At 28.8% G+C, this 144179-nt stretch overlaps 1 protein-coding gene across 2 annotated transcripts; it reads right to left on the reverse strand.

Annotated features, from left to right (window-relative positions):
• Positions 1 to 25146: 25146 nt before the first annotated feature.
• LOC129984336 (homeobox protein OTX2-B-like) lies at positions 25147 to 90939 on the reverse strand. 2 transcript variants are annotated; one of them, XM_056094197.1, is made up of 5 exons: positions 90628 to 90939; positions 66861 to 67088; positions 53055 to 53159; positions 27378 to 27538; positions 25147 to 26767 (listed from the first exon to the last, which is right to left on the reverse strand). In XM_056094197.1, the coding sequence occupies exons 2-5, from the start codon at positions 67057 to 67059 to the stop codon at positions 26186 to 26188; spliced, it is 1047 nt and encodes a 348-aa protein (XP_055950172.1). In that variant the 5' UTR covers positions 67060 to 67088; positions 90628 to 90939; the 3' UTR covers positions 25147 to 26185. The 2 variants fall into 2 exon arrangements, with proteins under 2 accessions (XP_055950172.1, XP_055950174.1); XM_056094199.1 differs by lacking the exon at positions 53055 to 53159.
• Positions 90940 to 144179: the final 53240 nt, after the last annotated feature.

Here is a 144179-nt window from a genome sequence, read left to right on the forward strand (position 1 = left end):
TTGAGATTAGTTTCAATTAAGGCATAGTAATTCGCATTTATATAATAATTTATATACATTACAAGGCTTTAAAGTTGCTACGACTTAGGAAGAAATTTAGACATTAAAAATCGCAAAATACCTCCATATTACAATTTTTTTTTAAAAAATTTGCGCATTAAATATATGGACCCCAACATGTTACAATTGGTGAGTAGCAACTTGCAATACTTTACAAGAAAAATATTAATTATACTAACTTTTATTTACGTACTCAGTTTAAAATTTTTGCTTTTAGCCTACAAAAAACTCACTTTGGGAAAAACAGCCACCTCCTAAGAGGTTGGAAGAAACACTAGAAGACTGTCATGAGCTCTGCGAAAGTCATTGCGGACATGTTGCAGAAACTGAGGGCTGCTGCTGCAGATGTTGCACTTGTAGAGGCTGCCCGAGTTGCAGGACTGAAAATTGCCACCCTTGCAATTTCACTTATGGGAGAGAAAAACCTGCAACGCATTGCACGACAATCAATAAATTTCACTTGAGTAGCAATGACGAAGAACAGTCTTGCGAGAAACATCCCAGTGGGTGCTATTTCATACCAAATGTGAATAAGTGACAACGAAATTTATTGAAAGATAGTTATTTAAAAGGATTCATATGAAATATTTCTCTAGAAAAAGTTCATTGTTATTATAATTTGAAATTAAATGTTGCTTAAATCCTAAAACAAAGCAAAATTTACAAATCTTAAATCTAAATTTTTTTAAAAAAATTTGAAAATATTATTTTATTTTAAAATTAGCATAAGATAATAAAATAAATTATGTGAAACTGCTGATCTGTTCGGTTATAGTCATTAATCTAGTGTAAATTTATGTATAGTCATGACAGTTTGGGATATTTTGCCGCTGCAGATAGCATGTATTATATATCCTTCAATAATTTGCAATATAGTTTTACACTTCACCACATTTTTAGGCTCATCAACATATTATGGACACCTTTTAGTTAATTTTTACTTTCTATTATAGGATATTTATAAAGAGAAAGTATTGTAATCTCCTATAAATTCGAATTCGAGACTTTCACGTTTTAGACCTGCCTAAACAAAATTTAAAAAAATACCCACAAATTTTCGGAATTATATCTGTTTGTTCGATGAACATGATAATTTAATGACTTTTTGAATTATACAAATTTTGATCTTTTGATCATTGATTTATGATCTTTACGCCAAATCTATAGATCAAAGTTTGAACGAAATGCATTCAGAGGAAGTCTGTCTGTACAATTTTTCGAAAACATGATAATTGCAATACGAAAAGAGCGGAAAAATATACAATCTCAACAATAGATCCTTATCAAATGTATAATCAGGTCTGATAAGGGACTCTGCATCTGTCCGGCTGTACGAGTACAAATTTACTATTTAAAATTTAGATTCGCATCAAATGCTGAACCAAATTCGACAAGAGGTTCACCGAGCACAAGTGAAGACGATGAGACAAAACGCAAAGAGCTAAATAGATAAAATTTGGTAAACAGATTTAGATTGAAAATGTGTATCCGTACAAAATTTTACTAAATTCAGCTGAAAATTGACTGTATGTGCTTTCGCTCGCATGTAAGAAGGTTAGATCAAAAACTCAATGATAAATAAATAAATTTTGAATGTGTGATTGTGTGACTACAATCGTAATTCTATATAAAGGTCTGGAAACAGGCATCCAAAGTACATATTCGATTTTTGGGTAATTGTATATTAACAGCCAAAAAATATATCATCAAGAATCGCACTTTAATTGGTTCTTTCGTTGCCATTATTCGTCAACGGTTTACGATTAACAATACACAAGTACCAATTTTCTTTCCTAAAAAGTAGACCAGAATTCTGAAAATAAAAATCTGTTCACTCACGGCGTTTACGACGAGTCGAACTATCTCCAGAACATTTCTAATGATATTTTCAACTCAATGAAATAGCTACACGAAGTGTTGAATTCAGTTTAGCTGTAAAAACCTTCAAAAAAGCAGTCTGAAATTCGTATGATAGTTTGTTTAGATTCGATTGTTACCATTGGGCAATAAGTTATAAGAGCGATTTCTATACTAAGCAGTTAACGTTTTATATGTATAAATTTTAAGGGAATAATAATTTGCTACAGCTTTTTGCAAGATATTATTTTAAGGTGTTGCACCATCTCTATAATCTTTTTAAATTCGAGGGTCATCCAAAAAGCTAGTTGCACTTCTTAAAAAAATAAAATTAGAGCAACATTTTGCAAAAACTTTATTTGTATCCTAAAGTTTCATACAGAATTTACTTTTCGGTCTAATCATCTCCGTTATTTAAACATTTGTCGAAGGGTGGTTCAAGTTTTTTCAATTCTTCTGCAAAGAAATCCCTTTAGAAGTCATTCACTCGTGCAGCGATTTCAGAATCTGTCGCAGTTAGTTGTGTTCCAGCGTCGTCAATATTAGCACATCCAATCTCATATTGTTGCAACCATTATAAACCAAACCTGCTGCTCCTATTTTTTTTTTTATTTGGACACCATTTACATCTGCCGAGATATGTTTAATCACACAAAAATAAAAATTACTGCATGAAAGCCACTACATTACACGAGGGAACCTGGAGTATTACCACAAAGTTTCATCAAAGTAGCCTTTCACTGAAAATTTTCATAAAATAATACATCTAACTTCTTTAGTTATCTGTATTTTTCTAGCGCGGATTCCTGAAAATTACAAATTTGGTAAAATCTGCAATAATCACATGATTTTACTTCCTAAATATAAACAAATGATCACGATTCGTGCTCCTAAATATCTTCGTAATAATGATGACGTGAGGAAAGTTTTGAAAAGAGTGCAGGAAGAAGAGGAAATGATTTGCTTCAAGTTGCTTAGAGTATTTGCACATTTGTGTTTGAGAAAAGTTACTGTGCACATAAATATAAAGCATCAAAAAAGCATCAAATGATACAAATAAATTCGTTATCTTTAATGTTAATTATTTAAGAGAATTCTTATAGAGATCAATGTGTCGCTTTTTTACGTACAGCAACATTGTTGTTCTACCTTTCACTTTTAAGCATTTTTTTTATTTAATTAGTTTTATTCGTTTGTCATCATAGTGCCTTTATTAACATGCTTTTATTAATTTCCTTTCTGACCTATCTGTTTGTCTGTTCGGTGCAAATTTTGCAATAGATTTTAAACTAACTCCCCAATGAGCTAAAGACTTAAAACATAATTCAGATATGGATTACAATACAATTGAATTCACTTTCTTGTTTCTCTGTTTGTTTGATTATTCCATTCAAAGTATAAAAAAAAGTATAAAATAATATCTCCCATATAGATTGTCTTGAAAATTTGGGATTATGAATTTTTAAAAAATTAATTAAAAATGAGGTATGTTAACTTTTTTTTTTTTTTTTACTAAACTCCTTCAACGCCAAAATCATTTCATTCTACATTTATTAAGGTGAAAGCATCAAAATGATATCAAATTAGGACTTTTGCTAGTCCATAAAATTGCCTCTTTTTATGATGGTTGTGGTAAGATGTCATACCAAAAATTCTTTATTCATAAATTCAAACATCTTGTTTTTAGGATTTTCTTTATAACTATTAAAATTCCTAGTTAGTTTTATTTTTTATTTTTTACGTTTTATAATTTTTTTTGTTAGTTTAAATAGCTGGATCATGGCTGGATCATTTCAAGTCGGTATTTTTTACAAAAAAATGTACCTAAATTTTATTGAAATAATTTTTTTATCGAAAGAAACTACTGCTGCGAAGTAGTAGAAAAGCTATGTTAACTATATTGTAGTGATTGGATTTTGAAGCGTTAGGAAATAAACGTTCATAGATGGCGCTAGACCACTAGCGCTAGTGTAATTAAAAGAGTGATGTCATTCGAGTGTTTGCTCTTGGAGGAGAAGGAGTTACTGAGCAGGGTAACTCGAACGAATCTGCAATAAATTTGTTAAGTTTTCTATTTTCCTATTATTAAGCACTCACGAACCAGCCACGACATATATGGTGGAAATGTAGATTCTACTGAATATGATTACAGTAATCGGATTTGCTCAAATCAATTTCTTAATCATAAATTCAAAAATCTCTTATTTTTATGTATGAGAAAATAATTTATATTACTGCTTTAAATATCTATCAATTTCATAGAGTTGGCAGATATCAAATCTCCCATTTAATCGATTAATCGGCAAAGGAGGGCAATGCTAAAAGCAAGCAATAAATGAAAATTCGAAATCTTAATTAAGAAATAAATACGGATTTTAAAAAATCCAGCCTAATGAAATGTGGAATCTTTTTCAGTTAATCAATGAATTAACAGAAGAATGTCCCATACACCGTTAAGAGTTATTGATGTTTTAGACGCAAAAACTCCTTTAACGGAATCATTTTTGGAAGATACTTTAATGGGAAATGCTTATTTAATATTTTAGCTACCAGAGAACGAAGATAGCATCGACAATATCGTAAACTCTTTAAAATTGCGCAGATACTTTTCATTCCCTTTAATTATTCAGAAGATTCTATTTGTAAAAAGCAAAATCAAGATTTTTTTTTTTCTGACCTAACAAATTTCTTATTTGCTGGTGCAAATTTAAGTATCAAGGTCACACAATATTCTTTCTCAATAAGGGAAATTACCAGCTAATTCTCCAAAGAGGTTTGTAAGCAAGATGCACAGTATTTTATAAATACATTATGCGACGACAATTTTATTCCACAAAAATTATATTTCAAATTGTTGTTAACAGATGGCACTAGCAGACGAACAATTTTCATGATTTTGCGATAACGGTGCACCAGTCAGATACATTATTCAAGATTTCTTTTAAAAGAACATGAGTGATCGTAAACTCAACATCATTATCTAAAAAAAAATGTAAATTTTACTTATTTTTAGAACAAAAGTATGCCAGAAAAGAATTTATTGTTAATTGGTAGCAGCATTTTGTTATGTTTTAGGATAATTAAATAGATAATGTTCTTGGGTTAATAAATACTTACAGCCTAAATCGTTCTTCTATCTTATATTTAGAAATTGCTTGTTACTTCCAGAGAATGTTAAAATCTTGAATAGTAAAAGGAATAAGTAATTTATGAAATAAAGACTCTTAAAAATCGGTCTTTAATGGGGCATTCTCTTTCTTCTTCTTTTTTCTATAATGTATTAAACATTTTATTTTACGTTTTCCCATTCAATATTTATACCATGCTTATTGTACATATAGTGAAATATAAATGTAATGCAAAAATTAAGTTGAAACATTTGTAAATGCTGTAAATTTCGATAATTTTAATTTCTAAGACTTAATAAGTAACTCTAAGTCAAAATGTTTTTTATCAAATTTTATTTTATTCCACGTATAAAGCATGTAAAAATCATTTATCAATTACAGATTTTTGGTATAAAATTAAATGGAAAAGCCACATATAAAAAATTTAAAGAGAAGGGAGAAAAATAACAATATTACGAATGACGAAAATCGCTTTTTTCATAAAACGAATAAATTATGGATTAATTCAGTGATGAGAACAATTTTACAATTTTATTTTATTTTTTGGCCTGTTTATTTTGAAAGCGATGTAAATCGATTTTTTTAATGAGATGCCACTTAATTTGTGATTAATTTAGGGTAAACATCTTATTTATGCCTAATCGATATTTAATATCAAAAAATGGCTATGCTTTGTTCGTTTTAAAATTGCCCAATAAAAGATACCGTGTAGCAGTTGATTATGAAAGTGAATAAATCCATTTTTTTTATAGATATAAGTAACAGAATTAAGTGGTTTCATTTGTTTTATTTGATGTTTTGAACTATATGTATTATTTATTTTATTTTCTTCCAAAAATGGATAATTTAATATTAACACAGCGATATAGGTAAGAAGAAATAATAAATCAATTTTATTTTATAACATTCGAAACTGAAGATAATAGTAATATCTTATGTTAAATTTAACAATAAATAAATACAGTTAGCGTACAAAAAAATCCATTACTTCCGTTTTATTTCCTGTTATTATTTATAAAAAAAAATTGGACTAATATAAAATATATTTTAAATGATATTGAATTTTTCATATTTCAAAGTAAAGGATTTTTACAATTTCCTGATTATGAAAATGGTGCAAATCAATTTTCAACTGGCAAATATATTTTAATTAAACTCGCCAAAAAGAAATTTATATATAGAAATTACATGTCAAATTGATAAATTAATGTAATTGATAAATTGGTAGAAACATTACTGGATTTGAAATAATCTATATAATTTTGAATATTGACTGTTTTGATAACTTTTAATTTCCCCGAAAACAGGAAAAATGGACTTGCACCATTTTCAAAATAAATTATTATCTAATATGCAATTATCATTTAATTTCTTATAGTAATTCGTGAATTCCTTCAAATTATACTGATACTTAAATACATAGTTTATCCATTCCTTTTCTAACTATACAATAAATAATGTTTCAAAAAGCGAACTTGAACATGAATCGTATATTTGAAATTAAAAAGAAATTTTAAATGTTTTTTTTTTTATATTACTACAGATTTTTTTATGAACATCAACTGCAAGTAAAACGTAGTGCTTATTTTTTGGGGTATATATTATAAAACGTAATTTGTTATTGACAACATTTATAGAAAATCAATACTTTATTTTGAAAATTACTTTCCAGTATTTATCACTATATACTATATCTAAGCCAATTATAAAGATTCATAAGAATACATTGATATTTTATTCATAAATCTTTTCAACTTTGATTTATAATTAAAAAAAAATCTTTTCATAGAAATTTGAAACGAATTAAGAGAAGTTTATCGCAAATACCCGCTTTTTAATATGGATATGCATCAAAGAAAATAGCCTTCCAAAGATTTATGAAAGTGTGACGCAACAATCGATAGAGTGATAGTAAGGTATGTGTGTGCGAGAAATGGTATCTAGATGGAACTAGATTCACTCTAAGCAATCTTAGAGTGAAGCTCACAGAGAAAATATCAATTAATTAATTTGATTTTTTAAAGAAAATTCAGGATTCTCGGAGGGGAAAAAAAGATCCTGCTAGGTTCGAAAGTCACGTTTCTCTACACCATTGATATATACTTACAGAACAGTGACGACAGACTTTTTTATTGTTCTAATTTGTATGTTATCAGTACAAGGAGGCTGTAATTTGTATATTATCAGTATTTGTACGCTGTCAAATGTCTGAAATTTCGTTCGTAAATTTTAAAGTTAAGATATGCATAGAGAAATAAGACATTTTTTTGCAACTGAACATGGCATCGGAAACTCGGAACTGACAGAAGCGGTTGAATAACAGTTACATAAATAAACAACATAGTAAATCATTCATAATATGATATATATAATAATGGCAAGTGAGACGTAGTTTCATTGTGCTTCCATTAACTGTTCAAAGGCCTTTTCAATCTGAAGCGATACATGCTTCACATGTTCAGTATTCATGCGTTCATGCAACTGAACAATAGCATGAATGGGTTCTTATGATGTTGTAACTTTGCATTCCAATGAATTTATGCTGTACATTTTATCTGGTGTGTTCTTTTCTTTTATTTAATTCACTGATAAAGGACTCTTTACATTTCTCACTCCGTGTTCTGTAACAGAAATGATTGGTTTCTGTATGCTTAAACTTAAGTTCGTAAACGACCTTTTGGGTCATCTTTTGCAACAAAAAAAAAAAAAAAAGTGGGGTGGTGGTGGGGACAGGTTTAATTTTTTTTTTTTTAACTATTTAAACCCTCCTTTTCACTCAGTCTAGGATTTAATTTCAGTCTAATCACCTAAATTTTTGGAGTAATGGGTTTTATTGAGCTAGTTATATCTCTGATCTTACAGCGGTGAAAAAGTAGATTTCTGCATACAGGCCTGAACATTTTCATTTACTTTCTTTACTTTTTATAGGCTTTTTAAATATTAGGTAATGAATCACTGCATGCTTAAGAACCAGGCATTGATTGGACTGTTCCAAAAATACAGAGCAAATAGTACAATAAAAAATATTATTGAGTCGTAATTTGCACTTTAAAAGTCAATTTAAATTAAATTTTTATTTTTGATTAAATGAATTACAACGTGGAAAGATTTCAGTATTTCTAAATACTTTCTACACTATATACTTTTTTAGACTATGTTTATTTGAATTTTTTTATTCCCGTGATTAATTAGAAGACAACTTGCAATGTAATGCATTAGCATTAAGATGCATCCATTAAACATATTTAGAAAATTGAAAATTATGGAAAAATTATTTTTTTATGTTTCTATTAAAACTATAAAATTATTTGATGACACAAACTTACTTCTCTGTTTCTTTAATATTACTGTTTTATTAATAGAACTCATAAGGCAGGTTTTTTACATCACAGAAATAATTTTATAGACACTTAAAAAAGACAAATTGTTCAGATCAGTATAGTAATTTATTGATTTAAATTCTCAACTAAGACTCCTCTAGGAATTCAGTTACTACTAAGTTTTACTACAATGTCTCGATTTTTTAAAAAATTATTTTACTTTGCTAATGCATAACTGCATAGTGTATTTAAGTATAGCAATTTTACGTAAAAATAAATATATTGTTGATTTCTCACATACTTTCTTTTGGACTATAAAATAAATTGCATTGCGCATATTTTGTAAAATAATTTGTATTGCGTATATTTTATAAAATAATTTTATTGCATTTGTAATCACTGCATTACATACATAGAAATACTAACGCTTTCTGAATATTAAGTTATCGAAACTTTTCGCAAAAACAAAATAAATTACTAATAAATCAAATATACAGAGGCTCCCAAAAGTGTTCGTACACTAAAGAAATTTGCAGAAATTGTGTTCTATACTTCTTAATAAAGCATTTTATTAGTTGGTTTTTTTTAATTAGCATCTTTAAATAGTTCTTAATAAAACTGAACAAATATTTTTATAAAAAATCAAGTAGTATTGTTCTAAAAAATAAATAAATAAAAAATGTCACAAAATTAGAACACAAAAGTCTTTGTACATCCAAACATTATTTATTTAAATTCATCATAAAAATATCTTTCGCGGCTTATTTTTCTTCCAATTGAAAAATACACTAAAATCGTTTGATTTCAGTATTTAATATCACAATTATTTATTCTATTTACTTTATTCTTAGATATGACACGCATTCGTAAAGAAACGAGTTTAGACGTAAGAAAATTAATTATATTTCATTTTAAAGCTGGAAAATCAATTAGAGGCATTGCAACTATAACTAATCTACCTCATTCAACGGTGCAAAGCATAATAAAACGTTACAGAGAGGGAAAAAGGATTGCAAACAAGCCTCGTAATGGTCGCCCTCAAATTCTGTCAGCTAGAAGTCAAAGAAATATTGTGAGTAAATTTCTAAAAAATCCACGTCTGAGTGCAATAAAGTTTACTTTACAATATAATGAATCAAATGGAACTTCTATTTCCTGTCAAACTATTCGTATAATTCTTCGGAATGCTGGTATACATGGCCGCTCTGCACGAAGAAAATTCTTTGTAAGTCAGAAGAACAGAATTGCTAGGCTTAAATTTGCCAAATCTATGATAAACCAGCCAGAGAGCTATTGGAATCTTGTCTTATTTGCAGATGAAAGTAAGTTTAACATCTTTGGGTTGGATGGGAGAATCATTGTATGGAGAAAAAAAAAAAAAAAAAAAAAAAAACGAAGAACTTAATCCCAAGAATTTAGTTGGAACAGTAAAACATTGCGGTGGAGGTGTCATGGTTTGGGGGTGTATGTCAGCGGCTGGAGAAGGCAATTTAGTATTCATTAATGGTATAATGGATCATAGAGTTTATATAAATATTCTCAATAATAATTTAAAAGTGTCAGCACAAAAATTGGGCATTTTAAACAACTTTGTGTATTACCAAGACAACGATCCTAAGCACACGGCCATGAATGTTCGTCTTTTTTGCCTCTATCATTGCCCTCAAACTCTTAAAACACCAGCTCAATCACCGGATTTAAACCCTATAGAACATATTTGGAAAGAATTAGAGGTGCGAATAAGAAGTCACGACATTAAATCGAAAATTCAACTGAAAGCAGTAATGTTCGAAGAATGGAACAAGATCGGTGCAGAAGTAACCGACCGTTTAGTTAAATCTATGTCCAAACGTTTAAAAGCTGTTATAAAGAATAAAGGATATCCTATTAAATACTAAACATTTATAAAAATTTAGAAAATTCATATTTAGTGATGTTTTTTTAAAGTGTATGATCACTTTTGTGTCCTATTTTTGTGCAATTTTATTTATTGTCATTTTTAAAAAAATAATTTGCATCGTAATTAAAATTTATTCTTCACTGCTTTATTAAGAACTGTAAAAATATGCTATGAAAAAATTTTCATGTAAAAATAAGAATATATAATGGTAAATAATGAGGTTTTTAATTGATTCTTGTTGGTGTACGAACACTTTTGGGAGCCACTGTATATACGTGTGTGCATTCTTCGAATAATTTTCATCAAATAATCCAAAAACGCTGAGGTAAAATTATTAGAATGAATTTATTTTTATTTAAAAAATATTGTCTATAGATTAAAATTACATAAGTTGTTTTCGACTTCTGTCGAGAATACAAAATACATTTTTTAAAAAACATGGTGAGTATAAAAGAAAATAGATGGCAGCACGAAAATATAAAGTTTATGAATTGAATCGGTAGTGATCGTGTTTTTATTGAAATTATGAGGAAATATTTTACTTATGAATTGTCATGCGTCATGTAAGGTATCTTGTGTTTTATTAAATTCCATCGTATAAAGAAAAAAAAGTTCATTTCTGGATTAAAAATCGCATAAAAATTTGGATCAAGAAATATTAACTATTATAAAAAAAAAGAGATTTTGGAGACTTTTCATATTTTAAATATCCCTGATACTAAAATTATGTCTGTCTGTGAAAAAGATAATTACAAACAACTTGAGCTAGGCAAATGAAATTCGAAATTTTTCTCGGCGCCAAATTTATTGAATTCTATAAGTTTTGAACGAAATCCTGTCAGAGTCTATCTGTTGGCTATCCAAATACAAGTGAACACAATATCTACAAAATTTAAATTAATAACATTTTGAACATCTAAAGTCTACATCTGTATTCAAATTTGAGCATAAATGATCTTAGAGGATTATTTGTCCGTCTGGGCTTTCTCAAACATGTTAATGCGGTAACTGAAAAAGGCAATGAGATAAACGAAACTTAATACTCTGTTTTAGCATCTAAAGGATGACATGCATCTAAACTGTAATTACAAATTTTATATAAAATCCGTCAAAAAGTTAACCGTTTATTGGTCTGTATACTGCCAGGCTTGTAAATCAGTGAGGGGGATGCAAATGCATGAAATTTAGTATTTGATCGTTTCTGAAAGTGTATTTTTTGCATTAAATTTTGTTTTCAATTGGTTAAAAGTAAGGCACCCAAAATGTATACACATATATATTCGTAAAATAATCTGAACATTAGCGGAATTCTCAACTTCACTGAAGACCTAAAATTGTGTAATTTGAAGAAAGATAACATCTTTCTTTGGGAGTACGCGAGAAAATTTCGGTTTTCCCATTGTTTTACTATATAGCTTTTAATTTTTTTAAAATTTTAATTAATTTTTTTTATGTGTAAGATATTGAAATTGAGAGTCTTGTAAGTGAATCGCAATTAACTGCTTTAATATTTCAGCATGCCAAAATTTGTTATTTAAAAATTTCTTACATACTGATTAAATTAAAATCATTTAAAAATATATAGTTTCTAGAGGGAAATAAGGAAATAAACGAAATTTGTATTACTCAAGGGCTCGTAGAAAATTTATCCGATTTTGTGTGATTATTAAAACTTTTTAATTGTAGACGATATTTTTATTTATTTAATTAATGCTTGAATCAAAGTGGTACCTGAAATATGCCCGCAAACAAATGATGAGGATGACTAATCCCAAACATGAAATTTTCATTGACTAAGAACCCTTAGAGGGCTGAATATACAGATCTGTACAACTTAAGTTCGTTGGATTAAACGTCTTCTGATTGACGTGATGTAAAATTCTTCAGATAGAAGAGATATTGACTTAGGTGTCCTCCTCCACTTCAGACTATGGGTTAAAATGACAAAAAATCATCCCCTTCGGCTCTCATGAAGATTCAAAATGAAATATTAATCTAATTAAACTGGATTCTCAATACATATGTTTTGAAAATTATTACAAGGGCTTTTTAGTGAATATTATATCAAATCTACAAGTATGACTAAAAATTCCAGAGCAACTACAGGCATTGCATAGTTTATAATTCATCCCACCACATAGTTCTGCAGATGATGGAATTATGGGATGCGTCGGATAATACAGGGTGCGGCACAAAAACTCGGATAAAGTTATTACATCATAGAATAAAAGTTAATTCATTTCTTTTTGTCTACCACTTCAATTTTAACATATTTTATAATGCATTTGTTAGTTTATGTATAGATTTTTGGTCTTTTTACAATGTCAAGCCAAATATATGCTATTTTAAAGTTAGAAAACAAACAGTATGAAGTCGTTTGTTTGCTTAATGTGTCTCGGCAAATAGCGTCTGAAGTAATCTATCATTTCAAAGAGTTTGGCAATGATGGTCGAAGTCCAGGAAGTGAACGAAAATGTATGGTGAAGTCTTTCAGTAGCCGTAAGGTTATCAAAAGGCGAGTTCAATGAAATTCGAAGGTTTCCATGAGAAAGATCGCTGGTGAACTGGAAATAAGGAACCGATCAGTGCAACGAATGGCAAAATCAGAGTTCGATTAAACCTTACAAGATCCAGAAATTTCAGCTCCTCACTGAAGAAAACAAACTCGTACGGCTCGAAAGAGGCCAAAACATTTTTGAAACAGGCCGCAATTCAGCATTAAAAGAGATTTCTTTTCACTAATGAAAAACTCTTTACCGTCCAAAAGCTCGTAACTCCTATAACTACAGGTTCTGGTCTGTAAACACACTCAGTACTTCAGCAATTGTTGAAAATTGCAAAAATCCAAAGTCGATCAATGTCTGGAGCAGAATTTGCGAAAGCTACAAAATATCTCAAGGTTTTGTGGGTGAGGGAGCAAAAATAATTCAAAAAGTGTACCAGTTGGACATTTTAGAAGCTTTTATATTTCCGTAAACCAAAACGTACTTCGGCAATGTAAATTGGGAGTTTCAAAAGACTCTGCATTAGTTCACAAGGCTAAAAAGACAGAAGAGTAGTGGAAGGAAAATTTTCTGCACGTGATACCATCTGGAGAATAGACGCAATACTCGCCAAGTCTCAATCCCATGATTAAAGAGTATGGTCCATTTTGGAATCTAGGGCTTGCAGTAAACGACATAAAAGTTTGGATTCTCTAAAGCAATGACTTCTGCGGAAATGGGATAAATAAAAGGAAGAAGACTTGCGACCCATTGCTAAAAATTTTAATAAGCTTTTGCGCTTCTGCATCACTGCAAAAGCAGGCCACTTTGAAATCAATTAAATTTTTTTATCAGTAAATGTCTGATCTTATTATTATTTCTTATATTTTGTTAATTTATTTATTTTTAATCAAATTATATTAAAATTTGTTTGTCTGGGTTTTTCTGCTGCACCCTGTAAATTTGTGAAAATAATTGCTTAGAAATTATATTTATTTTGTTTAATGCAACACTATAATAGAGTTTCTGTCGGTTATATTTTCTTTATAAACATAAATAAATGTCATTAAAGAAATTCAAATGAATATTAGATATTTTATTGTAAACGGAATAATTTTTACTAACAGGAAATAACAAAACAATTATTCATAAATCCTAATATTATGCAATTGGGTAACAAAAAGAAATAAAAGTTTTTACAGTTTTTATCATTTCAAAGATTAAGTTTTCATAACATAAATTCTTTTTGATTGATTGTTATGTACTATATAACCCTTTAATTACAGGTTTTGTTGCATGGATTTTCTTTAACTAATCTTAATGATTAATAGACATTTTATTCCTATCCCAATAAATTTGACTAACAGGAAAAAAAATATTCAACTAATGGTAGTATTATGCATTTGGGTGACAAACCTAACTTAATACTTTGAGTTTAAAAGCGGTTTTCTGTTAACTGATTAAATATTTGGCCTTCTAATAGTTTCTTCCCAACTTACCAAGGTAGGAAGTGGGCGATTATATTTTTTGACCATTACAGTTCTAGTCAAGGCTAGTTGAGCATGACAAATTATGGATTAATCCCAAATTCCTGCAAACATTGTATAGAGGTAAGAACTGATTCTCATCTTATTGTTGTTATTACGTTTCTTTTTGGGAATGAGGTACATGTGACCGCTTAACGCTTTATGTCGTTTGTCTGTGAACGTTTGCCGATAACGTTTTTTATTTTCCTCTTATATAGTTTATTCCAAGTTTATTCCCAAACCAAAATCCTCGAAGTCAGGGTGAATTCTGAAACAAATGATCTTTTGGTGCCTCCGGCGTCCTTTAGTTAAGCCATTTGGAGGTCTGATAAGCATGAGTTTCGGAGTTCAGTGGTTTTGGTGAGACAAAATGATGCCTCTGTCTAATGATGCCGAACTACGATTCTAATCACATGGAAGAAGAACACACGATGAAGGTGAAGTTCTTATAAAAATCATCGTGAAGATATCGAGATTTGCTTGCCAAATTCCAGGGGGGATAAAAGGCTGTTAAAAGCTTCCATAAAAAAGATAATGTTTTTATGACTTTTATAAATGATGTTGAATTCCATTTCGCCAGCTGACAAAACTATAAACTGAATGAATAGTAAACTCTGAGGATTTTGTAAATAATGTCTTTATCACGGAGAAAATTCAATTGATGTCCACAGATGTGTGACCAGTTCCATAGCATTAGTAGATGCCATTCGATATACCAATAGTAGATGATATTTGTTTGTTTTTTATTAGTTAAAATTAAATGAGGTGACTTTTTATGGCTATAGATGTTTTAATCTATCACTACTTCCTTAAAACTTCTTCTTTATAAATTTGTCTATTAAGTCATTTTAATTTTTATTGAAGAAATTACCCATAGAAGTAATTCATTGTACATTAAATCTAAGCCAATTATGAGATTCCTATATTATTAATCTACCCGTTTCTCAAATATTTTATGCAATTCCTCTAGTTACACTATTTCAGGTTGATTCATTCAAAAGTGTGTCCACTCTAATCCTATTCCAGTAACTAATTTCTGGAAACTTTCTAATTGAATCTGCTTTTCCAATCAGAAAAAATGTTTTAAAAGATATAAAGAACGTTATAATCTATGTTGTTTGAATCAATAAATACAATTCTGAAAAAATTACGATATTTAAATTTTTATATTGTCACCAGTTTTATCAGTCATATTTAGCAAAATATTTTTTACGCAATAATATTTTAAAATAAAAGAAAGCTACACTTTTCATGACCAACATTGACCGAGCTATCAATTCTTGATTTTCTTATTTTAGATCATTGATGAAATGATCTAAAATCTTCAAAGGTAATGAGAATGAAACCTTCATAACTCGACTAATCTTAGTAGCTGAAGTACACAACTTTTTTTGTTGTTTCAAATGTGTCCATGGTGATAATATTTAACTGAAAATGACCAATTTGACTTGCATAAAAAAATCGGATTTCGTATTTTTTTAGAAATGTTTTTATTGATTCGAATAACATGAAATATTCTTTAAATCATTTATAGCACTCTTATTTTTCCAACTGGAAGTATGTGTTTCTCTCTTGCGATTTAACTTTTGAGCCACGATTAGAAGTATCCTTCACTATTTTAGTTGAATCTTATTATAATACGAAAGCGTTTTATACAAAAACTGTTCAATTAATTTTGCTGCTAAAGTGATTCGACCTATATTAATTGAAATCAAAAAATATTTCTCTATTAAAAGGTTAGATAGTTAAAAATCATTTCTCATAGAAGAATATCCCAAATTTAAAGGCTAAAGATGGATTTTATGATTCTGTTTTTATCTCAAATGGCATTAAATGTCATATAAATATTTTACTTTTCAAGGGAGATGCTTACACCAAAGATTTGTGGCTGATATCTTTAAAATTTAATAGATAATTTAACAAATTTCAATTCATAAGTATCTACAAAAAAAATACAGTTTTTATGAAATAACGAAGGAAATGTGAATCTAACCATCCTTTAAAATATGGGTTTCTTCAGTAATGCATATTTCCAGCATTACGCATTATTTATTCTAAACGATGCTCTATGTAACGCACATTATAAATAATTTCAATTCAACCGTGCTGTTTAGTCTCTTCCAACTGAACACCTTTTCAGCTTCTCCAGCTTCTTTTTCGCTCTAGAAAACTCCAATAGTTTTCTAGAGCGAGTTTTGTTAAATGTGAATCTGGAATCTAAATTGTTATACCAATACTCACTTGTAAGCATTCTTTAAATTGAAAATGATAGTTACAAATTATTCAAGCTTAGACTTTATAAAAGTAATTATACAAAGTGTCATAATATTAAAATCAAACAAGACAACTCTTGTATAATATTTTTTTTTTTAAATTTCCATTTGTAATATTCTTTTGTTATATTTTTTGTGTAAAAAGATGTAATTAATGTAACTTTTTTTAGGTTTTGTTAAAATTTTCCATGCTAATTAAAATGTATTCATGATATTGAATTAATTTTCAAATGTTGTTGAGAACGGTTCTGCATTTTTCATCTCAAACATTTGCCAACTTGTTCTGAGTACCTTATTTTGGTCGCACCTATCTTAGAAAGCTAAAGACATGCATAATTTTATCTCTTCCACATTTTCATCATTTTGAAGCAGAAACTAAGATACTTCAGTTCTTTTTCTCGCACAAAATGATGTGTCTCGATTTGTACTTAATTATTAATTAACCAAATGAATTAATTAATCAAATTAAATTTATCTAATAAGCTAAATGAATCCCTTTTCTTATTCTAATTTCAAGTTTCAAAATATTTTAACATAATATGACTAGAAAAAAATGGTCCTTTAAAGGGTTAAGATAAAATGATACATTTAAAAAATATATATATATTTTTTTCTTTGCTTATATGTTAAGCTTTAAAAAGCTACTTTAGTTTTTTTATTAATCACAATACTTTTTTATATAAATCAATAAAAATGTCTGAAACGATACAATGGGCCAAGTTGTAACAAAATCTTGGGGCAAGTTGTAACATGTTATAAATTGCGATATTTATCTTGATTTTACTTGATTTATGTTGTTAAACATTCTTATTTAAATATTAATATGTATAATGTATTAAATATTAAATGTATTCTGACAAACAGGCCACTATGGCCCACAGATCTGATGAAGAGAAATACATTCAATGTTTAATTGTGCAAAAATAAGAGTACTAAAAAGGTGCGACATGAAGTCTATCAATTGTTTGAGTTAACTATAATTCTGATGCAGACTGACTTTTATGTTGGTTGTCTAAAGAGATTTATCTTATTTTTCTACTTGATATCATTTATTACCATTATGCCAAATGATAAAAATTATCAAAAAATATCATTTCTTTTACTTGTTTACGACTTGCCCGATTGGAAAAGAACGGTGAAACTTGGAGTCAAAAGTTTAGAAAAATACTTCTGGTGCTAAAATCAATAATTTTTTAATTTATTTCTATGCATTTTTTGAATGATTAATTAAACTATAATAAAAATATTTATAATAAAGTAATTTATAACATAAATATATAAAAAAATATGATAATTTTTCTAAAAATTCTTGCATTTAGCTCCATTCTCTTCTACTCGAACTATTCTTATTAAGGATGAAATCTGGTGACAAGTTGTCCCTGCTGTTTGTATGCTTATGATGTTGCTTCTAGAATTTAATCATTTCTAGTTATTCCTTTCTCACATATGTATAGAAAACAAAAGTATTATAATTGTCAAAAAAATCTGATCTTATGATTTTGATCACGAATTAGACTTTATTGAAAACCTAATTCCCCCAAAAATGATTTTGACATATGTGAGTATGATTATCATGTATATATCGGAATCATATTCAGTATGATAATTCAAAAACGCAAACAGCTAGATAGATGAAATTTGATACTCGATCTAAAACCAATTTTGCATACCTCTATCACATTTCAGACGAAATTTATCCGAAGGAGATTCATAATTGACGATTCCCGACATGTGATAACTCAAAACTGCATTCAGTCACATGATTGAAGTTGGGCATATGGCATTATCACTAGAACTGTAAATGTAGATTAAACCGTAGTATAACTTTTGAACTAAATGGATTGATTATCTATTGATATGTATGTGTAAACAAGATATTTTAAAAATTCAGAAAGCTAGATAAAAGAAATTCAACTTGATCTCGGAAATGAAATTAAATATCAATATCAAATTTTGATTATAGTTGTGGAGAGTCAAAAATGGACGTTCGCTTCTCTTTATTATATTACAAAAGCATTAAACGAGCCATACTGCAATGCATAAGAGTTGAAGGGAAAACACCTCCCTAAGTTTTTGAAGTTGTATCGAAAAATTATTTCTCATGACATTCATTCACAAATAAATATTAAAATAATAAAATTAATGAAAATCTAGGTCATGGCTATTTATTAGATTCAGTTTCATTTTTGTGGTTTCTTGCAATTACTTTGAAACAAAAGAATAGAAAAGAAATTGAAACCCAGAATAATACTTCATTGCAACCCCTTATAGGTCTAAAAAGATACCAATACTTCAAGAACTGTTTTCCGATTTTCATACAATCCTATTAATAATAAAGATGTGTTTACGTGTTTGTGCTCTAGAGGCCAGAAAATTTCAGCAAGTTACTAAACTTGATTACACACGCACGCGCGCGCGCGCGCACACACACACACACACACACACACACACACACACACACACACACACACACTGTGATGAGTGGAGACGTATTGCTCGGATCGTTTTTAGGGGGGGCGGAATTTGATTAAAATTTTAATTAATTAAAAATAAGTGAAATTTTGGCGTTTTCTCGTAATAGTTTCTGAAAACATCAAAGGGCAAAAAGGATTTTGGCATCAGTTTAATATTCAAAAAAATTCCTTTTCAATAACTTTAATGTTTTTGCCATATAATTTTAAAAAAAATATTTAATCAATTTTTAAAAATACTTTATGTATTGTCTAACAATATATTTCATTGTTGAAATGAAATTCAAGTTGTTTCTATTGTCGCTACAAATATTTCAGTCTGGCTTTTTCTCCATTGCTGAGGATTAAGATGTAACGATTGTACTTTATTAAAATGAAATTTAAAATCCAAAATTGTTATTCATCACTCAAATTTGAAATTTATATAAAAAATATGAAAATTTTCAAAAATATTTTGCTGAGGATGTCATTAAAATCAACTTACATAAAATATTTCGTTGAAATGTTTAACAATTTTTTTAAAGCCCTTTCTAGTTGATCATTCCTAACGTGTCCCCAAAGACGGCAAAAGGCGGCGTTCGTTGTCTTCTCACGGTCCGCAATTTTATGCAGAAGAAGGAGAAGGAGGATTACATCTTTACTCGAGAGTATGCGTGAGAGTTTAGGGGAGACTACTCCTGCTGGTTTCATTCAGATTTCCCAACATTTTGAATTTTTCTCCCGCTATTAAATTCCTTATCAAGCTAAAGTTAAAATATTGCCTGTAATTTGGATTCATCTTGGTCAATTCGCAGTCGAAAATTGTTTAAAAAAAATAATTTTACAAGTACTGTTTCCGAAAAACAAATGTATCCGTACTTTCAGTGCTCAGTAATTACAAGTTAATATTTACTTAATGTTCATAATTAACTCGATTATTTTACTGTTAAACGATACATTCTATTTAAAGGGCAATAAAAATTATCTCATTGCTATAGAAAATTTTAACTTCAGTTGTAAAATGAAAGGTTTATTTTCAATTTTTATGGCACTCATATGGTGCACTGTTAGTTTACTTACTTATTGAAATTATTGTTTCAAAATTATTAATTTAAAAATATATAATTATTATCCATTTATTTAATCATTATAATTATTTACTGTACACTTATAACATCTTTTAAATATTAAAAACAAGAACTATTTTACCATTTTTGGGGGTAAAAACTGACGTCTTCATTTGTTGTATTCATGTTTAGACCCAATATTTTTAATTCTATTTTTGGACAAATCGAATTTTTATTGCAATCTTGTCAGTTTCAAATGAAACAATTTTTATTTCAAAAATAAAAGTTGGAAAAAAATTGTTATGTGTTTAAAAAAAAAAAAAAAAAAAAAACCGAGAAGCCTATTCGAAAATAACATATTAAGAGATTTTGAATATAAGGTACTCCATTGTTTTTAATCTCACACTTACAGACTTTAGCATTTTTAGACTGGCTTTTTTTTAAATATTTTTAAAAGGAAAAATGCTGTTATCTTTAATATAGAACTTTAATATCCTGAACGTTTTTCACAAATATTGATTATTTTAAAGAGAAAAAAAAAACAGATCTTTTTTCTTCGAATAAAACTTCTATACGAGATAGAAATTTTACTTGATATGATGGAATAAATAAAATTCATTACTGATAATAAGCGACAGTACTGAATTCGAAAATATTTAAAATGAGCAGGAGAGTTTGCGATTGATTATTCTATAAATTGGGAATTGCTTAACAGAATGGGCCGAAAGATGATGTTAACAAAGATGAACTAATTGACATGCTATTTAGAAAACAAGTGATAAAAATATTCCAAGTCATCTGATTTAGTTTGAAATTTATTCCTAATGTTCCTGAAAAAATTTCTGGCCTTTCTGAATGAAAATGAACATTATTTTGAAACAGATCGGAAGAGATTAAAATGAAAAAAAATTACCGAATTTTCTTTGTTTAGAAGTAAATACTTATTTCAATTTTGCAATTATATGTATATTTGATATATAGTAAACAAATCTGCAAATTATATGCGTTTTTATGCATTTAAAAAAATAAATTTCTTTGATGGTTTAAGTTTATTAAAGATGTTAACCCTAAATTCTCAAGGAAAAAAAAATGTGGCAAAAAAATTTGCTGCTTATGTGTATGTCAAAGAAATAAATCGTATTCGTTACTTTAATTTTGCCTTTTAATTATAAAAATGGCGCACGTTATTCGAAAACCTTTTTTAAGTTATGATCTGAAATAAGTGTTTATTTATGCCTATTCTATTAGCTTATCATAAAAAGAGATGGGGTTACCATATGAATTCATCAGAAGAGGATATCGTATAAAATGATATGATTTTCTTGTCAATTTAGTATTTATTCTGCTTTATATTTATTAAAAAACAAACTTGAAACAAAGTCTATTTTCTGTAAATAATATATTCTTAAAAAGTTTTATGTATAGCTGTAGATTTTAATTTTTGTTGTTAACTATTTAAAAAAAAGTGTCTAATTCTTTAATATAACAATTTCAAGAATGCGTTTTATTAATATTTATATACTTTTAGATAAATGTCTCTTTGAAATGTTTAAATGTTCTAATACATAGATATTCATTTTAATTACAAAAAATAATGCTTTCTTCTTTCTTTATTTCATTTTGAGGAAAACCATGATTAAAAGATTTGTGAATAGAAGATGTTCCACTTAAAGATCATGCATACTTATCGATTTAATTAAAAACTTAAGCCAGTTATGAGAAAATCAAGTGAGCTATTCATAGACACCCCCCTTCCCCTCCTCTTATCAACTGAAAGATTAAAGATTGAAGATCTACTATTTAATAATTATTTTTAGTCCAAGTAAATTTTGTTACCTACATGAGATTTTAAAGAAGAATACTCTTGTTTTTCTGTTGTGATCTATGTGTGAATGAAATAAACAAAACAACAAATACTCTGAATCATAAATTTATATTTTTTAAACAATTGTCACATTCTTACAATACAATTAAATTTTTTAATATACAGTTGAAAAGTATTTAAGTGAAGGACCAAAGAGATATTTCCAGTAAGACGATCTTTCATTGAAATACATATTAGTTCAGAAATTACTTAAAGAATAAGTAAGAAAATTCTGCTTTTGATTGCACACAAAAGCACAATGTCGTATTTCTCGTAATATACTTGCAACAAATTGTATTTTGATATAGCCAGTATCAATAACAGTCTTTGATACAGCTATTTTGATGTAGCTGATATAATAACAATTCATCAAATTTGTTTCAAATTGGGCAGAATGCACTTGAAAATAACTTGTATTAATTATATTTTTAAACTTCATTTAAAAATATCTTTCTGTAAAGTTTAGTAAAAACAAAAGTGGCATTGTATTTGCTTCACATTTTGCAAATAGGTATGTGCAAAATTATATAATTATTTACATTTTAAAAAAAAGAGGTTGAAATAAAAAATGTGGAACAATATGGGCTCATGTAACAGCTCATTTAAAACAGCTGCACTGTGCCTTCCTATCATACTTGAATTTCAAAAAACAGAATTAAAATTGAATAAAAATTGTAACATAATAGCAACGCGTTGTTTAAATTTTTCTTATACACAAACATTATAAATAAATAATCGAAATTTCTCAAAATACAGAAGAAAAAAAATGATAATGCAAGTTAAATTAATGATAAAAATCCTTCTGATATTGCAATTTTTATAAATAATACTTGTTTATGTAATTAAATTCAGAATCTAAGTGAAATAATCATGCCACAATAAGCATATATCTTAAGTAAGTTGAAGTAAAGTATTGAGATTATATCCTCTTTAAAAAATGGGTAGAAAAGTATTGAAACTACATATTACAAAATATCATATGAATGCGTAGTTAAATAGCATGCATAAAGATCATTTGTGCTTTACTAATCCATTTTTACGGATTTTCAAAATACCGCAAAAGTATCTTTTATTGTGGCGATTATTTCACGAGAAAGGCTAGAAAAAATTGCAATAATAGTAACTGTTCCTAGCAGCATTCACTTCTCAAAATATTTTAAAGAATTATGGTAAGTATTCTGATGCTTTGAGAATAGGATTTGTACTATTATTCTCGAAATCATGAATATTCTCGCTGAATTAATTCATATTTTCGACACTCTATATATTTAAAATCTAAATTTTCCCTAACGTTAAACTGTATCATAATGATATCTCCAGACATTTTTGTCCATTCTTCGTTGTAATGGTCTAAATCTCGGATTTGGGGTCGAAATATAGGACTCAAAATCCGATTCGATCGAATGTTCATCATGTTTGCGGGTTTGTTACGCGGTGAATCCTTCAAAAGTCTAAGGTCTCCAAGTTTGTGTGGGTATGAATGAAGTGACTGAACAAGAACTCTTCAGATTTTTGAATGAAAAAAATATCCCAATTTAATCTCAATGTTGAATAAAAATTTTTTGGATCAATCATTTCATTTGGATCAAAAGCATCAAAATCGAATTTAAATTTTCTAGTATTTTTTATAAAAATATTCAGCAGTAAATACTAAAAGAAAATCCAATGTTTTATGATTACTGAAATTAATAGTACTGTTTTTTTATTATTTAACCTGGGACATTGAAAATCCAAAAAATTCATCTGAGATAAAGAAAAAAATCAGTTGTTTTATAAAATGCAAGGATACCATGCATTTTTCATCAATTTTTATAGGAAATCTTATAAGAGTTTACCAACTTTTACATTTTTGTCGGATTCAATTTCTTTAACAGCTGTTACAATACAATACAAAAAAAAACATGTTAAAAATTCAACGAAAATCAACGATGGCACTCTGTATTATAATTTATACAGAAGTGTGAAAATTTATTAGATGCTGTAAAAAAAAAAAATCAACCAAAAAAGCATTTTTTAAATTTTTTATTTGTTTAGAGGCAGTTTACAGTGACTTTATTTGAAGAAAAAAAAAGATCTCAGGGTTACATTTAATCTTGAACAAATGCATTTTTATGTAAAGTTCCGTTCTGATGATCTTGATGAAATGATTTCGTTCAAATGTGTTAAAAGTGTCAAGAAGAGTAGATGTTTTATATGTTATAAAAATGTGATGATGGACAGCAGTTTGAAATTAAACTTAGAATATGAAGCCTTCAGCTCGTTTAAATGTTTGGGATTTTTGATAAAGTATGAATGCAATGTATTTTTCTTTCTGTGTGAATTAAGTTTCTGCTTTCGCAAAAATATGTATCGTGGATCATCGTTGCTTTTGATTCTGTGGTGAAATATTTTAATAACTAATGGCAAAATGTCATTTTTAGCTTCTATGATAATTTACAAATTTTATATATACACCCATTAAACTTTTCCATTGATAAAAAAAAAATCTTATATCTAAATGAATAACATTTTGAATAGTTTTACCTTTTAAATTAAAGCGAATGAGAATTTCAATTAATAAGAAATTATGTTTTAATAAATGAATACATTTTTTATTCATTTAAAACTTTGAACTAAAATAACTGAAATTTTGAACTGAAATAAATAAAATTTTCAATAAAAATAACTAAAATTTCCAAAAAATGAGAAATTTGGAGGTAAAAATATATAATTTTTGTTTCATTTAAGATTTTAACAAATGGCTAAACTTTTCAATTCATAACATCAATATATTAAAGTTAATATAATTTGAATAAATTATAATTTTATATTTTACTAGATGAAATTTTGAATTAAAATTGGTAAATTTTTAATTGATTCCGAACTTTGAATTAAGAAGAAAAATATTATAAAAATTTTTATAAGACATAATTTTGAACTTTACGGAAAATAACGACAGAAATTTTGAAAAGAGATAAAATTTTAAACTAAAATGGATAAGTTTTGATTACTAAAATTTTCAATAAAACTGAATAAATTCCCCCAAAAATTTCTAGTTCTACAAAATTTTTTACGGAAAGTTATCAAACTTTTAATGATGTGAAATTCTGAATAAATAAATAAATAAAATTGAATAAAATTCTTAGTAAAAAATAAATTCTTAATAAAATTCTGAATAAAAAAAATAAAATTGAATAAAATTCTTAATAATACGAAATTGAAAGATTGGTAATGTTTTAATAAGATCAAAATAAACTCAGTAATTAATAAATCTATATTTGAAGTTAGGTCTTTCTAATTAGAAATGGTTATTTGTATGTGCTTTACCAACAGATAAAAATTATTTGCAGATACTGTAGTAGAAGAAAAAAGAGGGTTTTTTTTTTTTTTTTTGGCTTCCTTTTCAACAACAGAAAACGAACAGAGGAGAAAATACCCCGTAACGTGCGGGCCAGAATTCTTAAAAGGTGAGTCTATAATAATTAATTTCGGCTTTTGATATAACCTGTTTCAGAAATATAGTTTATAGTCGGACATATTTTAAGCAATTCCTATTTCTCACTATTTTTTACTTACAGGTATTTTAATTTTTCTAAAATGTATAAATATTCATTTCGAGATACTAAATTACTTCATCAACATAAAGATTAATTTAAATAAAAGGCTTAGAACTCGTAAATAAAACATTATGCATTACTACAATACCAATAAATAGCCTTTTATCTGTAGGTAGAGTACCCGCAAATATTATCTTTTTTAATTCGTTTGACCAAGCATATAATTTGTACACAATAAAAATGATATCGAAAGTAAGAAAACACATCTAATTAAATGTGAGATTCGTTTCATATCCAAAGAATATTCGATAGTTAATGAATTCAAATTAAGGATGATTTCAACTTCCTTCGTCTTAACTTATAAATATATTTACCCACAAACATTTATCAACTTACTCAAATTTTCAAAAATACTATTTCAAAATCTCACTAACTTAAACATTTTTTTTGGTGCAAAAAAGAGTATTCATAGACTTATAATGGTAATATTATTTGTCATTATCAATACTTTTTTTGTCAACAAAAATGGGCATCAGATGCTCCATTTTATCAGCCATAACTGCTATGTAGATACATTGTCGATTTGAATAAGTAGAAAAATCAGTTTGTAGTTAACTCTGTTATGCTGCAGGTCAATGCCATAGTTCAAGAATTACAAATAACTCCTGGCTGCCTTGTTAAGTTAAAGTTTGTTTAGGTCACTGCTACTGCATAGGAACTTCTACAGATTCTGGAACTTCATATTCTTCGAATCTGGAAGTTCTGTGTAATCACTGCGAGGGAGTGTAGGGTAAGTGTTGTAACCAGTCATGTCCCTCGGTGTTCCCAGACACTGAGGAGTAGGCTGAACTGGAGGCGACACTGTTTGGTGGTGACTTGGAGTCATTGAATGAGATTGATACGCGTGCCCCAGAGGTGTGTTGTAGTAATCATATGGAAAGGTGTAGGTGCTGTTTTGGAGGTATCCATTGGTGTTGTAAACTGGAGTGTTGAACTGATAAGCAGATATTGAATCGACTTTCTGCATGCAGCTGGCTGAAGAGGTACTGGGCATAAGCATCGGATCTGGAGTTGCTGGACTGTATTCGCCACTACGTGGCGGTAGCGGAGTAATGTTAGCAGCAGGACTCGAGCCAGATTCTCCCGAGGAAGGACTGGCATGTGACTGGGACGTTGAAGGACTGCTGCAATTAGCTACCTGGGAGGATGGAGGGCTCTTCGGTTGTTTCTTGGTGGTACGATTTTTGTTGGAACCATTCTGACTCTGTTGCCGGCACTTAGCTCGGCGGTTTTTGAACCAAACCTGAAATTAGGAAGACATTTTCTAATTAACAGATGTATAACTGAAAACTGAATATCATTTTTCTCAATTACTGAAAGAGTAAAAGTTATATCCAAAAAAAGCATTTATAAATATAAAAAGCATTCTCTTGTAAATATACTTTTATTTTTGTAATACAGCATACTATATATGTTGCAAATGATATTAATTTAAATATTTTTGATAAAAAGGTTTAATTATTCAGAAGTCAGACTTCTTTTTCTAAATCTGAATATGGATTGTAAGGGAGGGGGAGGAGGTCCTATCTAAGTAAAATTTCTTAACTCTATTTAAGAATTTACATCAAACATATGGTCACATCATATTATTATATAATACACAATTCAAATATTATATTACAAATTTTAATTTATCCTACAGCACTAGAACAGACATTGTAGCAATATGAATTGAATAGCTCAGAGAAGTGATCTTTCAATTTTTTATATGAAACAGTCAATAAATAATTTTTGTATAAATAAATTATACAGTCATAATTGTTTATCAACACGGAGCAAAATTCCATTTTTAGAACCATTCACCATTAAATACATTTTTTAATGCTGAAATAAAATAGAGATGCACACATTACCTGAACGCGAGATTCTGGCAGTCGTATTTGATTAGCGACCTCTTCTCTCATGAAGATGTCTGGATAGCGAGTTTTTTGGAATAAAGCCTCCAGAATGTCGAGTTGCTGTCTACTAAAAGTAGTTCTTTCTCGCCTCTGCTTGCGAGCTCCTTGAGGATTTGCTGTATTGAGAAAAGAGAAGAAATCACAAAAATGTGTGACACATTCAGAACACAACAAATAGAGTTCAAGTGTATAATGATTTGCTTTACACACTTACTTAAATATATTTTTTAATGCTGAAATAAAATATTGATGCACATATAGATGCACAGCTAAACTGGAATTTTTAGCTAGGGAAGCACTTTTTTGTGCTTATAATGCTAAGAGGATTAAGTTTAATTCATCATGTAACATCCATTGACCCCTTAACTGCTGTGCACGAGTTTTCTGGATCGAATTATGGTATTTTCAAATTAGTAATTTAATTTTAATTCGTTCATGTCGTAACTCATTGCAAAATGTTGGATAATCCACAAATATCTCGTGCTTTATGTTTTTTTTATTAATACGATAACCCACTGCTGAATCAGAAAGTATTATCTAATTCGAGAACAGAAAAAGCACCTCAGGTAAAAGGTTTTGGATCTTTTTTAGGTGAAATTGTTTGAAATACTGACATAACTCAATTGAATGATTCGGCATATCTCAGATTTTGGTCATAAATTCGAACTGAACTGTGCTTTTTCTTCCATGCTGACAGAATCACATTTTATAGACGAGCTTTTAAATAATAAAAACGAAAAAAAATTTTAAAGAATTATTTTATCAGTTTAATAAAAAAGAGAACATAATATTTTAATAAAAAAAATATGGAGGGTAAATCACAATCATAAAAAGATACTCTAAATAAACTGTAATTTTAAGAAAATTATTTTCTACTGTCTAAGTCTCTGATAAAAGTAAACTTTTGAAAAAAAATTAACTTTGTTATTTTCAATTTTCTTTAGTATTTCACAATTTGCTATCAAAAATATGAAGTCTTAAAATCAAAGCTTTCTCAAATTCACTATTAAATGCCTCTTTTAATATGGAATCAAAGTTTAATTAAATTAATTGATTAACTGATCATTAACGTTTTAAGACATCATCAACTATACGAACTTTCTGCACTTTAATGCATTAGGAAGCAAACGAAAAAAAATCAATTACAAAATTACATATTTACGAACTTAAGAGAAGTTCAGTTAAAAAAAAATTAAACACTCTTTTATAATTATACTAAATAGAAGGATTTTTTAATTATTTTCTACTTTTTCCTCTGTTTTTGAAACTCATTGTCAGTTGAACCCTCTTATATGGTATCATAATTTAATTTAATTAGTGATATATTGATAATCAACTTCCGAAGGATTAAAATAGTTATTAAATAGTGAACAAAATTTTAAACTTTAAAACATTAGGAAATGATTGAAAAATCAATTCAAAATTTCATCGTTATACACTTGAACCAAGTTAAATGAAAATGTTTAATAAATGTATGTAAAAATATATATATATATATATATATATACAAAAATATAAAAAATTGACGCAAAAATACGATGCGATGTGATGTTAAATCAATGGGATGTCAAACATTTTAAGAGATTAAAATGAGGATAAAGTACAAATTATGTACAAAGTTAGGCAAGTGTAAAAATGGTCGTAAATCTTTCAGAACAAAAACAAACCAAGATCATATCTGTTTTTCCAACCAAGGAAATCCCCCCAAAAGTGAATTCTAGTAAACAATTCGAAAAATTCGATTGATTCGATTTCCTTTGTCAACTTGTAAAAGATGATGAAAGTAAAATTGATACTGAAATACACCATAAAGAATGTCCATAAAAGATAAAAGCTACTTATTTTTTCGCCAATGATTCGAAAAATTGATTTAGCCTTACAAAATGCTTATTTACAGAATTTTGGCACAATAATACAGTATGTCTATCTGTATGAATTGCATCGTTTGATTTGAATCCATTGCATGAGTTTTTAAATAGTGTAATACTGAAGAAAGAAAAGTTTAGAAGATTCATTTTTTTATAGTAAGGTTAAAAAACTGGTTTAAAAAATTTGATTATATTTGACAAAATTTAGGAATCTGTTTGGATACCCCCCCCCCCTCTGTCAAACAGATTCATTCTGATTATGAATGACTTTTTGGTTGACAAACATTTATCGCCGAAATTCAACAGGTCATTGCCAGCCACCCACCCCACGGTATTTGAAAAGGGCCTCCAGTTACAAACGATTACGTGAGTGGTTGGTACGTGTGATACGTTCTTAATCGCTGTTCTTCAAAGTAGGCGGAAAGTGTTGATTTCGCTCTCGTGAACATGGGCTCAAGGGGTCCGGAACTGAAAAATAAAGGCTTTTTCAGTCTATTATCTGCTGTGCGCATCTAATGCGTTTTCTCTTTTCGACATTTGTTTGCGAATCTCGAATTTCCACAGACCCTACTTGAAATGCGTTCTGCAGCGTCGAGCATAATTATCTTTTGTGTCGCTGTTTCCGCCAGACGACTTTTTTTTTTTTGCACGCGGAAATCCCTCAGAACCTCCCCCTCGTAGGCGTGCTCTCGAATCGTCTGCCAGAAAAGGGGGTAGGATACCCTCCAAAGACTTTTTTAAAAAGAGAGAGAAAGCAGATGAACTTTCTTGGGAGTTCATTTGGACCCTGAACTGCCTCGAAAGCCAGTGAGCCCTGACACCATCACGTAAGACGGACAACCCCAAGGAAAGTCACGGAAAACCTTGATAGTTGCTTGTGAAGAGACAGTGGTTTTCGGCATTTTAATGTCAATCGAAAGTTTCAGTTTATGCCTTTCTGTTCAACGTTAAAATGGAAATAGTGACAGTTTGTCAAGATAAGGAAGATGATTAACTCTCCAACGAACCACTAAATGCAGGTTAAGCAAGAATAGTGTGGAATAAGTATCACCTTCAGGCATTTCGGCTTGAAAGCAAAACTAAATAGAAGCCCTCGTTGATACTAAAAATGCATCGGTGCTGAAATTGTTGCATAATTTCTCACCGTTTTGGGATGTGCAATCCGACAGAACAGAGCAATCCGAACATTAAAAATATAAAATTCCCATAACTTTCTGATTTTTCTTTTCGTAATTCAGTTTCTTATTCTTATATACGAAATTAACTTAACTTAGAGATCTTCAACTTAATATTACAATATTTGCAGGCTCTGACATTAATGGTATAATGATATTAAGAGAGAAAAAAAGCCAAGAGTAGGTAAATAATTATTGTAAATAAATAAATTAAAACATACAATGGTTATAAAAGATGGTTATGATAATAAATAAGTAAAGCCACAAAAATATAATAATATTAAAGATAGAAAAAGATAAAATAAATGAAATTAAAAATTTATATGTATTTTTTTAAATCTCATTTTTTTTCTATTATTCTTATAAGTGGAATTTCATGATTTCCATCTCATAAAAAAATCTCTAATGTCATCAGTTTATTTTATAAAAGATAACTTCAAATAATAAAAAGTTTCTACGTTTTTAGTGCCGATCATTGTAAATTCCGTTAGCTTTAGACATTGGACCTTTGATATTGTTTTAATAAAATAAATAAATAAAAACTAACCCTCCGATCAACTTAGAAGTTTAAGTTACAGAGAGAACGGAATTCAATCAATTCAGAAATAATTTTAGGAAAGTAATTTAATTAGAAATTATTACATAAGTATTTATGTTTTAATCATATAATAAATATAATTATAAATGAAAAAGATTTAAAAAAGAGGATATATAAATAGTAACTTAAAACTGAAATATATCAGTTTGAAATCTAAATAAGAGTTAGACAGTTCGCTTTATATGGGAAAAAAAAACTTAGAATGAAATACTGGAACAATTTATCAGTTTACAAATAGAATATTTTAATTTTGATTATGCGTCTTCAATTGAATGCACTGCAGAAAAATATGAAAAAGATTTTAAAAATGGATTTACGTACAATTTTCGACTATCAAAGCAAAAAACTTAAAAGCCATTTCGTCTTCCGCTACTGATATCTAAAGCAATGTAAAGATTTTTTAATGCATCTATCAACATTTCAGACAGAATATATCACATATCATAAACAGAAGTACATGTATCGTGTAAAATAACAGAGCTAATAACTTTCCATTATTTCATAAAACTGAAAGATCCTACAATCATTCTATTAGTTTTAAATTACATTTACTGCCTTGGTGCATTCAAAAAGTAAGAGAGCAAAAATACATAAACATAAATGACTGCTGATTGTACAAGCAGTGGATGGTCCCTCAAAGAAACCGCAATTGCTTCACTTTTATGTAGTTTTCGGCCGGAATGCTCCTAACTATCTTCTTGCGGCCGCTTTGAGACCCAATTACCAACACATCGCTTACCCTACCTCTAGAGCGCTCCCTCCCATGTCCCCCCCCCCTGCCGCAGGTAAAAGCACTCTAATTGCCCTGTCGCTGCGATAGCTTGAGTTGTTATGTCTCAATCATTTTTAGTTTTCGGGAATAAAAAAGAAAAAATATATGAAAAATTTTCCGTCTTCTCAGATAGGGTTTCCTACCCAGGAAGAGCGCCAAATTAGGAAAAAAGAGCCAAGTGGCGGCTAAAATGAGTAGAATTGGAATAAAACCTTAAATGAAATTGAATTATCAATCTGAGTTTGAAAGTCTGAAGAACGTCATAGAATTTTTTCTCTCTCTTGGCATCATTATATTTTATTACACTATTAAGGTGTTCAGAAATTTGTCACTTCAAGACTAACTAAAAAGAAAGATAGAGCATATAAAAAAACCCACTCAAGTATATATATATATATTTTTGGATATTTCTGAAAATTATATTTTGCCTGTGTTTTAACTGACTTATCACTGCATTTGCAGAAAGAAGAAATTTTTTTTTTTTATAAAAAATAAAAAGTAGATAGGTATTTAATGGATATTTTATTTTAGAAATTAATCATAAGAAAAAGCAAGGATATTTTTTCAAAAAAAAAAAAAAAAAAGTAGAAGAAAACTTAAAATAAGAAAATATTTGACAGCTTTAGAAAAGTGATATAGCATTTCTAAAAATGTTCACTATAAGAACGAAATAACACATAATAATTCATTCGAATAACAATAAACAAGCACTAAAAAGAGGAAGAAAATTTTATAGAGTGCATTATTTTTATATGTAGATAAGCTTTTCTACATTTAATTTCGAACATCTTTTAATAATAGGAAAACAACTCAACCATGTTTGCACATTTCTTCATGTTCTTCTGTCTATTTTTATAATTCGAATTGTCTTATCTGATTTTTGCCATAATTAATCATGTATAGCCAGTGTAAATAGTCAAATAAAACCAATTTTTAAGAAAAATTTTGATTTCTTTTATGTAACAATGAGGCTTTGCAAAGACTTTCAGCTTTTATTATATCATATCGAATATTTCAAGAAAAATTTTTAAAAAATTTAAAAGTGCATTAATTTTGTGCTTTAATATCTTTGATATAAAATTCAAAGAAATAAAAAAAAAAATTCACAAAATAATGCAAAATATAAAGCAATGTGGATGATTTGTTAAACATCACTGAATTAGCAAAAGCAAATCATTAAGCCAAAATGTTTTTACAAATGATCTGAAATATTATCATTTTTTCTGATGATTATTTTTGAAAAAATAATTTTTTCCTCCCTACATTGACTGTAAAATTGCACCTTAATGACAGCAAAAACGATAAAGAGCCAAAAATTGCAGCCCCTCCAATCGAATAGCGCAAACGAGCCTTCTCTTTTTCAAAAACCGCGGCGCGTTTTATTTATATGAATTTTTGTATTTTGCTAAGGGTTTGCCGCGACGCGAAATTTATGTTCCGCTCACCTTCTTCGAATGCCTCACGCACCCCGATTGGCTAACTGCTGTTCTTCACGCACTCCCGATGATGAAGAGCGAGCAAAAACAAAAATAACGCCACACAAAAGCGCCTCTTTTTGGCGAGCAGGGCACAAATGAAGTTGCGAATTAAAAAGGGGGGGGGCATGAATACATAAAAAATAATGAAAAGCGCAACTTCTCATATTTTCTTAGATTCGGTATTCCAGGTACGTTCCGTAATTGGATATATGGCCCTAGGAAGACACAAGTTAAGTGTACAGGGTCAAAGGAATAGACGATTTTTTTTTTTTTTTTTTTTGAGAATTGTTTGTTATAGCTATTCTATGCTTTGCAGCTCATAGACAGACTATCTTTTATAAAAGAATTTTTCCTCTTTATTCAGCGAGAAGTAGAATTTAACAGGAAGAGCAGTGATCAGTTGAATGTAATTTATTTCCGTAAAGAACTATAATTTGTTAAATGTTTATAAATAAGTCAGGAACAGATGCAGAAAATAATTAATATACAGAATGTGCATTTTGATAGTGGTTTAGTAGTTCATTTATAATTTTTTTTAATGATAGACAAGTATTTCCAGTTGAAAAATTGCTCTAAATGGCATAAATAATTATAATTTCGCTTTTCATCCCTTTTGAGTCAATTTCAGTTGCAAATGAGCGGAACTTTATTTTTTATTTTTATTTATTTATTATTATTATTTTGAGTAAAGTGTCAATGTATTACGAAAATTTCACTAAATGTAGGTAACAAAATATATTTTTTAAAATCGCATTAACTAACTCAAACAAGAAAATAGCAAACAAATTAAATAAAAAAAAATTACGTCATGTAGAGTATTTTTGAAAAAATCTATTTGAAGTATATCCTTATCTTTATAAATTTAGAAACTAGTTATCGAACTAAGATTAGTGTCTGTATATTCTGTGAATATATCGAAACATTTTAAGAATAAAAATATTCAGTATCAGTTTTTGTAAATTTTATCTTCATAATAATTATTGAACTTTTAAGAAAAGTATTGATAAAAATTAAATATATTTTAACCATATAGAAGTAACTCATTTTATTTAATGCTAGCCCTACTTTCTAAGTCTTAATGAAGAGAAAAATAGTTTTTAATTGTAGATTCAAATGTAAATCAAGTCGCGATCTAGGTAACTACATAATCAGCTTAAAATCTATAAGCGCAAACAGGATATTAAGACTTATTAATTGAACCGAAGCATACAAGGCATCATCAATTAATTATATTTAAAATGAATGATTCATGAGAAGAATTTATTCAGTCCAACTTAGCTTTATAATCCAAATAAGCATTTTTTTTTCTCTCTTTATAAAGCATAAAGAAAATGAATTAAAAATTTGTGTAGATCATTTCTTACAAATTCATGCAATCCTTATAAAAAATCTTTCGGTTGGATAAAATATTATTAGTGAATAAAATAAAAAAAAAATTGATTATCGACATTTTTTTCAATGCTATATTGATTCTCATAAAACAAAATAAAAATTAAAAATTATGTAATTATAACTAATTTTGTAGCTTGTAGTGTCTACGCTTTAATCCCAAAAGCAATGTACGTTGATTTCGACTGAATCATTATGTAAATGACACACAAGAACTGTAAACGTTCACCAGCAATGCGTTACAAAAATGGGCGTCGAAAAACTGAAGCAGGAAAAAAAAAGTAAATCGAAACAGAAATTTGCGACAAAATTCACTGGCTTGAGAAAAATGTATCTTATTGTACGAATCAGCGAATCGTTTAACATTTTACGACTTAAAGACTCCACGTGGAAGAATTTTATTTTCCAAGTTCAAAGCAAGAGTAGTTGGACTGGAACTTTGCTGCTCAGTTTTTCTGAGAAAGGCAAGGAGTGATCTGAATTGTTTCTCAGAGGTGTAAAGTCGTTAGTGGGGAAGGGAGGGGAATGGTTTATTAGCATGAAATGTTTAACTGAATGTTTGATAAAGGAATTAAGTTTTTTTAATGGATACAGCGAAAAATTATAATGGATTTAAATGGGATTGATTAAGTAACTGCACTTCGCTCATGCTTTATTAAGAAGCTTAAAATTCTGCTTATGTGATTTTATTGGCTCTTTATATAATCTCTTGTTCATATAACGTTTGAGATGCACGATTCATTAAATGAAAAGCAATCTCATTAGGGAATTATTAATCATTTATTAGCGTGCTTAGAATGGGGATGTGAAACAAAAAGATAATGAAAGTGTTTATATTAAATGAATTAATTGAGATAATTTTATTTTCTTTGTTAAAGTGTAACGAAAAGGTGTGATTTTTATATATGTTCTAATGAAAATGCCCTATATGTTCCATGTATGTTATAATACCATATATGTTCTTTTGAAAATACCCTATGGAAAAATAAATATGGAATGCAAAAATTCTTAAAATGTATATATTTTTAAAAGATTAAAAATTGATATGTATACTTGAACACGAAATATATAAGCAGTTGGACAGTTTGAAGATTCCCGGGGGGGGGGGTCAATTTATAGAAATAAGATTATATATATGTACGGTACTATCGATGTATTCGAAGATGCACAGAATTATACACTGCATTTTTTTCCCTCTTCAGTTTCTTACTATAGTAGTTATCCGTATTGTGTTTGTGTGTTAAAAAGATTAAAGACTTAAAAGAATCAAGCTAATAAAAAAATATTTTTTTTAAAAAAATTGGAAATTAACATTGATTTTTCAAATTTGTTGGTACTGTACTAGTAAAGATTTCATTATCATTTAAAAAAAAATTTGGAATTAACATTGATTTTTCAAATTTGTTGATACTGTACTTGTGAAAGTTTCATTCCCCTTTTTTTTTTTTTTTTCCCTTCCCATTTTTTTTTCTTTTGTATCTTCTTATTCAATTAATTTGCTTTATCACTTAAAATTGTCCTTTTAGCTATTGCACTAATAATAAAATTCTAAAACTAAACTGAATCAAAAACAGAGGTACGAAATGAATTCGTGGAATAGAAACTAAGAATAGTATACGACTCATCGGCAAGTGTTTATTGCTTTTTCGTAAGCGACTTCCGAAATTCTCAAATTTCAACTGTAGTAAGAATCAGCGAAGCGCGTAAGGAAATTTACCATATATTTGTATACGTTTTAAACTATTATTAATGCATTCGAACTAAATACTAAGAGATATTCAAGATAGTTTAGATATACCAATTCCCAATATATGCAATTTCATTAAATTTTTTTTCCAGTTTACATGAACAGGAAAAGTTTGCTTGAAACATCAAGGATAACTTAAAAGCTGAAATAGATTATTTGAAATGTAAATTTGCTGCCTTTGAGATTCAACAGAGATTTCTATTTACCATTTCTAATTACCATTTACCAAAAGTCGCAAGTATTTGTTCCAATTTTCCCTTTGTCTACAGCAAGTAAAAATAGATTAGTATTCATAAATCAGTTCTAAGCTTATAGATAAGGGATTACGTTAACTATTCCTTATTCTATCTAGTTAAAAATAAATTTTTTGCATTATTTTGGGGTTTTAGTTGTTACGAAATCGAACTTAAAGCGATTGATTTAGTAGCAAAATATTTAGATATACTTTTGTAAATGGGAAAGTTAAAATAAGCTAAAGCTTGAAAATCAAAGCTCGCTACCAAAAATATTTAAAAAGGTTGACAAGACTGCAAATTCCGCTCGAATTCAAACAAACAACCATCTGTTCAATTTCGATAAATGATTAATTATTCACCATTACAATTCAACTTGCGTAATGTTAAGATCCGTTTAAAACTATATGATCAAATCAAAAATTCAACAGCTTCAAAAAGTCCCAATGCAAATAGTATTCCACCAGCTGTGTGTTAAGAAGTACACTTCGCAAAACTGAAACAAAATCATTTATAAGCTTTCGATGGGAAAATAGTATGCTTCTCCAAACCGAAAACCGCACAGCAGCGGAAGACCTCCGAGATGTTCAAACAAATCGAATCTAAATGATCTTTGGAGTATTAACAACCCAAAGTAAACCTATTATTGGCCAAATTAAGAGATTTGTCTTGTTAAATCCACAGTATCAAAAGAGAATCATTCCATCTTCTTCCAATCTGTGTCAAGATTTGACGCGCTGCTTGCAGGTGGAAGGGGAATCGCACGTGAAAAAATAATAGGCTAAATTGCTCTCTAAGAGCGGCTCTCTGTTTCCTGTATTTTACGGTTCGGAACCACGGAGTTCTGTTTGGGTTTAATTATTCCTTCGCCTGTCATGGAAAACGGGAGCTGTAGGTGACAAATTAGACGTGGCGTACGTGAGGCGGGTGCAAATGGAGGGGCATAAAATTGGAGGAGGTACCAGGGGTCGAGACCATGTTTCAGATCGAAGGGGTCGGATTGCACCTGTCTGGTAGGGTCAAGCCAGTTTAAGTGGCCCCTTGATAAAGATCCTTTGTCTGAACGATCTTTGTTCTACATCCCGCTAAATTGGAGAGGTGGTTATTTACGAGGCTGGACTGTGGAAATATCGGAGGAAAGTCTTGCATAGACTAGAAATTGCCTTATGAATCAAGTCTTCGGAAATCGTGCACGTAGGACTGATGAGGCATTTTTTTTTAAATGGTGACATGCATCTTAAATATAAGAGTTTAGACATTTAACATTCTTAAATTATTTTAAATGCTTTTTTTTTTAAATATTATTTGCTATTATTTTGTCTTGAAGGCTTTCACTTTTCTGGATTTACATGTCAGATTTATTCGTATACAAATATATTATATTTATGAAACGATTTTTAATTTTATCATGTTAAAGTTTCGCACCATTCATTTTCAATACTAAATTACGATTCACTTCATAATAAAATGTTTATAAAATACATCCATGTTATCAGCTTAAAAATATTTGGTAAGTATTACAACTTTAATTTTGACAAACTTTGTCTTATCAACTGTTTTTTTTTTTCTGTTTTTGGCAATATGTTTAAACTATGCATTCAAATGTAAATTTTCTGAAATACAGCTATGGATTAAACAAAGTTTGTGTAAAAATATTTGTACATTTTTAAAACGATTTCTCATATTCAACTATTTTGTGTAAGAATTCTATCAAAAACAAAATATTTTGAATAAATAAGACTTGAATGTTGTATTTCAAGACAAGATTATATTTCAAACCTTTGCATACTTTTTATAATGTACCTGGAGGGAGATTTATTTTGTCGAAATTCTTGTTTATCTTAAAATATTCATCATAAGCATTTTTAAAAAAATATTTAACAAATGAAATTAATTACAATTTTTTCCAATATACTCTAGCAAGACTATAGCCTTTTAAATTTACAATTTGCTTTATAAAATTTTTGGAAAGTTAAATCCAAACTTCGCTAGATCAGAGTCAAACACCGTGACTCTAAAAGGCCTCTTTACGCTTCTCAATATCTTTTAACCAACAGAGATCCGTTTTTTGCACAAAAAGCTGGATTCCGCGCAACGAGCGTGATGAAGTAGGTTGATATGAGCGTGATTCTTTCAATTTGTAACGAAAAACCACAAAAACCAGTGACTAAAAAATAAACGTCACGCAAAAATTCTATCAAAACGGCGGAAAATCGAGCCAGAGTTGTGTATCACTTTTCGAGTCGTGAAGTGGTAGGGGTAAAGATACGGTCATTATTGGGTGTCGAAAAGCTTTCTCAGATTCTACGAGCAGTCACGAGTCCATCCGAGCGTTGGATTCGAGCACGCGAAGTCGGAGCAGGCATCGTCATTCCGAATCAAAATTTCTAAGATGATCATACTCGGTTCCTTATTTTTTGATCAAAATAATTGCTGTATTTAATCAAATTATTCCAATAGTACTAGTTCAATATATTGTCCGTTATTATAGGAAAAAGGCACTTAAATTGCTTTTCTATTTGTGCCATTAGGAAACTCAAACACCCATATGCTAATTCGACAATCACAAAAAGTGAAAAAAAAAAAAAAATCTGAACATGATAAACATCAAGTCTGTGTTTCAAAATGCGATTTTTTCCCTTCATTTTGACTGAAACGATTTAGCGATAGTTTAGACCATCATTAGGGAACAACTCTCAATTTTATCTGAAGCAGAAATTGCGGCAGTTCATTAAGTTTTCTACTGATTGTTTAAAATTAAGGAAAGAGATTTATGGAGTGAACCGTAACAATAATGTATGTAATTCTTAGAATACGAATATGGAGGACTGAAATTGTTTGGAAATCAATTTGGAAACACGGGGTAACAGTCTTTCTTGCTATAAATTCCTGAGATTATTAGTTCAAGTAAAACTTTAAAAAGACATTAACTCTTTTTTAAAAAAAGACGTGAAAATAAAAAAAAAATGAACAGTATATCTAATTTCAATACCGAAAATGTCATCGCCTAATCATCTTTTGTAGGTTGAATTAAATTCAAAAAAAATTTGAAATTATGAAATTGTCAGCAATCTCTGATTTCGCTGTATTACTTTTATTTTATTATTGGTGAGTTTCTCCCAAAGGAAAACTAATACATAAATTCATCTTGGCTCTGAGCAAAACTAATCAATGAATTAAATGCTAACTTGTTTTTTTATATCTATGAAATTACATGTTTGCATTAAGCTTAATTTGATATATATATTATTTTATAAATACTAATTTGCATAATTCGTCCAAGAGACAGATCATGAGTTATGAAACGATAGTCATTCACTAGAAAGTCCAATTTCTCGGTTCAACCTTGGTTTGCACACTATACAGAATGCAAATGGAAATGAATAGAATGAAACCAAAGTGAAAACAGTTGAATGGCCTTGACTGTCTAATCAGTATTTCTAATGCCGTTAGCTTCGACGTCAAATGATGTCGCTTACTTGAATTTCGGGGTTGACACTTAGCAGCGATCAAATCTTTTAATATTAATAAGGAAAGTTATTATAAAAACCATCTTGATTTAAAACATTTCGTTAAACTGTTCACCTAAATATACCATGTTTAGCTAAATTTCTTTTCGGTTGCCTTGAATGCTTTATTTCTCTTCTCTGATTTCATATATCATATAAATATTGGGATGATCTAAAATGTCTCCACAGATAGATAGAATAATGGAATTTTTCTTCGGACGAAATGGAATTTCGCATGGAAGAAATTTAAAAAGGCTTACTTATGAAACAACTTCAAAACAAAAACTATTTTTTCAAAAAGTGGTAAAAACCTCATGAGAGATGACATATATTTTGCCATAAAACATTGGAAAATAATGCCTAAAAAGTAATTTCGAAAACATTATTTATTTGGAGCACAACGAAAAGTATTATAAAGTATTATAACGAAAGAATATATTTAAATAAAGGCTCATGAAGGCTTAATTTTACCTTTGTGCTTTCATATTTTCAAGTAAATTTGGGATCACTTAAATGTCATTTTTTTATTTCTCACTGAAAGAGCTACTAATATTTTTCTGGATGAAATGAAGTCCCGAATATAAAAAAAAGTCTGAGCGCTGGTCCATCCTTATGGGTGATGGGCTAGTACCCTTTCAAGAAAAGAAGCGTTACAGTTAAAGAGTGCTCAACTCCTAATAGCCCTTAAAACGTCGTTTTCGGACGACGTTTGAAGAGGTTCATTGCATTTTTGGTTAGCCAGAAGTTTTCGAATGATAAGGAACAGAAACCCCATATGGCACTGATACGGTGTTGTGCTTTTCCGAGCATTTCCTGGTTGGCGACAAATACCCAGCCGTCTTTTTTTTTTCTCTTGTTTTTGTTATTTATGCGTTACTGCTTTTTGGGAGAAGTTGGGATGTTAATAGGGGAGTCACGTCCTCCGAGAGAAGGTAATAATCGTCTGGTTCGATTCCTCGTCGTTTCTTTTGACTGATCATTCGTTCGAAAGTTCTGTGCCAGGAGACGCAGGATTCTGCTCCGGGCGACTCACGCGTACGTAAGCGGCCGGAATTCGTACGCTGGGAAAAGAACAAGGTTCTTGTCTTTTATTTTATTTTTTCTTCGAGGTCCTGCTCTTACATTCTCTGTTTTAGAAAAATGGGTTATTGCAGGGAGGTGGGGTGCCGATCTGCTTCATAACGCGTTACCCTTCAGCTGTGTAATTTACCCTTTTCTTCCAGAAAATTATACCATTGCACAAAAGCAAAGTGCAATTTATTTTAATATGTGTTCTGCTTTAAAAATAGCTATTGTGAGATACGTCTTTCGATCTAATAGGAAGTTTAGCGACTAATCTCTGCGAGTTTACACTGATATTGAAAGTCTTTCATGCCAATGTCTCATTTATGTTGTAACTTGTCTTTACGGTCAATATATTTCTTTATTCAATTGATGGAAATACATAGAAAGCAGTTGAGTTATTATTTGAGCTTTACTTGTACTGGAAAAGGGATGAAATTTAAATACCCTTATTCAAACTATTAGTATAAAGTCATATTTCACTGTATTAAAAGATTTTGAGCAATTGACATTTCTTTGAATCGATATTTTATCGGTATCCAATAAAAAATTAATTATTAGAAGCTGGGAAGAGAACAAAATTGAATCTAATATTTTTCATTTATCAATATGTTAAGTAAATATAATTTTCTTTATAATTTGAAGTAAATAATAAAAACGCCAAAGTTCAATCTTAAATCGACCTAAAAAGAATATAGTTGCAAAAAAATATATAAAAAATCTATATTTCTGGTCTTTTTTCACTTTTTTTTATCTTCAGTTGAATACATACTACTCTGAATAAAATGAATAAGTTGCACATAACTGTTTCTCTATCATTCAAAATCAATGAAGGTAGGAAGCGTGTAACGATAAGATTATTACTGCATCATTGTATATCCATACCAATTCTTAAATATCTACGTTCCCGATTTTCACTTATTTAATTTTAAACAATCCTTATAATAAGAAGATTTATTAAAAAATTCAGAAAAATATTAATTTTTTCATGTAAGATTTTGAAGCAAACTAGAATAAGTTTATTGAAATTCACATTTAAAGAGTCGAAGTATCATAAAATTGTAAAATATGATTTTTCACTTTCAATTCGAAAAAAAAAAAAAAAAAAAAAAACCAGTATTGCATTCTAATATGTTGAATACTGAGTAAATTACTGGCATGTAATCGTCTATTCATGGAACTGCATGGTATGAATAGTTCGCAATTTATAAGCTGTCTTACCTTGATGTATATATACCAAAGTAAACAGAAAAATGATATAGGCAAATAAAGCAATTAATAATGAATAAAATAATATTTAGTTTTGTGAAATTACTTGGTATGTTTCAAGAAAGCCTTTCAAATCACTTCCCTTTGTAACATTTACTTACATTACCCATATATTACCCACTTCCACGCAGCCTTGAATTTCATTTTCTAGTTTGGATAGCAGACCTGGACAATTTCATATTTAGAAAGCTTCCAACAACTACAAAAACTTGACTGTATTTTAATTTTTTAAAAATGCATTTGAATTTGGTAAATTGTATTTGAAATACCAAAATTCCAGTTCTTTACTTGGTACCTTTCGTCTAGAGTCTTATATTTATTTGCCCACATAATTCAATCGCAGTTATATCCACAAACAAAACCGAAACGTATGTGCAAAACAGGTTGTCGGCCTAATCTATTAGATGACATAAGAGGGGACGAAACCAACCATAATGATCTCCGAAGAAGTCTATACTTCGCGAGTCAAGATGGAGATGACATTGCGCAATTTGGTTAACAGGAAGGCAGTTAAACAAGATTCGCTCGCCTCGTCGCTTGCATTAATAGCCGAATGGGAGCGTACTGGAAAATCTACATGTCGCAACGGCATGTTTTTCCTTCTGGGGCGATGGGATGAGAAATTATTCCTCTCCGAGGGAGACAAACGCCAGTAATTCAGAAACCCTTGATGGCCACTCTACCGGAAAGATGGAAAACAAAACAAACCCAAGGATTTTTATCTGGAACTTGTAAGCGACGGCATTGCTTCACTATAACTCGAGTCACTTTTCATGGTGAAGGATGGATACATTAAGAATTGTTGGAAATTTTAACTGGAAGCAGATTTCCGGAATGAATGATAACATCTCGGACAGTAAAATTGTGATTCGGAAAACATTGTAACATTCTTGAAAAGTTAATTTTTTTTTCTTAGAAGATAATACGAAATAATTGCATTACTTATTAAAAGAAGGAACACTTGCTTTAGAGTTTTTTTTTTTTTTAAGCATAAGGTGTTATAGCATAAGACCGTAACTGTGCTGATTTAAAATTAACAGAAAAATATCTCCAAGTTAGAGATTTCATCTTTCAAAAGCAATAAAATCGATTTTTTTCCCCCGACAGAAATAAAAAGGTTTGTTTTAGAATTTTCGTGTTCATAAACATTTGAAATACATTTGAATGATACAGTAGTGAAATTTTTGTAAAAAAATATTAGTAGGAGAGCAAAATGAAATTGGAAGTATGATGAAATTTTTGTAATCCCAAAATGATATTCGTCTAATAACTACAAAAAATTTTCTTCTAATACTTTTTCCTCTACAACTATTATCAGTTATTAATCCATAAATTAATTATTATTCCATAATAAAAACTCATTAACATTTAATCGAAAATTTTGAAACTCATCTGCAACGAACATAAACTGATAACGTAAAGAAGAAGAGCAAAAGTGAAAGAAAGAAAACATGCGATGATATTGCAGAAATAAAGATAGGGGAATTTAAAACTTAATTTTAGTCACCTGAAAGTAACACTTAATTAACAAAGGAAAAAGAAATTTAATTACCAAAGCAACCCTGCTGATAAAAAAAAGCTGAATAAAGTTATGATCTTGGAGAGAGGGTGAAAAATAGATGTAAAATGAGCAAAATAACAAAACAACAAACAAAAGAAAACCCCAAAAAAAAGAAAAGGGAAATGGAAAACGTAAAAGTAAGCACGAATAGCGAACACAAGTTATTAAATGTAATAAATGAAAAGAAAAAAAAACATTTAGATTTGGAGCTTAAAAGTTAACGCATCAAAGCATATAAACAGTTGAAATATGACCTATTAATAAATTCATGAAAAAAAAAAGGATTCATATAAATTTCAACATCCAAGTTTAGCACGACCTCTGATTTAACAAATGTTACAAAGTTTCACAATGTCAGTCGACTAATAAACGACATTAGGAAGACTCCAAGAGAGAAATTAATAGAGTGTGCGGAATTAATGGCCTGTAGAGCTAAAGTGAAAGTTTTAAATGGTGACGGTGTTACAGTAGCTCATTACGAAGCACTTTAAAGTTAAAGACCGTCCATAAGCCTATTTACACTTTACTTCTCAGAGTTGGGAAATCTCAAAAGACCATGATATTTGCAAACGTCACTGATATGTCGGAACTAAAAATACTTTTATAAAAATAGCTATAGCTGAACTCGATCACTGGGAAGGTTTAAAAAATGTTAAGTTGATTGTACAAGACGCATGTAATTAGTAACAAAAAAATTTAAATCCCTGTAGGTAGAAATCACAAAAAAGTCTTCGATTTATGCTACATATATATATATATATATATATATATATATATATATATATATATATACAGGGTGTTCATTAATTATTGTCGAGGTTTCCGTACCTCATAACTTTCGAATAAAAAATATTACGCAAAAACCGATTACGTATTCGTAAATTACAACTCAAAGAATTATGTATTCGTAAAGTACAACTCAAAGAATCGCCGTCAGCTGAATACCTACAAAGTGCAAATTGTGCAAGATTTACCCTTTAATACCATTAATAAAATTCTTTGAGTTGTAATTTACGAATACGTAATCGGTTTTTGCGTAATATTTTTTATTCGAAAGTTAAAGGTACGGAAACCTCGGCAATAATTAATGAACACCCTGTATATATATATTTGTGTGTGTATGTGCATTATTTATAATCAATTACATTCAGCTTTTGAAAAAATAAACACAACAACATAACGGTATAACAAGACGAGCATAGACTAGTGTATATAAGAGATAATGCATTAACTTCTGTAAGATTAAGTGCCATAAAGATTCTCACTACTGACGCAATTGATTGATTTTTTTTAAACCGAAAATACCACGAAGTATTGCAAAATTTCTTTTTCCTTTCATCCTTTGTTTTTTTATCTTAATTTATCCGTATTATTATTTATTAAGAGACACCAGTCTTGCTGTTATGGAATTACCGTCAGTATCAATGACAGATTTAGAGGATTACTGCCATAATTCTCTGACATCTCTTTCTTTATGCTATCAACGAATACTACCGAAAGTGAATCCTTTGACTTTTTTGTCAGCAGGTCCGATACTTTGATTCCTTGAAAAATAAAAGGTAATAATAAAATGTCTCCCCGCTACACTAATCTCCTAAGTAGGCCGTTAACGGAAAGGCAGACACTGAGTCATAACGTCTGAAATACGTCTTAAATATCCGCCGATTAGTGTTGGAAGTGTGGATAGTCTGAGCCAGGATCAGACAACTTTATCCGCAAAAAAATCATGTGGACACAATAACGATAGAAAACTAAAACAAGTCCAGAATACGAAATGCGACATTAAATGAAGTCAAATGAGCAAGCAAAGGGGTGAAGTTATTTCACCAAACATGATATTTTCGTTCATTTTGAGGAAAAAAAACATTGAAAAATTTCAGCGACATTTCCCGTTAAGTAGAAAACATAAATGAATAATGCATGAGAATCAACCAGGTGTGACTCTTGAGTATATTTCCGAAGGTTTTGGTCGAAAACCGAATCATGGCAACCTGAAGAACAGGCCTTCTGGGGAAAAGACCATCTACGCTTCGGTACCATTAGTCATTTTAGGAAGGCATTTTGCCTTTCATTGCTGTCATAGAGGAAGCATCAAACAGCACAGCAAGGAGCATGTGCGATGCGAGCGGGATCGTTTTTAGAAAGTTAGAGGATAATAGCTCTGTCCCGGAGCTATATTTATATGGATCTGGGGCACGTGATAGTTAGCCATTGTTCAAAGAGCTGTTAGGAATTAACATGCCGTTTCCAGTACTATTGAAACATTGAATTAAAGTGGCTGCTTCCCTGCGGTAAAAGCAGAGACATAAAATGGGACATAATGATATCTTGAGGGCTCCAGCAACCGTTGTTTTGAGCTCAAATAGTGGAAGAAAATTTTATCTCAGTCACTTTCAGCACGTATGAGCACAGATAGCATCTATATGTTTTGAACAAAGCTAATAGATCCAGAAAAACCTGCTTTTTTAAACAAAATAAACTTTGATAGGAGTTCGATACCTGTTATTTCATTTCAAATAGTAATAGCTTTCCTTATTAGATATACAATCAAGCACTTAAAATTGATCATTACACAAATATTATTTTATAAATATTGGATTTTAGTCTTCCATTAATAAATAAAATCGTCGAGATTAATAAATATAAGGACAACGAACTTCTAGGAATATCGATCGAACAATCACCTATAAATAGCCGGAAAAAAATATTTACATGGTTCTTTATTAAAGATTGTTACCAAATATTGAAATAAAAAGATGCTTTTAGCATCAAAACAATGTACTTGGATATACAATGCGAGCATCTCTAATAAGGTCATAAAATAAACAAGGGGTAGAGAGTTCCTCATAATGACATCTATAAATGTGGCCAGTAAAAATTATTATTTCCCTCTCACAACTGTTTTAAGACCTTAGAAATTTTTATAGACGGACAACAAAGGCTGCAACAGATCTCTTGAAAACATTTTGCGCAAGGATATTTCAATTTAGACTGATCACTCGATTAAGTTAACTTTTATTTCTTAAGTGATTATTCACATGTCTCTTATTTCACGTGTTTTCAACACTGCTAAAACGAGATATTTTCTTTAAACTTATGCTATTGTAAAGAAATATCTCGGTGCTTCTGAATGCTTCTCAACTTTAGGAAGTTGTAGGAATTGCTTTGAAAATGATTACTACACTTGCATGAAACAGCCATTTTGATTAATTGCTAGACGTAAAACAACGCAGTGTTACATCGAGTGAGATGTATAAGAGGTCCTTATCTATTGGAGAATCAGCATTACTATATCAGAAATAATCTATATTCTTTCTTCAAAGAATTTTCAACTTGTGTTCTTATTATAGAATTTTCACCCAGTCATTAAAATCAGAGAGCATGCATTTCTGCCTTTTTTTTTTTTTTTTTTTTTGCATTTTTTTTATTTGATGTAGATACGTAAGAGAGAACTTTTGCTTATAGATGAAGATCAAACTATAAGCATAGCATGCTTTAAAAAAACATCCATGATTTGCGACTCTGAAAGCATTTTGGTTCAAGAGAAAAAATTTCAAACGAATGAAAAGACTGTTTTGCTCATACAATATATTTTTTTTAAAAAAAAAAAAGGCCTACCAACTTTTATTTACGCATTTCTTTGACCTTTTGGTCTTATATTTAGAGAACAATTTAAATTCATTGGAACCTCATCATCGTCGTAAAGTCATAATTTAAGCTTAATTCTTAGTATGAACTATTTAAAACTTCAGTGTTAAATTATGAAAATATACTTCAAGAAATTGAAATATTGAAAATGCAGTTTAGTACGATATCATTGTCAGATAAAATAATTACTTATCAAAATAATTAAAAGTGTTTTTGTTTTTTTTAAAGTTTATGTTCACTGAACGACCATCGAGACAATTTTATTAGATAAATTATAACTAATTTCAAATAGGCCATATTATGCAGGATTAACATTTTTTCAATTCTATTTTCAATTTTTAGTTTAATAATCTTAAAATAACATTATGCTTTTAAAGAATTTAAAAAAAACTGAATATTAATGTTGTAGTTGTTGAAGAATTAATGGAATTAAATGAGATTAACTGACAAGCGATACAACATATAAGAAAAGTCACGGAAAATGTCGTAGATAATTATATTTACAACTCATGTTTGTATAAAAGAATGATCAGATTTGTTTTGTGACACTTAAATCATGGATTTGTAGCAAATGAATATTCTTAATATTAATTAAAAACAACAGCACGAAAAAAAAGAAGAAAAAGAAAAGCACCTATTCATGGAGCTGTCTCAATCTTACTGATCTTAGTTCTCAATCAAAATCTCAATCAATTACTGAAGAATATGTTATATTTTTACATAATTCTAATAATATTTTTTTTTTTGCGCAATTTATTACGATGTGTAAATAAAAATATTTTAAACAAAGGTGTGGTAAAACGTTATGCTTAAAAGAGATATAAAATAAATAAATCTAAGCCCCCGGGTATACACGAACTATTCTGTAATTTTTCAAAATTCTACATAAAGGTTTCTATAATAACTTTTTCACATAGTTAAATTTTTTTTAAAATATAATGTTTAATGAAATTGAAAAGAGTGCAATAATTTTTCCTGTTATAAGATTAGTTTAAATTACCTTATATTTGTCGGCATCCAATGCTTATATTTATACAAAGATATACATTCTTAGAAAATTTACATGAGAATGTATGTATATAATAAGACAAATAAGAAACTTTTCCTTAAGTGGCGATAAATTTAGGAGCGTTTTAGCTTAAGATTTTAATATATCGATTCTTTAGGAAGATGTGATTACTTTCATGACACAGCAATCACAGAAACTCATTTTTCCAATCAGAAGATGAACGATATTTTTCAGATCGAAGTTATCACTTTGACGAATTGAACAGAAATGTATGCAAATTTGAGTAGCTTAACCTTTCGTTGTCTTAACCGCACAACCTCAAAGCGGAGCTTAAGAGCAATTGCTACAAATCGAAACATTCCTCTAATCCCCTTAAATGCGAGAGTACAATGAATACAAAATGGGTGGACTTCTTTTTTTTTTAAATGTCCTCTTTCTCCTCCCCCCACCCCGAAGCATCCCGAGTGCTTTCGGAGCCTCAGGCGCACCCTTCGCTCCATTTGCTGCGAGTGGGTCTATTTGTGCTATGTGCGGCTGTCGCGGTACACCGACCACGCGCGCGTCCTGCGCGTGCCAAGGCGAACCGTGGATGTGATATTTCCTGCCGAATCTTTCACATTCCGTCAATTTGAGGTTACAGTCCGTTTAGGATTTGTATCTATTACAAACGCCGGCTGCGACAGCCTTTGCTGTGCTTGCAAAATACAGTTTGAAATGACAGTCTAAAAAATTAAATGAAATATCTCTTATTGGAACTTGATGGGAAAACTCAATACTTGATTTAAATAAAATCAAACTATAAAGGATAAATTCTACTATAAAGATATAAAATTATATTTTATAATTCACTGTAATGCCTTAAAATACGTATGCTGAATTTATTATCCCTGGTGCATATTTTATATCGGCCAGTTTTTAAATGATTCACTTTTGAAAAAATTTCTAATATTAAATATAACATATATTTAAACATAATATAAATTTAATTCATATTTTTGAATATATACTCTTTTTAATTTGCCTAACAGTGAAAACAGAATATTTACATATATATATATATATATATATATATATATATATATATATATATATTTGATACCTGGGCCAATGGAACGAAGTATCCTTTAACGTTTTCAGTGTTGAAAAGCCTCACACGGCCGTTCAACGAAACCGCAGTGGATGCCCGAGAAACTCGACCATCACTGAGAAATTCCCTCCCACGTTAGTTAAATATGATTGATTGGATGCCCGAAGAGCTTACTTTATTCGATAGAGACACTCTCTCAGATGAGTTTAAGTAGTTAGGGAGATTTCCTGAGAGCTCTCAAATGGTGTTTCAGTATACATTTACTTAGTAACCCTCGGCTAAGCGAGACACTTTTTTATATAAACACCTTAGGTACACGGACTGTCATTACGGATTTTGAAGGGTAAAATAGAGTAGTCAGGGAATTTTTCGTATCGTTGACAGAGAAACTAAAGCCTTGTATTATTCCAAAGCTTCTTAGCTCGAAGGATCTTATTAATGAAAGAGTAATGAAAGAATGAAAAATTACATCTGTATATGCAAACATATACAGGTGTAAATATTCTTAACCCGTGAGAATATGCAAGATTATGCGATCGTAAGTTTGAAGAATTTAATAAAGAAAATTCTAATTATTTTCTTGCGTTAAATATAAAATGCATATTAATACAAAATCACAATAAGCAAAAAAAAAAAAAAAATAAAGTATTCGCATGAGAATTGCATTTTAATTGTTATTACTTTATTTTTTAAAACTAGCCCAATGAACAAAAGCGAAATCTATCTAATGTACATTTCCAATTTTCTAATCATCATTTAATGATGTCTGTTTAAGTGCATTCGAATGATTGATTATCTTTCATGTTCTTCGAGTTTTTGAGATTCCGTCATGTTAAAGTCATTCTCAGCTTCAATGCTTTTACAGTGCGTATTTTTGGTTCGTTATTCTTGAGTGATTCTCAACTTTTCATGTTCTTCCAGAATTGAGTGCCTCTTGCTTTTTCCCCGCGATTTACAGATATGATTTCTCTGACATCCGTCTACATCTTAATAGCTGAGAAGTCGAAAATTCACTTCAATAAACATGGCACAAGATAGCAAATAAAGTATTAAAAAAGGTTAATTGTTTGCCATTTAAATTTATCTGATAGATGGTAAGATTTATTTTTAACTTCAGTATCTGTAACAAAACAATTCAATTTTAATGGATTCCTTTTCCTGAATGCAAGTACATTTCTGAAGAGCAAGCCCTTTTAATTACAATATGATGCAATTTGTTAAAGCTTAATTAATAATGAGTTCCCTGGCGAGGCAATTTATATGACAACTTGAAAAATAAATAACAGATGACATTAAAGTTGTCTTTAATAGGTAATTTCAATTGAAAAGATATCGAACATTGTTTGTCTTCACTGAAACGTTGTTTATTCCAAAAGAATAAAATTAATACAATACTCCTTTGAAAATTTAAATTAAAAAAAAATAAACAAACTGCATTTTTTCTTAATTTTATTTCAGAAGTAATGAAGAATATGATGCATGATTTTCACGATACGGATAACAATTAGAGAGTAATGCATTTTTATGATCTTAAACTAAGATTATAAAAGTTAATTCAAATGAAAAACATAAAAGATTATGAAGTATTAAAGAAACCATTAAAAGTTCTCAGAAACAATTGGTTGCCAATTCTCAGTCATTTTTGTTGTGTTTTGAGAAGCTAATTGATATTAGCATTGCCCAAGGATCTCCATTTTAAAATTACCTTTTCATTAATCAACAGTTTCACATCGTAATTACTTACGGAAATTAACAAAAATTTTAAAATTATCTTTTGAATAATGAATATTTTCATATCTTAAATTATTGATGTAAATTAACCGAACTTTTTAAAATTAATTAGAACATTTATAATCTTTCAAATTGCATTTTATTATGTAGATAAGAAAAATCATGGTTCCGTTAGTCTGAATTTATATATAATAATTACATAGTTACTATAGTTTATAATGCTAACAAAGTACTTTCACTAATGCATTGCTATGAGCGAAGATTCGGGAAAGAGGTATTTTCAATCTATTATGTAGTTTTCTGTTTATAAATCCGAGTGCTCTTTTTTGTAGTTTTTCCGTATATATATCAATCCAATTTTCATAGAAATTACGGAAATTCTGTAGGTATTTGATGGATATATAAATCTTAAAAATAAAATTTAATAATATTTTTTTTTATAAAAAATATTTTGAGGTGGAAACTTTAAAAATAAATAATTTAATCTGAGTTGTAAGTAAATTTATGCCTTTTTAAGGTTTTATGTGGAGATTCTTATTTCCTTTAGATACTTTTTAACTTAAAGAGTAAATGTCTTTTAAAACTGAAAAGGAATAAACGTTTTGAGACAAAAACTGTTTTTCAATTAAAAGACAAATTATTGATCATTTTTCCTTTTTGATATTTGATGTGATACAATATTTTTATTTTAAGCTATTAAAAATATTCAAGCAAAATTATTTTTCAAAAGAAATATCTCGCGGACATATTCTATGTACTAATACTGTGCTACTGTTCAAATATGTACTAATTATCCACTTCAAACGTGCAAAACGGTTACCACTACAAAATATAATGCACTGAAAGATACTTTAGAAAGAGTTTATAATCTTTGCGAATCTTCGTCTTGATTTTTTTTCAATGGAAGGAAGAAAATGGATTAAAAACGTACAAAGAATTTCGATTATCTTTCAGAAGATTTCATATCTTTTTAAATTTCTTCCTTTATCTGAATATGGTAGCGCAAAAAAAAAAAAAAAAAAGAGGAATGTATATAAATAATCATTAAAAAAATTTCTTCAACAATCCCAAAATAAAGAAAAAATTATTCGGTGAATTATTTCCCAATAGTTGCATGCCTCACTACTTGATGACTATATATTTCTTCACGTCTTAAGATAATGAAAGGACCGCCATTAAATAAAGCAAGTTCCGTTTTAAAGTTGTTGAATAGCGTATCAAAGTTTGATGTTTAAAGAAAAATTATGTTCAATTAAATTTCCTCGTATCTTCACTTCTGTTGTTTTTAGTAATAGAATATAAAATTCAATGCTACAAGAAGTAATTTTTGTCTTAAAATTTGGTGCCGTATTTCTGACGAATTGTGAAGATATTACTTTCTTTTAATGCTTGCTAAGGAGGGAATAAAATGAAAGATAAAAAAGTTGGGGCAGTAAAAAAAAAAACTGAACCATATAACACAGTGATGTTTTGTTAAGCTTCTGTCTATAACTTACCTTCTGGACCGAGACCAGGATTCGTTGGCGAAGTGCGCCATATATTTGGCTCTTGAAGCGCACCATTGAAATTGCTCCCTTTGAGTATATGTTCAGGATTGTCACCTAGTATGCGTGGAGAAATAAGTTGTTACGAGAAAAATTTTGATAGTGAAACAATTTCAGAAATGAAGGAAACTTTGAAAATTCAAGGGATATTCAATCAAATTTTGGAAGATAATTTGACTAGTAGGGAAGATTAAGGTAAGTTAGAAAAACTGAACATTTGTCATGAAAAGTTTAAAAACAAAGTACATAAATAAATAAAAAGAGACAGCTGCATAAATATGGATAATGCTGAGAATTAATTAATCTTGTTATTGAGATTATTTATTAGGAATATTTTGTCTATCTTAAAGATTTTTAAAAGATGAAAAATGAATTATTCTAGAGCGGAACTTAAGAAAATGTTAGACACTAAAAATTCTTCCTGGAATTAGGAATATTATGTGTTAATTTGTAGGTATTAAATTAGACTGAAAAGTATCAAAAAATCTCTTTATTTTTCTCAAAGCAAAACTAATTTTGAAAAGGTGTTGTCAACTGAGCAACTAAAATATTATATGTAATCCGTTCCCAACATCCTCCCCATCCTGGTGAATCTCGAGGGGGATGACCAGAGACATCGGTCCGGCCACCCTGGTCATTATGGGTGATATCACTAATGTTCATTTTATACCGTCTTTAATAAATGATTTCCCTGAAAATATTATTTAGAAAATGTGACTTGAAACTTTAAAAGCTGTTAGTGATAGTTTTTCAGTGATAGAAATGTATTTAAAAAATTGTATATGCGCAGAATGTTAAAAATAACTCCATATAATGCCCATTTGACACAAAATGTAATTATTGTTTATTCAAAAAATGTTTTTCTTTAAAAAGATTTCAAATACTAATTAATGCATAGTAAGCTAAATTCAGATTTTTAAAAGTTCTAAGTAGTTTTTTTTTAAAAAAGTAATATGTTTTTGTAACTATGGCAGTTGATTGTATTTAAATATATGAAGGAAAAAGAGTTTGAAAAGTACTAAATGTATAGGTATACTGTAGTTTTAAAGTTGTGATGTGAAAGACATAGCATTCAAATTATGTTTATTGTTAATTATTATAATGTTTCTGAAATGCCAGATGATAAATTACTTAGCAAAATTGTTTGCAATAAAAAAAATTTTGAGAATTTTACTTAACTCTAACCAAACTACATTTTGAATTTGCAATAAAATAATTGATGCCATGTCCTGTAACTGCTACTATCTGACTGAAAAGAACCAGGAGACTTCTCATAAGTTAATTTCTTCTTCGACAAGTTTTTTCCAGACTAGGTAAAGTGTGTTCTGAAGTGGAAACAAAGGCTAAATAAAGTGGACGGAAAGGAGTATTGTGAACCTGCTCCTTTCCTGGCCTCCGAACAAGCAGGCTGAGTTTGTGACCCTCCCTGCGTGATGGGCAGGGAACATGGGAAGAACACGCACCCTCTGGAAAAGAACAACGTCTTGTATATCATTTAATGCAAATGATAGTTAAGAACTTGCTGCAAATAAACGCAAAGGGATGAAAGCACACATCACTGATTTATGTAGACACATCCTTTGGCGACGGATGACTGCGAAAGTGAGCTATGTCAGAGATGACGAATCAAGCATCCAGAAAAAAGGCTTGTGCCTGTTGGGGCAAATTATTATATTCACAATCATCGAAGTATTTCTCTATAAAAAGGAAACTCAGTTTGTTTCAGAGAAATTATTTAATGTCCTAAACTAACACAAAGTAGTTTTATAAGTTAAGTTGATTGTTTAAAATAAAGAAAAATATTTATAAAATAATTTGTGGATCATATTTATGTTATTTTTAAAAATGTGAGCATAGAAAAATTAATAAATGCCTTTATCCATTGAGATACTGGGGGAAAAAACCTTAATTTTTCGATGATAGTTTTTATTTCAATGATGTTTTGCAAAACATTTGCAAAAAACGTAAAAATTAAATATTTTATTAGATACATTATGTACATATCCCGTGGAAAGAAATTTAAAGTAGAAGCGAGTTATCGTTACAAAAAAGGGGAGATTAAAGTTAATTTTTGTTTCTAAAATTTGAAATGCAAAGTAGCTTTCCTTGGCTGTTTATCATATTATGCGTCCTTTAATAAGTTTATTAACTAAATAAATATTCAAAAGAAAACCAAATTATTGATTTCAAATCAGAAATAATTCATTTTAAGGTATTTATAAATACTGAGCTGCTAATTTTAGGCAGTATCTCTCTCTTGTTTTAAATAATGAATAATCTTTAAATCGATATGAAAATGCTTTATTTTTCAGAATATATAATCTAAAATTATTTTTAAAGTATTCGGAAACCCCTTCACTGAAAAAATTAATACAATACTCCTTTGAAAATTTAAATTAAAAAAATAAACAAACTGCATTTTTTCTTAATTTTATTTCAGAAGTAATAAAGAATATGATGCATGATTTTCACGATACGGATAACAATTAGATAGTAACGCATTTTTATGATATTAAACTACGATTATAAAAGTTAATTCAAATGAAAAACATAAAAGATTATGAAGTATTAAAGAAACCATTGAAAGTTCTCAGAAACAATTGGTTGCCAATTCTCAGTCATTTTTGTTGTGTTTTGAGAAACCAATTGATATTAGCATTGCCCAAGGATCTCCATTTTAAAATTACCTTTTCATTAATCAACAGTTTCACATCTTAATTACTTACGGAAATTAACAAAAATTTTAAAATTATCTTTTGAATAATGAATATTTTCATATCTTAAATTATTTATGTAAATTAACCGAATTTTTAAAAATTAATTAGAACATTTATAATCTTTCAAATTGCATTTTATTATGTAGATAAGAAAAATCATGGTTCCGTTAGTCTGAATTTGTATACAATAATAATTACATAGTTACTATAGTTTATAATTCTAATAAAGTACATACATAAATATGTTACAGTAAAAAAAAAAAAAAAAAAAAAAAAAAAACACCTCTTTAAATAATATTTATCATAATTCTTATGAAGAAAAAAAACTGAATACTTAATATTTTTTGTATGCTTTAAAAGAATAATAATTCTTTATATGAAAACTTAATATAAAAGATATTTTTATTTATTTCTTGACTTCCTTATGTAAACAAATCGAGTATGTAAAATTATTAAAAATTATGTAAAAATATTATCAAATTTTATTGAATTTTATTCTTTGTTGAATTCAACAGCTTTTCTAAAATGAATGCAAGACATTTTAAAAACTATATAAGCAAGATTATTGGAATAAATAATTATTTTTCATTCAAATAAAAAGAAAAAGAGAAAAAAATGCTTGAAAAAGTATCAAAAACGAAAAAAAGACTTTTTGTAAAATTAATGTAACTAAAACACAAATACACTGTAAGAACCTTTAAGATGTAAATATGAAATGACATTTAATCTGATTGTGGGCTACCAAAGTTTTAAAACATCTGCAACTGCAACTTCTTATTTTATTTCTGCTTGCGTTTTCTTTTGCAGAATGGCTATTTCTTGTCCATTCATAATTTGCAAACAATAGAGACACATTTAATAGTTAAAATGCGCAAAAAGTAACAAACTTCAAGATAGTAGACACAAGTGGATTGTTCATTTCTCATTTATAACGAGCGACATTTAAATTCTGGTGCTTGTTGAAGAACAAAGTATCCAGTTAGGTCCCCGAAATCATTTGTCATCACAGAGAAGATGTATTACGAATCACTGAAGCGTACTAATGTCTTATTCATATTCCTGTATGAATCTGTATGCTTTTAAAAAGTAAAGAAAAAAATAATAATCTAGCGACCCCGTGAAAAATGAAGGTACGAGGTCTGAATCCTCAAGAAGTATTTGTACAAGGTGGAGTTTTAGCAAATCGATTTGACATGCGCTTGTAGTCATTTCATCTTAAGAACTATGCTCAAGAATTTAAATTGTTATAGTTTATATCCAATTACATAATTTTATAGTTGGAATGATATGGTGAAGTTAGCATTAAGTTAAATAATGTAAAAGGATACATTCTCTGAGGGTAATCGATACTAAATAAACTTAAAAGTCAGATCAATTTTGTCTGAAATAGTTTGGATAAGGAAGCATTGAAAAGTTTAGATGCAATTTTAGGAACTATTTTTGACTTATTTAATGATTTTTTTTGTTTGATAATTCGGTAATTCATAAATTGTTGATGCTCTCCGATATGTGGTGCTTTATAATGTTGAATAATCTTTGTTCTTCAAACACACACACACACAATAGTAATTTTTTTTCCTTTTTTATTATTTAATAAAATTTTTGTATCGTTCAGAATTTAAAAAGTATCTAATCAAAAAAATCAATTACATCCCAACAAAAATATTTTTAAAAATTAAATGTCATAAATTCTTTTTATTAAAATTGATGGTTTATTCAAATTCAAATTTGATTCACTAATTTGACTCACAAATTTGATTCAAATTTGTTGACCACTCAATTTCAAATTATTTCTATTGACAACATTTGTTAAATAATTTCAAAAGTGGAAATGACATTAGATATTATGATTTGACTGAGAATTATGAATGTTACAAACTACTATTTAAATATCAATCGCGTAGGCCGATAAATTAAAAAAGCTTTTAAAAATTTTAAACTTTAACGTATAGATAATTTGTTACTAAATTAAATGGTTTCATCAAAACTATGTTCAATCCCAATTATGGAGAAAAGAGATTTTTCTGGTCTGTCTGTTTTATTAAAATTCATTTGGTATCTAATAATAGAAACATATATTGTTCATTGATTAAAATTCAACTTGGAAACTATATTTGATTAATATAAACTGTTAATATTTTGCCCGATCTACCACTGAATCAATGCTAGTTCAATGTTACTTAAAGCTGATAATCATTAAATGGCTATTCCTAAATCTGTTGTTTGCATTAAAAAAATTTTAATAAAAACATTGAAATCATCTAATAGTCTGAGTTTTATGCATCGAGTAAAATAAGATTTAAAACCGTATGAAAGGAAACAGATATCAAATTTCTTTCAAATTTCAAGCAAATTTTTTCAACAGATATCGCATTTTTCTTGAGCTAATTTCAGCATCCTAAAGGCTATATTGAAGTAATCATTTTATAAACGATAATTCTCAGTCTAAGTTCAAATTATTCTTGCAAAGTATATTCTCAATATGGATAATTAACTATTCTTCCACAGAATGTATGATAAAAGAAATTTTTTATTGGTTACAACGGTGGATGTGATGCTGTTATAAGGAGCAAAAATTTTCAAAGTATTAGGTATTTTCAAAGTATATTCAAAACATTCTTAAAGTATCAGGTATTACCTAAGATTTTTTAAAACAAGTGTAGTTTCTTTGACATATACATTTGTCTAGTGACATATGCCACTTAAGCTCTGGTCGGCGACATTTTGATGTTTGCGAGTCGCATCTCCGTGCACATACACTAGATGACAACGGGACAGTCCTGCCACAAAACGGACGGTTTTTAATGACAGTCATCACATTGTGCTAACAACTTCGAATGACCATGGCAATGAAAGAAAACGTTCCGCACACAATGGACTCCAGAAAATGGTTTCTGTGTTTCCGATGGTCAGGCTTGACCGGGCCCTGTGATGGTTGCCTGTAAACTCTTTACTCATTTACATCGAATAGAGAAGAGTTAATTTCGTTTTTGCGTGAATTAGACGATTGCGTTTTCTTTGTAGCAACACCCCGACGTCTGCACACACTGCTAAGTTGTTTCTTAGGTTGCTTGGGTCATAAAACAACATCACTAGCCTATCAAAAATTTCAAACAGTACTTCTGATTTAAAACCAGCGGAAACGGTTTCTCTGAAATATATTCGCATACTTTTCAATACAGGTCTTAACCCTCCCCCTCCCACTTTCCGCATAAAATTATGGCTTGGTTAAGCTGTTAATATCTTGAAAAGGATTGCTGAGTAATAGTTGCGAAATGTAGATCTTTGGCATGAATCTAGCAATTTTACTGAATCTATTATACGAATATACACTTCTGGATGTCTTTTTTCCGATCGGTTGGAAATAAAATATGACACGAAATTGCAGCTGCTAATCACAAGATCACTTACCGAGTTTCGTTTATTTAACCCTTTCGCCGTCCTCTCCTGTCTACGAATTTTTTTTTTTCTTCTCAGTTTTTCGTACGCATTAGAACAAACAAAAATAAAAACTCAGACAACTAAACTTTATTAAACGTTTAAAACATTTAAATGCTTTCAAATGTAGAAGACGCTTGAAGCGCGTTATGGCTGCCCCACTGAAGTTTTACTTGAACGCGCTAGACGTGTTAACGGACTACGCAGAGGTTAATGTTATTGCGTTTACGTGCAGTCAAAAATAAAGACCGACAGCATATTAACTATGAGAGGCTTGGTTAAGAATTTGATAAGAATCTACATTTTAAATGCTAAACTTTAAGTACCAATTTTTTTTTTTGTTAATTACATTTTGTAATTATCGAGTTAACTTAAATTTACAAATTTTGTCTAAAGTCTATAAACTAAAGTTCATCTGTGTCATAGTACAAAACAAATTTGAGTTTATTTTGTTCACAAACAGACAGATATAATGTCAGAAACATGTTTTTCTAACTCAGGAAAGTTTGAAACGTCGAGATTTGCCAAAATATCTATGACCTTTTCGACGATTACAATACTTTCTTTATGCTTCATTTATGAGAAAATAAAAATTAGCGAGTCCTTTTTGTGTTTTTATCTAGTAAGATAACTTTCTGTCCTCAGCGGAAGCAGAAGGGGTGAACTGCGCAGTTTCTAGTATTATTTTATCTGTGTGTCTTAAAATTTGGTATTATCATATTTAACTGTTTGTTGTTGGACTTATATTTTTCTAACATAGAAAGTGAGTTTGAAGAAATTGTAACGGATGAAAGCTATATTTCGTTAATTCATCACAAAAATCTTATCTTAATTGTATTTTAGTTTAAAACCTACTTATATTCAAGGGGAAAAAAACCATCCATTTAAAAAAAAGACGCTATTAGCGTTCTATTTTAAGATTGCATTAAGGCTATTTTGAAACAGAATTCCGAATTAGAACTATCCTCAAATGGCAAGAAGGGTACTTAAATCGATATCCACTTTTCTTCCTCACAACATAAGGAATAGATTAATTCCAACAAATAAAAAGCCCAGTAGTTCATACACACAATAGATCTTTCATAAATTTCATCTTGAAATTGTAGTCCTTTAATTCCGAAATCGAAAAATCTGCCATAAAATTCACCGTAGCTTCAAAAAAAAAAAAAAATGTAGGAGAAAAGCAATTAGTTATATTTTAAATATTTTAATTTTCATTGTTTTTTTTTACTATAATTAAAATAAATCTTAATTTTTAATTTTAGACTGGAAAAAATATTTATAAAAATGATAAATAGTAACAGAAATGTCGTGAAAATAGATTTTAGTTGTTGAACGCTGAAAGAGTTAAAAATTTAAATTCATTTTCGGACAACGCTGTCTTAAAAAACAAAATTTTTCATAAGTGTAAATGAATTTGATGAGATCTTTGAAAAATATATTAAAATATTCTGTGTATTTCCTTCTGAAATATTTGAAAATAAATTCACATAAAAATATCAAACATGGCAGTTGAAAAGAGAGATATATAAAACAGTAATCAGAAATTAACGCTATTTCTCATATCCAATCTTGATTTAGAATGCAGTTTGAAAAGTTTTTATTGACTCAAATCAAATTGATCTTTATCTTCTATTTCTGAATCTCATATATCAAATCTGATTCTAATTTTTATTTCACATTTATGCTTTTTAAAATAATATCCCATTAATTTAAATTTTATTGAAAACGCTTTGTGAATTAGTCCATACAACACTCCCTTTAATGGCTTAGTGAAAGGCAACTGCTTCTAGTTGCCCATTTGCGATGCACGCAGTAATTGGCCCAAAAAGTGGTTTCTTCCTCTGGCTACACGACTGCAGTCGAGCAGGCCCATCTCTCAACTGGACACACACAGAGATCGGAAAAAAGACCTTATAAATTCGGATCACGCTTGCAATGGGCTACGGACCGCAACGGTATTAAAGCCTCTAAAATCAATTCAATAAATGGTCTCTATTAAAGCTCTCTGTTATCGGCTTCTCCCTTCCCTAAGCTTGCGGTCAGCCGAGTAACAATCTAATAGAATTAAATTGTTAGCCCATCCCATCGAAAATTCGCGGTGATTGATTTCTTTTCTTAATTCTTTAATGAGTGTCGGGGTTCGGTCGAACATCCGGCAGATGGCGCGCTCGCTGAGGAGAATGATGACTTTGGCAGACGATAGCGCGCGGACGTTTGCGCGTTCGATCGTTTCGGTAGCGGCCATCTTTGGATGGAGCTATTAATGGTCAAAATTAAAAACAGATAAACAATAGCTGATTGGAGAGATAAATTTATTATTTCGAAAAAACAATTTCTTCATATAAGAGATCAGATTTATCAATATATCCAATGAAAATAATTTGCATGATTTATATTTCAAATTTTATGGAACAATTCGCATTTATATATTTAAATGAATATCACCTTTACATTATAAAAGCATCTGATATATTTTTATGAAGGGAGGCTTTTTATAACAACACTTTTATTAAATACATAGAAATCCAGAAAAAAATTGAGGCTCTTTATTAAAAAGTGAATTTCGAAAAATATTCTCTATAAAACGTATATCTCGATATCGAAATTAGTTAAATCTAGAATCAGACATATTCTCATCTATTTTTAGAGTTATAGCTTTTCTTTGCTGATATTATTTTTAAATATGAATCTTCATTTTCTATTAAATGTATAAGTAGGATAAGCAGTGTTGGGAATAAAATTACTGAAGAACCTATTAAACCATTAACTATTTACTTCCATGATTGATGCCTGTGTTTTGAACCACTATCTAATTAGATACTTATCTACTTTCTCTCTTTTAATTGTATTAGAGAAGAAAATATCTAATCAGATAGTATGTAGGAATTAAGACGATTCACGTGTTGAGGAACTTGTTAAAAAAAGGAGATATAAATTAAATATAGGCTTGTTCTACTCGCATCAAATTCTAAATTGACTGAAAACTTTTGCTGTCAGGTGAATGTAAGTGACACAGTAGTCAAAGTTTTAATGAAAATAGGTGCACATTCCAGTAAGTGTAACATGTCTTTACAAACTTTACCAGAAATAGTAGATTTCTGTGAATTTTTCTATTAATTTATTTTAACCAACATAAAATATTTCATGGAAGAAAGAACCGTCTTTGAGAATCTTTTCATGAGCAACATACTGTCCACATACCTTCACTTTCTATTATCAAAGGGCTATTAGAATAATCTTAACTGTTCGCAATTCAGTCACAACATGTAAATAAGTTGGAATCATTCTATGAAACTGTGTCGGCAAAAACATTTAAATGAAGCTGATTTATAGCATTTGACAAATTAGGAATTATTCGCTATCTTTCTGTCAGCTATTGTTCAGCTATCGCATCCTCTCACCATCAGTGTCAAGATGGTGCTGCTTATTGCATAATTTTCTGTTCCTACCAGCACTGATAGATTACTTTGCTGTGCACGCAATTAAAGAAGCTTCAGTATCACTATCAACTATATGCCAAGTCTATTTTCTCTGGCCTTGATTGACTACCCTATTGTCTGCATATGAAACAGAAAAGTGCTCGACAGATCTATTACTGAGCTGAGACAAGAATTGAAATTGTTTTCAGACTCGAATGCCAAGTAATGTTCAATTTGATTCTAAAACATTACATATCATAAATCCTTATCTTTCTGTCCATCTTGAATGTAAACTTTTGCGTAGGTATTATTTTTAATACATTTTTGCATTAATATTTTATTATATATCAAAACTACAGAACTATTTTTTGTTTAATATTCATGATAATTTAAATTTCAAATAATATATATATAGAGAGAGAGAATTATTTGGATTGCGTATGCTTAAAGAATTACATTGTTGCTATAAATAACATTAAAGAATTTAACAGACTATGAAAAAAGCAACACAAGGAAGATAAAACATGTATACTTTCCGTCAAATAACATTAAAGGAATTAGAAATTTTGCAGAATTCTCTTGTTTTATAAATACTATCATTGCAGCATTTCATTGATTTAGTCTTGTCTCTGAATACAATTATAATATTTTCTGAACAAGAAAGAAATTATAAACTCACAAATATTGGATAGTAAGTAAGTACGAATTCTTATTCCTGAAACTCGTTAATCTTAACAGTAAATAAAGAGTTGTAAATTTTTTATGACCCTCATGTCTGCTTATAACAAACATTAATGAAGCGTTAGATTATCTAATAAATATAGAACTGGAAATTTACAAGAAAGCTACTCGTTTATCTCTTTAACAGCTTGAATTTTCACATATTTTTATGACCCTAACACATAATGATATACTAATAAAAGTGATAAGTAATACTTTATAAATAATGTAACCTAATGATTATGGGGCAATACTTACTTTTTAATTTAAAATGTGAAATTTCATATATTTAAATTGGAAATAAATTCAATTATCAATAATTATTTCAAAAAAATTATTTAATTTTTTTTTGATCAAGAGAATCAGTGATAAAGAAAGTTTTAATATCAAACACAAATTATTTTCGACCTCTTGGCATATGCATTTGAAAAACGGAATTTCGAATACCGTTTATTTCCCCAGAACACAAAATTCTTATTAATAAATTCAAATATTCATAAAATACAAAATATTCTAATTTTTTAAAAATGGCTTAAAATTTAATTTAAGACTTTCGAAAATTATTTAAACCATGTGTTTGTCTTTTTTTTTCTTTTTTTTTTTCTTTTAATGATAAAATCTATTTTTAATGATGTGAGGAATAGGCACTAGTAGCATGAATATTAGACAAAGAACAGAAGACAGAATATTTTGAGATTCTATCTTCTTCAATAAAAACATTCTGCAAAACTTATATATAGTTACAGAAGGGTAACTATATATAAGTAACTCATAACGTTATAAGGGTAACTATATAAAGGTAACTCATAACGTTAGAAATGATTTCAATTTAGCATCAAAAATAAAAAAGTTCATTTCTTAGAAGCGAGAGCCTGTTGACTTCCGTTACATTTATCTTTAATATTCTCGTCAATTACATAAATTACATATTCCGAAGCACAACCTCGCTTCCTTTTCAGCTCAATTCAGAGTGCTGTTTATGCAAGGTTTCTCGATAAAAGCAATTTTCGACAACCTTCCGAATGAAGTTACACCTTGTGAACTTCGTGAAGAGAATATTCACATGGCACTCTTTCGTCAGAACAGCGGACGAACAACTCACCGCTTCTCGGAACTCGACAATTAAAAGGCAAACGAAAGGTGAAAGCGAACAGAGTACGAAAAAAAAGCAGCAACTCCAAACAGGAATAAACAGCATGGACTTCAATTCATTACGCTAAGAGAGAGAGCGGAGCAAAAGGAGTCACGTGACTTATAAAAATTTATTTATTTACTTCTTTTAGAAATGTGTCCGTCCGTCCATGCATAACATTCGATTCTAAGAGGTGGCGCTCATTATGAGTGGATGCCCCCCGATTTCGAACACCTCTGCTCTCCCTCCTTCTTGTGTTAACCCTTTTACGAAGAAGTCGCTAAGCAGATTGCCCAAGGCGGCAAAAATTGCCAATAACAAAAGTGAAACGGATCAATTAAGGAAGTTGCATCAAGTTTGCAGCAGAAAAAAAAAGTAGAAAAATTAATAAAATAAATATAGCAATGAACATTGTTTTTGTTTTGATTTCTTCTTCAAGCTTTTTTTTTTTTTTTTTCCTTTTTCTTTTTGTGTTTTGTTTGTTATTTTTTCTTTGACTCGTTGTTCTGTTGGTTTAACGGCGAGAGCTGTATTATCGCTTCGTCATTTTTTATTTGTTTTTTCGCACTACGATTATTAGCACGGATGATTAGAAGCTGTTGAACTAGATGAGAAAGAAAATGAAGGTCGTGATTCCAAGAAAAAAAATTTTTAATGCTTTAAAAGATTTTATCGTTTTTGTTAAAAAAATGTTTTGATTTTAAACTGCACTTTTATCAATCTCGTTTTTGCCTAATAATGATGTTTTTATTCTCATTCAACTAATTATAATAGCTTCGCAGCCGTAAAACAAAATTCTGCCCAAATTAAAATTAATTATATCTATCTTCTCCATAATTAAAGAAGAAATGTGGTAAATTTAAAGGAAGTGCAAATGAACTTAATAATTCAGCAAATGAAAATAATTCAGTTAAAGTAATAGTAAATTAAAGATTAATTATCAATTGCTAAGGGAAATTAAAATAGATGAACTTTTATTGGAAAGCTACATAAAGTAATAATTCATTTTTGTGAATGACTATTTACGTCATTAAATAAGAAACATTCTGTTTCATAATTAACTCAACTGTTCTTTTTCTTGAACCAAAATATCTCATTTTAATCCTATCTAGATGCGAGTTTTTACTCAATTAAAATTTTACGCATTTACAAATTTAATTTAATTTTTAAACAGAATTTTCATTCAAACTTAAACTGAAATTAGAATTGTTACTATCTATATCCGCACTGTAAATTCACTAAATTAGCTTGAAATTCATTAAATCAAATTTTAAATCCTTATTTTTTTAATGTATAAAACCTTAAATTTCTCAACTTTAAAAAATAATTTTATTTGAAAAAGTCTAAAGAGATAAAAAAGAATGGGCAATTGAAATTAGAATCTTGAACCAGTAATGCATTTACCCTCAGAGGTACCTTGTTAAATGACAATCGATGCAAGATTTGGCCTTACAATCTCGATTCGATCATTTCATAAATTTTTGCTATTAGCAATCGATATAAAATATTATTATTTTTATTTTTTTATCTATTTATTATTTATTTATTTATATTTATTTTTATTTCTTTATATTTATATTTATTTTGTTGGTTATTTATCTTTACTTAATAACTTTTATATTTATTTAAATTTATTTATTTATTTATTTTTGTTTTATTTATTTATTTATAGCGCATCTGATCTTGTGAAACGTAATCTCAAGCGAGATAGATTTCTCAATTCAGTCTACTTTCATTATATCTGAGAAATACGAGTTGCATGACCTCTGAAGAAAACACATGATTAATTTAAATTTTAAAAAAATACTGAAATAAATATTTATAAGTGTACCTTTAAACATTTGATTTATTTATTCTGAAGCTGCTTATAAAATGATATACATCTAAAGAAAGAAAGGGGTGTGGGAAGATACGAAAGGTCCATCTAAAAAAAATAACTTCTATATATCAAGTAACTTAACAAAAATACTTTTTAAAAATTTAAAACAAACCATTCAAACGAATAAAAAAAATCAATTCAGTTTTTTTTTTGTTTTAATTGCTAATCCAACACGAAATTAATTAACTTTGTTGTATGCAATTAAATATCAGGCTCCATCAAGTTTTCAACCATCTTAAGTTAAATATCTCCATTTACACTCAATTTCATTATTCAAAATCAAAATGTGATAATGTTCCGGTTGATTCAAACGGCATGAAGCTCTACATTATCTCTACCTTCTACCTCGGGTAGAAACTCAGAAAATTTGGTCACTTTGAAGGTACCACTAACCTGATTTAAATCATAATAATCATGATAATGAACCAATAAAAATAAATAAATATTTACCTGGATATCCCATCGGAGTAGGCTGTATGGGCGGACAGTTTGGACTGGCCGAGTATCGGCTGGTATTGTAGTAGTTCATCGGTGAAGCGTGGTTGGGCGTATAGGTGGCAGTAGATGCGCCGTAATGTTGCAAGGGCACGTCAGGCACTCGGTACGGCCCGAACAGGCCTGAGGCCGCCCCGTTTCCCCGGGGTGCCATGCCGTCACCTTGACTGGGCCACAGGGTGTCTGAAAAGAAACGTGATATTAGAAATGTGACTTTAGTTGTTGGCGCAGTTTAATGTAATTAATAATCAAAATTCCCCAAATGTAGCAAATTCAAAATTTATGCATGGAAGTTAAAGATTATCTCTTTTGATACAAAAGGAAACCCAATAAAAATAGCTATGTGCTTACAGTTACATTGCAGAAAAATTGAGTCATTACATATTTTGTAATAAGGGGTGTTTTTCCCCTATTTGTGGCATTAATCCGATCACCAAATTGACTTTTTATTTTTCAAGAGAAATACAGTAGAATCACCCAATATCAAATTTTTCTCAGGAATATTGGATTTTCAATAAAACACAGTTACTTACTTCGATTAACATTTCCATATGCTAAGCAAAGCTTCCAACAAAAAATTATGTATACATATTGCAATAAAAAGAAAAGTGACCATTAAGTTTGATCCTTAAGAAGAAACCTAAATTGAATAATGAGGGGAAAAATAACTGTTATACCGATTCTTACTTCTAAAACAGAATTATAAGTTATTATTAAGAAAATTATAAGTTATTATTGGATTAATTTATAAAACTTAATAACTGGACTAGTTTATACAAATTAATAAACACTTGTCAATGAATAATATGTTATTTTTAGATTCTGTTCTACGAATCTCTTTCCTAACGTAGAGTGAGATTTTAACTTTAATTTCAATTTAGTCTGACATTTCTCATAGCAACTACAGCTCCCAAACGAAAATCTTGTGAGAAATTATTTCTGTTTATTGAAATTTCTATATATTAAAATGACTCTGCATCAAATATTTCCCCAGGGATTTTCAAGTATATTATATAGAGGTTCGACTGCACACACACACAAATCTAATTGGTTGTGTGTGTGTGTGTGTGTGTGTGTGTGTGTGTGTGTGTGTGTGTGTGTGTGTGTGTGTGTGTGTGTGTGTGTATGTGTGTGTGTGTGTGTTGAAGAAACATGCATGGAGTCTTTTACTGATTTTTTTGTTCTCCATGATTTAATAAAATATTCCAATTTTTATCTTCAATCAATTTTTTTAAAACTATGGCAAGCACGGTTTAGCATATCGAACTGAAAGACAAAAAGCAGGAAAGAGAGAGTATGAGAAATCATTTTGAACTTATATAGCTAAGAAAAGAATTCGCCGACACAGTATTTTGTTATGTGGAAAGAATAATAGCCCGCGCAATTTAAAATTAGTGAAGATGAAGCTTGAGCGATAAGGGAATTTTTAGAATGTAGATTATTTAGAAATTATTACATGTATTGATTAGATAATAAGACATACAAGATTATATATGATTTACTCATGTGCAGATTTTCTATGCCCATGGTTAAAGCTTACGATATGGCAGTTATCATTTATCAAAAAATAATTGTCCTCATAATTATTTTAGTGATGCACCAAGTAATTAACAATACGCAACAATTTATAAAGCAAATCTGAAAATCGATAGAGAATTTTTTGAGTCTTTTTTTTGAAATGAAAAAAAAAAAGTGAACAAATAAAGAAATGAACCATGAAACGAATATAAAAATTAAAAATCGTTTTGTTTACTTAGTTTGATTTAACAATAAACTTTTATGTCACATACTATTTGCCATCTTAGTCAGAGACTGAAGGCACTTTTTTAATATCTAAGAAACATCATGAGAAATTATTATGACATAATAATTAAACAATAATGGAATTGTTTAATTTGCAAATTTCCTAATTTTCTGCTCAAATAAATATTTTTTTTTTCCATAAATATTTTATTCAAGGATAATAAAATTTAAAATGGTTTCATTCTTAAATCACTATACTAACAAGAAATTGTTTCTGTAACTTGAAAACTTTGTTATTAAATATTATTTGAAGGATTAAAAAAAATTGCCTGGATATCTTTATTTATTAAGACAAATTTCATTCAATAACTAAAAATCTAGTCTGTTGCAAAATGAAATAAATTCAAGTTATCTGTCTGAAGTAAATTATGCAAAAGAAAAGACAATTATATTAATTAAAAATTATTATCAAATGTTTATAGGATTAGTAATAAAATCTAATAAATACATTCAATGCTTTCAGTAAAATTTCAAAATTTAAAGAAATAAACTGGAGTCATGAATGTGACTATTGATTTACATTTTCCTTCTGCCTCCAGGAACTGAGGCGGCATCATTTGATGAATAAAACTGTTCATGGAACAATCAAAAGAAAGCAAATAAGTGATAAATCATGAACTGTCATATCAAATCTATATAATTAATAAACCAATGATATTACTGCAGAGAGTTTTTCGTTTCAATCAATCAGTCAAACAAATATTCGTGACAGCTCTGTATACCTATAAAGAATCCTCGTATGACTTATCTTTTTAAAGCAAAAACAATAACTTCGTCTTTCTGTTCCAATTGTTAATATTCATTGGCATCCATTTGCAATTGTTTATGAATTTTTAAATTTATTTACAATTCATTTTCTCGGCAGGTGGCCTGTGTTTTGAAAGTAGTTAGTAATGGTTCAGGAGAACTTCGTTGTTTAATGACGCAGTTTGTTTTGAGCTGAGGTATTTCTTACCATTGTTTCAATCTGCATTTTTTACTTAAGTTGGTGTTAATTAAGAGGAGAAAAAAATGAGACATCTCACATGCTAGAAATTTTATCAGGCACGAAATCTTTGCGCATCTTAGTTGTCATATTTCAAACACATTTTTATGGTTAAAGTGTTTGCGGTATTCAATACAAAGGAAATAATGTTTTCATGTGAAACAATTAATATTTTTTAACCAATTAGATGATAGCAATAATTTTACATTGTTGCGTTATGAAATGCATTTATCTAAAATGAAAAAATTCTAATATATGTAAAAAAATTTTAATCTATTGTTCTTTATTGTGTTCCTATTCTAGACTACTTTCCACTAAATTTGATATAATATTTTTAATAGAAATTATATGAAATTTTTCTTTTATTTAATAAAGTAATAATTGATCTAATAAATAAAGTTACTTCGATCGAGAATCCTTTTTAAAGAAATAATTATTGAATAGAAAATTTGTGTTAAGTTCATTTCCCCAAATCCGCCAGTTAGGCCAAAGATAAATTTAATTGCTCATTAATACGATATAAATTATTATAACTGATATCTTTGTCTCTAAACATAAGTTACACACATACACACATATATATATATACATCATAAAATATCAATACTATAGTGGGTCTTGCTTGAATAGAAATAGAATCGTGTTTTTTTTAAAAAAGCATTTCACTTAACATAGAGAAAAAATATCTCTTTTAATAAATATGTCTACAGTCTGTTTTATATTTGAGTTCGAACCATTTTGTAAAAATTTGATTTCTGAAATAATTGCTTGAAAATATGCGCTTTTAAGTAAAGGGTTCCATTCAAAATGTATATTATGAAAAATGAAGCTGTTTTGTATGTGATAAAATAAGGATGTATATAACTTCAGTGGCTTTACTATTAAAAGCATTATTTAATGATAGTTTCATTTAAGTTTCAGAGAAATTACTAAAATCATTTAGATATAGTTAAATCATTAATTTTGAAGGAGGCACTTACACTGACACAAAAACAACGTGAAAACAAAATCGACCCCTTGATATACCTGTGAAAACTCATATTTCTTTTCAAATTATTTAATGATTTCCATAATTGTTTTGTGAACAACTAAAATCAATTATTTGATAGAAATCCGATTTTTTTTCACATTACATAGTGGTCTACAGTTAATTAAGTCTTATGTTTGTCCCCCCTTCCCCAAAGAAAAAAAAACTGCCCTCAAAAATAGAGAAATGCGAAGAAAAATGCCATCTTCATAAACTTCTGCTCTTGCTACTGGTCAAAGCAATTTTCTTGCCTCCCAGCAATCTACGGAACCTATGTTTTACTCAATCATTTATCTCAATTTATCTAATGAATAAGAACAACCGTAAGCGAAAGTGATTGAAAAAGATGTGTTAAGGTTTATTGCTGCGGTGCAGCCATAAACAAATTATAGTACTTCATGATGAAAAGTGAAGGGGGAGGGAATATAATATCGCAGATGAAAAGCAATACAAAGAAAAGTATTCAATTGTATAATTTCTGTTAATTTATTTTTCTGAAACGTCAGATGTGATTTATATTCAGGATTTAGTATCAAGTAATGTATGAATTTGATAAGAATAAGCTATACATTCTTATTGAAATTTAATGTAGTAAATTATAAGTCTTATAAATTAACTGCAAAAAAAGTTATTCATAAGCTTCGGGGATTTTAAATTTTTACTATTTAAAATTTAATTTCAAAGTGTATTTTCTTAAACTAGAATAATTGTATGCATCTTGATATAAACATAATTGAACATTATATTATATTATGAAAAGCTTTTAGTTAAAATATCAGTACATAGGGCCCTAACAAAATGATCAAATTTATTCTAACTTTCCAAAGGTCGATTAATTAAATAGTGGAGAGGAGGGGATTCGACCTTTTTTTTTGGGGGGGGGGGCTTTTTTTAGAATTTTTTTCTCGATAAACGTAAATCTAAACAGTATGTACAAAGCCAGTACTATAGTAACTTCCTTTCATTGATTCCTGCCATGCTTTATTTTTAAATGAACGAAACTTGATTACTAAAAAGTGAGAATTTTGAAATGGTACTGCTCTTCAAATTGATTTTCAAATCAATGATACATTTGAATTACATTTTTTTTTCTGTGTGGGTGTGTGTGTGTTCATATTAGATTCGTTTGTAATATTCATATTCAAACTATTATTTAAATTTGCACTTTAGTTCAATGTGACAGTGAATCTTTTGGTTTTATCCAAATATTTCCATTTAGTCTCATCATAGCGAATATATATGCATATAAATATTTCTTTCGTGTCAAGTAAATCTTGTTTATCTTCGAAAATACCGTCGATATACTTAGCAACACGAAGAATTCTCACGCATTTTTGTTACATTTAATTGCCCTTACTTCCGTGAACGACATTTAATTACGGAATTAAGTGCATGGACGACAATAAAACATTTTACTGCAAGCGTTTATAATAAAAAGGCGTTGTACTATCTATTGGAAACTTCCTAATCATGCGAAAGTCTGGGCCATAAGTGACCTCAACATCAATGAATTCGATCGATTTTTTTTATGCCGATGGTGGCTGTTCTTTAAATGAGTCATCATACAAGATTTGTGGGAAAAGCTATCAAAAGAAAGACAACCACTTGAATACGTAATTAATTCAAATTGTTGAATAAATAATATCATCGGATGACCTGCATGAATATGGAATAAGATAGAGTTCTTTCTACATTTAATTTCTTAAATGAGATGTTCATAAATCAGCTATGTAAAGTTCTGATTTTTTGAAAGACTTTTTTTGTTGTTGCTTTTATCTAATGTTCCCTGCTGCCAAATTCTGAGCTTGGCAGCAGGGAACATTCTGAGCTTGGCATTGAAATAAAATTACGTATTCTAATTATTAGAAAATGTGTTATTCAATTAAGTAGCAAAATGCAAAAAGGCTTTCACAACTTTCTATTTTTTTTTTTTAATTCGAAAACATGCTATAGTAACCAAAAAAATATTTTTTATTCACATATTTAGTCAAAATGCTAAATTTAATAAAATTCAATGCTACTTCTTTTATAATTTGTAGATTTCATTATCGAAATGGCATGAATGCAAACATAATTACAAAATGGAGGAAAACAGTGTGTTTCCTTCTGTCAACTCGAATTATTTAATTTAAGTGAAATATTTGATAATTTAACTTTCAAAGTTGAAGGTTTGGAAAGAAAGCAATGAATTTGATAAAAGATTATTGGTATTATTTTTGTTATTTGACAGTTTTATTCCAAAAATTAAATGCTAGTCTTGGTCTTGGCCTACCCCACGACGACCCGCCTACCCGAAATGGTGTAAGACCTTGAAGGTCGCCGGGAAGAGAACCATTATTTATTTATTAAAAGGCTTACAGACTAATATTATTATTAGATTAATATTAAAGAGTGTTTAAATGAGTAAATAACTAAATTGCCTTGAATTGTTAATAAATTAGCAAGTTACTCTTTAATGAAGCTGGCTCATTATGCATTATAACTATTAATTTATTTTTCCCCTAACTTACACTGAAATTAATAATATGAAAGGACAACAATGAAATGGATGAGCAGAAATGTTTTAAATTTAAAAAGAGTGCTATAAATGAAGAAGAAAAGACTAAAAAGAAAATTTCAGATAATATTTTTACTCTTGAAAATAAATAAAATTTCAAAACAACTAAGAAAAGCTAGACAATGAGCAATTGCTTAAAAGTTAGACAAATAATATTTTTGCAACAATTTTGATTGTATGTGGTTATGAAATTTGAAATCATTTTCCTCATGCATATTTTTAACAAAATTCTACACACACACAAGCAACAACAACAACAACTGCTGAGTTGTTTTAAAATTAATTATTGCATTGTAAATAATATATTATGTAAAGGATCGGAATTTTTTTTAAAGCATGCATACCAATCTACAAACAAAAGCGTACAATTTCCAAAAGTGAGAATATTACAATTCTTAAATAATTATTTGCTTCTTATCATACAACTACAATCAGTTATGAAATAATGAATGGATCTAGAAAGGAATTTCAAATTTAACCTTTAAAAGGCCTTTCTTCTAGTAATGATCTATTAAATATTTTGGGAATTCATTTGAGAAAAGTACCATCAACCAAAATTAATCCGATTTGTTAATGTATTTGATTAATTAATAAATAATTTGGAAGTTAAGTCACTTCGTTTAGTTTGAGATAAGATTTAAAGAATCTAAATTTTTATTTCAATGAAAAATTTGATTATAACTACCAACACACTTCCTTTCAGCAGTAATTATTGGTTCCTTACTTCTTCAAAATGTTAATGTCAACGTTAATTGGTAATTACTTTTAATAATAAAATCACATTATTAGATGGAAATACTTATTCATATTTTGTGGCTTACGAAGTTGTTAAAAGATTGGCCAAAGCTCTAATCAGATGTGGTAAAGAAAGTTACTTAGATCATTAAAAAAGTAGATGAATTTATGGTAATAATTTTTTTCATAATCTTATAAAGGATGAACTTTTAAATTGTTAATAATATTTAAAATAGACTATTAAAAAACCTCATTAATACATGATTATATTTCCAAATTTTTTATGCAATTTTCGCTTTTTCTCCATTTAAAAATCAGCGCAATAATTTTCCCAACTTCAACTTCTTCCAAGTCCAGCATCCTCTCCCCAAACCGAAGATGACACTCAAGTGGACAAGCACTCCTCCGACAATGGTCGACGACTCTCCCGTGTCACCCGGGGGTGGTGACATCTTCACAGAGGCCGGCAATCACAGAGCACGCAATCGGTCAGTCACGACGTCTCCCACCCTTCTCCAGTTTCTTTTCTCTTCCTCCCTGTTGTTCTGCGGGGTTCAGGAGTCCCGAGTGATTGAGCGATCTCCCAACACGCGAAAGGATTGTATTAAAAGGTGCCACCTTGTTCGCTCTGTTATCTGGGGACATAACTTTATTTCCTGCTGTTGTTAAGGCTCTTCCCATCTCCTATGCTTTGTCAACTGAAGAAGCCCACAATTTAATTCCTCGACATCCGTATTTTATAGATCCTTCAATTTTTGAGTGAGAGTTTCAAAGAATCATATTGCAGATATATTCGGTGTTACTCGAGATGAAAACATTTTCATATATTTTTTTTGAACATAAAATATATTTTTGTATAAAGTAATAGGCAAAATAATGTTATTTTCTGCAGGATTTAAAAAATAAAACAAAAAATGAGAATGTCGGCTGCTCTAATGATATTTCTCAAAGTTACAAATAGTGCAAGGCAATGTCGAAAGTTCATTTTTGCTCCCCTTGTTATTAATTTCTTATGATATAAAATTTTATTAAATATTGCGAGTGGTAATTTGTAAGCGTATAAACGAATTTATTTTTTAAAATCCATAATATTTTCGTTCAATAGGAACTGCACTATAAATATAAAATTATCTGTTTATACATAGAAGCATGGTTTTAAGGCAACAAAAAAAAATGAATTATAAAATCAATTGTTATGAAATGTTTTTATATTTCATTATATTTGTGATAAAAATTTGAAAAAAATAGCATGAATTAATGTAAATTTATGTAGGCAATTAAATATTTACACTTTTTTTAACCTTTATTTATAAAGATTTAATATTAATATTGACATATAGGAACTTCGATTAGAAAAATATCCAGATACATTGCTTATTGAATGCAGAGACATGAATAATTTTCATGTCCCTTGAATACCCGAAACATGAATCATTCATTTTCTGACTAACATTAAAATATATTGTATATGTTTTAACAACTACTAAAGAAAAACAAGTGAAAAAGAAACCCGAAAAGAAAAAAACCAGAAATCTAAAAGTGTTTACATGGCATATTACAAAATTAGCTTTTCTTCGTAGATGAAATGTATATGGATTTTAAAATATAAAACAGTTATTACTTAAAGAAAATTAAAATTAATTTTTGCGATCATGCAAAAACAAATCATTAAGGACTGCAATTAAGTATTATAGAGAAGTATGCCATAGAACATATCAAATTTTGTTTTACTTGTATGTTTTATCACTTTATATCACTTATCACTTTTCACAGATATTGTATGTTTTTATACAAACGAAATTGCTTTAATCCCTTTTTTTCATTTTTTACATTTTACTTTCGATTGCTTATAATATTATGCTTATTTTTGTTCTAAATACACATTTCTGCAGATACAAGTTATTCGAGCATTCAGAAATTTAGACGAGTCAATTATTCCTCCATATAAAATTCCTACAGGGAGTTATGCTTTAATATTTACTGATTAAATTTATTTTAGTGAACTTACTTGTCAAAATAATTCTTTATAGAAAGTTATAAAATTCAATCGAAGTAGCTGTGCGTAATTTGAAGGGAAAAGAGGGGAATCATTATCCTGAAATGGAATCGCAGTTCGCAGATATTTAAGCTGATAAAAGAATGAAAAATTTTGCGAAGTGAACAGAAGATTTGGAAACTCTCAATTTTTTTTATTGGATTCAGAAACATTTTTTTCCAAAGTGAAACATTTTAATTACTAAATTTTGTTTTTTCTTGACTAACATATTTATACATACTAGATGATAAAGTTATTGTAAAGTTATCAACTTTCAATGCACTCGTTCACTTTACTTCTATTTAGTTTAAATGGTTTTACTTATAATTTAGGTAAATAAAGAGACTTAAAACGAAGGTTTTGAATGAAGTTGAAGTGAACGAGTTATTATAAAGTTAAATCTATTATCCATTTGCGACATTGCATTCATTGCGACAAAGATAGAAAAAAATATATGCACAAAGATAAACTTTCTGAGAAATATGCCTTTTTAAGATGAGAATAAAAATGGCGATTTAAAAGTAAGTACCCTGGTATGAAAAATAAAGCCGTTTTATATTATATATATATTTTTTTAATTTTACTATGCAAAGAATAATACATCAGCTAAATTAATACAAATCTGCATCTACTATAAAAGTACTCTGAAATTAAATTTTCCACATATTGGAAAAATTCATGTTAATTTTTACTTTAAACTTCATTATTTTTGTTTGTATACTAAATAAAATGCAAAGTTAGCTGGGAATTAATCAAACTATGCAATATTTTTGTCATGAATTATAAATACTTAATTATCAAGAAAAAAAAATAAAAGTAAATTATCAAAAAATGTTGAATTGAATAAGCATAACTTCATTCTTATGAAACAAATTTGAATTAAATTATGCATATCTTTTTAAAATTATTAATTTCTGGAATAAAATACTCCCCTTTTATTTTTCAAATTTATCTTAATAACTTTACAGGTTATATTATTTCAAAAGCTATTTTAAGCATAATTTTTAAACTCCAATGAATAATTTAAGGTAATTTATCAAATTCCATTTTTTGTTTTAAAAAATTAAGAATTTACATATATAATTATTTTAGTCAAATTTTTTAAAAGTTGCACTTTTATAAAAGCACTCTAATATTTTAAATATTAACTGTTAGAAAATGTTTCCCCCAAAATTCTCCTTGATACTTCCACTTCTTTTAACAAAACCTCGGATAGTTCAGTGCACATTTTCTGTAAATAAGCAAATTAAAACTCAAACTGTCTTTTTGATAGGTGTTTGAGTTGCGACTTATTTCAACTGTCTAACTATATATGTGATAAATGGAAGACATCAGCGAGCGAATCAAAGCACAAAAGAATTGCTAGGGACCCATCGTGAATGATCTATTGAACACTTCAAGAGCTCTTGAAATATCGGGTAACCGAATGAATTTCCTATTTTCGAACGCAGATTGTCCATTCGATTTCTTTACTGTCATAAAACTTTGTGTCGGACTGTCGTCTTTGGTTTTATTTCCTTTGTCTTTCTCACAGCCAAACAAAGGGGTGAACAAACCCAAAGGCAACAGGTAGGTTTCTTTGATTTGTGGCCTTCCTCACGCAAGTGCTGTCTCGAAAAAAGCAGGATAAAGGTATGCCCAGTTAATTCCCTCATATCTGCGACAACGTCAAGATCCTCATTAGTGTCGTTTTTATTTATTTATTTTTTGAAAAAAAATAGGAGTTTTACGTTTATAGAAATTATGTTAAGGTAAAAATAGTTAATGAATTTTGTTTAAGCTTATAAATTAAGTTTTAGCATCCTATTTTTACTAATGAAATTTCCAAAATACAATAGACATTACATAGTTACCGAAGTTCCATACTTTTTATTTTTTCCATTGTAAACAGCCATTTATGCAAGGAATTGAATTGATGAACCAAGTGCCATAATTGCGCATATAGATATAAATGAACAGTAGGAATTTTTTTTCTAAAAACTGGCAACTGTTTAATCGCACTAATTACTCATTGACAAAATTTTTTGTTATTCTGCTATAAACATCACATATATATTCCCATATCATAGTTTTAATATTTTAGCAATTGTAGAATATAAAATGAGAAGTGGAAACGGAACAAAGCTCATATGCATATTGAAGACAAACTCAGTTTAAACATAAAGCAATAATTTCATTATTTAGAAAGCATTAATGTTTAACATTAACTGAGTAATTATAATAAGGCGCTGTTTTAAAAATGATTACATAATTTTTGTAAAGTAAATAAAACTACAGATAGATAATTTATATTCATATAATAATTATTCCTAAAACTATAGTCTGACGCATTTTAATAGCGTTATATTCTCTCATATAAAACAATAAAACAATTTTTGTGCTTTTATAACAAACGATGAAAAATAAAATTAAGCTCACTACTAGTTGCTGCTATTTGCAAAAACACTGCTATGCATACAGAATCAAATGAAATATCTAAAATGTTCATTATTTTCAAAGAAAGAGAAAAAAATGGGTTTGGTTTTCAAATATAATTTCAGCTTCACCATAGAAAAATGAGGACTTCCATAACCAAATACAAATAAGACAATAAATGCCAAACATTAAAAATAAAAAAAACAGCAACATCTATCTAAGTTTCATATGAGAAATAGGAATAAACAATATTGTTTAAATTACTTATTGATTGAAACTATTAAATATCATGGCACATGAATAATGGAAATGAACTTCTTTTAAATTTTATTTTAAATTCTAGAAAGCTTCTTAAAATGTATAATATAAAAAAAAAAAAGATACAGCTGTTGCATTTAACAATAAGGGGAAAAAAGAGAGAGAAAATCCCTGAAAAAATCTTATAAAATAACTAAATTTAACCATTAACCAACCAATATTCAGAAGTAAAGTTTCTGAATTTTGATTATATCTCAGATACCAAGAAGCATAATTTGTAGTTACTCAGTTAAAACGAGAAAAAAATTCGTCAAGCACACACATTATTATTATTTTTTTTTTCATATTCCGCATAGAATAATTTGAATTTTAAAATCATTTTCTTACCGTTTCGGATGGAAAATTTGTCTCCATTTGGTCTCTTTGCTCTCCAGTTTACTTGCCCTTGAACTATAGGAAGCAAATACCTATTTACTGAAAGGAATCTATTTGGTTGCATGAAGCCAATATCAAATCCAATATCTTTCAATGTTAAAATTCTTTGTTTGGCACGTTTCAAAAGTTCCTCTGCTAATACTGGGGGCAATCTGCCGACTATTGATCTCATTCCACTTCTCCCATGAACTCTTTGAGAATCACTGATGCTGTAGTAAGGGAGGTGTAAATTCAAAGCTGCAGCTAGTTTAACCAACAAAAATTTGCAATCCTCGTCCCGTTGTTCAGGAATACCACAAACTTCAATATCTGTTGAGTAATAAATGCTTGCCGATACATTTTTAATGACTTGAGAACTGCCAATTATAGTTTTTTCTTCTTTTACGAGATATAAACATTTTTTAGTATCTTCAATGGATGAACAACTGTTTCGTGAAGGATTAGAGTTTTGGTAAGTAGCTATGATACATTGTGAGTCTTCATTCACTTCTGGTTTTATGTAATAATAGTTTGACATGTTGTTTCAAATGAAATGCAGCTTTTACAAGACTTCAGTAATATTGCTTATTTCTCAGAACAATATTTAATGCATATTACTTACTTATCGGAAAACGGCGATTTTATTCAAGAAAGGCAAGGATTTTTTTTTCATTCCATTAGCAAAGCAGAAAATCATTCGAGCTTACAATAACCGATAAAAGTTTATAACTTACTTTTGTACCATCCATATTTAGATGAGCATGATTTTATCGTATGATTCATTGTTTACAGATAGATAGTTATTGAAGAATCCAAATAAGTTTCTCGCTCTAAATTCTCCAGCTGGATTTCGCACAAATGAAATTGAATAGGTGTCGATTTTAAAGGATTTATTGCAAGAATTCGTCTGTTGGCAATCATTGGAATATTCCCAGATTTTTCACTAGCTTATGGAACACTGCCACAAATATATCTTCCGACCTTATCGCCATGATACAAACTAAGTAAGCAACGTCTGATCACCAGTTAACAGATCTACAGAATACCACACCACCATTTAAGACCACTTAGTACAGTGTGGGAGACAATTTAAACACACATAGGGACATTAGCAGCCACTTGTTTTCAATGAAAGCACGGAGAGCACTAAGTAAATAATGTTCTTTCCTCACCCTGACCGTCTGTAAAGACCTCCCTCCGTTCGATTTCGAATTAAGCCGGGGTGTGCTCCCGTAAAACTCCGCCTGCGGTAGAATTAAATTCCGTTCCGTACAAAAGTGATGGGGGTGCAGGAATAAAAACACCGAGATTACCCGACAGGGATTAGCACTCGTGACGCCGGGAAAGGAGCTGCGACTGACATTAAGACCGTACCGGGGGAGGCATGGAAAACTCTCGTCATGGATACAAAGATGTTATTTTTTTACCATTCGGAGAAATGTTATTTTTCGAATGGATTTACAAGAAATGAGGACAACGCGTGTTCTGCAACTGTCAGTTGTCTCTGTTTATGTAAGAACAAAAGACTACCTTGCCAAATGATGGCAGACAAAGTATTATAATAAGAGCATTATGTGCAGCTATTTAGAGAGAGTGGGAATTATAATAATTAAATAAGTATGCATTCAAAAAAATGCGACCTTGAATAGCCAAATTTATATGAGCAAAGTATTTAAAAATGAGCTGTAAAATTATGAAAAGTAAATTTTTAGACAGGAGATATTTAATGGACTAAAAATAACATATGCAACTTTATTTTCTTTGAAATAAAAAATTAAACGAAGCATAAAAAGTTCATTTAAATTTGCTACTAAAATAAATGTTACCATATAAATAAAAATTTTCAGGAAATAGAAAAAAATTAATAATTGAAAATATGAACCAACTTATAATTTAGTCTTCTACATTTTTTATATTGTAAATAATTTTCTTATTTATCTTATTATCTTAAAGTAAATAGTTAATATACATTCAACCTTTCAAGATTTGTCATTAACAGTTGGAAGCAGGATGAAAATAAGAAGAACCCATCTAACATTACTTCAAGTATTGAACTTTTCAACTATTCACTTGAAATGTGACGTTTAACTTGAAGTGTAATAATTTAACCATATTTGCATGCAGAATCAAATAAGGTTTAATATTAAAATAACCGACTTTTCCGACAAATATTAATAAAGAAAAATTTTGAAAATTTCTTTATAGGTTATTTATAATATCATACGTTGCATTTGATAATAAAAACAGATTTTCATTTGGTGCTTTTTTTTTTTAATTATCACACTATTCATAGTTACGAAAAATGATTAAAAATTAAAATACGAAGAAAAAAATTCTTATTGAAAAAAAAATAAGATTTTTATACTCTCATTGAAGCTATAAATAAAATTTTATATCACTGAATCAAACGAGTTAGTCAAAACTTCAAGTTTTAGTTTAAGTTAAGTTTAAACTTAAGTATAATACAGAATTCATAAAAAGTGAAATTCAATAAAATAATAAATAAATTCAATAAAAAGACTCCAATAAACGATTTAGGAATGAAACTGGAACGATTTAGATACATGGTAAAAGAAAATTTTTTTTGCTAGTATTAATACATAATTAATACTAGCAAACGTAGCCAGGAATTAATCTTCAAGTGCTTGATATCAAATTTTTATTTCATGATCTATTTCATTTTGTATTTTCTATATTACAGGAAAAAAAATAATTACAGCAAGATTTTTATTACTAATTTACTATTTTGCTTGCAAATAATACTATCATATTCTATTATATTAATTGTTTATACTTTATATAAAGAAATATTTTCAAGTATTCTCACAATTAATTTGGGTATTTATTTTAGATTCATGAATCAACTATTTATCTTCTCTAATGCATTTTATATATGATTCGGAAGTATAATAAATTGAACATATTTTACACAGATGCAGCTTTTCTGATGCATCTCAAATCCACCCTTTTAATTTAGTTTTCATTATTTATTTTATAAACAGAAAATCCATGAAATTTAATCATGCAGTTTCAGTACGAAATGAACTTGAAAAATGGAGATAAATAATTTTCATTGGTCTTATATTTATTTATACGTGTGTGTCTGCATTTTTTTCTATTCCTTTTAATATGCCTCATTTATTGATGTTTAATTGTTTTCAGAATAAACAATATTTTTTTCGTGAGATATGCATTCATTTAGGAAAAAGGCCTAAATCTTTAACGGATTTAGTTGAAGGCATGAGAAAATATGTACGCAAAAGGCAACAAGCTGTTATTCTTCTGAATTATGTTCTCACGCTATTGGAGCATTTCAAGGAAATAATGCATATCATTCAGTTCATATTTTCAAATAAGTGTCTTTGTGTAACTTTATAAAACAAAAGTTATACTTTAATGCATTCAAATTCATCAAGTGAAATCATTACAATTATGAGTACAAATGATAAATGCATGAATTGTAAAAGAATTTGAAAGTATCAGTAAAAGCAAAAAAACTCCTTTCGTTCAATTTTATCATTTTAATGTAAAAAATTCTGAAAGTGCTCAGTTCTAATATCTATTTGTATATTGATTAAAGATTCTTGATCTTAAAAATTTAAAATTATTTCATTATTTTGTATCAGATTTTTTTAGTTTACCTAAACTTTACTTATTATGCAATAAATATAAAGTCTCTAGAATATAATAAATTTGCTTAGGGTGTTAAATATTTTTCCGCTATTTTCTTCTTTTAAATTAGATTTATACTTTTTTTAAATGAAAGTATTTAAAACAAACAAGACCGAAAACTACATGGATTCTTGCAATTTATTTTCGCCTTAAAATATGTCATTTAAACTCATTAACAAATATTCTTTAAAATCTTAATAAATCTCTTTTAAAGTAAAATATCTTTTCTTGAAAGATTGCATTGAAGGAGACCAAACAGATTCTAATAAACCACTATAAGCCTTTTTTCCCCCTTGCTCTGAACTATAGTAGACAATTGAAAATATAGTTGTTTTTAATAACAGATTTGAAGATTTAACTGAGGGAAACTGAAAAGGATCTGATTTACGATTAATATTAAAACCAACAAAGGAACTACTCCTTTACTAAAGGATCTGATCTTTTATTTGTGTCAGGATCTGGCACAAAAAAATTTATTTTTATTTTTTAAAATCAAGAATTAATTCAAAATTCTGTTAAATTAAGATGAAATATGATTATGAAATAGAAAGGTTTCTATTTCATAAAGAGTTGTTCTAATTCAATTACGAAATAAAAAATTTTTAAATGATGAACTAAAAATTTAAAACAGACCCCCCCCCGACTTCAAGCTTTCTTTATTACATTGAAAGGAAAAAGTACTATTAATTCACTTTTAAAATTGCTATTAATATGATGATAAATTTCCTATTTCAATTATTCTTCCATTAATCTATTTATATAATTGACGAAATCTTAATACACTACATGAATATAAATAACTTAACATAGTGATTTTTTTTATGGTTTTATTTTATATATAATCAGACCACTTGATTTTGTTATGAATCTGTATTGGAGATGAATAATTTGATCCAATGTTATTATATATATGTATATATTGTAAAATATGTTTAAAATATTGTTAAAAATTCTTTAAAAATAGGAACCAATTATACGACAAAAAAAACCTGGTATAATTTGAAAAATAATTTTTAGAATTTTAATTAATTATGACATTAAAAAATCTTTTTATGAGATAGTATTTTGAGAAATTATAGCGGGAAAACATCAAAATTTTGCTTAATTTAAAATTAATTAGAATTCTAATTAAAATTTTGAAAATATAAATCAAAGATGCCCCTTTCCAAAGCATATATACTTTTCTCTTGGCTTATAGGCTCTTGATCAAACAGTTTAGCCTATAAAGCGCAAAAATTCAAAGATACACAGATTTATCTTTATTATTAGTTAGGAACTTGTTTCAATAAATGTAATTTTTAAAAATTTAAATTATACCAATAATTTTTTTCCTAAAATAATATAAACTATTGTATATTATGATTATGGTACCGATTTTATTATTATTTATTTTATATTAATATTTTATTATTTGTTTTCCAAACCTGATTTGTGCTTTAAAATTCAAAAATAAAATGTTTTTAAAGATTTTTATTCTTATTCTTATTATTGAGACATGAAATGTCTGAACACTTTACAGTCTATATAATTTGATTTTTTTCTACTTTTTTCCCTTTCTGTTTACAGTTTGTTTGCTCCAATCTATTTGAAATAACATACGTGAGTGAGATTTTTTTCAATTTGTGAACTTGATTCGTATTTATTTATTTCATTTCACTTCCATTCGAAACTTACAAACTTTGCAATTTAGGAAACAGCAATAGAAAAAAAAGCTTTACATGACAAATTGAATAAAGGTTTTGGTTTCGACATCTAAGAAAATTGACAAACAAAATCGGTCAATGTGACTGCCTATGTGTTCGTATCTCTTACTTTAACTCAAACACGTATAGTGGAGCGTGAGGCGCGCACGATTCATTTCATTCCGTAACATGAGCTAACCCTTTTTGTCCTATTTGCATTCTTTGACTCGAAAGGCTTAACTTTGTCAGGAAAATCTTTTCCAGCTGGTTAGTCAAACGATGAAGCGTTTCATCCAAATGATAAAAGCATTACTTGGTTGGCTAGATAATTCTAATTTATGCATACCACATACTTCAGATTCACTATATTTAAATATGCAACCAACCCTTCCACGTGGATCAGAAATGGAAACCGTTACTGATCAAGATTGAGAGATAAGCTTTGTTTTCCACAACGAAAGATTCTTCACGGCGTGAACAACATTTATCTCATTACTGTCATCATTTCTCAAAATAATCTAAAAAAAATTATTAGAAATTCTAAAAGATGAAAATATATACAGAATCCAAATGAATAACATGTTTACTAAATTTGTAAGTATTTATCCATTTAGTTTTACAGTTTATGGCAAAATTATGGTCAAGGAACTATGGTAAAATAAAGACGAATGTTCATGATCTTATGAAATATAAGGTCCTGTAAACATTTTATAGGGTTCTTAAAAAATTATTGAAATAATTTTTATCTCAACTTTTTATATGCTGAAACGATTAAAATTTAAATAACTTGAGATATATTATTCGAGAATGTCCCGAATATCTTGCAAGAATTCATTTGTTCCATAAATGCAAATTTAATGATAATTATTAAATTCAATTACTCAAGTCAATTTCTTTTTCTTCCAGACACTTATAAAATAGTTAGTTTGAAATATTTTCTTTATTTTAAGAGTAATATCTAACTAGGGATATTATAAAATTCTTTATCGCTTTCCTGAAAAAATATTAGGATGTTTTCATCAATTTTCATATAGAAATACAACAGTACGAAACTTTTTAAACAGTAGTGAGAAATTGAACTACTGTGCTTGTATATTCAAAAGAAGCATTCAAAATGTTTTCCCATGTTTGATTATATGTTATCATATTTGAAAGTCTTCAAAAGTGAATTCTATGATCACATGTGGATTTTCGAATTTTCTAATATAAATTGGAGTATCATTGAATATTCTATTATAATTTATGGATGATATACTTTAATTGCTCATCTTTATATTATCTAAGAATGCAAATACTTTTATTGCATATTTATATATTACAAATGAATTACAATAACCAAGGAAACACCTTTCGACCTTAATTATTAGGACTATTAAAAGCTGAATATAATTTAGGGATAATGGATTCTTTTAGAAAAATGTGTGTTTTTTAATTAAATGAAACTTCAAAGATAAGGTGCTTAGGGGGACAATAACCCTTATTTAAGAAATAAGTAACTAGAATTTTGCAGTTTTTTATTTTTGATTAAAAAAAATCTTTTAACTTGTTTCACTTTTTCAGAAATTTTGAGCAATATTAATATATAAAAAGTAAAATAATAGTTTTTATAGTGGCCGAAATTTAAAGAAATGATAAAAAGAATTGTGAATTTCTAAAAGTATTTGGGAAAAGCTGAAACAGAGAATTTTTGGAAACAGTCCATTATACAGAATAACAATATAAACTTTAAAAAATGCATGCATGCAAACAAAAGCTAATAATAATACGAAATATAATTTCTAATAATACTAAATATAAATTTGTAACAATTATTTCTGGAAAAAATTCAATTCTGAAAACATTTGCGCTTTTAATATATTATCAGAATGAGAGCAAAATACTAAAATTATCGATCCTTTTAGTTTTATAAATATGGTACTGACATTAAAATTTAAAAAAGCTTAAATAGCATTGATTTTTTTCCCATGACTATATTTTCAAGAAAAAGATATGTGACCCCTAAAGTGTTTTCAAGATGTTTTCAAATTAAATATTAAATTATATAGCATAAATTGAGAGCCATTTTGAAACATTTAAAAAAGGAACTTAGAATGTTAGAGATATTTTTAAACTAAACAATGCCATGCTGGTAATTTTGTGAAATATTTTTTTCTCACATATTTTGTTCACGTTATGCTTAATGTGGGGGCGTATTGAACTTTTTATTTGTGTAAAATACATATAATAAAGGTATTAAAGATAAAGTTCTATGTACAAAAAGGGAACAGAGTCATCATCAACGTTATTTTTTACTTTTTGGTGTTTAGAGTAAAATGCAGGAGTGTTATCTATGGTATCTTTTAAAATCTTATTTAATATAAATATAATTTAAAGCGTAGATGAATTTTGGAAAGATTCTAAAAATAACCATTGTGACAAATTTTTCTGTCGCAATAATTTTTATCATTAATGGAAACAATTTTTCAAACAATTCAATTAAAACAAACAATTCTTTTAATTTTTAAGTAGACTTTCTAGAAATCTTGACTAAAAAAATTTCTAAAAATTAGAGATTTAATTATAACTAGCCCCTTTACTAATAAAATCAAGTATCAAGTGTAAGAAAATACTTATTTACTAGATATTATTAAAATGCAAGATTTTAGATTCCTGACTGTCAAAGAAGAAAAACGACCATTTTGATTTTGAATACCATAGAATTACTTATATTTTTAACAGTAAATCGAAGTACGTCTGTAAGATAGAAATTATTCATGTGTCAAGAACAAAATCAAATTTAAATATCAAAGAAAGTATAAAAATCTTATTAGATATTCAAATGTATTTTATGAGAAAATTTTCTTGAAAAGAAATAAATACTATTTCTCACAAAATGTTAGCATTAAAAAAATTTAATTTTTACTTACTTTTTAATAGAACCTACTCTTAATACCAGTTCATAAGGACAAATGAAATTTAACTGTAAAATTGATCATAAGTAGATTTTGATAATGGTAGATAGATAATTTATGTTACACGTAACCCACTTTTGAAAATTCTGTTTTTGCATAAAGGATAAAATAATGGAAAATATTAGAAGTGACCCCACAGCTTTTATCGTAGCAGTAATTAACATATACAGAAGGTAATGTAAGATTTTGACAGTGTCCCTTAAAATTTGTCGTAAGATTAAAGAGTACACAAGATTCTATCAAATGGAAATAAAATTCTTAAACTTTTACATGTGGTTCCCCCCTCTCGTAATTAGATAATTGGAGGTTAGCAACAATGACTTTGCTGGTGATTTGGCTTGTAACTAAAGAACAAAAATGATTTGCATTGTTTTTGTAGCAAACATGACATATTTTATTTGCAGTAAATATTAAAATGCTCACTGAACTTACGGAATTTTGGCTAAATTGGCTAAATGCTACACTGTAAAGACAAACATGAAAAGAGAAGTTTGCAGTTTGGAATGCGACTTGAAAAAAGGTTTTCTGCTTTTTCACAGTAATAAAAATCTCTCTCTCTCTCTATATATATATATATGCATTAAATATATATATATATAGAGAGAGAGAGAATTAATTGAATTTTCGAACAAAATTAATCTGTTCTTATTATCAGATATGTTAATTTGAGTGAGCATTAATTTTTAGTTATGTAGTACTTAGAGCAGCCCTGCTTGATTAATAAAATTAATATTCAAACTTTTTTGGGTTATATAATTTGGAAAATGTATTTACATCCAAACTAAAATTTTGTTTGCTCATTTGAATCTGACAGCTATGTAATTAAATTAAGTTTCTTTTTATGTCGAAAGCTTTTTAATGCGGTAAATTTATATTTTCTCTAGCCTTGCATTTAATAAAGAATGTCTTCTCTTTTCTTATTTCTTCTTACAAGCACAACAGAGAAGATTGCTACAAACTATTTCTGCAAACAAACTAGCCCACCGATTTGCCATTAGGAACCATCGGAAGAAATCGAGTTCCACGTGATTTTTGAAGTCTGAAAGGAAGACGATAGCATAAGCGATAAACTTTCGTCGGAATATAACGTTAAAATTTCGTACACCATTTCATGATTTTTGTTTCAAAATGTATTGAATTGCTTAAAGTTCACATACAAATTTTTGCAAGATGATGACTGTTACAACGGGAATGTAAGGAAGCAAAGGAATAGGACAGCAGAGATAAGAAAAATTCTGACTTTTAACACTTTAAGGTATGTGAATATGTTCGGATTAATTTTTTGAAACACGTTCGAAAATTAATATACTTTTGAATATTTGTATAAAAAAGATTGAAAAACATCTATGAAACCGAAATATACCATTTAAGTGCCAAACAATTTGCAAAAATTGGAATAAAGGACATTTTTTTTTCGGCTAAAAAGGGGTATAAAGTAAAAGTTTTATAGTTCGGAGGTTTATCAAATGATTTGCTTCAAATTTTGTGGTTAGCTTAAGGAATATATTATCTAGTTTCTGAACTAAAAAATAAGCTGTATTTCTATCCACTCTTTAAATATTGGCGCCCGACTGATAAATAGCATGAAATTTTCAGTTTTTTTTTTTTTTTTTCACTTTGTGAAGCAACTGAAACAACCGTAAAATGTGAATTCTGATGAATAGATTACTTATTATGTAATTTCTAAATGAATAAATTACTTATTCTCTAGTTCAGGAAGAGAAGACCATATTGAGAAATTATTATATCAAATTTGAGCAAAAAAATCTGCATTCTATTTTAATTTATGAAGATTTTTCGTAAGAAAGTTATATCATATTCTATATTTGAGAAAATGATATCTAAAAATGTAAAACAGCATGAAAACGTATGTAAATGCAAATATAAAAATCAATGTAACTTCCCCAAAAAATAGATATCAAAACAAAATTCCACCGGTTTTATAAAGAAAACATTATAAATATGAAATAAAAAAAAAAACATAATTCCTCAAAAAAAAAAAAAGAAAAAAAAAAAGAAAGAAAAGAATCGATTTTTTATTGTAGTTACCAAAGACATACGCTATCAAATAAAATATAATCCAATGCATCATTCTCATTTATATTTTCCGTAAAATGTAATAGTTTAAACAATTATTTCTTTATTGCATTTAAAAGTTTCTTTTGTTTTAGTATAAACAGGCATTTTTTTACGTTCATTTTTCTCATGTGCATTGATATCTGAAATTGCCATACTATATATATATATATATTTGTTTCAAAAAAAATAATATGACATTTTTCAATATGATTCAGGAAGCTATTTCAGGCCCGAAACACTTTTATGGTGCCATGATAGATATAAAATAATTTGTAAATAAACAATTATCAAACAAATTTAAAACAACCAAAATTTATTACAATATGAAAAAGTTTAGTTTCTCGTATCAGAGTCAGAGTTATTAGTACATAGTTTATTTATTAAATTCAATTGTCTTAAGCATTAACGTATTGCCGTAAATACTAAAAGTAAATTGTAGTAATCCAATAAATTAATAAATAAATAAACTTCCATTCTAATATAATTCTTTTACAAGTTATAACAATAGAGATATCGATTCTTAGAATTTTTTTTTTCTTCCATTTAAATGATATTTTATAGTACCTAAATTTCAGTAATTTGAAATGTCAGTTCATTCTGTATAGTAAAAATAGCATTGCATTATTCTGTATTTTGATAATGGCGATTGTGGATTGTCACAAAAGTATTAAAAATTACCTTTGAAATTCAATTTTAATGATAGAAAATCAAAAGATGTAAATGAAATAGTAATCAAATAGACGAATCCTTTATAAAAATTAACAAGGTAGTTCTGGATAAATATTATATAAAATTGAAGTGCATTTCCTCTAATTTGTAAGTTACAATCAAATCAATTATAGTAATTAGATGTTATTTAGGGAAAATAAAATTATTATTACAAATCAACCGATTGCCTTTCACATAAGTTAATGCTGTATTTTACATTGCTTTTGAAGCAAAGTGGAGCTATTAACGTATTTGAAAAGTGTCACAGTAATTTTTTAAAAGTTTGAAACTGACTCGATAAAAACATTGTGTAGTAAACAAAATTTAACTTTGAAAAATTAAACAAAAAAATTATGCATTACGTATAAAATTTCATATTAAAATATATAAAGCACACTCACCAGTGGTTCCCAACAGATTTGAAACTTTGTAAATTATGGAATCCAGGAGGAAAAATTATTCAACCTTTCTTAATATTATTTTCATATGCGGCTGCAATCAGTTGCTTCACTTTACAATAGATATCAAATTCAGTAATCTTCACCAAAGTCAGATTCAAAATTCTTGACAATCCCTTAGCATCAGGGAAAATGATAAAACGGTTTATCATTTATTTGAATAACGTAATAAGATAATCTTGGGAGGGCCGCAACAACAACAACAAAAAGCAACCACTAAATATAATCCTGGTGCTCTAAACAAACCAGTAGCCCTTCCACCGCAGCACTGTTAGCTGTTCGGACTCGACTAAGCCGAGACTCGCTCACGCCTCAACCATCAAATTATCATCGCTACTGCGCAAGCGTCATTTTCTACGTCACTTTTTGACGTCATGGAAATATGTCCTTGCCTACTTCTCAGTAGTGACCAATGAGAGGAAATCGAAGGCGTGACTCGGAACGCGGTAACATACCAACCGAGTGCGAAATGCGTTACGAATGGCTGGTAGCATTGACATCTGCCATTGGAAGGGGCAAGTGCTCTTCTTTTTCTCCCCCCCCCATTAAAAGAGCAACTAAATAATAAAAAATAACGGAGAAGTGCAGGGATTACATTTTCGTTTTTAAGCCGCTTTCGTCAACAATGTTGCGTAACATGGTTATTGTTGAATATTTACCGACAATAGCTTCCGAATAATGTGTCATACTTCACAGTAAACAGATGTTGTTGCCGACATATTATTACATTGTTTTGTATTCGGTTATTGACCGCTGAAGGTTCTTTTTTTTATACTTTTATAACAGACTTATTCAGCACAAAGTGTATTGTACTGGACACCTCCAAAACGCAAATAAAATTTTTAATGAGGTCCATTCACGGTGAGTGTAGTGACCTTCACTTTTTTTTTTTTTCTAAATTCAGGAAGTATTTCCTAAGAAAGGTCTAACGTAAGTGGGCAGAGAAATGATCAAAATATAAAGATGGTTTGTTATGGTATGGGAGACATGTAAAAAAAATATACTAAAAAGAAACAAATATTCCATAAAGATTTCGAAATTTCTATTTTTAGGAATAATGCATAGAGCCAATTAATAAATTAAAAAGTTTTTAGTTTTTAATTTAAAGCTAATGGTTTAAGTAAAATTTAATATGATATAACTTTTATTATACTTGAATAATATTTTTGCTTTAAGGAAAAGAAAAGGTTAAAAAAAAAAAAAAAAAAACCTAGAAGAAGGAGTCAGAAGAAAAATCTACATGACCACCATCTACCAAATAATGACCATCATAAAATGATTGAAATAACAAATAATAAGTTAAAGAAATTTGACGGAAATGTAATTCGAAACCGAAATATTACAGGACTTTACATTATTTAATATAAAGCAATACTTCCCATACCAAGAATCATATTAATCTCTTCTTTAAATAATCACATTACAAAATAATCTCATGAGTTACTTTCAAATTAATTAATATATTAAAGTTTAAAATTTGCAGTCAACAATTTGAATGTAATCATAATGTGTGGAACATGTTATACTGTTTTGGTTGTAAAAATTGGTTGATTTTTTATAAACATTTTATATGTTGATACTTTATAAACATAATAGGTGGGTTATTAAATAAACATTCCATGCTATTATTATTTTTTTTCAAGCCAGCATTTCTAAGTGAAGCTACATTTTAATTTGGCTTTTAAAAAAATATTTTCTATAAAATATTTAAAAATGCAATTGAAGGTTAAACTTTATTTTAAAATGTGGAAGAATATTTCATTTTATATATAGCTAAAAATTTAATGCTATAAACTATGTACTGGTATCATTTTACGAATAAAATTATTTAAATTATTTGGTTAAGTAATTTGCTATAATCAACTGCAGAATTGATGAGAATGTGTTGCGAGGATAAATAATCCTACATATTTTCTGCATCCTTATATTTTCGCTATATCTGATTAATATACGAATTAAAAATAATCCGATTTGAGATATTTTTCATACTACATTTTATCACATCGAAGGCAATTATTATCATTATTATTATTTTGAAATGAAAGAAAAGGCATTGTTGACTACCACCAATAGACCATCACTCTACTTAAATTACAAATTAAATGTTAAGTTAAAAATAAACTTTTATAAGGATTTAACCCAAAAGGATGATAAATATTAGTTGTCAATATAATGATCCACAAATTGCACAGTAAATAGTGTCACAAGGTAACTAGTTAGTCGGTAAAATACACCTAAAGAACATGGGTTTAAAAATGGCTTTTCTTCTTCTATCTAAATCATTATCAGGTTTTAAATCAAATTTTTTATTCCACAGAACACTTATTAATTTTAAATTTAGAAATAGGAAACAGAGAAATTGTTTACAATTTAAATTGATATTTCTCAAAAACTCTTAATCGAAGTACTTTTTACCTAGAATAACTTATTTATGGTATCAGCTCGTTCTTTTTCAATAATTTAAATTTAAAATTTTCACAAAGCCCAAACACACGCGCACGAAGGATAAATTTAATGTTATTTTTTTAATTCGTATTAAAATTTTGTTTTCTTAACGGAAGCATAGAGAAACTTTTATTGGTCACAATTCTGACTAGCAATTTTACTCCAGGGAGAAAAAAAAAAAAAAAAAAATGATAGATATCAACAGACAAAAAATTATTTATATTAGATACTAGCTTTTACCCGCGACATCGTACGCGTGAAAATAGATTGGAATTTATAGCATCAATGGCTTTATCTTTTGTTACTCCTGCGCATGCGTGAATTTTCAAAGCCGATTGGGGCAACACAAATGCGTGAATTTTCTACGCCAGTTGGGGTAACGTAATATAGATTATAAATTTTTAATTTCCTTTATTCTGTTTTATTTTAATTCAAAAGTACTTCAGAATGAATCAGAAAGATCGATTCATTAACAATGTTTAATTTTAAATGTATCGAGCACTAAGAAAATAAACAGAATCGTTTGAAATAATTGTCAAAATCATGTTAAGCCTTATCTCATGGCGTGGGGAGAAAAAAAAACCTGAAGCTTTACTCATTTGGCGATTTTTGGTAGATTTTTGGCGGGTGAAAGTTAGCTTTTAATTAATGAACAATTAACCACTCAATTAAACGGAATAAATAGTAGCCTATGTCCTATTCCAGACTATAATCTATCTCTCAGCTAAATTTCATCCAATTCTGTTCAGCCGTTCTGGCGTGATTGACTAACAAACATCCAACCATCCAAACTTTCACATTTATAATAGTAGTATAGATATAAATACAATTTAATTACAAAAGCATTCAACTAACCTAAAAACAATTTATTTACATAGTATACCTGAAATAAAACAAATCAGCAAATCAAGTCCGTGTTTCTTTAAAATCAAGTCAAGTCTATTTTATTTATCGATCGAGATTGAGATAGCTACAACAGTATAATACACATATTTTTTAAACTTTCAATTAAAATGAAAACACGATTGTCAACAATCAGAATACACTGCCCATGTGTGAATTTTCAAAGCCAATTTGCGTAACGCAAATGCTTGAATTTTCTACGCCAGTTGGGATAACGCAATACAAATTTAAAAATTTCAATTTCCTTAATTCATGTTTTATTTTAATTTAAAAGTACTTCAGAATGAATCCGAAAGATCGATTCATTAACAATGTTTAATTTTAAATGCATCAAACACTAAGAAAATAAATAGTATCGTTTGAAATATTCGGTCGAAAACACGTTAAGCCTAACCTGATTAGCGTGGGAAAAAAAACTGAAACCTTATTCATTTTTGGTGAGATTTGGCCTCAGATTTTTGGCTAGAAAATTAGTTTTTAATTAATAAAAAATTAACCACTCAATTAACCGGAATAAATAATAGCCTATGTCCTATTCCAGACTATAATCTATCTCTGTGCTAAATTTCATCTAATTCCGTTCAGTCGTTCTGACGTGATTGACTAACAGACATCCATCCATCCAAACTTTCACATTTATAATAGTAGTATAGATAACCGGAATTTTCTGCACATTGATTATAATTAAATTCATGCTATTTTAGCAATTATAATTATTATTTATAATTTAAATAATTATTGTCTTTCCACGTTTTTTTTTTTAATTCAGTGATTCAATGATTTCTAGTTTTTTTTTTATTCCCTTTTATTCTCTCGATTGGTCTCCACCTATCAATTTGTCCATTTTACAAAAATGATTGATTTTCGACTTGAGTCTGAACTTTCTTGTTATTTGCCATAACAACATAAAAGACTGTAATAAAAAAAAAGGTGCGCGCATTTAAGTGTTGATAAAACGGCTTATTCGTCCTATTATTTTTAAACATGGCCCAATAAAATGTCAGATTATTATTGTGCAAAATGAAATAAACATAGTTTTACATGAAATCAAACAGCTTATTCGGTGTATCTATTAATTGTGTTCCGTTTCAGGAAGACCTCGCCCAGAATTCATTGTTAATTGCAACAATTAATGCAATATAACTTAATCAGCCAAAAGATTTCGAACTAAACATTTTAAAGAGTAGGCAAAACAATAACAAAACAATGGTTTCGGGAGCCATCTTTACGGGTTAAATAAAAAGTAATATGTTTATTAAACGTACCGAGCAACTGAAAATCATGCTTAACACGTTTGGACATGAATGTTATTACATTCATTTTCATTGTAATAGCATGGATGTTATAAGTTTCGTATATAATAATGCATCATCATACATTTATTTAATAATCATGTACTTAAAAGTGGCAATTTTAATATTTTGATTTTATTTTGAATTCATTTTATTCATTCAATTCTTCGCGAATGTATTAAACGAATATTAGGAAGATAAATGAACAGAAAAATCATTTCCATGACAAATATTCATTATCTCTTGGAAAGCACTAACTTCTTATTTGCAATTACTCTACTAAAATTGTTGAAAGGAGCTATTTTTTTTCTTCAAAATTTTATTCAACTAATTAATTAGTCAAATTTTTATGTTCTAAATACAGAAATAAGATTAAAGTTTGGAAATTATCTGGAAAACAAATAAGCAGTTTGAGCTGAATGCAAAATTTTTAAATAGTTTCTAAAAATGATTGGTTGGGATTTTGTTGAAATACAGGAACATATTCCATTAATTAACTTTATTATCAAAAAAAAATTCAATAGTTTGGACTCTTGCTGAAATTGTTTTCATACAATACCATAATCAAAAATTATTGTTATAAGCTATTTTGATATATAAAAATATTTGTGCACATTCATGTTATATAATTTGGGGGAAAAATTACACAAATTTTCTGCTTGTCTTTTTTTCAAAATAACATATGAAAATATTACATTTATTTATAGTCAAAAGAACATAAAATATTTTTAAAAGGTAACAACAAGAAAATTTATTATTCCGTAAATATATCAAAATGCATTTGCTATTTAGTAAAATTTTGTTTCTTTATAAAAAAAAAAATCAAATTTTCATGCAACTGAATAAATGCAAAGAAACGTCTCGAAGAAATTATTAAAATGCAATTCTGAAAAATATGTTATTTTTTGGCACAAATCATAACACTTTTTTTTTTTCTTATTTTGTTAAATAGAGAGTTATATAGTGAATATTTTCTTTGAACGAATGCATTTACAAATTTCAATAATAGATTCTATTAATATGAAGGAAAAAAAAGTACTCACTTTCCACCTGAGGAATCCCGCCATTTAAAGGCGTGTTATCCACTCGAAATAACATCATATCCACTGAAAGTTCAGGACGTGAAGATTTATTTTCTGTATTTGTTGGAAACACACCATCTGAAGATACGTTTTCTGCATTCTGGACACATGCCATTTCTGGACACATGCTATGTGAATATAAATTTTCTGCCTTTTTTAGCAATCCGCCATGTGAAGATATGTTCTCTGAATTTTCTGGGAACATGCCTTGTAGAGATATGTTTTCTGCGTTTTCTAGAAATACGCCATGTGAAGATATGTCCTCTGAATTTTCTGGGAACACGCCTTGTAGAGATATGCCTTCCATCTCTAGTGAAGACGTATCTGCTCACTAAAGATATCCCTCTACTCGAAAAAGTGTCGTCATTTTTCTGTCGACAAATGAGATTCTGGCCTTTTTTGCAGTTATCTTGGTTCTCCAGATAACTGCAAAAGATGGGGACTTAACCCTTTCTGAATTGTTCATAAAGGGTTAAGTCCCCATCTCATTCCAGAACCCACACCCCTCCCCCGCAGTCTTTCCCACGGTGAGGGAACTCTTCTTACAGGTGAGTCAGCTTGGAGCCTATTCATACTTCCCTCTTTTACAAGATAGATTGTTGTAATAACTTTGATTGAGTGGACAGTAAGACGAGTCCATTATCAATACAGATAGAAAAACTGACATTTTGGGAATTCAATTCACAATAATTCTAATTCGTTATCTATCTTCAGGCAAACGTGAGAATTGTTGTTGCTATGAAGTAGTTTTCACATTTGCTATACAGCAGTTCTCACAGCGCCATTTGTGGATAAAATGAAGAACTCCATATATTCTTTTTACTTTCTTAGGAATGAATAATAAGTTATTTTGCTTATTACAATTTCTTTAAAGGGAAAAGAAGTTTTACATCGTGAAAAAGATTGTAAAATAAAATTTTACTTTGATAAAAAGAAAGGTAATTCTACAAAATGATTATTGCTGATTGATAATTTTTTTAATTAAAATGAGAAATCAAAAATGTTTATAAAGATTAAAAAATATTCATTATAAAATATATGATTCATTTTTTTAGTATTTTAATTCTTTTAAAGAAGGAGGAATTTCAATATTAATCCGCAGTTTTTTGAACAAAACAGTTAATTATTAAATATCAAACTAATACAGCAAATATAATCCATGTTTTTATGTCCTCTATTACCACAAAAATTATTAGTGTCATTTTAATATTCAAAATATAAAAAGATTGTATTAGGAGACTTATGTTTTATTGAACTTGGTAAATATAAATCTACAATTTATAAAATTATAATTTTAAAGTAATTAATAATGCATTAAGTTATATTTATTATTATCTATATTTCTTTTTTCTCAAATAATATAAAGGATAACGTTATATCATCGATGTCACCTTTTCATTAGCATTTCGACTTCTAATTTACAAGTTGAGCTATGTTAAAAACATTGGAATGTTGCTTCAGTAGCAGTTAAAAAAAATTTCTCGAAACTAATGGCAATATTTGATATATTAAACCTAATACTTTTTTAATTTTTAATAATTGATATACTAAACATAATTTTAAACTCAAACCTAATATTTTCAGACTATATTCAGATAATATAAAACAGCCTGTTACAAATAAGAAGTTGTCTTATACATTTGATATCAAATTTATTTTGTGTACTCTAAACCTATCGTTTCTGAATAAAAATCAAATTCAAAATATATTTTCAACGAATTTATTTTGTTTTGAATTTGATTTTTCGCAGAAATTGGTAAGTTTAACCTTCATAAATTTGGGTTGTATCAAAGTTGCAAGACTTTACATTAGTTGCAAAAAATTTAATCAAGTTTATTAAAATGTTGTATAAATGTATTTGTTGTATACATTTGTACACAATTTTATTCAGCAATAATTGCTTTTAAAATTTCTCATGAGCATTTCGTATTGCTTTAACTAAAAATTGCTAAATATAATTTAAAAAAATAAGGAAATACTTTCATTAAGAAAGATTATTCTTCGAATTTCATATGTTTACTTTAAAACATTTCAATACTACTGGAATAAAAATTATTGGTTGTAAATACAAAACTTATATACAACTCTAATATGTTACTGAGTCTCCTAAAAATGGGAATTTAGAGTCATATTGATTGTTAAAAGATATATAAAATTATAAAATTAATGGCCAGAATTTTGCTAGAAATTGCTTTTTAGAAAAAAATGTAGATAACTTGTTTGATAAAAACCATTTCTTCAAAGTAATTTATCTACGCTCATGTACCTTTTATTGTGAATAATTAAAGATAAATTATGTATTGAGCCTTAAATTATTTTATTATAAAAAGTTATGAGATTGATGAAGAATGGATTTCAACTCTGTTATGTCGGCAAGTGCTTTCTAGCTGAGAGTAACTGTGCAGAGATATTGTAATGATTTTGCTATTAATCAAGATTTGAATTGATTGGATAGTTATCAAATCAAAAAAATCCTTATAATCATCCTTAGCATAAATTCTTTTTTAATCTAATTGAAATCAGTAGGTGGAAATTGCACATATAGATAAACGCATATTATCAATAGCATAATTTCGTTGAAAATAGTTGACATTTTTACAATTGCTTACCCAGATTTAATTGGCTTATTGCTGCATTGGCTGTGATTAATTTCAATTATACAAGGAATTTCTTCACGTCTACGATTCCCATCTATAATATTATATATTCCCCAAGTTTTAATCCCGCAATTGTGATATAGATGTCATCTTGATAGTCTTTTACTTGCTTTATTTATTGTATACTAACCGCCTTTGGCGACCAGCCGGTTCGCCAATCTTAATGTTCGTTTAAATTTTAATAATTAAATAGGTTGAACCGGAGTTTAACCCCCTTCTTCGCCAAGTTGCGATAACGCACCAAAGCTGGCAATCTTTATTATGCTCTATAATTGAACATCTGCTCCTTTGCTTTTGAACATTTCGCAAGGCCGTTGTTGGCGATTTTTAAAAATTGCGCCAAGCAGGGGGTTAAACTCCGGTCGTACCATTAAATATTTTACGCAATTCCAACTTTAATAGATTCTTCAGCAAAATATTTTAAAACTTCAAATTTTGATAGTCATATAATTCACTCATAATATTATAAAAGCCTTCAGTCATAACGTGATATGTATCTCTCTAATTTTCTGTTACCCCTCGTAGAATTTATGCTTTAAATTAAAGTGTAAATGATTAATCTGCAATTAGTAAAATAATATTTTTTACTGAAACAAAGCATTTTTTTAATAATATGATTACTGATAATAGAGTCACTGAGCGTTTAAATTTTATGGGCACTAAAGACTATCTTTCTTAATTTATGTAATATCTCAAGAATTTGTCAACAAAATTTTCTCAGATTCATCATGAACAGATCGATTAATTAACAATGTTTAATTGTAAATACATCAAACACTAAGAAAATAAAATGAATCGTTTAAAATAATCGATCGAAAACAGGTTTAAAAAAACTACTTAAAAAACGATGTACTTAAAACTATAAGCATATACAAAATATATATAACTAACATAAATACAATTTAATTACAAAAGCATGCAACTAACCTAAAAATAATTTAAATCAAATCAGCATCCGTTGGTAATGGTTGTCATGACAACAATCAGAACAAAATGCGCATGCGGGAATTTTCTTCGCCAGTTACGGTAACGCAAATGCGTGAATTTTTCTAGCCAATTGGGGTAACGCTATGTAGATTATACATTTTTAATTTCCTTTATTCTGTGTTATTTTAATTCAAAAGTACTTCAGAATGAATCTGAAAGATCAATTCATTAACAATGTTTAATTTTAAATGCATAAAACATTAAGAAAATAAACAGAATCGTTTGAAATAATCCGCCGAAAAATGTTAACCCTAGCCTCATTACTGTTGGGAGAAAAAAAAAAGCTGAAGCCTTACTTATTTGGCGGTGGGGAAAATGGAAGATTTTTTGGCGGGAAAATTAGTTTTTAATTAATAATTAAAATTCTAATTAAAATTTCAAAAAAAGGGACCCCAGGTGCACATTCCCGACCTCTAAGGTATACATGTACCAAATTTGGTAGCTGTATGTCAAATGACCTGGCCTGTAAAGCGCCAACACACACACACATTGAGCTTTATTTATAACATATAGATATAGATGTTACCGTTAAAGTATGAAATCCGTTATTTTATAGAATACCTAGTTATTCCATGAAATAACTGATCTTGTCCGTTAAAGTGTAAAACTCTCTTGTATTTCATATTTTAACTAGTTATTTCATAGAATAACGATCTGCAGCCCGTTAAAGTGTAAAATGATCTATATCATATATCTCTTACGGCAAATACATTTACCTTCCACCCCTACTGCGTATACTGCAAGTATTTTAATGAACTTAAAGTTCAAAGAGAAAGAGAAAAGTCTAAAAAATGTTTAGAAATTCAAGCGAAAAAGATGAAATTAATGTCAGATAAATCTCATTCTGAAGTCTCTGTGGGGTTTACCGTCCGTATCCCAGTGCCTGAAGTTGACAGAGGAAAAGGTGATGCCAAATCTATTTTTGCTATCATCATAAAAATAACCGAAGAAGGATTTTTCCATTTGGGCACAAAAAATGGCCGCATAAAACAATTATATTCGCGATCCCAGTTCAGTATTTGCGAACAAAAATTAATTAAAATCGAAGAAGTACCGGATGTAGAAATATCGCTCCGGTCGGTTGCTACAGCTCAAAGTTTAGGTATTGGTCAGGGATTTAAAAAATGTTATTGTAAAACTCAGTGTGTCAACAAAAAATGTTTTTTTTTTTTTTTTTTTTTTTTTTTTTTTTTAGAAATAATGTTCTTTGTAATTCCAAGTGTCATTTTAGTAATCCTTGTTGTAACAAATGATTTTATGGTGCGTTTCCATAAATACCATTTATACGCTGCATAAATTAGATAAATTGTTGCTTTTTCATTTTAATTGTCTATCATTAGTTTAATTTCATTTTAGATAAATTGTTTATTTTACACTTTAACTGTCTCTCATTAGTTAATTTATAGAATACCTAGTTATTTCATAGAATAACTAGTTAAAGTGTCAAATTAATAACATATTACACACTTTAACGGACACGATCAGTTTTTTCATGGAATAACTGATCGTGGTATCTATGAAGGTATTCTATGAAAAAACTGCACTATATACTTTAACGGTAACATATATATAAATACTCCGAATGGAATCGAGTCCTACATCCTAGAATATTTGGAAACGTTATTTTTCACGTATGAAATTGAAATTGCATTTTTTTTTTTGTCATAATGTTGGAATTTCATTTTTTTTTATTTTACAAACAAGCTGCATTGATAATAAACGATCCCCTTTCTTTAGCTTTTACCAAAGATAGAAAATCGCGCGATTAAATACTTGATGAAACTGTGAAAAGGGCCTTAATTTTGTTGCAACAATGAAATTTAGCACTGAACTTTATAAAAAAAGTTTGTAAAAGTTCCAATTAAGAAAAAATAATCATAAATTAATTAGTATCATTGAAAGGCAATTTTTTGAATTTCAAAATGATGCAGAAATTAATTTTATGCATTAATATTTTCAGAAGTTATAATAGAAAAATTAGAAAGTTCATTTAATTTTTAGTAAATTAAAATTTAAAAAGATTGCTCCAAGATTCCCCTAAAGTTTATTTATGCCCAATTTTCGTTAAATGATTTGACCTGCTGAGTGTCAGTAAGTGCAAAAGCAGAGATAGTGATAATCCATTATTTTTAGGAGAAATGTTCTAAAATATTTTCAAAGTATCATACGATATTAACTTAAAAATAGTTAAGTTGACCTCTAAATATTTTGTTTTAATTATAAACCAATTTTTTCTTTTTTAAAAAAATGAATACATTATAAAAATACTCCGAAGATGCGTTACATAATAACGCTTGATATTTCGCATATTACGTCTATCTTAATTGATATTTCTTGCGAGATACTTCCAAGTAAAAATAAAGCTTTATAATTTCAATTCTCTGTAAAAACTGATAGTAAGGAAATTTATCGTTCAATATTTCCTTGCCGACATTCGACGAGAGAAGACAATATAATCTTGAAAAACGATTTGAGAAACATTTCATTGGTGTTGCCATTCACAGGAGAGAAATCAGCAATACGACCTTCGTCTGCTGTCGAATGGATGAAAGGTTTCTGCGAATCAACGAATGACACCGCATACGTAAGAACCGATAAAGATCAGCTCCAGTGGACAAGTTGGAGAAAAATAAAATGTTGTTTATGTAGGCTTCGCCCTGATTTTCTGATGGAGACGTAGTGGCGGTCAAGAGATGGATGGCCGAATCATTAATCTGTCCATCGGCAAGAGCTTTGATGGGATTTCTCATTGATTTACTTACTTTCATTCTACATCTGATTTTTTCCCCCCTTTTACCTTATGTAATAACAAAAAGGTTGCTGAAACTCTTTACCACAGTTTTCTAAAGGTTATTTGTTCCGAAAGTTCTTCGAAAAAGTAGGGTTAATAAGTCACATCGAATGACAGAGTGGGCGAGGCAGCACGGTAGTTGAGGAGAAACGTTTATCTTTTTAATTGCGAAATAAAGTATCAAGGACCCAATGAACTTCCTTTTGAAAAACTAACGCGTGATTTCTTGAAATTTTTTCAGTTATGAAAAGAAAGTTTTTACAAGAATTACGTAAAGGGTACCTCAATTTATTTTTAATTTATCTAGACCATTTTAAGTAATTTATTAAGAATGTGGATCGTTGAAAAGTAATTCATTTTTCCTAACAAAGTTTGATAAAAATAAAATAAAACAATTCCTAAATGGTATTATGCTTGTGTAATATTAAGTAAGGTACATTAATTCTAATATTATTATAATAAAGGGGACAGTTAAAAAATAGCTCAAATATAATCTAATTTGAATTAACAAGTGCCAAATGTAGCGTTAAAGAAACTTATCATACATTTTCTAATGAGATTTTATTTTAAGCCAACCGATCTCCCCGCCCCACGTGGGATTACCCCCCCCCCCGCCTGCAAAATTCGGATGTTTAAAAATCATAAAATGGAGTACCTCTAAAATAGGTGTTAAAAAAAGAAACCTTGACAGGAATCATTTCTGACAATTTTCTGTTTGAAAATAGGCATCTAACTTAATGGCAAATAAGTCTTTTGTTGTACTTAATTGTAATAATTATCTTCTGTAAAATGTCATAGTTATTTCAATTAAGATAGCTTTTTCAGGCATTTTTTCTGTCATGCCAAATAAAAACATGAAATAATATCAAAAAATAAACTAATAAAAACGATACATTTTACTTAATCCGTAAATTCCATTTTAGAAATAAAAAACGAACAAATTCAAAAAAAAAAAAAAAAAAAAAATCAACTGTTACATACTAAATTTAAATTACAGATATTTTTAAAAATATTGAAGTAATTGCATTGTTTTTGCTTTTTAATTTTTAAATTTTTATTTCACTTCAATATCATTACTTTCATTATTAAGTTAGGGATATGATGATTTAATTTCAATGTGCAATGATATTAAAAGCCATCAGAAAGTGATATATTCATGTATTGATACCTCTGATGCTTTATATAATAATTCAAACTACCAGCGGTTTATCTCAGGAAACCGATACTACAACCATATTATGCGACTTCAATTTCAAATCCAAATTGACAGATGTCCTTATTTAAGTTTATTTTCAATTCGTACAAAATAATAATTACTTTGTAGTACCTAAAGTATTTTCACTTTATGAAAACCAGCAGCTAATCGACAATCGCGGCCTAGATGGAATTTCGTTTTGCGAGTGAAATCAAGCCTTCGAAACAAGAAGAGGCAATAATTAATTGCGTCCAATCGATCGTCCTCCCCTCGTTACGGAAGCCTTATTAGAGAGTAAGCTGGAAAACAGAACGAAAAAAGACATCACTTTTCGTTAATTTATTTCCGAGATCGTTAAAGTGTTTTACGAGGTCGTCCTGCGAGTTAATCCAATATCTGTCCCCGTGGAGAAATCTTCCACGACAATCTCTCCACTACATCGCTAAATCGCGATATGGACACATTCAGAGATTGCATTTATCGAGGTTAAGCGGTAATTGACTCAATTTTTTTTCTTTATTGCTTAGCTTATGCAACAGAATTTTCCTAAAATTAGTGCACCCTTTAATTTTGCCGAGGGATTCTTAAGGAAGTTTTTAAAGAAAATATATAATTTTTTTTGAAAAAATACGTATATTAATATTTCTGGGAATCATTTTGACATTATGGTTTGATATTTTGATTTATGATTGATATTATTATTTATTTGTTCTTATAATATTATTTTATAATGAAAGAATAATTACTACTTTTTTCTATTTGATTTCATATAAAGGAACTCCGTATCTAAAATGTTGGCTTATTAATAGAATATACTATCAAGTCATAAAAATACATCAATTTTTGAAAAATATTTTTTAAATCTCATTAAAATTAAGTAAAATATTTTAGCTTACCTTTTAAAGAAATTTCATAGTCTATGAACAGCGAATGTTGGAAGAAACTTTTTACTAAAAACAGGGTGATCGTCTAATATAAATGGACATTTGAAGGACATTTGAATGGAAATTTGAATTTAACTTAAAATGATTTGATATGCATGCCTCAAAATATCTAATTTAAGAATTAGTCGCCTTTGGCGAAGAGCTGGTTCGCTGGTAATATTAATTATGTTTAATGTTATTTAAACAGATTAAATATAACTTCATGTTCACTGTTTCGCAAACTATCAGATATTAAAACCTTATTATTTTCTCTTATTTGAACTGTCTCTATTATGTACATGAACCTTTTAATTTAGACTAGTCCCATGATATCGTAGAGCTATTAAAAATGTAAATAACCGGTTCATCTATCTTCCGAATTTCGCGATGTTATAATTTCAATGTATTCACTTTATAAATTAAAGAGATATTAAACAAAAATTTTCGTCTTTGGCTTTCAATAATGAAACAAAACCATATCATTAAATATTGGAAGAAATAATAAAAAAATATTTGAATTGAGGAACAATGTAATCTGATATTGAAAAAAATAAAACAAAAAATATTTTTCGAAAAAATTGCCGAAATTTAGGAAAAATTTATTTTACAATTAAACTGGTTTCCTTTAAAATTTATTAACTCGGTGTCAAATTTATTTTTGTGCAATAATAATTTTTGAAGTTATGAGGGTAAAAGGCAAAATACAGCTTAATTTTTAATTAGAAATTTTAAAAAAATCACTCCGAGGAGTATATTTCCATCCTTCTAAGTATAAATGTGTTATTTTGAGTAGTCTTACGGTCTGGCACACACACACACACACCTTTATTATTAATAAAGATAGAGATAGTAGCTCAAAAATTAAAATTTTCACCACATCATGATTCTTTTTCTTCTTGGAGCATTTAAATTTTAAATTACTTCAGTTAAATCATTTTCAAAATCTTTTAACTTTTTTTTTAATTAAAATATTTGTGGATAGTATGGACTTTCTTACTTTAAAATGAAATTGTGATGGCTGTAGTGTGGCCGGAAAGATGAAAAACACATGATGAATAGTATTATTTCTCTTCTCGAAACTTTCTTTTTTCTACTTTTGCTTTTTCCTTTTAAATTTAATATTTTTCAGAACATCTGTCACTGTAGATGAAAATATTTCAATCAATTTTCCTTGTTCTATAAATTATTTTTTAGTTAGTTGTATTTCAATTAAGCGAAAGCGTAAAGAAAAAAAGAGTAATTAATTTGTTATTTTCATGAAAAGAAATTATCTATTATTTCAAAAGATTTAATTGAAAATCATGTAAAAAGAACCCATAATTTTCCTAAATAATGCCAACAATTCAAATGGTCAAGAAAACTAAAACCATCACCGAAAAAAACGATAGGGGGGGGGGGTAAAAATTCTTTTATCGAAAAATGTGAATTTTTCAGTGAGAGTGGATGGAGGGGGGGGGCAGCAAGTACGTTTTATAGTTCTTGGTGCCGTTTTTTTCTCTGTAGTTTAATTTATGAAAACTAATTCATGTTAACCATGAATGTTTATAGAAATCTCACATTTTTATGAAGAGTTATCACAGTTCAACAATTACGGAAAAAATCAGGGTAAACTTAAGATATCAAAAGAAGTACGAACGACAACTGTGGTACGTGTTTTTCATCCAAGAAAGGTTATTGCTTTAATTCAATTCAACAAACAGCTATAGAATCTTCCTAATTTCCGTTTACAGATAATAGAACTTTTTTTTTTCTTCTTTTTTCTGAAAGGCTAAACTAACGCTGAAGCCATGAAAGAGCTTTAATAGTTGGACTGGCCGTATTATAGAAATTTTTAAATATTTCATCATCGCATTCTTTCCACTGAATTTCAAAGCGAAATCCACGCCTTTTCATTTAATTTTTTCATATTTTCAGAAGATAAGGCGATCTAAAAATTTTAGCAATAAAACTTAAAGGATTCAATACGAGATGGGGAAAATACGTCAATAAATAAAATACGGAGCAAACTGCTCCATCCGCTGCATGATATGAAGTAAGAAGCTTCATTGTATTCTTAGATTCTTCTCCATCTGGTTCGATGTTCTAGCGATAGGATAATGAGCGGTTTTTTGCAGATCGTGCCGTGGTACGATTCTTCAGCAGATAGCATCGGGAGACAAAGTGCGCGCCCGATGATGGTGATTGGAGGTGTCGTTAAATCAATGTTGATATTAGCACACATTGTTTGAAGTGCAGAATCCCCCTCCCGCTCAGCTAAAAGTCGTCATTAGGAGACATTACGGACGACTCTTTCAGTGCTGAAGCTCGAGAAACGTGACTGGACTTGAATGAAGCAAAGAGGCTATAAGTTCGTTGAAAGAGCTTTCCTTGATTGTCCATAGAAATAATTTCCCTTAATTAAAATAAATGAAAGGAAAGTAAATTCTGATAGTCTAATTGAATAAATAATAGATTCTACATTTTAGAGTTCACGTTTAGATGCCAGAAATTCTTTATCTAAGAGGTACGCATTTTATTACATATACAAAAATTATAATCTAAACTTGAAGTTTTTATACATTTCGGCATCAAGCAAGGTGCTGTTCAAGGGTACTTATAATGCACAAATGCTATCTACAATTAGATATTATTTGTATTTTCTCAAAGTACTTATTCGATAATTTTGAATTTTTCCATCGGTAGTATCGTAAAAAAACAAAATTATTTTTCCATATATTACAACTAAAGATTAAAAATTAATATCTAATGAGCTTTTAAAGTATAATACATATTGTAAAGTTAGAGTAATTACGTCTCTCGGCTGTGAAATTCTTCATTGAACATAGTGAAAAATCGATCGTTTTACAAGTCTTGATGTGCCTGAATTATTGTATCAATCCGACGAATTACAGCACAATTTAAATCAAAATTAAAATGAAATCATTAGACATTTATCAACACAAAAGTTACATGAAATCGATTAACCAGTTAACTGTTAACTGTTTTTGACGAGTATACTCGTCAAGGAAAAAGTACAACATTTTGCGTTATAACGAGTTTATTCAATGACAATTATTATATATATCTATACTTATAATAAAGCTCAATGTGTGTGTGTGTGTGTTGGCGATCTACAGGCCAGACCGTTTGACATACAGCTACCAAATTTGGTACATGTATACCTTGGAGGTTGGGAATGTGCAACTGGGGTTTCTTTTTTCGAATTTTTAATTAGAATTTTAATTATTAATTAAAAACTAACTTTCCCGCCAAAAAAATCTTCCATTTTCCCCACCGCCAACTTTTCCGCCAAAAAAATCTTCCATTATCCCCAGCGCCAAACGAGAAAGGCTTCAGTTTTTTTTTTCTCGCAACAGTAATGAGGCTAGGGTTAAAATTTTTCGGCGGATTATTTCAATCGGTTCTGTTTATTTTCTTAATGTTTGATGCATTTAAAATTAAACATTGTTAATGAATCAATCTTTCAGATTCATTCTGAAGTACTTTTGAATTAAAATAAAACAGAATAAAGGAAATTAAAAATTTCTAATCCGCATAGCGTTACCCCAACTGCCGTAGAAAAAATCACGTATTTGCGTTACGTAACCGGCGAAGAAAATTCACGCATGCGCATTCTGTTCTGATTGTTGCCATGACAACGTTATCAATGGATGATTTAAATTATTTTTGGGTTAGTTGCATGCTTTTGTAAGTAAATTGTATTTATGTTAGTTATATATTTTTTTGTATATGCTTATAGTTTTAAGTACATCGTTTTTTAAGTAGTTTTTTTAAAACCTGTTTTCAACCGTTTATTTTAAACGATTCGTTTTATTTTCTTAGTGTTTGATGCATTTAAATTTAAACATTGTTAATTAATCGATCTGCTCATAATGAATCTAAGAAAATTTTGTTGACCAACTCTTGAGATATTACATAAATTTAAAAAGATATTCTTTAGTGCCCATAAAGTTTAAACGCTGAGTGACTCTATTTTCAGTAATCAGATTATAAAAAAATGCTTTGTTTCAGTAAAAAATATTATTATATTAATTGAAGATAAATTCTTTCCACTTTAATTTAAAGCATAAATTCTACGGGTGCTAACAGAAAATGAGAGAGATACATATTACGTTATGACTGAAGGCCTTTATAATATTATGAATGAATTATATGATAATCAAAATTTGAAGTTTTAAATTTTTTGATGAAGAAGCTATTAAAGTAGAAATTGCATAAAATATTTAATTATTAAAATTTTAACGAACATTAAGATTGGCGAACCGGCTGGTCGCCAAAGGCGGCTAGTATATATATATATACATATATATATGACAATTTAGATACGCATTTCCCAAAGAGGTCGAAACAGTTATTATAATATACAGTTTAAATTTTGAACACACATTTGCATTTCAAGCTAATTTCAAAATAATTTATGTCTCTATTTTTCCTTCAAATTCTATAGTCAAAGAAAAAAAAAAAAAAAAAAAAAAAAAAAAAAGAAAAGAAAAAAAAAAAAAAGGAAAAGTTGATTTTTTCCCCTTAAATAAACCTATTAATGTTGAAAATTAGAAAAGTGTAACTAATATTCTACTTTTTTGAGGAAGTTTTTCTTATTACGCCATAAATCATCTGACATACTTTTTTTTAAATCAGTTAAAAATAAAAATTTAAACCTACCTTCATTGCTGTTTGAAATTATTTCTTCTATATCATCAATTGGATGTTAGAAAAATCTTCATTCAGAACTGCAATTTTAAAAAAGGGGACAAATAGAATATAATATAAAAATAAGGATTTTAAATTTAAGAAATGCAGTTTAGCATCTACACTTCATTATAAATAATTAGGTTTAAAATTTTAAAAAAAAGTAATTAATGCTTTTGGTTACCTTGTTGGTATGGAGAGAAAAATTTGTTTATTTGATTTCTGTCAACGGAAACAACGAAGAATGTTTAAGCAAAATAATGAATTATTATTTAGATACATTTCTCAATGAACAAAAAATAATGATGTATAGGAAAGATATTTCATTTTTTTTTTTTTGAACAGTGTTTCCCAATTTTCTAGTTGCGATGACCATATGTATAGTAAAAGTTAAAAGTGAACAAAAAATAATGATGTATAGGAAAGATATTTCATTTTTTTTAGAACAGTGGTTCCCAACTTTCTTGTCGCGATGACCATATGTATTGTAAAAAATAGTTCGAGGACTACAAATTAAATATGCAGGGTAAAAAAAAAATGCTAACATGTAATAATTTTTAATTAAACTAAGTTCCAAAAATAATTTTCTAATCACACGAACGCCAATTGATTTTTACACAGTACTATAATGTGTGTCGGCAAATTCCTTTCTGAAATTTTGTAAACTCAAAATACTTTCTTCGCACTCTTTTTCTTGCCTTCTGCCTTCATAATCTTTACGCTACAGTATACTCTTGATGTCTCTGAGATGGAATCTTAATAATCGATAATTGAACGATTTCCTTAAAATTATGAAAAGTAAAAAATCTTTAAAGAACTCCACGTCAATATATATATATATATTGTGTAATTATATGTCAGTAATAAGTACAGCTTTCTATAAAAGAATCATAGACATATTATTTATAAAGCAATATATTTTATTTTTATTACTTAGCTGTCATACTGCTTGAAAACTTAAAAATACCTTATCAAAACTCAAAATAACTAAAATGATAAAAAGATTTTAGACATTGTTTTCTGCAAGAGAGTCAATATGTGGAGTAAAACTTAAAGGTTTTTCCCAAAATCACTGATTATATTTATGTTTTAAAACATTTAAGTTTAGAAAACCAGCTCACGCAGTAAAGCGATCGAGAACTTCACCAGATGTCTTATTCAAGTTCGGCAATTACTGGTTGCTGTTGCCGAACATTTATCCAGTACCAATGAAAACGGTACCAATGATTTTCTAAAATCGATTTTAGAGCCGATTTATAGATGATATTTTAATTAACATTTCTTCGACATTTGATAATGCTTTCACTTTTAAAAGGAATTTCGGATTCCAATGATTTTCGCCTTTTATTAAAAAAAAAAATGTATTTAAAACCATTTTGAAAGAGTTACTTCACACTCCACTAATACACTATTAACAGTTCACAGGTTGCGACTCTCATTTAGAAAATAATCACATTAACAAAAGGGGAAAAAATATGAAGTGATTTTTTTATTTACGGACTTATATTATTCATTTATATACATAACAAGACATTACGGTGAAAAATATTAACTTAAGTAATATTTCTTGATTCATTTAAAAAACATTATTAAGATGAAAAAAAAAAAAGATAGTTTAATACATGAAGTAAATAATGAAATGCATTTTATCTTAAATAAAATATTCAGAAAGTTAAAATAAAAAATAAAAAATCACTTACCAAGTGTAAAGCATCACAAATCTAATTTCCGGTGGAATTTTCCTTAATTATTGTCTCCATAATTTAATTTTTTTTACGTTAAATTTCAATACTTCATATTCAGTAAGCGATAACAACATGATTCATCCATGACGCGTGCAGTTCAGTGCTTTCGGTGCTTTAGTATTTCTAATATCTCATAATCAGATATTTATTGTTAATACATATATATGTATATACACTTCAAGAGAGTATATGACGGCAGAGATTTATACTATTTTAAGTGGTGAATAGTTACGTCATTTTAAAAATGGGCTTATCCATGTCGTCAATGGGGAGGAGTCACTTCTAAAATGCATGATCTTATGCCCCCCCCCAATATATTAAACTAAAGGAAAAAAGAAAATATTACTTAAAAAACATCCGATAAACGTCATCGCAATCAAAGTGACTTATAGTTCAAACTATCTATTTTGAAAAACTCCCTAGAGATGCAATGACGCATTAGTCTAAAGATGAAAGAAAATTTCAAAACTTTATTTTCAGGATATTTAAAAAATTTAGTTTCTTTTTTTCGTCTAATCCCATCGATTTTTTTTAATTGAAGTGAAATTCTTCAGCAAAAATCAAACGAATGTTCAATATATCATCATTAAAAAAAATCAATAAAGTTGCAGGGATTTGTTTCTTTTTCTTCAACATAGTACAAAAGAAATGTTTTTAAATAAATAAAATAATAAAATCGTTTTGATTATCATTATTTACTAATATAGAATATTAATACATGTGAAAATTGTAAAATCTAAAATAAGATTAAAAAATGAAAATACTTAAATTAAAAAAAAAAAAAACTGTGAAAATACTTAAATTTTAAAAAAAACTGTGAAAATACTCGCATTGAACAAACGGCAAATATAGATAAGTCTTTCCCCCCCAAAAGCAGAATATTTATTTATTTTATTTGTTTATTTGTCTGATGAATAAAACACAATCTATTTAGAATTAATTTACATTAACTGATAATTTCATTGAAATTAAAAAAAAAGAAAGAAAGAACTAAAATAACAAAATGTAAAAGTGATCAATATTATGGTTAAAATGACAAAAAATAATTTAAATTAAAACATAAAAAAAAAGACGTATATATCTCTCAGGTGAGTAGTCATTCCTTATCTTGCATATCTTGTTCATTTTTAGAAAATTCGAAGGCTGTTGCACTATTTAGCAAGTAATCAAATTCTCATAGAAAATTTCATATTTATCTGGAATGTATAAAAAGAGGCTTTTTCAGAATTTTTTGGAAGTTGATTAAAACTTTTGACGAATATCAAAAATCATATAAATGTAGAAATCAAGATGAATCCGACAGACTTCCAAAAATTAAATTAAAATCTAAATGAGAAATGAGTGTTCCATCTGTATGACAAAACAAGAAAGGCAACACAACAATAATTACTGAATACTCAAATGGAAAAAAAAGAAAAAAAAGATTAGGTTGGGTAAAGAAATATAAATCTTGGACTACCGCAAACTACTGTCTCTAACTCTACTATTGCAAAAGGCTGTCACCCTTAAAGAAATAAGTTTAAAATTGAAACATTTTAAAAATAGGCGATAGAAGCAAAGCAAATATTTTTATGCAAAAGTTATTAAAACCATGGTATGATAATGATTCTTAAATTAGCGAATTTCATTAAAAGTTGGGGAAGAAAGAAATAGTTATATACAAACATGTTTTGAATCAAACGTAGATCCATTAAGTCATTTTTTAACCAGTTTAGCTTATTTGTATTGTTAAGTTGCATCAGTTTTAATGATATAAGTGTTACTAGAAAAGGAATATTTTGAAAGGGCAATATTTGTGTTGGCACCTCATTCTTAAAGATTTCGCACCATTCCATTGTTGAATATTTCGATCCAAAACGGCAGATACTTCTGTCTTCTTTTAATACATTCTATAGAGCTGCAGCAATTTAAAATGGCAGTATATAGCAGACATTTTTATGTGTTTCATCGCAATAGAAGGATTTTCATGCAAAATATAGCGTTTTTACATATGTCTACTAATAATAAAGATGAGTGTCTGTGTTTGTTGGCTTTTTATAGGTCAGACCGTTTGATCTACATCTACGAAATTTAGGCCAATATAATTTGGAGAGTGGGAATATGCACCTTACAGCATTTTTGAAATTTTAATTAATTAAAGTCTAAACGAACCTTCAATGTTTTATCATGATAAATTCCAAAAATATTATAGCACAAAAATAAATTTCACAGCATTTCAAAATTAAAAAAAATAATGTCTTTCCGATGTCACCAATTTATTAATCTGATAAATTTTTCCAAAATTTTGGCAATTTCTAAAAAGCATTTTTTCCCTTAATCTCCGATAACAGATTACATTTTTGCTCTGAAATTCAAACCATTTTCAATCTTTCATCAAATATTTAATCACTTGATTTCCTGAAAACAAAAGAAGAAGGTTTTGATTTAAATCCATGTAGTTTACAAGACGAATAAAAAGAAAGTGAATTTAAAATATCTCAATATTTAGAAAATGGATGAATTGTACATTTACGTTTTTAATAGAATTATGATGTCAAGGGACAAGTCTCCATTGGAAAAGACATCGTAAACAATGAACAAAACATATGAAAGACAGTTGAAATAAAATGGCTTTAATATATGACAGTTTGATGAAATCACGCACATGAAGTTCTATTTAAACGATTTAAGTGAAATGAAATGCAATCAATATCCTAATGAGCTAGGTAGTCGACAAATGCGGTTAGTATGTCAATAAATTTAAAAGCTTTTCGATCATTTACTTCAAATACAATAAAATATATTTGGATAATTTTCAGAATTAGCAAATTCAACGTAATTATGCATTGTTTGCTGTAATCTTAAATTGCATAAATTTTTAGCAACATTTCAAAACGCATCATATGCGGTCTATGATAAAAAAACAATGATACCGTTATAATGTCCAAAAATGGAAGGATGAGCTCGAAATATCGCAATATGATAATGATTTAAAATTGATCCGTTCATCTTTATAGATTAAAAAAGATTTCCTCTGATCTACAGAAACGGTAAAGTGTACATAAAAACTACATTTAATACCGTCGCAGTATGCACATGCTTAAACGCATGTCACTAAAACAATGAAAAAATATTATTGTAAACGATACTTGGAAATATTATTCAAAGACATTTTTTAGAGAAAAAGGTGAATGGAAATAAAATTGTGTTACTGATAAGCTAATTTGTTTCAATCCTGAAATGGTATAAAAGTAGCTTTTGTGCGATGATATTCTCCAAATAATTGAAGTTAAAAAAATTATCTAAATAATTAGCTAAATTTTCAATTAAAAATTCTAATCAAAGCTTTAAAAAAACTTTTCTTAGCTTTTTTATAGTTTTTAGTTTTTATAGCATTTTATAGTTTAGTCCAATTGAATTATTATGAAAAGTATCAAAATGTGAAAAAAAAAAAATGTAAGACAGCAAGTTTATTGATTTAAGATGTTGAGTTGTATATCCAAAACAAGCCTCTAAATTTGCACCCGGATGTGTTGCTGGATAAGGAGTGGGGATGTGATAAAAATTAAGCATCAGTTTTTCGCATTTAGATGAAAAAGACATTAAACTGAGAGGAAAAGGTTAAAAATTAAAAGTTGTAAGTATTAAAAAAAACCTATAAAACGAAGTGCTATGATAATTTAATTAAAACAGATTTAAATTTTCAAAATATATAAATTTGCATAGATATTTTAATTTTTTTTTAATTCGAGTAGAATTTAAAAAATCCCATATAAGCACATGTCACTTAAAAGAAATAACAAATAACAATTTCATATTGATATTGGCATTATTTATTGAAAAATTTTACTTTCCATGCTAAATTTTCAGAATTCTACTTAAATGTATTTGACATAGAAAGCAGTAACTGGTAAAAAATTCAGATGAATGTAACTGTTATTTTTTAAAAATTAGGCTATTTTGAAAAATGTATTTGAAGATTTTTTTTTATCAGTCTCAATTCGAAGACTGTAAAAAAAAAAAAAGTCTTAATCTAACTCTAGGATTTCAAAAAGCATAGAAAACTTACATTTCAGGAATATAATTTTGGCGGACGGACAGGAAACTAATAAAAAAGTATTTTGGAGCATTTTCTAACAACTCTGCTTTGAACAACTTTTTTGAACAACTCGAATTCTCCAAAGCCAATGAAGATTTAAATCTGAAATTTATGCATTATTTTTGTTTATTTGATAAGTAGAATTTCAAAATTTTCGGTCAATTTAAAAAAAATAAATTAGAATAAAGTTTAAAAATTTTCCCCTATTTAAAAAAAAAATATTTCTGACTTAAGCTCATAATTTTGACTGTTCCTTTCATAGATTTTCAAAATGCTTACAATTTTTTTTGTTTAGACTTTTTTCTCAGATTAATACCTTTCTCAACGCGGACAATCGGTTTTTAACCCCCCTCTTCCTTCCACATCTCTATCTGACAACATATACAAGTACAAACTTGGAGGTTATGCATTCTTTCCACATCAAAGTAGAATTAGGTTGAACTAAATTTCGAATTATCCATTTTCACATTTTTCAGCACTGAATTTTTAAATAGTATGCAGTCTATGAAACGTTTCTTGTTAAAATGTATATCAATAATATACTTAGTTCCCAACTGAAACAGATTCTTTTGAAATAAATTAAAATAACAGAGTTCGTTATGGCGATTATAATTTTGAAATGAAATATCCAAAAATTTCAATTTTTTGGAGCTTTAAAAGAGTACAAGTCTTACATTCCACATGATTACAACAGCAAATGTTAGTTCTAAAAAATAATACACCGAGTTTTTATAGCTCTTAAAATTTCTCAGTAAGGAATACTACTGAAGAGAATCCTGAGTAGGTGTAATAAGTAGAAAAAAGTGTGTATCTTAATGAGGTAAGAAGGAAAAAAAATTGGGATAAAAAAAGAAAAATTGCCCAATAAATTCTCATCAGTTTGAAGGCACAACAGGCTCGGTAATGGGGGAGAAAGAGAAACAAAAATAAAAGATGAAACAAGCCCCACTTTTCAACCGCTTTGGCGTTCCCAGTGCTAATCACATTTGCATACGAGCCATCAAAACCTCTCACCTTTGTGTTTCGGTCCATGTACATCTTAAAAATTACCGAAACAGTGCTGCTTGTACTAACTGTAAAGGCGTGTAACAGGGGACGCATTCACAAAGGGAAGCACACGAATCTATTTTGGACTCCACAAACTTGTGATTCTTTTTTAATAGCGAGTTCCCCCAATGTCCAAGCTCTGGAATTGCGCCTAGACATGCGAGAAAAAGAAGGTGTAGGGAGGGGCCCCTCTGCCTTTTAAGTTAAAGCGACGAGTCACGCAACAAACCTTTAAAAAGGCACCCGGGTCAGAAATTATTTCACATTTTTGTGCTTTTTGTTTTGTTTTACTGCCGTGTTACGTCTTAATTAAAGAGTTTTCGGTAACGAGGCTACTGAGAGGTGAAATACGGGGAGCTCTTCACCTAAAGCTGTTCGGGAAAGGCGAAACTGTTATTACTTTGTTTACGTGGCTCTTCGCTCTTCCTTTGTGATTTTTGGGGGGGGGGGAACCTCTATATAGTAGTAAGAAAGGTAGCAGTTGAATTGCAGTGTATTTAAGAAAATTGTTTTTTTTATGTTCATTGCCTGATTAAACACAAATATCTTTTTGGTGACTCCTTGTTAAGCATTTTAACTACTTTATGAAAATGTACATTCTATAAATTCTTTTCCGAATTTGTTTAAGATGCGTTTCAGTAGTTGTTATAACTAGTCATGAATTATATCCTATTTACTATACATTATGCATGTTTGAAGTTTGGAGAAACTTGTTTTCAATTTACGATTACACACAAAATACTACAATAAGCATATCGTCTTTATTCAAGTTAAAACTTAAATATTCTTGCATAATTACTATCAAGAGTGAATACATTCTTCAAAAAATATTATGAAGCTGTAGAATCTGCAGTGCATTTTGCTACAAAGATGTTTACGATATGCCGAAGAAGACTTGAATATATTAATGTTGTTGAAAAAGGTGCATAAAATATGACAAGCTTTACTGAATCAATTAAAAATTCAAATTAATAAGTGCTGATGTTTGAATTTAGGAGAGAAGTAGTGCTATTGAGCAAAACATACTCTTTAAAAGTTTTTGAAACCCAATGCAAAGCTTTCAGCTCATTTAACGTTATCAAGATTAATTACAAAATAATGTCTTTCAAGTTGAAATAAATTTTTAGATTACTTAGATGCATTTCGAGACGAAATACTTAAATTTCCCCAAAAATTGTATATAAATAAATAAAGGCCTATTTAAAAATATTTTAATAAAACTAATTCATGTCAGGGGTGTGAGTAATGAGTTATTGCATACGAAATTTCATTTATCATAATGAGAGGCTAAATACTCACAGAAAGAATTTAAGAAGTAATTAAGGATTAAAAAAATTAGGACTTATGGAAATGTTCTCAAATGATTCGACTTATTATGGAATCGAACCATTTAAGAAACATTTTTCCTTTTTCTAGTTCATTATTGCAGCGGTAGATATATTGATAAACATTTGACGTAATACCAATTTTGATCTGACTGGTTAAAACAACAATCTATGGCATTGCAAAGCATTGTGAGAAATGCAGTAATTAATTCATTTATCACAAAAGCGGAATAAGCTGGACTTTCCCATCTACATGAAATGATATACATAATAAGATGAAGCATATTTTCAGATTCCTTTTCTAGAACTAGAAGATTTTTCCGTTCCGAATTCTAAAGTGCATTAAATTGTCATAAGCGTTTAGCAGCAGTGTGTATATCAGAAGAGCAACTGCCTGACGTAACTCGTATTAATCCAGTTTTATTAGCAGTTAATGACAGATCCAAGAAGGGGGTCCGGAGGATTATCGCGCACGCGTACTTCAGCAAGCACACCAGGTCTTTTCCTGTGGACTGCAGTAAAAAGTAACGCATTGTATCTCCAACCAGAAAAACAATCGCGTGTCAAAAAGCATCTGTTTACACGAAGGACCCAAAGGCGTCGATTGTTTGAAGATGTTCCACTTGGCTGGATCGACAAGCGATGTTTCTTTTCTTCAAGAGCACTCGCAAACTTTTAATGGCTTGCTGGGAGACAGTACGGCCACGAAATGCGCTGAAGATATAGAAAAGGTCTGAACCTGCTTCGGATTCATTGCCATATGTAGGGTGTCCCAAAAGATTAACAATTTTTTTAAAGCATTAAGTACAAAGAAGATACATCATTTTAAAAAGCATTCTTACATAATTATCTTTTGCTAGTTTTATTTTATAGTGTTTTGCTATATAACTTAAAACTTAACCCGATCCAATAATTAAATATTATTTAGATTATATGAAAGAGATTGTCATTTTTTTTTTTTTTACTATTTTGTTTAAAATCATTTTTAAATTTGAATTTTGAATATTTTTTATAGGCGGGATAATATATAGTTTTGTTATTTCAATCCATCTAAATTTTCTATTTAAAGCTATTTCAATAGATATTAAAATTAAAACCAATAAAGGAATTTCCGGTTTTAGAAATCGAGGAACAGGACGGGACTCCGGGACATGTATTACCTATGGAGCCTAAGAAAGCATAATCCATTCTTATCCAGAAATGTAGATAAATGAAAGCATTTATTACATAGGATTTGAAATGAAGATTTTAATCAATATATCTAATCTTTAATAAAATTTAAGCTTTGAACATAATTAGTATACATGTATTTCAAAATTATTTTTGTGACTTTATATTGTAATATCTTTTATACAGAAATTTAAAACAATTTATCAGCTAAACATTTAAAAAAAATTGCAAAGACTAAAAGTCAACATCAGAAAGATCAAAGAAGTGGAAGATCAATAAAAACATGGCTATATTTCTATCACCGTCAAATGTAAAAGTCGCAATTTAGGATTTCATAGTTCATAACTATAGGAATTAAATAAAAGGCCTTGAACGATCTAATGCGCACGAAAGTATAAACCAAAAGAGAAAGTTTTCTTTTGAAATGGTCAGAAAGAAAATATTCCTCTCCTATATTTCTCGTTTAAAAGTGACAGCTGTTAATGTTCTTTAAAAATGGATAGCATCTGCGCTCTTTGACTTGCTAAAAAATTGACAGTAAAAAAAAGAGCAAAAATGGAACATTTATAAAAAGGAAACTAGGTCGTCCAGTGTGCAAAAACTATGTTCATTTGATTATGTAAATTTAGTAGTCATGACAAAGGGCATGTACAGCGAATGTTTTTGCTAGTCTTTTTAGTACTAATAAGCAAAAACGACTCAAAAAGTTTGTGTTGTTATACTGTGTCAATTTTTTTATTAAAAGTATTTTAGGTATTATACGTCAGAGTTTCATGATCATATTTTATTTCTCTTCACGTACACATTTTGTTATTATTCACCAAAAATTTGTAATGCACTTTTTAGTCGTTCAAGGCAGGAAGTTTTAAGAATCCATATTGTAGGTCACCAACAATTCAGAAATTACAAACAAACCGAAAAAAATCTTTCAAGAGAACACATGGCAATGTGCAATTCACAATTTAATTATTGGGTTCAATAATGCTGATCTGGTAGCAGATAAACTAGATCTTCAATACTTTTCATTTTAATCAAAACCTTCAATCAAAATAGAAACACAGCGCTTATTTAAGTGTTTTTTTTTTTTTTTATCTGATCTCAATAGAACAAGAGATTTCTCCCAGAATGCTGTTTGCAAAATTCCTCCGAGAGAGTGCAGAACTTAACAAGCACATTCACCTCGTGTGAGGTTCATAAACTTCTGTCACAAAAATATCGGAAAAATCTGCCTGATAACACACAAAAGAAGGTTCAAGAGATAGTGCCCCCATCATAACCTCACCGGAAGAGGACTGAAAACTCTGTAAAAGGATTACGTTCCACGATACCACAATTAAAAGTGATTAAAGGATCTAAACAAAGAGGATTTTCTTGGCCTTATAGCGAACCTTGTTCAAGGGAACGTTTATGGATATGGGCTTGTATGTTATCCTTGGGATGAGTAAGCTCAAGAGTCTTGTTTAAAGTAGATGTCGCACGTGTTGTAATGCTATTATTATGAGGCGAGATGAACTAATAATCAAACCATGGGGTCATTAATGGGTAATTAAAAAAAACCTGCCCATCAGTTTGTTTAAAATTAATAAGATGAAAATATCTCGAATTTAAAGGATAGGTGTCTTAAACAATGCTTGCAAACAAATTAAACACAGATATATTTAATCGGATTCATTATGATTAGAAAGCAATCAGCATTGTTTGCATTTCAATATAAACAGTTTTTTTTTTATCTTGTATTGATGTTCTTATGTCATCAAGACGAGAAATTCAGAGAGTATAATAAAGGGACAATTTATAAATGAATTCTTCAAAAGATAATGTTAATCATATAAGTTGTCAAATTGGTAGAGGAAATGCAAATTGTTGTTATTCATAACAAAGCACTGTAGAATTGATATAATTGAGATGTTGTTACATTTTTAATGGTAAAATTACAGCTATGATAAGAATATGTCCACGATGTAGTAGACGAATTAAAGTATTCAAACAGGTTCGAAGATGAATTCAAAAATGATATGAAAATTCTTTATTGAATCAAATAACTGAAAATGTCTTAAATTAAAAGAAAAAAAAAGAATTAGAAGGAAATATATATATATTGTCATCAGTATTTGCAAAAAACTAAGTAGAAAAAAAAGGAAATATTTAATTTTTATTTTATACATATATTTTTCAAAGTCTATAGAATTTAATAGTCCACATGATAGAAATTATTTTAATAAATAAATATTTTATTTAGAAGTTGTCTTTAATGATTTTTTATGTTTTTAGCTAAAAATGATTGTAAAACATGAGTATAGGGAGCTATCCAAAAATCTACTATCTATTACAAACTTACTGGGGTTTAAAATCATGCATAGCAAATTTCATTTGAATTGATTTTGAAATAATATATTTTCAGTAAACACTCATAGTGAAATATTAATTTTTCAGAAAATAAATTTGAAAAACGTACTTGTGTTGGAGTTCATCTAAATACGCTCGAAATAAATGCGGCTTTCAGTCGTTTTTTTTTTTTTTTCTATTTAGTTTAAATAAATATTTTTAATATTATTTTTGGAGAATTTCACTATCCAAAATAAAATTAAAATAAAATAATTCATATCCAATTTAAAATATCATCATTTCTAATTTCGTTTTAATATGTTGTGCGCTATTGAAACTGTTGCATCTACAATTCTCTATCTGTTTCAATTAAAATAAAGACTGTTTAAAATCTAGAAAGTTGAGCTCCATTTTTAGATCATCAAATAAAATTCGAATTTTTTAAAAAGAATCCCATTTACAATGTAGTCAGATATCTTAATAAATAATATTGGATACTAACTAACGATACTGTAACGGATCTAAAAGGAAACCATTTATTAAAAGTTCAAGATTATTAGACAGTAGAATTTATTCATTCTGCTAGTTTTAAGCATTGTAATAAGTGTGGAAGTCCATCATCCCAAATTTGAATCACTTGAACATTTTATTAATGTAGGGTGATAGAGAAATATTTTTTATTTCAATAAATTTTAAATATTTCTTTAATAAAAATTACACTCAAATCAGAGCAATCATCTTTTTAAGAAATACAATTTAAAATGGAAGAAAATATGCTACATTTTACTATCTTTTATCTATATATTTATTAAACTATATTTTATAAATCCATTTAAGAAAACTTGTTTCTTAGATAAGTTCAATAATTTTTTTAAACACAATGAATGTAAAAGTAATTTTTATTCTCAAATAATTACCATTAGCATATAGCTCATGAACCAAAATGTGACATTTTATATATTGTATCATTTTTCTTTTTTCCTTATTTTTTCTCACATGTGATTCAAAATTATCATGCAACCATAGTTTTTGTTCTTTTTATACAACATTTAATGTTCTTCTTTGCATTCTATTTCCAATTTATAAGGATTGTAAAGGGCTATAACTATATTATATGCTTCTATACCATCTATACTTTTAGTTCAAAATGTTCCAATGATTCAAACAATTCAATTTTGGCCATTCTTTGCGCTAAATTGAAAATAACTTTTGGACAACAACAAAGAAATTCCCTAAATCTTATCTTCAAAATATTTTAATAAATCATTATAGTTAAAAATTGTAACCAGACATAATTATAACATCTTGGTACTTAACTTTAGAACAAAATAAGGACTATCTCTCCTTTATTTAAGTATTTAATTGATGTTGTCTAAATATGAATACATTCGTACTTTAACAACAATTATGTAGCGTTTTCTTTGAAAAAAGATTTCAAAGTTAGACCTATATCTTTAACAGGATAAAAACTCCGTCTCTAGGTTCGATATCGTTACCTAGTTTTCTAATGCTAATTATCTAATCATCTAAATATAGCAACTCTTCCTTGTGGTGACCTTAGTAGATTTATAAATACAAAATATAGTACTGTTCTTTTCAATATCCTGGGACGACTAGTTTTCGACGATTCTATCTCATTAAGGGGTGAGAGGCGAAATGATGAAAGCATTTCCGGTGTTCATCATTTTTTGACCTTGATTTCCGCCCAATTAGATACTTATTCGTTTTTTTTTTTTTTTTTCACGTATATGTGAGTATCGTGCCGATTCTGACCGTGGTATTGTATTTTAATTCAGTCTGCGAGTAATCAGAGTTTACTTTATTGTCAAATGTAAATGTCTGATTCTTTCATCTTCCCTCTCATCCCTATTTTGAAAAATTGAACCCATCCTAACGCATGCGCAGAAGAGCAGAGGGTGTTAGAATCCCTTGGCAAACAATACTCTTGGCAGAAAAGAGAAGACTTTGCAGCTGTAAGAAACTTTATATTTTTGGTAGTACTAACGTAATAATTTTAGAGAAAATGAAACAAAAAATTCACTTTCAAGCAAAGTTTTCACTTTAAAATTTTATTTGGAAATTTTTGGAATATATGTATTTAAAAATATTTAGGAATGTTTTTATATGACAAGAACAAACAGAAAAGTTCTTAATTTAATTCAGTAGTTTATGCATTATCTTATAATCAAAAAACATTAACTATTTTATATACTAAAGTTAATATTATGCCATTGTGTATATTATAGTTACCCTTTAATTATTAATAAGAATGAAAGACAAAAATTTTTGACAAATTAAAAATTACTAAAATCTTGGCTTTATATTCCTAACAATTTCGAATACTAAACTGAAGAAACTAGCTTATATTTATTATAATGAGTTTTTACATGTGCATATTCGATAGTATCTCATGTCTCAGGAAAATATTACATGCATTGTTAGCATGCTGTTACGCCGTTGATAAAAATATTAAATAAATTACTAAAAAAATTAGTGTGCTATAGTCAAAAGTCTAAATTTTAAAATTCTGTTAGTATGAATAAAAAATATAAGACAGCAACCAAATTGAAATGATTAAATTGGCATTTTTAAAATATTCAGAATGTCTAAAGAAAAAAAAAATTTTTTTTGGATACTGCTTTACGAATTTTTTGCAGAAAATATCATAATTATGAAATCGTAAAATAACATTGGCTACTCATCTGTGGAAAAGAAAATTTTAGATAGTTTAAGAGAAATTCTTTTACTGTCAGTTGAGAACATATGAATCATAGCACGCGAATAAGTTTTAGCTATACATTACAATTAAAGCTGCAGTAGGGAAATATGCAAGAAAACGAGGCGATAACAATTTTATTTTTGTTAAGCTATAAGCTATACACATGCTCTAGGATATTTTGATTCACATATAAGGTTTGCATAAATATGTATGGAAACCTCCAACTAATCTTGATTATCTGAGTTACTAGGAACAGAGCCAATACCAGAAAATTAACCGTGTTTTTCATTTAAAAAAAAATAAAATCAATGAAAAGGTCATCGGAAATCAGCATTGAAGTCGATTTCCATATCGGAAGCTTGATAATGGTTGCGATTAGAAAGTGATTTTTCTATTACTTAAGAAATTATGTAGAAAAAAATAATCAAAGTCATTTGCATTCTTAAAAGCTCCACTAGTGATGTGCGCATATTCTATGCATTTTCATGAAAATAAAAGAAAAAGACTCTATAAATGTATCGAAAAATTTCCTGTTGTACAGAGAGAAAGATATTTTGTGAGAGCAATCCTGTAAAGACTTTTGGAAATGCAAAGGAAAGAGCAAAAATTAGCAATATTTTCGAGTTCTCTTTTTAGTAAGTGACTTTTATTATCAGAGATGGGTCTTTTAAAGAGGGATATGCGTATTTTCTTCTCTTCTCATAAATGCAAGAAAGAATTGCTTGAAAAATATGTCGGATAATACGTGATAATGCATGAGGACATAGTTCTATAATTTCAAGTAAAAAGCTTTGGAAAGCCAAGCGAAAAAAAAAGTCCCATTTTGAGATTTAGTCTTTCTTAATCGAATTTTCGTTTATCCGAATGACTGAAGATCCAGCAAGCTAGATTAATCAAACCTCAGTTGAATAAAAGTTGAATATTACCATTAAATCACGATAACAATTCTTCATCGTACACTAGCCTTAAATGTTTATTATTAATATTTTTCCAGTCGAAAAATATTAAAATTTTTAGAATGGATTTTAGAAACTGTCCTTGTTTTTATTGAAAAGCAAACGTATAATTGAAAGCGGAAATAGGTTTTATAACAACGAACTCCAAAGCTTCGAAGTCTCTGAAGTTTTCCCAAAGGAATATCGCAGCTGTGACACTAGGCAAATGCTTGGCGTCTTTTTATGTGCTAAAGAAACACGGGTGAAGAAAGGACATTTCTTAAATGGAAGCAGTTTATCGGCTAATTTACCTGTTTTAGAGACAATACCAATCGACGTAGAGTGTTTTTTGATGGCCGCGAATCATAAAACTGGACAAGGAACAAACACAATAGTGGAAAGAACAATGAAGACTATTCTTTTTTATGGAGATTTAAACGGTTTTCGTGGTGCCATATTTATTTATGTTGCCTGATGTCGTATTTTTAGGAGTTGAGGAGAATAGTAATAGTTGCTTTTGCCCATCTCTGTATGAGATATATCGCAGCGGAAATAATGTTTTGATACATAGATGCTAAACAGTAAATCGTAAAAAAGGTCCTGTGAATGCACGCGATGAGTAAAATTGGAATAAATTGAGCCCTTTGTAGAACACTTTCGAAAGAGAAAATTATATTAATTAAAATTTCTTAGTAAAGGAAATATTAATTATCTTTCGTTATAAAAATTCAATACATTTGTTTTCCGAATTATATCATGAAATGCGCAGTTTAAGCTATTCAAGAACAAAATGAAAACGATGATGTACAAATATTAAATTCTTACTTGAAATAATTTTAAATATAAAAAAATTATTTAAATATTAAAATTTTACTTTATATATATATGAGAGGTATATTATTAAATTTTATTCATCAAATTATAAAATTAATTTTTACTTTCTCGTATACGCAATATAGAGAAAGTATTGCGAAAAGTAAAGTAAGAGAAAGTAACCTTCAAGAAATTCGAATTTGAGATTTTGATGAATCTTCTCTTTTAGACCTCCCTGAATTCGAAGAACATATTTTTTGGGAAATGTCCTTCCGTCTGTCTGTCTGTGACAAAGATAACTTAAAAACACTTTGAACTAGACAGTTGAAAATTGGTATACGGTCTTTACACCAAATTTGCAGATTTCTATCAAATTTTGAACAAAATCTGTTCAGAGGAAATCCAGCTGTCCGGCTGTTCTAATATAAGTTAACACTATAACTAAAAAACGAAAAAAGTTGGATGGATAGGATTCGGTGTACAGATTTAACATCTTTAGTTTAAACATCTATCAAATCTTGCCAAATTCAAAAAGGGGCTGACCACCTATCTATCTATAATTTCGAAAAAATTTAAACACGATAACTCAAAATTTCAATGATAAAATATCAAATTTGATATGGAATTTTGTGACAACGAGTGTAGTTTTGTGTCCACTTTTTGTTTTAATCAGTCGCAAAAATTGATGTCTAAAACACAAATTATATTTTCTGATATTAGTAACAGGGATTAATTGCCAAAAAACTCGCCAAGGATAATACGATAGCTTCCGTAAAAAAATGCTAAATTCATGCCAAAAGTTAATATTTCATAACTATAGTATACCAATGCCATACAAGGCATTCTTTAGCATGACAGTTTATTAGAGGGTATTCGAGAAAGTTTGGGGAGAAAAATCCCACTGGTTATTTAAGATAAATATTATTTCGAATTTTGGTTACAGAAGAGTCCAATAAGTTGTTCCAATTTTAAACAACATTTCATTCTTATCTATGAATAACTTCTTTTCATGGAATGAACATCTAGCTTTTCTGAGATTAAAATGATTGATAACGTAGAAAGTTCTAGAAACTTTATCATTCCACGGAAGGCTTGGCCATTGGTGGGAAAAATTCTTCAAAAGCTAAAATCCCTTTAGAAAAGGGATTTTAGCTTTTGAAGATATGGTGATGAATATGGTGGTAAGAACCCACCATATTCATCTTTTGCATGATTTGTATAGTTCGGTGGCCTGGCCCATCAGCTAAAGAGATCTAGGAAACTTTTGTCATATATGATATATAGATTCAAAGATAAATTTGTGGTCTAATCCATCAAACACTACGATTTGATAAACACAAGCAAGCAATTTCCAACTTACAACATTTTTGAACATTTTTGGAATTAATAAATTCTAAATAGTCAGAGAATTATAATTAAAGGAAATTTTTTTAAATTAAATTTTAGACGGACATTTCAAGGAAATCTATAAACATGAAATTTCATTTTATAGATTCAAATTTTTACTAAACATTTGGACAAATAAATAAATAAAACTCTAGAAATCCTAACTTTAAAAGCAATTAGAAGCTTTCACGAGAACAAGGCATATTTATTTTTTCTAAAACGAGTTAAGATTTGCTTTGATTAACTCTTATTATTCAATTGACTTTTGAATAAATGATCTTTAGTAAAAATATATATAAAACAAATCTTCAAAATTTGTTGCACTAAAAAATTATAAAAGCATTTGAATCACATTTATAACTCTCTTCGCTAAAATCAGTTTCATTTGTGTCTCTACTAATAATAAAGATGAATGTATGAGTGTGTGAGCGGATGTCTTTGAGGGAGGAAATATGCAACTAGATGGGATGCTTTTGAAATTTTAATTAATTAAAAATTAAATTAAATTTCAATGTTTTTCCTTGATATGTTCGTGAAATAATATAGCACCAAAACAAATTCTGTACCTTTTTAAAATTTTAAAAATTACCTTTTTAATTGTATTAATTGAATAGTCTTGTAAATTCTTTCTGAAATTTGGCAGTTTTTTAAAAAATATTTTTACCTAACTTCCAAAAACAGATTATATTATTCTCTTAAAATCCAAGTCATTTTCATTATTTTATTCAAATTTTTAACTGGGTGATTTTTTTCCATTATTGTATGCTAAGTCAGAAGGATACTGTTTAATTTCTGTTCAGTTTACAAGATGAATAAAAATGCATTTACAGTACCACGAAATTTAGAAGATAAATCGCACTTTACGTTTTTAATTGCACTATAACGTCATTAGACTGGTCTTGATTAGAAATGTTTATGTGCACAATAAACAGATCATGTGTAAGACAATTAAATTTGACTTTTGACTTTATTGTCTGATAATTTGATGGAAGCATGGGTGGATTCAGTTTATCTAAACTATTTAATTGAAAATTATACATAACCAATATTACCTCCCAGCTAGCTGGTTGTAAAGGCGACTAGTTTAAAATAAAATTGCAGCATGAAAAATCATTGAAAAAATAAGAACAATAAAGGAATAATAAGACAGTATTGAATTCAGCCACAAAATATAAGATATATATATATATATATATATATATATATATATATATATATAATATATATATATATATATATATATATATATATATATATATATATATATATATATATATATATATATATATATATATATATATATATATATATATATATATATATATATATATATATATATATATATATATATATATATTGGCCTTTTCAGTCATTGTAACCACATTTATGATTATGAACAAAATATCTATTGGAAAAAATATCAACATTTTTTATATTTTCCTCTCAACAACATGATTTTTTAAGCAAATGATTATCACAACCTTTATTTGAAAATACTTCTTACAATTTGTATCAAACATCTATTATGATGTAACTGATACACATGCCATAATGTAAACTGTTTATTTTGGGCATTTTTTATTTATATAGTACATTTTTTGATTAAATCTGTGAACGAACCTAGCATGAACGAATTATACAATATCATTAATTGCTAGTTAGTTGTATGTAATGGTTTGAAAAACGATTTTCCACTCATAAATACAGCCAGCGAAGTTGGTTCCGTCTTAATATGAGATTATAAATGGACATCCTAGATATTTTTCGTTTAGAAAGTTAGGTCAAATAATGAGTTAAAAAAAAAGATGGCATATGATACGAGAAATATGCATATCTTTATTTTTCCCAGCAAGAATTTTAAATAATCACTGAGTTCCGCTTTATGAGGGTTTCTTTTTTTCTTTACTTTGTTAATATCATACCTGATACAGAGTTTCCAGCTCTTCTAAAAGGAAACTCAGAAGCCTACAAAATGACACGTTTCTAGACTAAATGACTATAATGAGACAACGGACGACATAGTAGATTCCAGATAAGTTCCTTTGAGTTTCTTTCTTAACCAAATAGCACGCTTTCTCTTCACTCACGTATCGATGGATGACAATGCAATACTTCCCCCCTCTAACTTAGGACGATAAAATAATTCATAGCCCTGTAATCATGGCCAACGGAAAGCCGTTAAGTTTGAAAAGTGTTTTCTGAAACAGGAAACATTAGCGAACCAAACATAAAGCTTGCTCTCGTGCATTTCCTGCCGCCAAACTATTCTTTTACAATTAGTCAGAAAATACAACTCATTTGTGTTCCTCTGTCTGTGAAAGGATTCGGAAAATTTCGCGCTTCTTGGTTACAAATTACAGTTGTTTCTGTATGATTAAATCACCTCTATTTATTTATTATTTTTTTACAGGAATTAGTTTTATAATTGAAAAACACAAAACGGAAAGTTGTTATTCCGTGACAATACAATACGGCTTTGTAGAAAATCAAAATATATAATTTTCTGTTACAAAGACTATGTTTTTTTTCTGTGTTAATTAATTCTTGCAATCATTATATATTATTACTGATTTCTCATAATAATTTATTATATTAAGTGATCTAATTGCTCAAAGTCTAATTTGCGATAATGAAAAACGAATTGACTTCCTAAGAAGAAGGTGTCCGTAAAGTTAGTAATATTATTACGAAAGAGTTATAATGCAACTTTGCTTTAAATTAAATAACTTAAAAAAACTTCTTTCCCCAATTTTAAATTTTAAGAATGTAATATCCCTTTTAAGCTTGCCTAAAGAATCGTATTATACTTAACAATATAAATTTTTATCTTTTATTCTCATAAAGAATAAAAGGAAAGTAACTAAAGATAATACTGCCATTTACCGATTTCAGAATGAAATTAAACTTTACCTGAAAAAGGACTCCACTGTTTTGTGGACGGGGGGGGGGGGCAAAGAAGTTTCTAAAGAGACATTCTAAACTGAACCAACGTGATAAAAAAAATCTTCGTTTGCTTGCTTCTAGATTAGCCGTTCTTATTTTGATCTCTAAATTTACTTCGTTTTTCGGTAGTGATGTATGAAAAAAATATAACTATTGAACCTCAAAGAATTTCTAACGCACTCTTATGCTCGTGATTAATTTTTTCAAATTTTTGGCTCTTTCACAGTGGTGAACTTTGTGGCACACAGCAGTGCACTTCATAAGGTCGTCTTTTAATAAAGTGGCCAATTTTGTTCCATACCTCATCATATTTAACATATATAATAATTTCTTTTAATCTAATATTTTTGTCCGGCATCGACGTTTATACACAATATTTTTGTCTTCGTGTTTATAATATTCTAATAATTAAATTAAAATTGTTAAATATCTGTGAATTTGACCAATTATACTCGATAAAATGTTAATATTATCCTAATATTTCATAATTCATAGAATTTCAATTTCTACGAATTCATTTATTTAAGAATTGGTAAAATAAAGTTTTCTAATCAATCTACTTCGATCCACCCCCTCTAACCAACGGCCCTGTGCCGTTTCCTAGCCTTTTTAACTGGAAATATGTATTACTATTACGAGAATTTATGAGAAATTTCATAAACCTATAAGAAAATAAGATTGCCATTGATTGTAACATGTATATGCTATTTCTTCGAAATTCAAAAGCATTTTTTTAAACACTTATTTATTTCTTATCTTGTTGTGATTTTGGCAATAATTTCAAATTCTATTGAACTATTTGAATTTTTGACTAAAATTTAGAAAAGTTTAGAACTTCATTAAAAATATTTTTAATTTACATTTGAAGTATTTCAAACAGAAGCAAAAGCATAAATATATTGACATTGTGCCTTTTTATCATTGTTTTTTTTTTTTGATTAATCAAAAAAGAAACCCTTTAGTAACCTGTTGGAGCTGTCTCCCGAAACTTTCTTTCAAAAAAGGTTTTATCCCCTTCCTTCTTCATAAAACTATGAATCTTGGGTAAGGCGTAACTGCCTTACATAGCAGTAGTCAACAATAGTCACGAAATATAGATCTTTGGCTTGAAACTAACATTTTAGTCAAATCTATAGAGCGAATATGTATTTTAGAGGCATTGTTACCTAAGGAATAAACCCAAAATCTGATATGGAACTACAGTTGTAATCACAAGATTTCATTGATTTAAGTCATGTCGTTTATGAGTTATTGAATACATATGCATGCAAAAGTGTAGACATTCAACTGTTAGATAGATTTAGTTCAAAATTTGATAAGAATTTATTTTTAGATACTAAACCCGTGTACCAAATTCTGCTTTCTTATCTCTTTGCGTTTTGGAATTATCGAATTCAATTATACGCAAACAACTAATTAAACAGACAGAGGTGGACTAAGCCTGTTGGGGGTCCATGGCGCTGAAGCACTTGGTAGGTCTTCTGGAAGAATCACACATATGAATATGTAAATTTCGGCCTTTCAGGCATAATGTTTTCAATTAATTTTATATATTTTAATTCGTAATAGCTATTTCTATCAAAAAATAATTGTTTAACTGTTCTTTGTTTTATTTTAATTATCTTGCTGATTAATTTAACTAATCTTTGTTGATGATTGATACATTTTAAAATCAGCGGAAGAATTTATAAAATTTATTTCCGTAATTCGCTTATTGCGTAAACATTTCAATATATGTATAACCGAAATAATATATTATTCATTATATAAAAGAAAAGCTTTTCCCTAGTGAAATTGATTTGATTGTAATTGTCGAACAAATAAATATTATATTCAGTGAGTTCATAAGATAAAAATGATAATTGATTTGATTTTAAATACTAAAATACGATAATGTAAAAATGAATTTGTTGTTTGACAGATATCAATAAAAACAAAGAATAGAAAATAATTCTTTTTAACAGTATATTAAATGGTTATAATTGCTATGACAAATCATTTGAATAATAAAAAATGAAAAGAAAAATGTATGCGAAGTAATCAAAGAGTTACAAATATCACTTTACGAACTTTAATCATTTCTCTAAAAGAATTAATGATGGATTCTTAATATAATTTTACTCTTATGGAATAAATTAATTATTTGCAAGAAAATTATTTCAATTTTTAAAAATTTTTTGTTATGTAATAAATTATTTCTATATTTTACCCAAACACAATATCAAGCGTCACAGTGTTATATTTAAAGACATATGACGAAATGTACTTTAACCAACAAAATCAAATGTGTGTTTCATTTCCATTAAAAGTATTTATATTGTTAAGGTTTGCAGTTTGAACTTAAGTCATTTTTTAATGACCTACAATAAATACTGCATAGTTCAATTACTAAGCGATGGTTAAATGCATAATTTATAATTAACGTTAAAAATCCTCTCTTAAATAATGTTCTAATAATATGGCGCATATTTCGCGTAGAAAGGTTTTAATTTGATATAAAATGATAATTAAATATATATTTGGTGGGAAAAAAAGTCTAGTTAACCTTATAACAGAACAGAAATCGATTGCCCCTTTGATTTTATCTATATACGGAATCAAACAAATACGAAAATCATAATAAAACTTAGTTGAAAAAAAAACTAAACTAAACAAACAACTAAAAAAAGAGTTGTTTGTAATATAGAATTTCAAGCGATTTTTGGTTTTGAATTCTTTTTTATTCAAACATATCTTAAAAATTATATTTCTGGTTTCTTTTCAAGTATTTTGTTTATTAAAAGAAATATACTCTATGTGTTTAGTATTTTATTTTAATTAGAATTAATGGACTATCTCCAGTTAAATCTATAAAAATCATTCAATTATCTTATATTATAATTATTTCCCAAGAAAAAAGATTAAAATAAAACTTTATGATTAAAGCATTTTCTCTTTATTCTCAATAACAGATAAATTTTAAATTGAAAATTTTATTTCGAATTTAAATGCGGGTAGGGAGATTATTACGTTGCAATGATTTCATTTAATAAAATAGTGAAAATGGTGCTAAATTTACATACAGAAATTTATTTAGAATTTTTAGAAAATGTGTTTAATTCATTTTTTTTTCTGGAGCTCAGGTATCAGTGTGCAAATATAGAAAAGTGATTCTATGAAATATTTTTGGTTAAATGTTATTCAAATCTATTATAGTATATTCAATCGTTTTTACCTTATTACTTCTATTCCATGGTAGAAGAAGAATGGGCTTTCAAATGATTATTCAGAGAAAAGATTTCCCCTTCAAAGTTTCTTTAAAACAAAAATGAAACGAATCAATGAAAAGAGCCAAATGAAACGTATGAAAAATAAATGCAAACGAAAACAGTGACAGAAAAATCAAATAAATAAATAATATAAAAAGCAGAGACACTTAGGAAGTTTATTACATATAAAAACGATTAAAAAAACGATATTAATAAATTATTTTTTCAACCAAAATAAATAAATAAATAAATTACAAAGAATCACAATCGAAAGGAATAAATTTTAAGTAAAATCATTTATATAAATGATTATTTATATCATGACTTATATAATCATTTATTATTATTTATATTTATATCAACTGTCGATTTTCGATGTTTGCAGTGCAATTTTTCTTTTTCGCTGGAATTAACACTGTAATTGAGAGGATTGGCTTACAGGTTGTATAAACAGTATTTTTCAAAAAATATTGCAATATTAAACAAAGACTTCATTTTGGGGCCTCTGAGCACCCCCAGTGCATCTAGTCTCTAATATGGACCTGCAGACAGAGAGACTTCCTTTGAATGGGTTTTATTTGAAATTTAATAGAAATCAAAATCTACAAATTTAGTGTAAAATCCGTACACAAAATTTTATCGATCTCAATGCTTTTTTGAATTATTGTATTCACAGACAGACATAATGCTAAAAATGCGGTTTTCGAACTCAGAGTGGTGTGATCTGTGGAGATTCGACAAAATCTCGCGTCCGAATTTTTAGACGATTACAATAGTTCCTCTATACGTCATATACGAGAAAGTAAAAATGAGTTTATTAAAAAAAATACTGAATCTGTCAAATTTCTTTTATTTTCAGAAAAAGAATTTTCTGAGAAAAATTTAATTTTTAAATTTTAATTTAAAATTTCAAAGAGAAGTGACAGTATTAGTCATTAGTTTTTTATTTTTTTATTTTTTCAACATTGTTTCCACAATTATAATTCTAATTTGAATTAAGAGAGCCCATATTGTCTATGAGTACCTTACAAGAGATTCGTTTTCCATTAGAATTTTGATTATCCAAGCAGAAAAAGCCATTTCAGGTAGTCAAAAACTCAGTCAACGGAGATAAAATTTTTAATCTTTGCTTTTCTTCCACATATTTTTCCAATATTGTTTATTTAAAATTGTAATAAAAAATATCTTTATATACTATCACCCATAAAAATGAAGACAAACCCTTTATTACAAAATTTCTTACATTTATTCCTGATAACATAATTAATTTTGATACGAGTATTCACAAATATTAATGATTTTTGCCGTTTACTTTGTATTTTTCCAATAATTCTTTAAGGGCGTTCTTAAAGAAATACTTCCTTTCACTCAACAATGCGAACCTTTACTGATATTTTACAGTTCAGGAAATTGCATAGAATTTGATGACATTCATTATTGATGTGTTTAAGAATGAAAAGCTGGGCTTTTAATTTTTTTCTAAATATTTTTAGCAATAAAAGACACCTCCTATTAATAACACTTAATAAATTTTTCCATTTATGCACCTTATAACCATCAGGAAAAAAATGGGTTCGAGTAGGTTTTTCCCAAGCTTTTTCATCAGGGAAACAGCTCTAAAATGAGCTTTTATATGTTTATCTAAAAATATATTGACTTCATAAAAAACTGGAAAATGCAGTTGATTTTTTTTTCTGATGCCGACGCAGTTAACAGAAAGCACAGCTTTCAAAGAACTGGATATCGTATTTGTCACTGAGGAGTTAGAAACGAAGATAATTTTTTAAGGTAAATCAGAAATTAGTAGTGTTACAAATAACCTAAGATAGAAAAATTCCTCTAAAATATAATGTATTACAAACTTATTCAAATCAAAATATTATAGTTCCATATTTTTTTGAAATATCTGATTTTGTTGGAAAAAACAGGGCTGTCGAAAATCACATTTCTATTAACATAATTGGAAGAGCGAAAAAAACCCACCTCTATTCTGTAAGTGTTATTCAACGATTTCAAATAGTAGTTCTAGGCGTTTAGTCGATTAAAAAAAACGTGGAAATTTAAATTTGAATTTAACGTTTGCTCTCAATTATTAGGCCTAAATTCCTTTTCCGATGACCATTACTCGTGAACACTAAAATTTACTAGCCACAAAATAAAACTTCTTTTTAAAAAAAAGTTAACTGACATTATAACATTTGAAATCATATAACAAATTTTTAGAACAGTTTTTTTTTAATTATTTTTTTTGTCCGCAATTTCTAAGGGATAGAAAAAAATATTTATAGTCATTTTTCGATATCTCTAAATTTTTTTTCCCGAATTTTCAAAGAATAATGTAGATATTAATCTGAAATTTTTATCAGTTGGCTTCATGTAACAAGTACTTAAATGGAATTCATACAATAAACGAAAATATATCGCCAAATTTGTAGTTTTTAAAATTTATTTTTGATTTAAACAAGCAATTCCAAAATTCGACAAATCGTTTTATAGATTTTTTAATACATACAATTTCTAATTATAATTTTAATCTCATATTAGTAGTCTATTATTTAAATGCGAAAGACAGGTGTTTCAGCTTTCATTCCTCGCCAAACCTTATCTGGTAACTTATCCGGGTTTCAAACTTAGAGGACTATTTTCGATTGCCAATTCAGCAACTTTAAAATGATAAAATTACTACGTTTTTTTTTTTTTTTTTTTTTTTTTTTTCATGTCAAATTCGATTTTATTATGAAGGGACAGACTTTCCAAGACGCTAAATATTTCCACAATACCATGTGTGGGGCCGTGTATTATAATTATATCTGCGGCTTCCCTCAATATTTGGTTTTCTTTATCTTCCTTCCATACCTTTTATATTCTGCCGCCAAATCCATCGCTTTACTTAAATCACAGCTGGTCTAGTTTGAATAGAAGAGCAGGAGGCCTTTATATAACGAATATCGGGTCTTAAGATAATCCATTACAATTGGACAATATTGGAAATCTTGAAAGGATTAAGAATTTTAGGGTAGCAACATACAGGTTTAACCCTTAACTGGGGAGGTGAAATTTTAGGACTTAACTGGGGAGGTGCGGTCTACGAGATCGCATTTCATTTACACTCAAATTAAATTTTCTAATGAATGAATTAGTATGAAAAAGTGCCAATATATTTTGAAGATATTTTTCTTGATATATAGATATGTTTTAGAAATTTTTCAAAATGTATTATATTGAAAAAAGTAAATGCGTTGGAACATACATTTTCTTCTCAAATTACGTGTTACAATAAATAATATTCTTGAAAAAGCATATTACTTTTTACTTTTTAAATCATATTTATTTTTACAGTATATGAAGGTATACAGAAGACAATATAATGTAAAATTCAACAATTATACGAAAAATAAAAAAATGACAATGGGTAAAATTGGCCCTTTTTTTATCGGCTTGTGTGACTTTCACAGCATGGTTTTCTAGGGCATTTTAAGCATAGAGGTTAAGATCTAGTATAAAAATCAACCTATAAATTCTGTATATATATCTCTTGGTATATTAATATATTTTATAAATTTTTCAAAATACATTATCACTAGAAAAATTAATTATGATTGAACATACATATCAAAATCAGTTGAATGCGAACTTTCATCGAAAAACTCTTCTGTACAATTATCCTTATCACTAAAATCAATTTCTGCTTCATTTAAAAGTGTCTGGAGCATTGCTTCATAATAGGATCAGTAAACTGGATGATATTTCGGGGCCCAAGTTTTAGCGCTGTGGGATGTTTTAGTGGAGAAGGTTGCAAATTGGGATAGTTAAGTTACATCCACACATAAAGAATGAGCGACGACTTTTTTTATATAAAAATAAACATCTTTTAATTTTTAACGCTAACACATCGACAGACAACAGATTTTTTGAAAGACTGGAAATTTATCTTTTTAATTCGCACAGCTTGCGCGCTTGATCGTAGATAACTGCTTCGTACTTCCGGTGCGCAGTTAGGAAAATAGTTTTTCGAATACAGTCATTTTGATGGAAGCAGGATCGCCACAGTACTCCCCCCTCTAGTAGTGCAGCAGGCACTGAAGTTAGAGGTAACGAGTGTTGAAACGAACTCGTCGGCCAGATCTGGTCACATAAGGTACTGGAGTAGAATTTGTAGGTGACACAGGACTCGATGGAGACAGTTCAGGTACTGGTTTTGGTGAAGTCGGAACTGCAACTGGTGGTGATGTTGCTGGTGCAGAGGACTGGTGAGAGTTCTCGAAGAACGCAGGCTTTAAGCGATCAATGTTGATCGTGGACTGTTTGCCGTTCTTTTCAATTGTGAACATTTTATCAGTTCGTTTGAGTACGAGGTATGGTCCATCGTATGGCGCTTGTAAAGGTTTTTTAACAGCATCGTGGCGCACGAACACATGTGAGCAAGTGTCCAGAGCTGGATGAACGAATACTTTCTTGGTGTCATGAGGTGCAGTAGCAACAGGTTTAAGTTGATCCATCAAGGTCCGTAAATTTATTAGGAACTCATGAGGCTCGACGTTAATTGAAGGGGATTCAAAAAATTCTGATGGTAGTTTAAGGGTTGAGCCATAAACTAGTTCGGCCGATGTGCACTGTAGATCTTCTTTTAATGTGGTTCGGAGTCCGAGCAAAACCAAAGGAATTGATTCGGTCCATTTCGTAGATGCATGACATCGGAGGCTTTGTTTAAGAGATCGATGGAATCGCTCGACTATTCCATTGCTTTTTGGGTGGTATGGGGTCGTTCGGATCTTTTGGACACCCAAGAGTTTGCTGAGCAAAGAAAACAAGTTGCTTTGGAATTGTCGTCCTTGATCTGTCGTGATTATTGAAGGCAAACCGAAGCGTGAGATCCAATGAGTTATGAATGCACGCGCAACAGTTTCAGCAGAAATATCAGGAATGGGAATTGCCTCAGGCCATCGTGTGAAACGATCTATGCAGGTAAGTAGGTATCCGCAATTGTTTGAAGGTGGAAGAGGTCCTACGAGATCTAGATGAACATGATCGAATCTGGCTGCAGGTAATTGAAAAGATTTAAGAGGACTATTGGTGTGTCTAGCTATTTTAGATTTTTGGCAATCTAGACATGAACGGGTGAAATTTGAAATGTCCTTTTGCATGGACGGCCAAAAGAATCTCTCTGAAATCAAATGTTTAGTGGCACGGATACCTGGGTGGGAAATATTGTGCAAAGATAGAAAAACTTTCTTTCGGAAAATTTCTGGGACGTAAGGTCTAATTTTGTTTTGCTTGACATCACAGTAAAGTTTAGATGAATTGGGGTCGGTTGAGAGAGGTTTTAAACAAAGTGACAGTTCATTCTTTGCCAAAATAGTCTGAAGTTCTTCATCAGATGCTTGTGCTTCCGCCATGGCAGAAAAGTCTATTTTTGGTAACTGTATTTCATTAATACGAGATAAGGTATCAGCTACAACGTTTTTTGAGCCCGATACGTGCCTGATGTCGGTGCTGAATTGTGCAATGAAATCAAGGTATCTTAGTTGTCTTGGAGAAGAAGAGTCAGATTTTTTGGTGAAAGCAAAAGTAAGAGGTCGATGATCTGTAAATATTATGAAATTTTGACCTTCCAACAAGTGTCGAAAATGTTTGATAGTTGCATATATCGCCAAAAGTTCCCTATCATACGTACTGTATTTACGTTCTGAGGGCGTAAGTTTTCGGGAATAAAATGCCAGAGGTTGTTGACCATTAGACGTAGTTGTATGGAGGACAGATCCGATGGCTGAGTCTGAAGCATCAACCATGATAGATAATTGCTGGTTAGGTGAATGGAAGTTCAAAGTAGCTGCATTTGCAATATCAGATTTGCATTTTTCGAAAGCTTCTGTAGTGAGGTCAGTCCAAGGAACAAGTCGCTTATCATTCTTTTTAGAGTTTTTTAAAAGTTCGTGTAGGCTAGCTTGAGTCTGAGCGGCATGAGGCAAAAATCGACGGTAAAAATTGAGCATGGCCAAGAAACGCTTTAGCTCAGATATATTTTGAGGTTTGGGAAAATCAGAAATGGCTTGAACTTTTTCCGGTAAAGGTTTCACGCCTTCAGATGTAATTAGACAACCTAGAAACTTTACCGATTGCTTCCCAAGGACGCATTTTGAAGGGTTTAGTTTCAATCCGTGCTGAGATAATCGTTCAAATACTGTTTTTAAATGTTGTTTGTGCTGTTCTACATTATTTGATGCAATCAGTATGTCATCAAAATAAGGAATGCAGAAATCTAAATTTGACAAAACTTGATGTATATAACGTTGAAAGGTTTGTCCCGCGTTTCTTAAACCAAAGGGCATATAAACATATTCAAAAAGACCAAATGGGGTTGTGATTGCTGTTTTTGGAATGTCCGCTGGGTTAATAGGAATTTGATGATAAGCTCGGATCAAATCCAGGGTGGAGAAAATGGTTTTATTGAAAAACATTTGAGTGCAATCTTGAATATGAGGAACTGGGTATCTATCAGGAATGGTAATTGAATTTAAACGACGGTAGTCGCCACACGGTCTCCATTCTCCATTAGACTTTTTCACCATGTGTAGAGGACTTGCCCATGGGCTACTAGAAGGACGGACAATACCTTGAGACATTAAAAATTCAAATTCCTGACGTGCAATTTTTAGCAACTCGGGAGATAAGCGACGAGGTCTCGAAAATACTGGTTGACCAGTTGTTTCAATAAAGTGATGTATTTTAGTTGATACTTTGCTTTTTGTTGGTTGAGATGGATTAGTGAGGTCTTGGAATTGCGATAAAATGTCATAGAATTCTGAATCACCAAGCAAAATGGATATACCAGAAGTTAATGAATCTGTGTTTGTATATTTGCCTTGAGTGGTTAATTTAGTTATGCCATCAATCAAACAACCACTTTTAACATCAACCAAAAGATTATAGTGTTTTAAAAAATCAACACCTATAATTGGTTGGTTCACATTTGCAATTATGAAAGACCAAGTAAAATTTCGCCTTAAATTTAAGTCTAGCGTAAGGCGTTTTTTACCAAAAGTAGCTATTTTTGTGCCATTAGCAGCTAAGAGGAGTAATTCATTAGGGGAATCAGCTTTAGGAGCATAATTGTTTGGTAAAACAGATACGTCTGCGCCTGTATCCACTAAAAATTTCCATTTACTAACTTTATCGGCCAGCATAATTCTATTAATTTTGCGATCGTGGCCAAGGCCAGTGGACGACCGCCGATTTAGTTTCCCGAATTCTTGAAAGAGCAAGGCAAACTACATTTTTTTGCTTTTGTGCCAAAATTTGTATGATAAAAGCAAATGCCATCAGCAGGTTCTTTATATTTTTTTAAGCGATCACGAGAGCAACTACGACTGTTTTTAAAAGGTCGATTTCTATTTCTGCTTTGAGAGCGTGATTGGCGCATTGTTGTAGTAAGCTCGCCAACTAAAGTCGTCAAATGGGCGACTTGTTTTTCAAGTTGGGCTATTTGATTATTCGAAGATTGAGGAGTAACGGAATTAATGTTTGAATGGCCAGCCAAATCATTTATTTTATCTGCAACTGATGCTAAACCAGCTAAATCTTCATTCAAAGCAGTTAAAATAGTTTGTGTGCTGTTTGGCAGTCTTCCGAGCCAAAGAGATTTTAAGAGTGGCTCGCCAACAGTATCGCCCACCAATGTTTTCATACGAGCTAATAACTGAGATGGTCGTTGGTCGCCAAGTTCTAGGCCTTGTAGCAGCGTACGTATTTTCGAAGCTTCACTTTCAGAATGCAACTCAATTAAACGTTTTTTTAATGTTGGATATTTATCAGTATCAGGAGGTTTCAATATTATATCGCTTACACAATTCAAAATATCAGAATCAACGGCAGAAATAACATGATTAAATTTTGTATCGTCAGCAGTAATTCCCGCCAAGGCGAATTGCGCCTCAAGTTGAACAAACCATAATGCAGGGTTAGCTTTCCAGAAAGGTGGAAGTTTGACGCCAACACGAGAAACTGTTGCGTCGTTGTTGGCGGAATTTGGAGTATCTCCTGGCCTGTTTTATTCAAGAAATCAAAGGCACGTTATAAATATAATTTCACAAAACTGCTTTGAAATACGAAAATACAAATAATATACTGATAATCAGAGTAAATAATATGAAAATGCTAATCCAAATTATATAACAGAAGTTCCGATGGAAATTATTTAGGCTGTGAAAATAGAAACAATATTCAACGATACGCTTACCGCCATTAGGAAGAAATGCGCTATGGCGCCATTTAATGCATAAAGAAAACTGGGAAAGTTATCCTTTCACTTTTCGAGTCACCAAATGTGGGATGTTTTAGTGGAGAAGGTTGCAAATTGGGATAGTTAAGTTACATCCACATATAAAGAATGAGCGACGACTTTTTTTATATAAAAATAAACATCTTTTAATTTTTAACGCTAACACATCGACAGACAACAGATTTTTTGAAAGACTGGAAATTTATCTTTTTAATTCGCACAGCTTGCGCGCTTGATCGTAGATAACTGCTTCGTACTTCCGGTGCGCAGTTAGGAAAATAGTTTTTCGAATACAGTCATTTTGATGGAAGCAGGATCGCCACAGCGCCATCTGCTAAGCCTTGTTTATCACTGGGACACTAACAGGGAGGTGCGGTCTCAGAGACCGCGCTCGAAGAAATAATTGAATTATTTTAAAAAGCATCGGCTGAAATCGGTTGAAAAAGTGCACGTGTATAGGTCACAAAATAGGAAGCTACAGGGTCAATCCATTCAATTGAGCTAAAAATAGAATAGGGGTGACAGAAAATCCATCGCTAGCGGTCTCACAGACAGCACGTCCCCAGTTAAGGGTTAAATTCATTTGAATGCACCGAATACTGCAGAAAGGTTGAAAAAATCTTGTCCCCTACACAGTGGCGGATTTTAACAACTTGAGATCACAGACGCTTAATTATTTTGATGCCCCCTTATACTTAAAGTATATTGATTAGTAAGTAACGTAAACTGAACTTATATGTGCTTTTAAATTCATTTTTATGCTTATTTTATTTACGTAATATTATATACCAACTTAATAAAGTTGCTATCCTTTATCTTCATTTTTTATTCTAATTTTTTTGATAATATAAAATGATAATGTGACAGTGATTTATTTCTGTCTTTGAGTATTTTCTAAATAGGATAGATATTACAGTGTACAGGCATTCAAATTTGAAACTGAAAAATTATTCTTGACAAATGCATTAGTTTAGTTTTTATTTATTTAAATTTCTAAAAAAAAGTTATAGACATAGCATATCGGACACTTCATTTTGTTATGACAGTTTTCCCTTTCGTCTACGAACAAAATCTTCCGTACTATCGTCTTTGATTTTTTTTCTTCCATTTACCTTCCTCTCATAATTATCAAGCATTTCTAGTAATATAAATACACCAGTCCAAGTTTTGACACTTTTCCTTAGATCGCGGATTCTCCCATCAGAAATAGAAAAGAAATCTATTCTTTACCTATATATCGATCACTTTTAAAACTGATACAGACGAAATCACGAAACTATATATATATATATATGTGTGTGTGTGTGTGTGTGTGTGTGTGTGTGTGTATAATTGTGTGCATTTTCATAAAGACCTATGATTTCAGCAATATAGAAATACTAAAATTATTACTTTAAAATTTAATTAATCTGATCTTACATGGTTATGCCGAGATCTACAGTTACCAATAAAAATGAAATAAAAAATTTTTTGAAACAATTTAAGATTTGAATATTGTAAATATAAGCGCGGCACGCATTACACAAACTTGTTACACATAACATGCACTGATTGTAACACGTGTCTACATTTAATGAGACTAATAATTTAAATTTTTTAGAACATTTAAAGTTGTTCATAAGTTCATCTTTTAAATCTAAATCGCTAGGTTAAATACTTCGCAAGTACGCCCCCCTCCAGATCAAAATATTATCTACAGAAAAAGAAAGAAGAAGTAAAAAAGTAATGTGCATAATCTAATATGATGTGAGGGGCGAAAAAAACCAACGAATTAAAAAAAAAAAATAGTACAGCAAAGAAAAGATTAAGTCAATGTCAATGGCTTTAATTGTTAACTCTTTGGCTTTAATAAATGTTAGTTTTTCCATAACTGAGTTCACTTTAATAAAAATTCCAACATTTAATTGACAATAACTCTTCCTCTATTGAATAATAAACACCATTTACATGATTTTTGTTCCAAAATAATCAAATTTTTGCAACTTTTTTCGTAATATATATTTTGATGAAAGCTATTGCATGAAGTGTTTTTTTTTTTCATTGCTTTTTTCTTTTATCTATGTTAGAAATAAATCCTATAAATAATGTCTGAAGTTTTTTTTATGCAGTTTGTTTTTAGAAAATTTCAACTGGGAGAATTCAAATAGTTATATATCCCTTATTCACTATGGAAATTTTTAAATAAGAATTCATAAATGTTTTCTTTTATTTAAAAATATCAAGTTAATAAGAAAATGGAAAGCCGCAAAATTAAAATTATCATTTCATTATTTATTTATTATTTTTACTATAAATTACTTTAATTTTTTTAAAATTTATACATACAGAAAATTATACAATGAATTTTCTTTGAATCATTCAAAAATGGTAGTGAATAAATATTTATGATAGTTGAGAAAAGCATTTTTAATTTTTAAAAAGTGCATTTGTTTGTCTCTACAATTTAAAAATACATTTGAAGCTGGTATCTTGAAAAATTCAGGAAAAAGAAAATCACATGGGAATAAAATGCTTTAATG

This window comes from Argiope bruennichi, chromosome 9 (genome assembly GCF_947563725.1).
Source record: "Argiope bruennichi chromosome 9, qqArgBrue1.1, whole genome shotgun sequence".
Lineage (NCBI taxonomy): Eukaryota > Metazoa > Arthropoda > Arachnida > Araneae > Araneidae > Argiope > Argiope bruennichi.

Excerpts from the sequence above, each read along its gene's own strand:
- LOC129984336 (XM_056094197.1), bottom strand. The coding sequence starts at position 67,059 with ATGGCACCCCGGGGAAACGGGGCGGCCTCAGGCCTGTTCGGGCCGTAC. Across the intron at positions 53,160-66,860 it reads TACTCCGATGGGATATCCAG|GTGACAATCCTGAACATATA; the intron begins GTAAATATTTAT and ends CACGCATACTAG. Across the intron at positions 27,539-53,054 it reads TCCTGGTCTCGGTCCAGAAG|CAAATCCTCAAGGAGCTCGC; the intron begins GTAAGTTATAGA and ends TTCTCAATACAG.